Genomic DNA, 117,500 nt, shown 5'->3' on the forward strand with positions numbered 1-117,500 from the left:
TAAAATCTTACTGGAGCTCCGTACTTTTGGATCATATTTTGGACTTGACTTTGTAATAAATTGTCTTATTATCTTTTGCATCAGTGTGACTGTTAGGGCGGGATGTCTGATGCCGCCCACACCTGTCTGGCTTACTCTTTGTCGCTCTGACATTGTGTAATCCAATCCAGCATTAAACTTGCTGAGGCATTGGAGGAGAGACAGCAGCTAGTTAAATCTAATCAATAATGGCGCAGTAAAAAAAAAAAATCAATTAATGCACCCGACAATTGTTATTTCATCCCAGCGGGAACAATAATGTAACTGTCTGGAAACAAGGTGAGACACTTCATTAGGTACACCTGCCTGTACAATCCAACCATGTCCAAGCTAGAACATTCCGCCGCTGCAAAGATAACAGTGTCTAATTGTTGTTACCGTGTGTGCGTTTAATGTGCGGCAATAGAGCGCCATCTGCATACAACACTGACATGATGTCTTCATCAAAATTGTTTTCCAGGCCATTAAAATGATTTATTGTGTGTTTTTTTCCCCCCGTGATATGACACATGCCTTCTTCTCCACACGCACGGCTCTTTGATTATGTGTGCAGCGTTGGCTCTGTGCACATCTGCTGTAAATAATCTGTCAAATTGCAACCGCGTGTGTGAGCGAACATAGTAGCGAAGCGTATTTAAAGATAGTATGTGATCACAGCACTGCTGTACTCTTTTAAAGGCGCCTTTCTTCTTCGCTCGTTAGGCCGGATTTGATCTGATTTACGGCACAACGCTAGTCAAAGATCCTCTGCGTGCCGAGTTCAAAGATCTGCTGCACAAGCGCTCGGCAAAGATCGTCTATTTGACAGGAGCGCCCTGCTGTTTTTAATTATCTGCTGCAAAAACACTAGTCAAAGATCCTTAATGTATACAGGGGCACGCTGCTGGGTTTTTTTTAAGGACATACTCTACTGCAAAAACGCTGGTCAAAGAGCCTCATAATGACTACTGCAAAAAATATTAGTCAAATTTTCTTTATATTTTGTATATAAAAACACAGAGGCTATTTCATCCCTACAAGCCTGTTTCGCAGGTTTCACTGCTCTTCAGGGGATTTTATTTTTATTTTATTTTAAAATCCCCTGAAGAGCAGTGAAACCTGCGAAACAGGCTTGTAGGGATGAAATAGCCTCTGTGTTTTTTCCTGACCTAACGTATATATATATATACAGATTGTATTATTCTCCAGTGCAATAACAGTACTGAAATGAAATTAAATGAATAATTAAATAAAATAAAAATAAAAAATAAAAATATATATATATTTTTTTATTTTTTTATTCATTGAATAAAATGAATTAAAAAAAAAAAATATATATATATATATATATATATATATATATATATATATATATATATATATATATATATATATATATATATATATATATATTTATTTTTAATTCATTTTATTCAATGAATAAAAAAAAAATGTATATATATATTTTTTTATTTAAAAAAAAAAAAAATTTAATTATTCATTTAATTTCATTTCAGTACTGTTATTGCACTGGAGAATAATACAATCTGTATATATATATACGATAGGTATATTAAATGAATTTAAAAAAAAAAAAAAAAAAAAAAATATATATATATATATATATACCGTATATATATATATATATATTTTTTTAATTCATTTAATTTAATTTCAGTACTGTTATTGCACTGGAGAATAATACAATCTGTATATATATATACGTTAGGTATATTAAATGAATAAAAAAAAAAAAAATATATATATATATATATATATATATTTTTTTTTTTTTAATTCAATTAATTTCATTTCAGTACTGTTATTACACTGGAGAATAATACAATAGTATAAATTTATATATATATATATATATATATATATATATATATTTATATATATATATTTTTTAATTCATTTAATTTAATTTCAGTACTGTTATTGCACTGGAGAATAATACAATCTGTTGATCAACTTGACATGCATTTGCATCACTGAACTCTGCTAAGCAATGTGATCTACATACAACACACAAAGACAAAGATATGTTTCAAAGTGCCAATTTGTTTCAGGCCAGAACAAATTGACAAAACTATTTGAAATAGCTGCAACATAACATATATAAGTAACAAACAGCATAATAACAACATAGCTGTAAAGCAAGGAAGGCACACACTACATACACAAAGCCTAACCAGGCGTTTTTTCTCTCTCAAGGAATTGTGAAATAAAATCATGTCTGAAGCCCAGAACACTCTACACATTTCCCCAGTTTTAGTTTAGAGATAAGGAAAGATTGGCCCATTAGCATCCCTCTTTATGTTTGTGAACTTTATAGTCCATACATTTAGAGTGATGTGATAATCAATCACTCTAGAAGTCTAGAATGAAAGAGCAACAGTATATAAGAGAATTGACAGAGTGTGTGTACCTTCAGTGCGCAGTGCCTCGTTAAAATCCAGCCGCTGTTGCTTAGGAGGTGAAGTGTGTCTCTCTTTACTAGCTTCGTCAAAGCATGTTGCTTTTGGAGCTGTTTCAGCAGATTTGAATTGCTAGAATAGGATCTTTGATCCAAGACGCAACTTACATTTACCGTATTTTTTGGAGTATAAGTCGCTCCGGAGTATAAGTCGCACTGGCCGAAAATGCATAATAAAGAAGAAAAAAAACATATATAAGTCGCACTGGAGTATAAGTCGCATTTTTGGGGGGAAATTTATTTGATAAAACCCAACACCAAGAATAGACATTTGAAAGGCAATTTCAAATAAATAAAGAATAGTGAACAACAGACTGAATAAGTGTACGTCATATGAGGCATAAATAACCAACTGAGAACGTGCCTGGTATGTTAACGTAACATATTATGGTAAGAGTCATTCAAATAACTATAACATATAGAACATGCTATACGTTTACCAAACAATCTGTCACTCCTAATCGCTAAATCCCATGAAATCTTATACGTCTAGTCTCTTACGTGAATGAGCTAAATAATATTATTTGATATTTTATGCTAATGTGTAAATAATTTCACACATAAGTCGCTCCTGAGTATAAGTCGCTCCCCCTGCCAAACCATGAAAAAAACTGCGACTTATAGTCCGAAAAATACGGTAACTAAAATGTTCTTTTCTTTGTGGTCGACAAAAGAAAAGTGGTGAGAATATCTCCATGTTAAGAAACTCGGCTTCGGGCTTCGCCATGTCTTGTTAGTAAACACAGACACGTCCCCTCCCACACACACACATACACACACACAGACAGCCTCTTCCTTGTTGCCTCTTCCGCAGCGCCCCAATAAAACACACTCAGATCTTCTCAGTTTCTAGCCGATACTACAAACCCCGTTTCCATATGGGTTGGGAAATTGTGTTAGATGTAAATATAAACGGAATACAATGATTTGCAAATCATTTTCCACCCATATTCTGTTGAATATGCTACAAAGACAACATATTTGATGTTCAAACTGATAAACATTTTTTTTTTGTGCAAATAATCATTAACTTTAGAATTTGATGCTAGCAACACGTGACAAAGAAGTTGGGAAAGGTGGCAATAAATACTGATAAAATTGAGGAATGCTCATCAAACACTTATTTGGAACATCCCACAGGTGAACAGGCAAATTGGGAACAGGTGGGTGCCATGATTGGGTATAAAAGTAGATTCCATGAAATGCTCAGTCATTCACAAACAAGGATGGGACGAGGGTCACCACTTTGTCAACAAATGCGTGAGCAAATTGTTGAACAGTTTAAGAAAAACCTTTCTCAACCAGCTATTGCAAGGAATTTAGGGATTTCACCATCTACGGTCCGTAATATCATCAAAGGGTTCAGAGAATCTGGAGAAATCACTGCACGTAAGCAGCTAAGCCAGTGACCTTCGATCCCTCAGGCTGTACTACATCAACAAGCGACATCAGTGTGTAAAGGATATCACCACATGGGCTCAGGAACACTTCAGAAACCCACTGTCAGTAACTACAGTTGGTCGCTACATCTGTAAGTGCAAGTTAAAACTCTCCTATGCAAGGCGAAAACCGTTTATCAACAACACCCAGAAACGCCGTCGGCTTCGCTGGGCCTGAGCTCATCTAAGATAGACTGATACAAAGTGGAAAAGTGTTCTGTGGTCTGACGAGTCCACATTTCAAATTGTTTTTGGAAACTGTGGACGTTATGTCCTCCGGACCAAAGAGGAAAAGAACCATCCGGATTGTTATAGGCGCAAAGTTGAAAAGCCAGCATCTGTGATGGTATGGGGGTGTATTAGTGCCCAAGACATGGGTAACTTACACATCTGTGAAGGCGCCATTAATGCTGAAAGGTACATACAGGTTTTGGAGCAACATATGTTGCCATCCAAGCAACGTTACCATGGACGCCCCTGCTTATTTCAGCAAGGCAATGCCAAGCCACGTGTTACATCAACGTGGCTTCATAGTAAAATAGTGCGGGTACTAGACTGGCCTGTCTGTAGTCCAGACCTGTCCTCATTGAAAATGTGTGGCGCATTATGTAGCCTAAAATACCACAACGGAGACCCCCGGACTGTTGAACAACTTAAACTGAACGTCAAGCAAGAATGGGAAAGAATTCCACCTGAGAAGCTTAAAAAATGTGTCTCCTCAGTTCCCAAACATTTACTGAATGTTGTTAAAAGGAAAGGCCATGTAACACAGTGGTGAACATGTCCTTTCCCAACTACTTTGGCACGTGTTGCAGCCATGAAATTCTAAGTTAATTATTATTTGCAAAAAAAAAAAAAAGTTTATGAGTTTGAACATCAAATATGTTGTCTTTGTAGTGCATTCAATTGAATATGGGTTGAAAATGATTTGCAAATCATTGTATTCCGTTTGTATTTACATCTAACACAATTTCCCAACTCATATGGAAACGGGGTTTGTACATAAAAAATAACGCAGTAACGCATCATGTTGTAACGGTAACTGAGTTACTGAATATAGAAAATAACGCGTTAGATTACTATTTACTGCCGAAAGTAACAGCGTTACAGTAATGAACAAGAGTGCTGGGCTCTTTTTAGTAATCTTCTGCACACAAAAAAAAACGTCAGTCGCTGCCAAGTTTTGAAGTGAACCGCGGGGCCGCCAGTCAAGCATCCCTGGTGTAAAGTAAGAAAACTCCATGGAGCAGATCTGCAGGCCCCATCTGGACCTGATCATCTCCGCTCCACATGTTGCCTTTGATAGGACCGGCCTCACAGCTGGACCTGATGAAACTGGAGGTTTTGTGGTGCGTGTGGGTTTATGTGAGAGTGTCTGCACGCATGCATGTGTGTGTGTGTGTGTGTGTGTGTGTGTGTGTGTGTGTGTGTGTGTGTGTGTGTGTGTGTGATTAGATGTGTTTGGCCACTTTTTTATGTGTGTACTTGAGCCTCACACTGTGTCACTTCCTCATCGACTTCTTGCAAAACCCTATACCTCACGCGCACACACTTACACACCACACACACTTACACACCACACACACACACACGCACACACACGTGTTTCCCATAGCTTTTCATTTCCCTTCTTCTCCTCTCTTCCTTTCTGCCTGTTTAAACAGCCGGCAAGCTGCCTGTGAAAGCCCTGATCTGTTGACATGATAGGCTCGCCTGGTGCTAGGCTGTTTAATACGCGCTCATAAATTATACAAGAACTCAGCAAAGTGGGAATGAACACCACGCTGCGGCCAGAAAACCTGTTTCACATCGCCCCGGATCTGGGACCTGCCTCCAAAGTGTATCCATTTCCAGCCTTTTTCGCAAATCCCCCCCGTATGTAAAGCGGCCATATGTAATGGATTGTTTTCATGTAATAGAAACCACATGTTTGTTGTTGTTTTTTTTCCCTTTACTTCCTGGAAGCCTGCATTACTTAACATTATAACGTACGCTCGAAAATATATTTGCCGGCAGTAATCACGTTGGTTTTGCTTCGCTCACAAGCCAATAAAATGAATAAAAAACATGGCGTTTTTTGGAATGTCCTTTTTGAGGGTCGACGGGAAAATTCAATTTGTCACCGTGCCGCTCCTAAAGGGCAAGCAAGAAGAAAAAAACAAAGTGTGGGTGAACCAATTAAAGCGGAGAGTGACAATTAACTTGGAAAAATGTTTTTACCATAATCATGAAATAAAAAAACTGGATATAAACAGCAAGCGCTGTGAAAGTCTCCCTCTATGGTGGGTTCTCCTGGTGCCGATAGATCAGACCTGGACAAATTAAGGCCCGGGGGCCACATGCGGCCCGTTAAGCTTTTCAATCTGGCCCGCCGGACATTCCCAAAAAATGTTTTTACATCTTTAAGATGGAAAGTGTATGATTTGCAGTGATGTTTTCTAATGACCGTAAGTCTTGAACTATACAAAGTATTTCAATGGTTGGAATCTGTGGCTGATCTTATGGCTGATATCATACTTGCCAACCTTGAGACCTCCGATTTCGGGAGGTGGGGGGTGGGGAGGGGCGTGGTCCGGGGGCGTGGGCCGTGGTTGAGTGAGGGGGCGTGGTTGGGGGCGTGGTTAAGATACCCTCAATGTCCCATACAGGTCCTTCATTTTTCAAAGGGCATAAACACCTTTTGGATTCTTTTTCTGCTCAAATCTCTCAATCAACTTTAGCCCTAAAACAAAACCACCAAAACAAACCAACTAAAACTTTCAAGGCCTTTCGAGTAAATGATGTCACAGTTTTTTTTATTAGTATAAATGTGCATATATCAATAGTTATTTTGCTCATTTAAACGTGTGACAGTCTGTGATCACAATGCTTAATTATGGTCAAAACAACAACAACAAAAAAAGTGAAGGACTGAAGTTTATTGAAAAATTTGAGGGGGGGGGAATAATTCAAAATGTTTTCACACCCTTCAAACATTTAAGGACTTTTATGTCCTGTTGGGCTTTGAAAATATTTAAAATTAAATTGTAGAGAAGTGTAACGAAAACAAAAGTGTTTTTTGCTTTCAGTTACATGTTTTTTATGTTAGCATCTGCATGCTTAAATTTGCTTCAAATAGTTATTTTGTTATTGCGACAAGTTCCATTTCTGCTTCTTTGGTTATCGTTAGCCTTTTCCTCATCACTGGTGCCTATCACGAAAAAAGCCAAACAAAAATGGACGTCCATCTACTTTATACAGTCACTGTGTAACGCTTGGCTCTCTCTCAGCCTTCTCTCAGCTGCTTTCAACTAAAAACGTCCAAAAAGCACGTGAGAAGTGTGCGTGTAGCGCGGTGCGACGCAAAGCCTAATCGGCGTTGATGTATGTCATCGCCTTTGTGCGTGGCGACACATTCGTATCGCTCTGAAGGCTTGAAGGCAGAAAGCGTGACGCTGATGTCATCTGTGGATCAACGCGGCGGAGGAGGATCTCTGTGGACATGTGACATGATGATTCACTGGGGAGATAAGAGAGGATAGTGGCTCACATGACAGTCACATCAAAGTTAATGCCGTATTTACATCCAACGCTGAGTTCAGGCCAAGTCACTTTTCTGTAAAGATAGTCTCCAAAAAGGCTCTTCAGTTTTCCTGTTTTCCCCCTCTTTCTTGAACAGGGTTTGTTGAAATTGTTTTCAGTAGTGTGTATGAAATGGCTTCAATAGTGTGTATGAAAGGATTTCAGTAGTGTGTATGAGAGAGAGAAAAAAGCAGTAGTGTGTATGAAATGATATCAGTAGTGTGTATGAAAGAAAAAACATTTCAGTAGTGTGTATGAAATTATTTCAGTGGTGCGAATAAGAGAGAAAAATTCAATAGTGTTTGTGAAAGGTTTTCAGTCGTGTGAATGAAATTATTTCAGTAGTAGGTGTGAAAGAAATAAAATTCAGTACCGTGTGAAAAGTTTTCAGGAGTGTGTTTGAGAGAAAAAAATTAGAAGTGTGTATGAAATGATAGTAGTGTGTATGAAAGAAACACATTTCAGTAGTGTGTATGCAAGGATTTCAGTAGTGTGTATGAGAGAAAAAAAATCATTAGTTTCTGTGAAAGGTTTTCAGTAGTGTGTATGAGAGACACCATTTTAGTAGTGCGTATGAGAGAGAACATTTCAGTAGCGTGTATGAGAGTGTTTCAGTAGTGTGTATGAGAGGAGGGAAAAATTCAGTTGTTTGTGTGAGAGCGTTTCAGTACTATGTATGAGTGTTTCAGTAGCATGTGTGAATAAAAGGATTTCAGTAGTAGGTGTGAGAGAGAAAAAAATATGTGGCGTGTGTGAAATGTTTTCAGGTGTGTATGAGAGAAAAAAATCACAAGTGTGTATGAAAGAAACACATTTCAGTAGTGTGTATGAAAGGTTTTCAGTAGTGTGTATGAAAGGATTTCAGTAGTGTGTATGAGAGAAAAAAAACATTAGTGTCTGTGAAAGGTTTTCAGTAGTGTGTATGCGAGACTAGGGCTGCAGCTAACGATTATTTTTCTATCGATTAATCTATAGATTATTTTTTCGATTAATCGGTTAATCTATAGATTATTTTTTTTCGATTAATCTATAGATTATTTTTCCTTTTACCGATTTTTTTTAATTTAAAATGAAGAGGAAAAAATAAATGTAGGCCAGTTTTTTCAAAAGGCATGGCTTTTATTTACAAAAAAAAAAGTATGGCCACTCAGTCAACATTGACAACAACATGACAAAATATTCTGTAACAATGTAAACATTTAAAACTTTTAACATTTAACAAAATTAAAAGTAGCTTATTTGCTTTTTAATGTGCAAATATAAAAGTAAACATCCAGTGCAAATCTTAATATTCTGGAATAGTATAAGCATTTCAAAAGTAAAAGTATTGCTTATTTTGCTTTAAAATGTGCAAAAATAAAGATAAACATCCAATACAAAAAAGTGCAAAACGGAAATATTCTGTAACAAGTGTAAACATTTCAACAAAAGTAAAAGTATTGCTTATTTGCTAAAATGTGCAAAAATAAAGCTAAACATCCAATACAAAAAAGTGTACAGTGTAAACATTTCAACAAAAGTAAAGGTATTGCTTATTTTGCTTAATAACACAACAATGATAGTATGATTAAAGTGAAAGTTAATTGTTCGTTTGTACATAGTATATGTAACTGTTAATGTTGTAAAAGGTATTTGCACAACTAATTAACGTTAGCGTTTGTGACACGTCTTGTGCCGTGGGGTTCTTTCAGGACCGACAGACTGAACGCCAGACGGCTTTGCCAGGTTTACAATCTTTTAATTTTACACAAAGTCTTTTCTCTTCCAACTGCGCGGATTGCGCACCTGGGCACGATTGCGGCGTCGCTCCCGGCGCGCCCCGCCTCGCCGCTCGCTCGCCGCCGCCGCCTCTCCACAGCGTTAAAGAGGAGCGCGTCTTTGTAAACACTGAACAGGCACGCCAAACGCGCCTCTCAGAGCGAAACGGTGCTTTAGTTTATGAATTTACAACGCAGATACAAATGACACATTCATGTTTTTGTGTAATAATGACAACGTATACGCACGCGGACGATTGACTTGTTGATGGTGATGGCAAGAACGCTGTCGGGGGTTTTCTTTTCAAATGTTCGTTCATAGCCGTTGTGCTGCTATGATAGGGCATTTCCGCTCGACACAGTGTGCATACAACAACATTATTAGGCCGTTTATTGAAATACTCCCACACTTTTGACGACTCTTGGCGTGCTTTTTTCCCCTCGCTCGCATCGTCTGCTTTGCGCTCCGCCATGACAGTAAAGTAGAGTGACGTAAATATGCGACGCGCCGACGCACAAAAACGGCGTCGACGTATTTACGTAACCGATGACGTCGACTACGTTGACGCCTCGTTTCAGCCTTATGCGAGACACAATTTTAGTAGTGTGTATGAGAGGGAACATTTCAGTAGTGTGTATGAGAGTGTTCAGTAGTGTGTATGAGAGAGAAAAAAATTCAGTTGTTTGTGTGAGAGCGTTTCAGTAGTATATATGAATGTTTCAGTAGCGTGTGTGAGAAAAACATTTCAGTAGTGTGCCTGAGAGGATTTCAATTTGAGAGAATTTCATTAGTGTGTATGAGAGAGAAAAAATTTCAGTTGCTTGTGTGAGAGCGTTTCACTAGTATGTATGAGTGTTTCAGTAGCGTGTGTGAGAAAAACATTTCAGTAGTGTGCCTGAGAGGATTTCAATTTGAGAGGATTTCAGTAGTGTGTATGAGACAAAAAAAATCCAGTTGTTTGTGTGAGAGTGTTCCAGTAGTATGTATGAGTGTTTCAGTAGTGTGTGTGAGAAAAACATTTCAGTAGTGTGCATGATGGGATTTCAATTTGAGAGAATTTCAGTAGTGTGTATGAGAGGAAAAAAAATTCAGTTGCTTGTGTGAGAGCGTTTCAATAGTATGTATGAGTGATTCAGTAGTGTGGGCGAGAAAATCATTTCAGTAGTGTGCCTGAGAGGATTTCAATTTGAGAGGATTTCAGTAGTGTGTATGAGACAAAAAAATTCAGTTGTTTGTGTGAGAGCGTTTCAGTAGTATGTATGAGTGTTTCAGTAGTGTGTGTGAGAAAAACATTTCAGTAGTGTGTCTGAGAGGATTTCAATTTGAGAGGATTTCAGTAGTGTGTATGAGACAAAAAAATTCAGTTGTTTGTGTGAGAGCGTTTCAGTAGTATGTATGAGTGTTTCAGTAGTGTGTGTGAGAAAAACATTTCAGTAGTGTGCATGATGGGATTTCAATTTGAGAGAATTTCAGTAGTGTGTATGAGACAAAAAAATCCAGTTGTTTGTGTGAGAGCGTTTCAGTAGTATGTATGAGTGTTTCAATAGTGTGTGTGAGAAAAACATTTCAGTAGTGTGCCTGAGAGGATTTCAATTTGAGAGAATTTCAGTAGTGTGTATGAGACAAAAAAATTCAGTTGTTTGTGTGAGAGCCTTTCAGTAGTATGTATGAGTGTTTCAGTAGTGTGTGTGAGAAAAACATTTCAGTAGTGTGCCTGAGAGGATTTCAATTTGAGAGGATTTCAGTAGTGTGTATGAGACAAAAAAAATTCTGTTGTTTGTGTGAGAGCGTTTCAGTAGTATGTATGAGTGTTTCAGTAGTGTGTGTGAGAAAAACATTTCAGTAGTGTGCCTGAGAGGATTTCAATTTGAGCAAATTTCAGTAATGTGTATGAGAGAAAAAACATTTCAGTAGTGTATATAAGAGGATTTTAGTTGTGTGTGTGTGAGAGAATCATTTTGCAGTTGTTTATGTGAAAGTGAATAATGTCCCTAACCGCCACTCATTCAGTTTGGGTTCTGTGTGAAAAGCAAAGGGCAGATAAATGCCTGCATCTTCCGTCTGCGTCTCTGACGTGGCGATTTGTCAATAATGTCTGTGTGAAAGAGGCTGCCGTGTGAGCCCTCTCACAACAAATGTATGCAGCCCAGAGCGCTCGCCGGGCAGAGCTGACGGTATGCAAATGACTGACCATTAAAAAAGAACTCGAGAGTCGAAACAAAACAAAAGATAGAACCTCTCCATGCAAATCACTGTTTGTTTACACGCGCACGCTCACACGCACGCGCACACTTCACCACCATGAATACTCTTTCTGACACCCCGGCCCATCTCACACGCACTCATGGAAGCAAATGTGGACGTTGACATGTTTGCATATCAGCTCGCACGCACACACACACACACACACACACATACACACACACACTCTCTCGGTGAGCAACACACCTCTTGTGGTGAGTGGGATCACTCCATTTGTGCTCCCACACAAAGCTGCTTGTTCAGTCATTATCTGGGAGAGCCTCTTCTCTCCTCTCCAGGCCAGATGACCGGGTCAGCGCTAAAATAGCCACTTCTACCTCTCCAACAAACCCCCCCCCCCATCCCTCCCCAGCATCCTCCTCTGTAAAAACAAAGCCTCGCCATTTGTTTTAGCCACTAAATCACAACGAAATGGGACATTTGCAAACCAAATGAGGCTTGTATGGCTTCTTGTCCCTCATCCAAAGTGGAGGCTAATTGTGTGCTTCTCCACTCCAAACAAATGACTCTGCCAGGGAGACACTCCTGGAATGGATGAGCTATTTGCTAAGGAAATTTGAACAACACCGTCTGAGGGTGTACTCACACCAGGACATTCGGACCATGCCGGACTCGGGCTTGGTTCCCGTTAAGAACTTGCTAGAGGAGCGAGCGAATTAATTATTTGACACGTCTTTAACACATAAACAAATGATGTAAATATAAACAAAATACAATGATTTGCAAATCATTTTCAACCCATATTCAATTGAATGCACTACAAAGACAAGATATTTGATGTTCAAACTCATAAACTTTATTTTTTTATTTGCAAATAATAATTAACTTAGAATTTCATGGCTGCAACACGTGCCAAAGTAGTTGGGAAAGGGCATGTTCACCACTGTGTTACATGGCCTTTCCTTTTAACAACACTCAGTAAACGTTTGGGAACTGAGGAGACACATTTTTGAAGCTTCTCAGGTGGAATTCTTTCCCATTCTTGCTTGATGTACAGCTTAAGTTGTTCAACAGTCCGGGGGTCTCTGTTGTGGTATTTTAGGCTTCATAATGCGCCACACATTTTCAATGGGAGACAGGTCTGGACTACAGGCAGGCCAGTCTAGTACCCGCACTCTTTTACTATGAAGCCACGTTGATGTAACACGTGGCTTGGCATTGTCTTGCTGAAATAAGCAGGGGCGTCCATGGTAACGTTGCTTGGATGGCAACATATGTTGCTCCAAAACATGTATGTACCTTTCAGCATTAATGGCACCTTCACAGATGTGTAAGTTACCCATGTCTTGGGCACTAATACACCCCCATACTATCACACATGCTGGCTTTTCAACTTTGCGCCTATAACAATCCGGATGGTTCTTTTCCTCTTTGGTCCGGAGGACACGACCTCCACAGTTTCCAAAAACAATTTGAAACGTGGACTCGTCAGACCACAGAACACTTTTCCACTTTGTATCAGTCCATCTTAGATGAGCTCAGGCCCAGCGAAGCCGACGGCGTTTCTGGGTGTTGTTGATAAACAGTTTTTGCCTTGCATAGGAGAGTTTTAACTTGCACTTACAGATGTAGCGACCAACTGTAGTTATTGACAGTGGGTTTCTGAGGTGTTCCTGAGCCCACGTGGTGATATCCTTTACACACTGATGTCGCTTGTTGATGCAGTACAGCCTGAGGGATCGAAGGCTTAGCTGCTTACGTGCAGTGATTTCTCCAGATTCTCTGAACCCTTTGATGATATTACGGACCGTAGATGGTGAAATCCCTAAATTCCTTGCAATAGCTGGTTGAGAAAGGTTTTTCTTAAACTGTTCAACAATTTGCTCATGCATTTGTTGACAAAGTGGTGACCCTCGCCCCATCCTTGTTTGTGAAAGACCGAGCATTTCATGGAGTCTACTTTTATACCCAATCATGGCACCCACCTGTTCCCAATTTGCCTGCACACCTGTGGGATGTTCCAAATAAGTGTTTGATGAGCATTCCTCAACTTTATCAGTATTTATTGCCACCTTTCCCAACTTCTTTGTCAAGTGTTGCTGGCATCAAATTCTAAAGTTAATGATTATTTGCATTAAAAAAAAAAAGTTTATCAGTTTGAACATCAAATATGTTGTCTTTGTAGTATATTCAACTGAATATGGGTTGAAAATTATTGGCAAATCATTGTATTCCGTTTATATTTACATCTAACACAATTTCCCAACTCTTATGAAAACGGGATTTGTAGATTATTTTGAGTCTTATTTCTTTCTTTTCTATGAAATGTGTCAGTTATCATTAAGAACTTGCAAGGAAAGTGATTAAATATTAAATAAATAACACAATAAAAATGACGAGTGTCTATGTGTTTCTATTGAGAACTGTGTTGGTTACCAGAAGTGTGATCACATTAAATAAATTACACGTTTTTGTGACGCACAAGAATGTAGTCGTGGGTGAGCGAGCATCCTATAGGTTTTACTTTTGGATGATTTTAAAACGTATTAATTTAGTTCATGAAATGTGTTGTTATAATTTAGAACTTGCGAGAAGAGTTCTCAAATTACTTCATTGACACATCTTTATCACGCACAAGAATGTTGTTGGGGGTTTTACTCTTGGATTATTTTGAGTCTTATTTCTTTGTTTTCTATAAAATGTGTCAGTCATCATTAAGAACTTGCAAGGAAAGTGATTAAATATTAAATAAATTCAATTAAATGAATAACACAATAAAAATGGCGAGTGTGCCGCAGGATTACTTTTCGGATTATTATGTATTTCTGTTGAAAACTGTGTTGATTGCCAGAAGAGTGATCACATTAAATAAATTATACGTTTTTGTTAGGCACAAGAATGTAGTCGTGGGTGAGCGGAGCATCCTATAGGTTTTACTTTTGGATGACTTTAAGACGTATTAATTTAGTTCATGAAATGTGTTGTTATCATTTAGAACTTGCGAGAAGAGTTATCCAGTTACTTAATTGACACGTCTTTATCACGCACAAGAATGTTGTTGTGGGTTTTACTTTTGGATTATTTTGAGTCTTATTTCTTTCTTTTCTATGAAATGTGTCAGTCATCGTTAAGAACTTGTAAGGAAAGTGATTAAATATTAAATAAATAACACAATATAAATGACGAGTGTCTATGTGTTTCTATTGAGAACTGTGTTGGTTGCCAGAAGAGTGATCACATTAAATAAATTACACGTTTTTGTGACGCACAAGAATGTAGTCGTGGGTGAGCGGAGCATCCTATAGGTTTTACTTTTGGATGACTTTAAGACGTATTAATTTAGTTCATGAAATGTGTTGTTATCATTTAGAACTTGCGAGAAGAGTTATCCAATTACTTAATTGACACGTCTTTATCACGCACAAGAATGTTGTTGTGGGTTATACTTTTGGATTATTTTGAGTCGTATTTCTTTCTTTTCTATGAAATGTGTCAGTCATCATTAAGAAATTGCAAGGAAAGTAATTAAATATTAAATAAATTAAGTTAAATAAATAACAATAACAAAGGCGAATGTGCCGCGGGATTAACCTTTTGGATTATTTATAGTCTATGTATTTTTATTGAGAACTGTGTTGGTTGCCAGAAGAGTGATCACAAACACGTTTTTGTGACGCACAAGAATGTAGTCGTTGGTGAGCGAGCATCCTATAGGTTTTACTTTTGGATGATTTTTAGACGTATTCATTTAGTTCATGAAATGTGTTGTTATCATTTAGAACTTGCGAGAAGAGTTATCAAAATAACTTAATTGACACATTTACATCACACACAAGAATGTTGCTGTAGGTTTTACTCTTGGATTATTTTGAGTTTTATTTCTTTTTTCTATATGAAATGTGCAGGTTATTATTAAGAACTTGCGAGAAACGTGATAGCATTAAATAAATAACACAATGAACGTAACAGGTGAGCGAGCGTGCCATGGAATACCCTTTTGGATTATTTGTAGTAAATATATTTCTATTAAGAACTGTGTTAGTTGTAAGAAGAGTCATCACATTAATTAAATTACACATTTTTGTCACGGACAAGAATGTTGTCGTGGGTGAGCAAGTCTTCTATGGGTTTTTTTAAAATTATTTTTCTGAGTCGTATTAATTTGTTTTATGAAATGTGTCGTTATCATTAAGAACTTGCGAGAGGAGTGATCGCATTAATTACATGCCATGTTTTTATCATGCACACAAATGCAGTTGTGGTTGTGCCATGGGTTATACTTTTCGATTATTTTGAGTCTTATTTATTTCTTTAATGAAATGCTTCGTTATCTTTAAGAACTTGCGAGAAGAGCAATCATTAACATGTCTTTATCAATGTCGTCGTGGGCGAGTGTTCCACAGGTTTTACTTTTGGATTATTTTGAGTCTTATTTCTTTCTTTTCTATGAAACGTGTCGGTTATCATTTAGAACTGGCAAGAAAAGCGATAGCAGTATGTAAAAAAGCGAGCGAGTGTGTCGTGGTATTAAACTTTTGGATTATTTGTAGGCAATGTATTTCTTTTGAGCATGATCACATTAATAAAATGACACATTTTTGTCACGTACAAGAATGTGGTCGTGGGTGAGCTAATGGGTTTTACTTTTGGAAAATCTTGAGTCGTGTTAATTATTTTACGAAATGTGTCGTTATCATTAAGAAATTGCGAAAGGAGCGATCGCATTAGTAACACGTCTTTATCACAAACACAAATGAAACGGTGGGTAAGCGAGTGTGCTGTGCAGGATTAACCTTTTGGAATACCTGTAGTCTTTCTATTTAATTCTATTGAGAACTGTGTTGGGAGTGATCATTCCAATTAAATTACAGTATTTTCCGGGCTATAGAGCGCACCTGTATTTAAACCACACCCACTAAATTTTAGAAGAAATAAATATTTTTACGTATATTAGCCATAAATCGCAGATATATACCTGTACGAAATATTTTGTAAATGTTTACTTATACACCTTAATTGTTTCCCAACGGTGTTTGTAACACGGCAGCGACATGGCGTCTCAAAAAAAAAAAATAGAAGTCTAAGCTAAACAGACTTAAAAACTCCTAAGTGACGTTTTGGTGAATTCACAAAACTGGAACAATATAAAAAGAATGCCATTGTAAGTTAATAATACTAACACAGGCACTTGTAAACGTGTTAGCGTATTAGCTAATGCTAACGACGCTAGCTTGATTACACTATAACATGCACAAATATGCATGAAATCACTCCGACAGACATCACCATGGGCATATTTAGTAAGTATGAATTGTTTTAGTTATATTGTAAAAACTTACAAACGTTGCTTGGAGTGATGAATAAAAAATCCTTTCGAGCAGGAACGCTATGGACGGTTATACTTCCGGTTCGAGGCACGAAACGGGAAGTACATTTTCAAGTACATTTTTCGCAGCACCTGCGGTGAACGAACTCGTCCAAAAAAATGGCACCATTGCGCAAACAATCACACACCTTTTCAGTGTCTCTGTCGGGGTTATATGAAAACTATTTGCTGAGTACAAAACATTATGGCCGTAAGTTAGCCGCACCGTTTTGTAAGCCGCATGGTTGAAAGCGTTGGAAAAAAGTAGCGGCTTATAGTCCGGAAAATATGGTACTAGGGTTGTACACTATGCCGGTATTAGTATAGTACCGCGATACTAATTAATAATTTTCGGTCATCGAAGTCACGTCGTAACATTGCTGGTTTACGAACAGACGAGCATGTTCGGCGGCACACAATCACGAAGTACTTACAATCAGACACAATGTGTAGACAGAAAAGGGAGAACGGACACATTTTGGCTTACAAAACTAACGATAAAGGTGAAGTTATAACACTGAAACGCCCTCAGGAAGAGGCGCTTTAAGACATGGCTAGCTAGCTAGTGGCTAACGTCCATCCGCCGTCGGCAGTGTTGTAGCTACTTCTAAATCACTAATCCTCGTCTCCATGGCGACAAATAAAGTACGTTTTTTTTTTACAAGTATCATAAGTATTAAGTATCAGGAATAGCTAAACATGCTTCACTACACACCGTAGCTCACCGGCGTCAAAATGTTAGCAAACACCATTGGTGGATCTACACCTGACATCCACTGTAATGATACCAAGTACAGTAGCGTATCTAGTCGATACTACTATGATTACGTCAATACTTTTTGGCATCACAACATCTTTAAAAAAAAATTTATATTATGTTTATAAACTCCGTAAATACGTCCCTGGACACATGAGGACTTTGAATATGACCAATGTATGATCCTGTAACGACTTGGTATCGGATCGATACCCAAATTTGTGGTATCATCCAAAACTAATGTAAAGTATCAAACAACAGAAGAATAAATAATTATTACATTTTAACAGAAGTGTAGATAGAACATGTTAAAAGAGAAAGTAAGCAGATATTAACAGTAAATTAACAAGTAGATTAATGATTAATTTTCTACCACTTGTCTTTAATAATGTTGACAAAATAATAGAATGATAAATGACACAATATGTTACTGCATATGTCAGCAGACTAAATTAGGAGTCTTTGTTTGTTTACTTGCTACTAAAAGACAAGTTGTCTTGTATGTTCACTATTTGTATTTAAGGACTTAACTGCAATAAGAAACATATGTTTAATGTACCCAAAGATTTTTTGTTAAAATAAAGCCAATAATGAAATTTTTTTGTGGTGCCCTTTATTTAGAAAAGTACCGAAAAGTAAAAATTTTAGTACCAAAATATTGGTATCGTTACAACACTATATGGTACCCAATAGGGCTGCAAATCTTTGGGTGTCCCACGATTCGATTCAATATCGATTCTTGGGGTCACGATTCGATTCAAAATCGATTTTTTCCGATTCAACGCGATTCTCGATTCAAAAACGATATTTTTCCGATTCAAAAGGATTCTCTATTCATTCAATACATAGGATTTCAGCAGGATATACCCCAGTCTGCTGACATGCAAGCAGAGTAGTAGATTTTTGTAAAAAGCTTTTATAATTGTTAAGGACAATGTTTTATCAACTGATTGCAATAATGTTAATTTGTTTTAACTATTAAATGAACCAAAAATATGACTTATTTTATCTTTGTGAAAATATTGGACACAGTGTGTTGTCAAGCTTATGAGATGCGATGCAAGTGTAAGCCACTGTGACACTATTGTTCATTTTTTACATTTTTTATAAATGTCTAATGATAATGTCAATGAGGGATTTTTAATCACTGCTATGTTGAAATTGTAACTATTATTGATACTGTTGTTGATAATATTCATTTTTGTTTCACTACTTTTGTTTGTTCTGTGTCGTGTTTGTGTGTCCTCTCAATTGCTCTGTTTATTGCTGTTCTGAGTGTTGCTGGGTCGGGTTTGGTTTTGGAATTGGATTGCATCGTTATGGTATTGCTGTGTATTGTTTTGTTGGATTGAGTTTGAGTTTGAGTTTATTTCGAACATGCATGCATACAACATGATACATCACAATCTCCAGTTTCTCTTTTCAACATGTTCGAAAAGGAGTAGGAAGAAGCAGAGCTTATTTAATCCTACCCCTTTTCTTTTACATAACAGTTGCTAAAACTTTTGTTCATTTCCTGTTCTCAATTTATTCACAATATACTCCATAAGAAATCACAATAAAAATAAGTAAATAAATAATAATTGGTGAAGTAAGTTACATTTCATATGATGAGATAAGTAAGATTATTTTGAGAGTGAAAGAATGAAAGAATGGATGAATTAAATAAATTCAGAATGTTTATCATGGTTCTTCTTCTTTGTACTTTGTAAACAGTTTAAGTTTGAAGAGTTTCTTGAAGTGGATCATATTAGTACATTGTTTGATTGCTTTGCTTAATCCATTCCATAATTTAATTCCACATACTGATATACCGAAGGTCTTAAGTGTTGTACGTGCGTACTAGAGATGCGCGGTTTGCGGACACAACCGCGGAGTCCGGGTCGGGCGGGTAAAAATAGATTTTAAATAGATGCGGGCGGGTTGCGGTTGAACCAATTCGGAAATATATATACATAGTTAAATGTTGTTACCCACATACGAAAAACGAGCAGCACTCTTTGAAACAGTCAATTTTTCATCAGGCACCGCGTCCCAGCAACAAGTGGCGCAAGTGAGCGCTCCTTCAGCGCAGCAGGGCGCATTTTAGAGGCCAGGCGCTCTCGCATGAATCCTGGCACTGTAGATGCCATTTTATTCCTGCATAGTGCTAACAAAAAAAAAAGTAAGTAGACATACGGTTGGGTATGTTAAACAAATTAGTCTACGTTACCTATAGGCTATACCAAATAAGCCCATGTCTAACCTATATTGAGTTCGGTCAGCTAAATAATTTTGATGGTTACGTGTTGTTTGGGCGCACTACAATGCAAAGGAATTAAGGCAATTGCATTGTTTATTGTGGTTTTTTTCTATTCGAGATATACTACTGTGTGTGAATAATTATTTGGCCTCGCTTTCAAGTGAAGCGCATCTCCGATTGGCGACAATGTAAGGCTATTTAGCCTGCTTTGTTTGTCGCGACCGTCTATTTTCATTATATTTCAAGTTTGATGATAAAGTGCAGTCTGATGGGTTTGATTTCCCCCCTTCAGCTATTTGCCTTGGCCAATAAGTTGCAGGTAATTTATTATTATTATTTATTTAATTGATTTTTGTTTAAATAGAGATGACATACATATGTTATTGTATAATTTAAGTTTGTGCGCGTGATTGACAGCCTAAGGCTTATGAGGCACATTTTATATTTATTTTTTTATTTCAACTTAAAAACATATGAGCCTATGCCTACAACATAAGCTATGTGTTTATCTTTATTTTCCTGCCTGTCGTTGACAATGGAGATTGTCTGATATTTTGTCATGGCTGCAGATCAATCAATAAAGGTTCATCTTTGTCGTGAAATTGTTCACTGTTTCACTGTGCACCCCGCCCTCGTCCCTATTTGAGCATTATAACGTTAACAAGTTAATATTCATTGAAATAAATTCAGAACATTTTTTTTACCTAACGAAAATATAGGCCTAGTCTTTCTAAAACATTTTTTTAACTTCTTAAAAGCCTCGTTCGGCTTGCTGCAACTGCGCACACAAAGTGTGAGGAACGCACTCCTGATCTGAGGGCATTGGCAACAATAGTCAACACTTTCTTAATGGAAATGACAATAATATTATAATAATGATAAATAATATTATCACGCATTAATATATCTTAGCCACTAATGCGTGGCCAAGAGATATTAATGCGTGGCACGCATTGAATGTCTCTGCTGCATTGGATCAGTCTCCTTTCTTTAACAGGCAAACGCTTTATAACCTCACTAGTATGCTTGCATCGTCTATATTAGATATATAACAACGGGCGGGTGCGGGCGGGTGTGGTTTTGATAAAATGTTGGTTCGGGTGCATGGCGGATGGTTGACGACTTTTGTGATGCGGTTGCGGATGAAATAATTGCCTATCCGCGCATCTCTACTGCGTACAAATGTTTTAAATTACATTTCTCTCTAAGATTATATTTCTCCTCTTTTTTTTTCAGAATAATTGTTGTATATTCTTGGGTAGCAGGTTATAGTTTGCCTTGTGTATAATTTTAGCTGTTTGCAAATTCACTATGTCATGAATTTGTCACGTCGGATTTATTAATTTAAAAAAAATAAAAATTAAAATTAAAATAAAAAAAGGAAAAATAAAATAAATAAATAAAAAGAAATAATAAATCGATTTAAAAAAAAAAAAGAGAATCGATTCTGAATCGCACAACGTGAGAATCGCGATTCGAATTCGAATCAACACCCCTAGTACCCAACACACAAATGTATTTGTGGGTGTGCAAGGTTTTACTTTTTGACTGTTTTGAGTCAAATTATTATTATTTTTTTCAAATGTGTCGGTCATCATAAAGAACTTGCTACAGAGATCGCATTACAGTCATCCGATGATTTGGGCCACGTTGCACAAGTGCACGCAATCATGCCGTGCCCGGGGGGGGGGGGGGGCCAAAGGAAGGGAAATGAGCCGAGCCTGAGCACTGATCAGAGCGCTCACACTAGTCAAACGTGTCGGACGGAAGGTGTGAAGCGAGGCCCAAGAACAGGACTGTTGGCCCAGTGCGAGTACACCCTGTCCGATCTGAATCACATGTTCAGCACGGTGTGGACGCTTCCCTTAAAAGGGTTTCTATTCTCTCACTATGTAAGCCATTAATGGTTACCTTGAAGTCTTAATCCTATAATCTTAATCGTATTGTACTTACCTCTCAGACCAGAGTGTGATTTAACGAAATGTGCTGCCAAGTTGACCTTAAAGAGACACTCTAATATCCTTAGCTACATTATGTCGCTACCACGGAGACCTTGTGATTCCGATTTTCCTGCCCCCCCTCCCCAATCACAAGGTCATATTTCATGCCCCGCACTCAGCTGGATGCCAGTATGTAATGTCCAATATGTAACGATAACATTATTATTGTCACGGAACGCTTATTCTACAGTAACGGCTCTGACAACCGCAAGTTCAGTGTGAGTTTCTCCACTACGGTAAAGCATAAGTGAATGTTTGTTTTAAGACATTTCTCAATTCAAACAAATCTGACCTTTCAGTCACACCATGGGGGCGCCATTTGCCTTGAGTTTCAGCATAAATCAAATATACACGGTGTGACAAAAGTGTCAGCCTCTTTCACTTAGAGCAGTGGTTCTTAACCTTGTTGGAGGTACCGAACCCCACCAGTTTCATATGCGCATTCACCGAACCCTTCTTTAGTGAAAAATAAAATTTAGTTTTTTTTCAAATTCAGGACAAAGTTATATGTTTTTGGTAACACTTTAGTATGGGGAACATATTCTAAGTAACAAATACTTAAGGTGAACATTATCACCAGACCTATGTAAGTGTCAATACATACCTTGATGTTGCAGAAAAAAGACCATATATTTTTTTAACCGATTTCCGAACTCTAAATGGGTGAATTTTGGCGAATTAAACGCCTTTCTAATATTCGCTCTCGGAGCGATGACGTCACAACGTGACATCGCATCGGGAAGCAATCCGCCATTTTCTCAAACACCGAGTCAAATCAGCTCTGTTATTTTCCGTTTTTTCGACTGTTTTCCGTACCTTGGAGACATCATGCCTCGTCGGTGTGTTGTCGGAGGGTGTAACAACACGAACAGGGACGGATTCAAGTTGCACCAGTGGCCCAAAGATGCGAAAGTGGCAAGAAATTGGACGTTTGTTCCGCACACTTTACCGACGAAAGCTATGCTACGACAGAGATGGCAAGAATGTGTGGATATCCTGCGACACTCAAAGCAGATGCATTTCCAACGATAAAGTCAAAGAAATCTGCCGCCAGACCCCCATTGAATCTGCCGGCGTGTGTGAGCAATTCAGGGACAAAGGACCTTGGTAGCACGGCAAGCAATGGCGGCAGTTTGTTCTCGCAGACGAGCGAGCTAAACCCCCTGGATGTCTTGGCTCACACCGTCCTTTATGCCACCGAAGATGATCAAGAGAAGAATATCGACCCTAGCTTCCCTGGCCTGCTGACATCAACTCCAAAACTGGACAGATCAGCTTTCAGGAAAAGAGCGCGGATGAGGGTATGTCTACAGAATATATCAATTGATGAAAATTGGGCTGTCTGCACTCTCAAAGTGCATGTTGTTGCCAAATGTATTTCATATGCTGTAAACCTAGTTCATAGTTGTTAGTTTCCTTTAATGCCAAACAAACACATACCAATCGTTGGTTAGAAGGCGATCGCCGAATTCGTCCTCGCTTTCTCCCGTGTCGCCGGCTGTCGTGTCGTTTTCGTCGGTTTCGCTTGCATACGGTTCAAACAGATATGGCACAATAGCTTCAGTTTCTTCTTCAATTTCGTTTTCGCTACCTGCCTCCACACTACAACCATCCGTTTCAATACATGCGTAATCTGTTGAATCGCTTAAGCCGCTGAAATCCGAGTCTGAATCCGAGCTAATGTCGCTATAGCTTGCTGTTCTTTCCGCCATGTTTGTTTGTGTTGGCTTCACTATGTGACGTCACAGGAAAATGGACGGGTGTTTATAACGATGGTTAAAATCAGGCACTTTGAAGCTTTTTTTAGGGATATTGCGTGATGGGTAAAATTTTGAAAAAAACTTCGAAAAATATAATAAGCCACTGGGAACTGATTTTTAATGGTTTTAACCATTCTGAAATTGTGATAATGTTCCCCTTTAACTTAGAGTTATTTGGTTAGGATTAGGGTCAGGGTTAGAGGGTTAGGGTTATAATAAGGCCATGCCGAATAAGGTATTAATAAGTACTTAATAATGACTCGTTAAGAGCTAATATATTACTAATTTGCATGTTAATAAGCAACTAATTAATGGTGAATATGTTCCCCATACTAAAGTGTTACCATGTTTTATTACTGGTGCACAAAATGAACCGTGCATGAACATCACCTTGTTCAAAGAACAAAACCAACACAGTGCATAAACTCACAACAAATTACACACCTGTAAATCAGTGTGACTTCTGCTGTTGCCGTATCCGTAATACGCCGATAGGGAGAAGTTTTTATTTACACGATGAGTCGGGTGTGTCTTGACCTCCGCCGAACCCCTGAGGCCGACCCCTAGGGTTCGATCGAACCCAGGTTAAGAACCACTGACTTAGAGCAGTGGTTTTCAAACTGTTTTCACCGAGTACTACCTCAGAAAAACACCTGGCTCTTCAAGTGCCACCACAATTACCAACATTAAATTGTATTGTACCATATGTCCCGGCAAGAAATCCGCGTTCAAAGAACTTCGGCTTATTAGTGATTCCCAGAGCCCAAAAAAAGAGAGTGTTTTATATTCGGGCTCCAGTACTCTGGAATGCCCTCCCGGTAACAGTTAGAGATGCTACCTAGAAGCATTTAAGTCCCATCTTAAAACTCATTTGTATACACGGTAAAAAAAAAATCTGTAAAAAAAACGGTCATCTACTGGCAGCTACGGCTGCCAAACGAAAACCATAAAATTAAAGTAAAACATTGTAAACCAAATAATGATCAAAAACATGATATTTACAGCAATTTTCATTAAACGTTTTGCGGAAAAATATTGTAATTTTACAGATTTTTACTAAATTATTAACATCAACCACCTTTAAAGGGGAACATTATCACCAGACCTATGTAAGCGTCAATATATACCTTGATGTTGCAGAAAAAAAACCATATATTTTTTTAACCGATTTCCAAACTCTAAATGGGTGAATTTTGGCGTATTAAACGCCTTTCTAATATTCGCTCTCGGAGCGATGACGTCACATCGGGAAGCAATCCGCCATTTTCTCACTTTCGTCGGTGTGTTGTCGGAGGGTGTAACAATACGAACAGGGACGGATTCAAGTTGCACCAGTGGCCCAAAGATGCAAAAGTGGCAAGAAATTGGACGAAATTTGTTCAAAATACGAGGCTGTGGGGAAAGCCGACGAAATGGGCAGTCGTTTGTTCCGCACACTTTACCGACGAAAGCTATGCTACGACAGAAATGGCAAGAATGTGTGGATATCCTGCGACACTCAAAGCAGATGCTGACATCAACTCCAAAACTGGACAGATCAGCTTTCAGGAAAAGAGAGCGGATGAGGGTATGTCTACAGAATATATTAATTGATGAAAACTTTATTCATTACTCGCGGTTTTACGTAAATTATTATACATAAACTGTGTTTACCAATAATTTAGCTTAAAAACATTTTTTTTTTTCAATCATTCGAGTACATTCGGGTAGTTTTGTGTAATGCAGTATTTTGTGTCTATTTAGGTATGGTTAACCTGAGTGCTGAAATCGTGGAAAAATATATGTTCTTAGCGCGCCTGAAATGGGCTGTCTGCACTCTCAAAGTGCATGTTGTTGCCAAATGTATTTCATATGCTGTAAACCTAGTTCATAGTTGTTAGTTTCCTTTAATGCCAAACAAACACATACCAATCGTTGGTTAGAAGGCGATCGCCGAATTCATCCTCGCTTTCTCCCGTGTCGCTGGCTGTCGTGTCGTTTTCGTCGGTTTCGCTTGCATACGGTTCAAACCGATATGGCTCAATAGCTTCAGTTTCTTCTTCAATTTCGTTTTCGCTACCTGCCTCCACACTACAACCATCCGTTTCAATACATGCGTAATCTGTTGAATCGCTTAAGCCGCTGAAATCCGAGTCTGAATCCGAGCTAATGTCGCTATACCTTGCTGTTCTATCCCCCATGTTTGTTTGTATTGGCATCACTATGTGACGTCACAGGAAAATGGACGGGTGTATATAACGATGGTTAAAATCAGGCACTTTTAAGCTTTTTTTAGGGATATTGCGTGATGGGTAAAATTTTGAAAAAAACTTCGAAAAATAAAATAAGCCACTGGGAACTGATTTTTAATGGTTTTAACCCTTCTGAAATTGTGATAATGTTCCCCTTTAATAAAGTGATGATGCAAACAGTTCTGCAGGAAAATACCTTTATTCTACAGAGTTTTTCCAAATTATTACGATCAAACACCTTTAATGAAGTGACAATGCTGGCAGTTCCACAGAAAAATTCCATTATTTTACAGATTTTTTCTGAATTGTTAAGATCAACCACCTTTAATAAAGTGACGATGCAAACACTTCTGCAGAAAAATACCTTTATTCTACAGATTGTTATTATGGACATAGACTTTTATATAACAAACTACATATTTAATGAAAGATAATTACTGTAATTTTACATGAATTTGAAAGTAATTTAAGAAAAAAGAAAATGCTAGGTATAAATCATTTGGTATTTTTCTGTAAAAAAAAAATAGAAATATACATAGTTTGTCATTACTGCCATATTACTTAAAATAATGTTTTATTTTATTATTTACAGATAATGTCTTCAATTCTACAGTTTTATTTAAAAAAAAAAGAAAAATTACAGTAGAAATTTAGAGTAAATTAACCATAAAAATAGGAATTTTTTTTTACAGTGTACTCTAGCCTTTAAATAGACCCCCTTTTTAGACGAGTTGATCTGCCGTTTATTTTATTTTCTTTTCTGCTCTGCTCTGGGGGGGTCCGGTGGCCATGGATGAAGTGCTGGCTGTCCAGAGTCGGGACCCAGGGTGGACCGCTCGCCTGTGCATTGGTTGGGGGACATCTCTGCACTGCTGACCCGTCTCCGCTCAGGATGGTCTCCGGCTGGCCCCACTATTCAAGATTCAACATTCAAGATTCAAGATGCTTTATTATTGTCCATTCTTTAACATGTACAAGACACATCCAGCCATCCATTTTCTACCGCGTATTCCCTTTGGGGTCGCGGGGGGCGCTGGAGCCTATCTCAGCTACAATCGGGCGGAAGGCGGGTTACACCCTGGACAAGTCGCCACCTCATCGCAGGGCCAACACAGATAGACAGACAACATTCACACTCACATCCACACACTAGGGCCAATTTAGTGTTGCCAATCAACCTATCCCCAGGTGCATGTTTTTGGAAGTGGGAGGAAGCCGGAGTACCCGGAGGGAACCCACGCAGTCACGGGGAGAACATGGAAACTCCACACAGAAAGATCCCAAGCCCGGGATTGAACCCAAGACTACTCAGGACCTTCGTATTGTGAGGCAGATGCACTAACCCTTGTTCCACCGTGCTGCCCAACAAGGCAAGAAGTATGTTTAATATTTTTGTACACTGTAGACACAGTTAAAACAGTAACACTGTGTTTTTAATGTAGGAAAACAAACAACTGTACTTAAATAATGATTTAAATATTTGGCTTACCACTAGATCAGGGGTCGGCAACCCAAAACGTTAAAAGAGGCATATCGGACCAGAAATACAAAAAAACAAATCTGTCTGGAGCCGCAAAAAGAGGGACTTTGCTGTCTGATGCCACAGGAACCTCTTGCAGCTCAATCCGTCAAAGACCAAGGAGCTGGTCATTGACTTTGGGAGGTCGAGTCCAAGGTCACAACCTATTGTGATCGAGGGAGTCGAGGTACAGACCGTGGACTCATTCAAGTACCTCGTGGTGTGGGTGGACAATAAGCTGGACTGGACTGTTAACACGGACCACTTGTCCAGGAAAGGACAGAGCAGGCTGTATACTTCCTGAGGAGGCTGCGCTCCTTCGACATCTGTAAAAAACTCTTGTGGATGTACTACCAGTCCGTGGTTGCCAGTTGTTCTGTACTACATCGTAGTGTGCTGGGGGGGTTGGGGCAGTACATCTAAGAAGGACAGCTCCAGACTGGAGAAACTGATCAGGCGGGTCGGTTCTACGATTGGAATAAAACTGGACTCACTGGTGACGGTGGCAGAGAAGAGGACTGTGGAAAAACTAGTGAGCATCCTGGATGATGCCAGTCACCCTCTGCATAGCGTTGTCAGTAGCCAGAGGAGCCTGTTCAGTGCTAGACTGCTTCATACCAAGTGCAGGACTAATAGACTCAAAAACTCCTTTGTCCCACACCCCATTAGACTGTACAACTCCTCTCTGGGGGTGAATGACAGGGGATGCAAAACAATAACAGTGCAATACTTTTTCATAACATGGTCACTACTGCCTAGTTTCTCTTGTTATATTCTTATTTTACTGTTATATTTTTATGCTCATTGTTGCTTTTTATTTGTATTCTTATTGTAATATTTTTCAATTTTGTTTCCATTTATACCCCCATTATTTACTTTTTACTTTTTAAATTCGATCTCAATTCTGTACAATGCTGCTGGAATTTTAATTTTCCTGAGGGAACTCTCTTGAAGGAATCAATAAAGTACTAACTATCTATCTATCCATCTATCTATCCATCTATCTATCTATCTATCTATCTATCTATCTATCTATCTATCTATCTATCTATCTATCTATCTATCTATCTATCTATCTATCTATCTATCTATCTATCTATCTATTTAATGAAGGCAACACATGACGTAAGTGTCTATATTAGCTATAATAGCCTACTATCAAAATGACTATGTGTTGCAAGCTGAAGCAAATCTTCGTTGACAGAGATGTTGAAATGTAATATTTATTCTACACATTTTTACAACATTGGTAAATCAGAGGTTACTTAGAAGGTGAGATAACTCCTGGAAATTACTGGCCAAAGGTATAGAATTTTAGGCCAAAAATATGTAGAATTTGGTATATGTGTTTATGTATATGTGTACATATATGATATATGCATACTTGCCAACCCTCCCGGATTTTCCGGGAGACTCCCGAAATTCAGCGCTTCTCCCGAAAACCTCCCGGGACAAATTTTCTTCGGAAAATCTCCCGAAATTCAGGCGGAGCTGGAAGCCACGCCCCCTCCAGCTCTATGTGGACCTGAGTGACGTGTCAACAGCCTGTATTTACGTCTGCTTTCCCACAATATAAACAGCGTGCCTGCCCAAACACATTATAACTGTAGAATGATCGAGGGCGAGTTCTTGGTTTCTTATGTGGGTTTATTGTTAGACAGTTTCATTAACGTCCTCCCAGCGCGGTAACAACACACAACAACAGCAGTCACGTTTTGGTCTACCGTAAAGCAGTTCGTCTGCCGTAAACAGCAATGATGTTGTAATATATTGAGTTGGAGGCAATAACCAGGCGAGGTGATGAAGTATGTCTCTTTACTGTAGACTTCAGAACAGACTCACACACTTGATGTCAGGTGCGCAACACCACGTAAATCATTGGCCAACCAAAAAGTAACCCCAGTACGCTATAGCCAACATTCACCAGGAGATGGCAACAGACAAACATAGATCACTCTATTACATTCCTCCCCTTTTAGAAATGTAGAAGTTACTAAAAATAAATAAACAACCCAACCAAAAAATGCAGCAGCTCAATTAAAAAACTGTACTTAAGCCACATTCTTTTTTTTCTTTTTTTTTTTTTAGTACTGAACTCTTAACCCTCATTTGTAAACAATAACATGCTTATTATACAAACAGTATTTGTACACCTTTAACACAGATTTTTATACTGTCTTCAGAGATTCAGTTTTTTTGGTGGTACTCGAAACCTTTCTGGGTACCTGCGAAAAATAGTGACAGAGAATAGAACAAGGATGGACAATTCAACCCTTAACTCAACAATGAGTAGATGAGTGTTATGTGTGTGTATATGTGTAAATAAATGAACACTGAAATTCAAGTATTTCTTTTGTTTATATATATATATATATATATATATATATATATATATATATATATATATATATATATATATATATATATATATATATATATATAATAAAATAAATATATATATATAGCTAGAATTCACTGAAAGTCAAGTATTTCTTATATATATATATATATATATATATATATATATATATATATATATATATATATATATATATATATATTATATATATATATATAATAAAATAAATATATATATATAGCTAGAATTCACTGAAAGTCAAGTATTTCTTATATATATATATATATATATATATATATATATATATATATATATATATATATATATATATATATATATATATATATATAAATCTCCTGATGATTGAGGGTACCCCCCCTCATGAAACAGGCCTGTAGAGATGAAATAGTCTTGTGATTTTTTTCCCACACATACATATATATATATATATATATATATATATATATATATATATATATATATATATATATATATATATATATGAAATACTTGACTTGGGGAATTCTAGCTGTAAATATACTCCTCCCCTCTTAGCTACGCCCCCGACCACGCCCCCGCGCCACCCTGACCACGCCCCCCACCCCCCACCCCCCACTTCCCGAAATCGGAGGTCTCAAGGTTGGCAAGTATGGATATATGTGTATGTTGTATGTGTGTATGTGTATATATGTATGTATATACATATATGTATATATATATGTATATATATATGTATATACAGTACAGGCCAACAATTTGGACACACCTTCTCATTCAATGGGTTTTCTTTATTTTCATGACTATTTACGTTGTAGATTGTCACTGAAGGCATCAAAACTATGAATGAACACATGTGGAGTTATGTACTTAACAAAAACCAAATTCTAAAACAGTACATTTTTGGTTAATAATTGCATTACTTTCACAGGATCATTTGCAGTAATTTACTGTGAAGTAAAAATGCTGTGAAATATAAGGGTATTGTGATTTTTCCGTCTAGTTTTTGAAGTTGAATGTTATTTATCATTTGTCGACATGCTCTGTTGACATTTGTTGTGTGCTGAACACAGTTTTACAGTGCATGAAATGTCAACATGAGCCCAAATTTGAGAGATTTTGAGTTAATCTTAGTATTGGAATCTGACAACTTTAATGCTGCATTACAACATAGTATCATAAACAATTGGAGGATGCCCAGTGGGTTACACTGTGGACATCTACGACTAGACATTTCTACTTTATTTCACATGGAAGTCTAGGTGACAATTCGCATTTTCTGTCACGAAAATAAATCCATTCAAGGAGACAGAAGACTCAAAATATAGGATTTCTCTGTGTGCAATTGCTTTGGCCTTGGAATGCTGCAAATAGCTCAAAGTTGTGATGGTGTTATGTTTCTAGAACATCAGCTTGTTCCGCTTTGGGAACACCCAGAGAGACAAAATAGGATCAAGGATGCACACTGGTGAGTCTCCAACACTATACCACCCACTGAACAACACCTGTGTGTGCGTGCGTGTGCATGTGTGTGCGTCCGTGAGAGCTGTGAGAAAAGGTCACGGCTGGTCACAGTAAGAAGTCTCTCATATGCACTGGATCAGCCGCTGCACAGGTCAGAGGGCAAGGGGTCGAGCCCTCCAAGCCAATCACAAGTCGGCATAGGCCTGAGGGGGCTTTCCACAAGGAGTGCTTAGACGGGATAAGTGGAACACCGCTCGCTTTTTTTTTTTTTTTTTACGACCCTGCTCACTAATCATGACCTGGTGCACTTTTATCACATCTGTTGTTTGTCACCACCGAGTATTTCATCCCCCTCAATCCTTTCAGTTAAAGTGCTGTTCAGTAATACTAGACGTTACATAACACTTGCACGTATGGTTGCTAGGAAAGTTATGCTAAGCTACCAATCACACCACTATATTGACCCTTATAGTTAAAATTACTTACATTTAATTTTTTTTTTTTTTTTTTTTCCAATAACAGTGGCTGTAGCTTCTTTTTACGCTTGCAACAAAACGCACTGCATTACATTTTCAGCATTGGTCTTTTAAATAAATAATGAGGGTTTTTAATTGTTTTTTATTGCTTTTTTTATGTATGTGGATATATAGAGAAAATGAATGGATGGATGAATATACAAACCCCGTTTCCATATGAGTTGGGAAATTGTGTTAGATGTAAATATAAACGGAATACAATGATTTGCAAATCCTTTTCAACCCATATTCAATTGAATGCACTACAAAGACAAGATATTTGATGTTCAAACTCATAAAGTTTTTTTTTTTTTTTTGCAAATAATAATTAACTTAGAATTTCATGGCTGCAACACGTGCCAAAGTAGTTGGGAAAGGGCATTTTCACCACTGCGTTACATGGCCTTTCCTTTTAACAACACTCAGTAAACGTTTGGGAACTGATATTTTAAGCTTCTCAGGTGGAATTCTTTCCCATTCTTGCTTGATGTACAGCTTAAGTTGTTCAACAGTCCGGGGGTCTCCGTTGTGGTATTTTAGGCTTCATAATGCGCCACACATTTTCAATGGGAGACAGGTCTGGACTACAGGCAGGCCAGTCTAGTACCCGCACTCTTTCACTATGAAGCCACGTTGATGTAACACGTGGCTTGGCATTGTCTTGCTGAAATAAGCAGGGGCGTCCATGGTAACGTTGCTTGGATGGCAACATATGTTGTTCCAAAACCGGTATGTACCTTTCAGCATTAATGGCGCCTTCACAGATGTGTAAGTTACCCATGTCTTGGGCACTAATACACCCCCATACCATCACAGATGCTGGCTTTTACACTTTGCGCCTATAACAATCCAGATGGTTCTTTTCCTCTTTGGTCTGGAGGACACGACGTCCACAGTTTCCAAAAACAATTTGAAATGTGGACTCGTCAGACCACAGAACACTTTTCCACTTTGTATCAGTCCATCTTAGATGAGCTCAGGCCCAGCAAAGCCGACGGCGTTTCTGGGTGTTGTTGATAAACGGTTTTCACCTTGCATAGGAGAGTTTTAACTTGCACTTACAGATGTAGTGACCAACTGTAGTTACTGACGGTGGGTTTCTGAAGTGTTCCTGAGCCCATGTGGTGATATCCTTTACACACTGATGTCGCTTGTTGATGCAGTACAGCCTGAGGGATCGAAGGTCACAGGCTTAGCTGCTTACGTGCAGTGATTTCTCCAGATTCTCTGAACCCTTTGATGATATTACGGACCGTAGATGGTGAAATCCCTAAATTCCTTGCAATAGCTGCTTGAGAAAGGTTTTTCTTAAACTGTTCAACAATTTGCTCACGCATTTGTTGACAAAGTGGTGACCCTCGCCCCATCCTTGTTTGTGAATGACTGAGCATTTCACAGAATCTACTTTTATACCCAATCATGTCACCCACCTGTTCCCAATTTGCCTGTTCACCTGTGGGATGTTCCAAATAAGTGTTTGATGAGCATTCCTCAACTTTATCAGTATTTATTGTCACCTTTCCCAACTTCTTTGCAACGGGTCCATCAGACCCACAAACGCTGGCTGAGTAACAACAATATGAACGTTGCACGGAAAATTTCTCTGCCAGTTTCTGCATCCCACAGGGATTCTGCTTTTGTGTTTCTGCACCTGTGGTTCCCACGCAAGGTTGCAACATTGTTTGTCAACACTGTCTGCTCTCATTTTCTCGCACATTTTACCCTCTGATGTTCTGTGTACCTACACTCTGTCCTCCTCCTGTCTAGGCCTGCTGTGTGTGTGTGTGTGTGTGTGTGTGTGTGTGTGTGTGTGTGTGTGTGTGTGTGTGTGTGTGTGTGTGTGTGTGTGTGTGTGTGTGTGTGTATGTGTGTGTGTGTGTTACACAGAACATCAAATTCCACACTTCTATTAGCCCCGGGTCCAGTGGACCCGGACATCTTATATGTAATAGAAATGTGTAGGGTGTGTGGTCATTAAATATGTATTCTGATATATGTTCTTCACAGAAAATGAGCCAAAGTTTGAAAAATTAATTTATTGTATCATTTTTCTTTTAATAAAAAAATGAAAATGGGTCCCACAGACCCGAACACCACACAAGGGTTAAAAAAGTAAGGTCTTAAACAGGTTTTTTATGCTCTAGCTCAGAGCTGGGCAAATATTTGGACCTGGGGGCCACATTGAGAGAAAAAATGTGTCTGTGGGGCCAATGTGTATGTGTGTATAAATGATGTATACACATTTAGCTGTAAATATCTGCTGTACAGTATGTGTGTTTGGCTCCCTTTTTTTTCAGGAACACTAATACCAAAAGTCACAATGTCCCATAGAGTTCCAAAAACATTATGACAGACCACCTCAAAAAAACAGAATGGAATTTTACAGGTTTTTTTTACTGAATGGGACACCCAAAATGTACATTGACAAAGAAAGTGGGATTTACAATATTAACTATGAACAATAAAAGACTGAATATTAACAAAATATTTTACTTCTCACACCAGCACCTCCATAGTTGTGTATCTTTTACAATCAAGCAAAACACAACAAAAATGAAAGAAACAGCAAAATATGAATGCAAAGTGTAATAAACACCAACAATATGATATATTATCAGGTAAAAATGTGCTTCCACATGTGTTCCTGACACATGTGTTTGGGGCTGGCTGCTCTGAAAACACTCTGCTTTGTTCCTGGTCTGAGCTGCTGTGATGTAGATGACAGTAATAACTCCTATAACACTCAAAAGTGCAGATTTCAACCATTAAAATACTTTCTATAGTTCAAGACTTAGTCATTTAAAAACATTACTGCACATCATAATGGCAAATACACTTTTCATGTTAAAGGTGTAAACAAAATGATGTAGAACGTCCGGCGGGCCGGGTTGAAAATCTTAATGGGCCGCATGTGTCCCACGGGTCCTATTTTGCCCAGGTCTGCTCTAGCTTTAAAAATTTTTGATTTATGATTAATAATTCCTACTTTAAGGACATGCCGGAACCGATTAATAGTGTAATAAGGAACACAGGGGAGGGTTGCATGTTTTGACACATTTTCACTATGGATGTCCGATAATGGCTTTTTGCCGATATCCGATATTCCGATATTGTCCAACTCTTAATTATCGATACCGATATCAACCGATACCGATATATACAGTCGTGGAATTAACACATTATTATGCCTAATTTGGACAACCAGGTATGGTGAAGATAAGGTCCTTTTTTAAAAAAAAAAAAATAAATAAAATAAGATAAATAAATTAAAAACATTTTCTTGAATAAAAAAAGAAAGTAAAACAATATAAAAACAGTTACATAGAAACTAGTAATTAATGAAAATGAGTAGAATGAACTGTTAAAGGTTAGTACTATTAGTGGACCAGCAGCACGCACAATCATGTGTGCTTACGGACTGTATCCCTTGCAGACTGTATTGATATATATCAGACCTGGGCAAATTAAGGCCCGGGGGCCACATGCGGCCCGTTAAGCTTTTCAATCTGGCCCGCCAGACATTCCCAAATAATTCTTTTAGATGTTTAAGATGTAAAGTGTAGCTGCCATTTTGATGTGCACTCATCTTTTCTAATGACCGTAAGTCTTGAACTATACAAAGTATTTAAATGGTTGGAATCTGCGCTTATGGATGATATACCAGTTACTATGGTAATCTAATTAATTACTAAGGTAATCTAATTCAGAATCAGAATCAGAATAGTTGTATTGCCATTGTTTGAGAACGGGTTCACAAACTTGGAATTTTTCTTGGTGCAATCGTGTAACATAAAACACATATAACACATATTTGGTAATAAAAAGAGCTGTAACTGAGCTATCAGATCTTGTTACAGACTTAGAAGGAATTCAAGGAATTCAAGGAGCTACAATTAGTTACTATGGTAATCTATGTCACAGCAGCTCAGACGAGGCACCAAGCAGTGTGGGCGGGAAGCGTTTCCACAGACGCGGAAGGAGATTTTCACAACAAAGTTATATCAGATTGTAGGTGGGTTTATTTTGTACCCTTCGCGTCAGGGCCGGCCCGTGGCATAGGCCGTATAGGCAAATGCTAAGGGCGCCGTCCATCAGGGGGCGCCACGCCAGTGCCACAAATGTTGGGAGAAAAAAAAAGAAAAGAAAAAAAAAGTTGGTACTATTATTTCTAAATACAAAAAATAATCCCACGTTAATTAAAATGCAAAGTAAAGCCTATTTAATAGAAATATTATTTGTTACAACATTACGCCCCCCCTCCTCCCCCGCACGGTGCGCCCCCTCCCTTCCCGTATCGTGACTCTTTTTGGACGTCCCCACATCAAAAAATCAACACAAGATGCCAAAACTGTCAGGTGCACAGGGAAGAAAAAAGAGAAACGAAGAGGAGGAGAAACGAGAAAAGACAGAGGTAGCAGGTAGGTAACGTAGCCTACATGAAATTATTTGTCTGTTACAGAATGTGTTAGTAACCTGGCTTTTTAGCATTAAGCTAATGTTACATGATTCGGCAATTGCTAATAGTTCTGTTTTAACGTCGGGTTAATATTGTGGAGGGGGCTAAATTGTTATGGAAAATAATAATGTAACGTTAGGTAATTACAGTACTCCCACCTTACATTCCTCAGGGACATTTCTTTCTTTCTTTAGTTTATTTCGAACATGAACACACTTACATCATAATACATCACACAATTTCATATCATTTCATTTTACATCATGCCCGAAAAGGAGTAGGAAGAAGCAAAGCTTATTTAATCCTACCTCTTTCCCACTTCAAAGCGTTTACAAATATATTGAATCATTTACTGACCTTTTTATATAATAAAATAACATCTATGAATTAGTATACAACAGTTTTGTAATATGTAATTAATTAATTAATTCAGTCATTATTAACATACTGAGATGAAGAATATCTTATTTTCAATAAGGTTGAAAGTATTTCTCATAATTCTTCTTCTTTGTACTCTGTAAGCACTATTATTTTGAACAACCTCTTAAACTGGATCATATCAGTACAATTTTTAACTTCTTTACTTAATCCATTCCATAATTTAATTCCACATACTGATATGCTAAAAGTTCTAAGTGTTGTACGTGCATATAAATGTTTGTATTAGATCTCTCTCAAGCAGGTGTTTTTTGTTTACATTGTTATTGCCTTCTGGTTAGCTAATGTTTGCCCTGCAGGTAATAGTCACTTTTCCACCCCTTTATATATTAGGTATAGTTGTAAGTAAAAAAAAAAGGTCAAAGACAAAGCTATTCGGGTTCTTGTGAGTATATACACTTCACTGCCGATGTGGGGGGGCGCCACCTAAAATCTTGCCTAGGGCGCCAGATTGGTTAGGGCCGGGCCTGCTTCGCGTTCATATTTCACTATTTATTGCATTTGTGTTGCGTTTCACTTGCTTGTAAAATATGTCGATCGAAAGGGGGTTTGACATTCGTATTTTGTCAATATTCAGTGTTTTATCGTTCATAGAAAAATGTAAAATTCCATTACGTTTTTTAAGGCGGTCTGTCATAACGTTTTTAGCATTCAATCAGACATTATTGTGAGGTTTTGTATTAGTGTTACTAAAAATAAATATACCGACACCCAGACACATTTTTTTTCTCTAAATGTGGCCCCCGAGTCAAAATAATTGCCCAGGCCTGATATATATTGATATATAATGTAGGAACCAGAATATTAATAACAGAAAGAAACAACCCTTTTGTGTGAATGAGTGTAAATGGGGGAGGGAGGTTTTTTTGGGTTGGTGCACTAATTGTAAGTGTATCTTGTGTCTTTTATGTTAATTTAATTCATACTTGCCAACCCTCCCGAATTTTCCGGGAGACTCCCGAAATTCAGCACCTCTCCCGAAAACCTCCCGGGACAAATATTCTCCCGAAAATCTCCCGATTTTCACCCGGAGCTGGAGGCCACGCCCCCTCCAGTGAGTGAGGACAGCCTTTTTTCAGACGGGAGGACAACAGGGTGACAAGCACTAAATCATCCAGACGAGATAAATTGTATTATTATTTTTATCTTACCTAAAAATAAATATATTTATTAATTAAAAAAAACAAAAAACTAAATAAATTTTTACTATATTTAGCTAAAAACATCAAAATTAATTGTATTTTTTCTGACTCCTTTTTACATCCAGCCATTAGAATTATACATTAAAATAAACATTTGAAATAATTAATTTTAAATGATCATAATAATTCATTTAAAATGACCATATTTAATTATTAAAATAATTGCTTGTTTATCAACAACTTTAGCATTTTATTCATTACGTTTTGAAGCTCTCACAAGCCAAGTTATGTTATATTCCTTAATATTTATTTATGCAAGTTTGAAGTATCAATGATCTAAACACAGTTTTATTTGCATATTTTCAGGATATATATATATATATATATGTATGAAATACTTGACTTGGTGAATTCTAGCTGTCAATATACTCCTCCCCTCTTAACCACGCCCTCAACCACGCCCTGCCCCACTCCCACCCCCGACCACGCCCCCACCCCCACCCCCACCTCCCGAAATCGGAGGTCTCAAGGTTGGCAAGTATGATTTAATTAAAAAAAAAATAAAATAAAAAAAAGATACCGATAATAAAAAAATAAAATAAAATAAAAAATACCGATATTTTCCGGTATTGAATTTTTTAAAGTATTTATCGGCCGATAATATCTCTAATTTTCACCCTTTTCTGTGCATTTGTTCAGAATAGAAGAGTATAAACGCGCCTCATGGCGTGTCCTGATTTTATCACATGATTATTGGTAAAAGAAGAAAAGGGTTGGTTTGTGGTAACACTTGCTAGGAACAAGAGGAGCTACTAACAGAAAGAAAACCAGTATTTGTAGTGTGTGCGTGTATGTGTTCGCTCTCATTACTTTCTTGTGTCCACGTTACTTTGATTGACAGCCTGGAGCCCGAACTCCCTCTCCTTCTCACGCTCCTCCCCCTGCCTCGCTCCTTTCCAAAGTAGCCGCGCTCCTATTGGCCAGAACTCCTCGGCAGCGCAACCAGGTCAACGGCCACGGGGCAGTGTGCGACGCGGTGATTGGCCGGCGAGGCGGTCAACCCCGCGAGCCCCACGTGGAGCGCTGCTTGTGAATGGCTGGCGGTGCCGCTCCGGTGGGCGGGGCTTAGAACAGTCGGTTAGCTTGGAGCGTAAAACCGCGTGAGAAAGTTGCCATTGAAGGGGGAACTACAGCCGGACGCTAGACTGCTGATACACCGCCGCCGTGGAGGTAGTTGTTCGCCATACTAACAATACATTTCCTCTTTTTTTTTTCCACTGAAAGAGGACATATACACAAACTTATATATTCAACGAGTCAAGTGGCGACTCTTTAGCCAGCGAGGATTCGTTTCTTTGGGTCTACTTTTTCCCCCCACGCTCGGAATATACACGGAACTACCCTCACCTGGTTCTTTGTCGACGGAAAAGAAACCCCCCAGAAAAGGAGCACATTAGCGGGTTGTTTTTTTGTTTGTTCCGGATGGCTTCGTGAGCCAGTGCAGCCTGATACTTCACCCCCGTGTTTTGGTGCCTCTGAAGTGGGGGGCCTAGCTTGAGACGGAAACGGGAGCACCCCCCTCCCCTCTCCGGAGATAACAATGTTCCCCCAGGGGCGACACCCGGTAAGACCCCCCGCCACCCCCGTCCTGTCTTCTTTCTTAACCTATGGAGGTCTGCTGTTAATCACCTGCATGTGACATCCTGAGATACGTAGATATTTGGATCATAGTGTTCACACTTAACCCTTGTGTGGTGTTCGGGTCTGTGGGACCCGTTTTAATTTGTTTTATTTAAAGAAAAATGATACAATTTAATTAATTTTTCAAACCGAGACTCACTGTCTTTGGCTCATATTCTGTGAAGAACGTATATCAGAATACATCTTTAATGACCACACACCCTACACATTTCTATTACATATAAGATGTCCGGGTCCACTGGATTAATAGAAGTGTGGAAATTGATGTTCTGTGTAACACACACACACACACACACAGCAGGCATAGACAGGAGGAGGACAGTGTAGGTACACAGAACATCAGAGGGTCAAATGTGCGACAAAATGAGAGCAGACAGTGTTGACAAACAATGTTGCAACCTGGTGTGAGATGTAAAATATGTTGTTAATATTCAGTCTTTTATTGTTCATAGTTACTATTGTAAATCCCACTTTCTTTGTTAATGTACATTTTGGGTGTCCCATTCAGTAAAAAAAACCCTGTAAAATTCCATTCCGTTTTCTTGAGGTGGTCTGTCATGTTTTTAGAACTCTATGGGACATTGTGACTTTTGGTATTAGTGTTCCTGAAAAAAAGGGAGCCAAACACACATACTGTACAGCAGATATTTACAGCTAAATGTGTATACATCATTTATACACACATACACATTGGCCCCACAGACACATTTTTTCTCTCAATGTGGCCCCCAGGTCCAAATATTTGCCCAGCTCTGAGCTAGAGCATAAAAAACCTGTTTAAGACCTTACTTTTTTAACCATTGTGTGGTGTTCGGGTCTGTGGGACCCGTTTTCATTTTTTATTAAAAGAAAAATGATACAATTAATTAATTTTTCAAACTTTGGCTCATTTTCTGTGAAGAACATATATCAGAATACATATTTAATGACCACACACCCTACACATTTCTATTACATATAAGATGTCGGTGTCCACTGAAGTGTGGAAATAGATGTTCTGTGTAAAACACACACACACACACACACACACAGAGCAGGCCTAGACAGGAGGAGGACAGAGTGTAGGTACACAGAACATCAGAGGGTCAAATGTGCGAGAAAATGAGAGCAGACAGTGTTGACAAACAATGTTGCAACCTTCTGTGGGAACCGCAGGTGCAGAAACACAAAAGAAGAATCCCTGTAAAATGCAGAAACTGGCAGAAAAATTTCCATGCAACGTTCATATTGTTGTTACTCAACCAGTGTGTGTGGGTCGGATGGACCTGTTGCATTTTGTGGCTTTTAATGCCTCACAATCAAACACTTTTATGTTAAAATACTGAACAGATGTTTGTTGGGATAAGGTAAACATCTGTTCAGTGTTTTAACATAAAAGTGTTTGATTGTGAGGCATTAAAAGCCACAAAATGCAACGGGTCCATCAGACCCACACACGCTGGCTGAGTAACAACAATATGAACGTTACACAAGGGTTAAACAAAATGGTGTGAATCTGAATTAGATCCTGTGCACATTGTGGTCCACACTGTTAAAAAAGCAAAAAAAAACCATGTGTGTTCTTTTCTCTTATAAAGATTGTGAATGACTGAATTCCCCCAAAAAAGTGCAGTTCCCCTTTAAGCTCTCCAGTCCTTCCACTCGGCGCCAGTAGATTCCTAATGATTCACCCTTCCATTAGTGTTCATATCCTCTGCTTTGGCTCCACTCACGCTTCTCATTTCCTGTGGCTCAGTGTTAACGGTTACCCGTACACACATTTTGTGTGTAATTTCCTATTTATGATTTATTTTACCTCACTTCTTTTTGAATGCGTTTTTTATTATTCTTAATTATTTTTTGCTCTGCGTTGGGGTCCTAAGCCAATCGTGAGAGTGCAGCCCTACACTGTGTATATATGTATAAATACCGTATTTTTCGGAGTATAAGTCGCACCGGCCGAACATGCATAATAAAGAAGAAAAAAAACATATATAAGTCGCACTGGAGTATAAGTCACATTTTTGGGGGAAATTAATTTGACAAAAGCCAACACCAAAAATAGACATTTGAAAGGCAATTTAAAATAAAGAATAGTGAACAACAGGCTGAATAAGTGTACGTTATATGAAGCATAAATAACCAACTGAGAACGTGCCTGGTATGTTAACGTAACTTATGGTAAGAGTCATTCAAATAACTATAACATATAGAACATGCTATACGTTTACCAAACAATCTGTCACTCCTAATCGCTAAATCCCAGGAAATCTTATACGTCTAGTCTCTTACGTGAATGAGCTAAATAATATTATTTGATATTTTACGGTAATGTGTTAATAATTTCCCACATAAGTTGCTCCTGAGTATAATTCGCACTCCCGGCCAAACTATGAAAAAAACTGCGACGTATAGTCCGAAAAATACGGTATATTAATATGTATATACAGTACAGGCCAAACGTTTGGACACACCTTCTCCTCATTCAATGGGTTTTCTTTATTTTCATGACTATTTACATTGTAGATTGTCACTGAAGGCATCAAAACTATGAATGAATGAACACATCTGGAGTTATGTACTTAACAAAAAACTAATTCTAAAACGGTAAATTTTTGGTTAATAATTGCATTACTTTCACATGATCATTTGCAGTAATTTACTGTGAAGTAAAAATGCTGTTAAATATAAGGGTATTGTGATTTTTTTCAACTGTACTGTCCTAGTCTAGTTTTTGAAGTTGAATGTTATTTACCATTCGTTCGACATGCTCTGTTGACATTTGTTGTGTGCTGAATAGCTCCAATAAGCATGTTTGTGTGCGTGCCCATGTTCTATAATAGACATAGCTAAATAAATTTAACAAAATGGCTTGACTCCTAATTAGATCTGATGCATATTGTGGTCCACACTGCTCCTAATAATCATGTTAACGTGTTTGCTCATGATTGCTTTGGGTGTAGTGTAGTGCAGTAAACAAAATGGTGTGAGTCTGAATTGTGGTCCTATAGTTTGCCTATAATAATTTAGTTATAATAATAATAATGTTAGATAGTGTATACAGCCTGATAGATAACAGCTTAAGCACATTTGGGTTAGTGTTGTGTTGTATAAGTCTGGATTGGATCCTATGGACATTGTGGTCAATTGTATGCCTCTAATAATTGTGTTTGTGCGTTAATGTTAGATAATTTATACAGCTTGATAGATATCACCTCAAGCTAGGTCTGAGCGGTATGGCCTAAAAAAACCCCTCAGATTGTTTCACAAAATATTAGAATTACATTTTTTTCAGATTTGTCCCCCTACTTTTTAAAGAAACCAATGAGTACAAACATCTTGGCGATGTGCAGAGCAACTGTTTAAGTGGTTGTTCTCCACTGAATCTTTTACATAGTGTCATCAATAATATACATACCTGGTGTAAATGATTCCACCACAGTAAGATGCTTTTTGGCCGGAGTTTGTTGTTACTGTTATGCTAGCGTTGTAAACAGTTGCACTTCCTGCACTCGACTGGAGGCTTTGGTTTCAGATGCTGGAGTAACTTACTGACAGCACTTTCTTTATAACAAACGTCTCGTTCTTGAGCGTTCGCATTACCCATGTTTTGCTATGTTTTACTAGGTGTGCCGCTAAGGAAATAAAAAGGAGGCTGGAAGCTATGCAAGCTCCTTGGAGCAAAAAAATCTATTTTTTTTAATGTTTTGTATTGTCTGCATCATAAAACTCTAATTAATCAATATATCGCCCAGGCTTACCTCAAGCACATTTGGGGTAGTGTTTAAAATATAATCAAAATGGTGTGAGTCTGGATTGGATCCCATGTACGTTGTGGTTCATAGTTTAATAGTCATATCTTTGTGTGTGTTATTGTCAGATAATGGAAAGAGCCTGATAACACCTCAAGCATATTGATTAGTGTTTAAACAGTGAGTATGGAGTGCATCCCATGCACATTGTGGTCCAGAATACGCTGTTAATAATGTTAGTGTTTGTGTTAGAAGAAAGATGACAGCAACCATATTTGTGGTAGTGCTGTTTACACCATTGTCAGTCCATAAACAAGCACACTTGTATTTAACAGTTCAACATATCCAAAAGTAGTTAGAGGAAGCAAAGCTGTTTTTATTCTAGCCTTGTCCCATGATGAGCGTCTAATAGTGAACAGTGTGAGTCTGGTTTGGAGATAGATCCCAACAGCCATATGCCATTCATTAATGCTAATGCTAGTTGTTAGGACCATGAAAAAAATGGTGTTGAGTCTTGAGTGGAACACTTTCCCACAATATGGCTCTAATAATCCTAAATTTTTGTATGTGTTTATGTTAGACTCTCCATAGGTAGCCTGTTAGGCCCTACCCAAAGCTGGATAAGGTTATCTAGGGTAAATCACACCTAACCGTATCCGTGTCCACACACAACAACGCCACCGTTTAAGACCCCCGCCCCTTTCCATCCGCTGGCGCAACGCGACCTAGTATGCATGCGCGGAAAAATACATTTCTACTTGAGCGTCCATCTGCTCCAATCTCTCCAGTAGATGACTTTACTTCACTGTGAAGTTATTTAAAAGAGATATTTAGTAAATAGTTTGCTGTGCATTTTACATTTGTTTGCTGTGTTTTCTGTGCAAGTTTTTAAATTAAAATGTATCTCCTTTGAACAATATCCAGTGTTGTGGTATTTCAATTAACTAGAATCCAGTGTGCTTTGGGGCCCTATTGTAGTGAATCACAACTGAGCCATCATACACGAATCAAATCTTTAATCGACATGAGAAAGTAGACAATGAGATAAAGAACATTTTACAATAATTACCACAATTAATCTAGACCAGTGGTTCTTAACCTTGTTGGAGGTACCGAACCCCACCAGTTTCATATTCACCGAACCCTTCTTTAGCGAAAAATAAAATTCAAGACAAAGTTACATGTTTTTTTTACTGGTGCACAAAATGAACTGTGCATGAACATCACGTTGTTCAAAGAACACAACCAACACAGTGCATGAACTCACAGCAAATTACACACCTGCAAATCAGTGTGACTTCTGGTGTTGCCGTATCCATAATACGCCGATAGGGACAAGTTTTTATTTACACCATGAGTCAGGTGTGTCTTGACCTCCGCGTCGGAGGCTCCGCCGAACCCCTGAGGGCGACTCACCGAACCCTTAGGGTTCGATCGAACCCAGGTTAAGAACCACTGATCTAGACAGAGAATACCCAAAGTATTGTTGTGGGTTGACTCCGCCGTTGGGATATTCTTTCTTGAGATATGGCGTCAGGGGATAAGCTGGGTCGCCCAAAAGAAAAACAGGGCCCGGATCTTCATCTTCCAGCATTTGTTTGGGACACAAGGGGGTGGTTCCATCTTTCAGCAGTCACACACTGCATGTATCACTTCCACGGAAGAAAGGGGCCATGTTTTTCGGTAAATAGACTCACAGCTTACCTGGACATTTGAAAGTTCTCTTGCCGTCTGAGAGGTGTTGTATCCGAAATAGCTACAATCGCCCGTTGCCTACTCCTTAAGGTATTGATTTGTGATTTCCAAAAGCGTCTGTACATGTAGAAGAAGGAGAAACACGGGCATGTCTGGATGATCCACCTCCATCTTTGTTATGAAGCTGACTATGGCACGTTCTTTCTGATGTCCCTGGGCTTAGGCTAAATAATTATTTGTTTAAGGGGTTAAACGACTTAGTGTAGACATGGCCTTAGATGACAGCAGCCTTATTTAAAGTAGTGTTTGCAGTACACCGTGAACACAATTTAAGGACTCTGGATTGGAGCAGACTACAATAGCCATTTGTCAATCATCATCCTTAACATGCTAATAGACACAACATGCACTGAAAAGTGTAAACTGTCATGTTAAATGAGCCAATTTGGATCATAGTGTTTACACCATAAACAAATGGCTCACATGCAAATTGAGGTCTGCTGTATTGGTATGGCTCTAATAATCATATTTGTGCGTGTGTTAGTTTGTTAGACAATGCTGTCTATACCTATCAATATGTGTTTTATTACTGTACAATCAGAATAAAATAATGTCAGTCCACACTATGACCTTAATAACATGTTTGTGTTCACGTTAGGCGCCCCATCAGGCTCCGGGCCAGCCCTTTAAGTTCACCATTCCGGAATCCCTGGACCGCATCAAGGAGGAGTTTCAGTTCCTGCAGGCCCAGTACCACAGGTGGATAATGCTCTTATTGTGTTTTAATAGTCTCATTGTAATGGAGTGTGTGCAGTGCATGCTCGACAGCCACAGCCAGCCCCTCCTGGCGTTCGACTCACCCATAAACATCAGATCGGGTTCAGAAAAGCACACGCATGCAGCACGCTCGTGCATCCGGCTTGGGGTTTTTAGCCGCTGCGGTAGGTCCAAGTAGCCATGATGAGTGGCGTGTGGGTCTCATAAATCACTCCCTTATTTCCCCGACTTTTGCGTGGGTGTATTTATTTGTTTTTGGGTGGTGGCGCGACAGGTGAAATCCAGTGATGTGTAAACACATCGTGACACAAGGCAGGAGTGGCACCGTGCAAACAGCTTGCAGGGCCGACACGCCGCGGTTGTCACGGTTCAGCAGGAAGAGTCATGTTCTCCGTTTCACTCTTTGTTCTTTCCATTCTGTGTACTTGCAGGAAGCTTTAATCAGAGACCGAAATGAAGGAACAGGTTTAGACGCGGTCATATTATCTATTGTAGGTTGACAAACTGCCCGAGGGTCTGCAAGTCGCTGGTTTATTATGTCGAAATCCTTTTAATCCAAAACGGAGGAATTGTAAGACCGCAGACAACCGCTCATTTGTGATTCTAAAAACATGTACTGATAGACAATAATAACCGTTCTACTTGTGCGCATGAGATGCCTGAGGTGCCGTGCTCTGTGATAATGTGTGACTTTTGTGTTTGCCAATTTTTTTCAGTCTGAAGCTGGAGTGTGAGAAGCTGGCCAGTGAAAAGACAGAGATGCAGAGGCACTATGTCATGGTGAGATCCATTTACACTTGTTCTTGTTCTCAAACATATAAGTGCCCTTGAGAAAGATGGCGTGTCCTCATCAGCCCCTGTCTGCGTCGAGAACTGTCAGCTCACGCCTTAAGCGACGAATCTCTTTTTGTGCGTGTGAAAGCAGGGAGAAGCCGACGCCAATGTTTTGAAGTGCTGACTTCCCTAGAATGGAATTATAATGACTTAGAAATATTTTAAAGACTTACGAGTGGCCTTACAACTAAATCTTCTGGCTCCTGTTAACTTTATAATAATTGATGTATAAATGATCTGCATGGTTAAAGCTTATCTTTCCATAGTTGCAATATTTCGCAAAGTAGTTAAGATTGAATCAACGGTGCCTCTGCTGGTGGCGGCCAAATAGCGTGCTTCATTTTGACTCTGTAGCTTCGAGACCTGAATAATTAGTAAAAAAGGTATTTAACACACATACAGCAACGTTTTTCCACTTAATGCAATTAAGAACAGTTTGCGATGTTTTGTATGTAACCTTTAAAGTACACTGCAAAAACTGAAATCTAAGTAAGATTAAATATCTCAAATAAGGGTGATATTTGCTGATTTTCTGTCTGATAAGATCATTCTTCTCACTAAGCAGATTTTATGTTAGTGTTTTACTTGTTTTAAGGGGTTTGGTCCTAAATGATCTCAGTAAGATATTACAGCTTGTGGCTGAGATTTTATGACTTATATTGAGTAAAACATGCTTGAAACTAGAATATCAACTGTTGCAAAGCTGTGTCATCAACACTCACAAGTATAAAACTGCTTTTTTAAAGTAATAATTTCTTATTTCAAGCATGGAAAAAAAAATTATGACTTTGACACAATGGTGTCTCATAATTAAAACAGATGACAGCCAAATGGACTTTGCTGTTTTATTTTCAATGAAACAATAGAATATACGTACTCATATAGTAGTACAGTTGTTATTAGTGAGAATATACTTATTTTAAGGTATTTTTGGGTTCATTGAGGTTAGCTAATTTGACTTGTTTTGGAACGTCTTGACAAGCCACATTTTCTTGTTCTATTGGCAGATAATTTTGCTTAGTTCAAATAAAATACCCCTAATCTTTTAATTTTTTTTTCTTGTTTTTGAACACTGACTTTTTGCAGTGTACACTTTTTCAATATTTATGTCAATAATACAGTTGATACAGATTTGTATTTGCAATGGTGTATTAATGTCCACACTTCTGAGTGATACAGTACTCTCTACTAGAGTATAATATTACTACAACGCTGTTTTACCATTATTGTTTTGACCATGACGTGCTAATGCATGTTCACAATAAACACACTATACACCTAACGCTTTTTAGCATTTAACTAGGGGTGTAATAAATACATTGCTATTGGGATCCAATCGGTACGCAGCTGTACTAAACTGAAAACTTTGTACTGATTTCTCATGAGGTACACTTTTCAAGCTAGAGGCAAGAAGTGTACATTCTGTGTTGTGATCCACTTCCACAAGCTCGCGGGCTGTGGAAGTAAAAGTGGAGTACATGTTAGACAGTTTTTTTACTTTTTATGTTAGAATTTTATGAACTAGAGGATAATCTTTTAGCAGTAATTACATTTTTGCATTTTATTTAAAAAAATAATTGCGCACATAAGCTAAGCAGTTTGTTTTGCCTTTTGTTTCATTACTGTACCAAAAATGAAAGGAATATTACTCACCCCTACATTTAAACGGGGAAAAACATGTTTAAAACAAATGCCTTTGTAATACGTTTTCAAATGTTTGCCCTTTTCAGGCTTCAATGTTGGCATTTATACAGCAACCTTATAGCGCGTTCCATTTACCTCAGAAGTTGGAAGTCGGAGCTGGAAATTACTTCACAGCATGAGCGTTCCAGTTATGAGGTCGGAAATCAAGATAGCCACATCTACGAAAACTATTCTTTATCTGAATATAAACTTACGGAAAAATATGCACTCCTTTTGCAACCTTCAAATATGTTGGATGAAGAGGAAACACAAATACGCTCTTACTCGTGATGTAGAATGTATAAAACATATGAAAACATGTCATTTACTCGTTGCCATGTATAAACATCAAACAATACATTGTATATGGCTGATTTAGCGCGACACAAAATTGTCAGAAGTGCTAATAACGAATAATACAGAAGCTTCTAATATTGTTTACACTCAGAGCAGCCGTATTTGAAGCCAACTCGGGGGTGGTAAGGACTCTCCGTTTTTTCCAATAAGGAAATCCGACCTCTGGGGGCATTCCAGTTTAAATTTCCAACAAGGAACTTGGAAATTCCTACTCCCCAGTACAGCAGGAACACACCATAAGAGTTGGCACCCAAATGCATTGATTGACAATTAATTGGGTTCCGTGGTATTTTTTGTCATTAGATTGTGTGAAATATGGGCCCATGTCGAGATTACGGCATTGCAACAAATTTGTGCTGAAAAGATTTAGTAAATGAACAATGTTTGCATTTTTTTGTTTTCGGAAATGCTGTTGTTTTAAGCAATTGAACAAAATGTCAAAAAATGTTTTTGCGCCTATTCAGTTAAAAAAAAAAAAGTTTGGTAAATGTAGTTGACTGCTTGTGACTTTTTATTGCCTGAGAGATCCCTTCAGTCCTTACCCAGACAGACAATAGACTGATTTATATAGCCATGATCCCAAAAACCATATTGAGATGTCAAACTGTGATTTAGAATGGCTTGTGATGCCTTTTCATGTGAGACATCATATTGTCGTAACACAATGAACAAGAAGGCAACAATAGATTCAGTTTATTACAAGAATACATCAAGCTTTGTCGGAGAAGTTGTCTTTTATGTACCACAGAAAAACGTTGTCATCAGAAAGTGGTATACCCTTCACTACTTTTGACAATGGCAGCGCAGTGTTTTGCATACTGAACTGTATAAACAATCCTGGTTTTGTTTGCTTATTAATTTTTTGAAGATGCCCAAAGAAAAGTAAATTTTTTTGTTTTTCTTTGCCTACGCCGCAGAGTGCTTGCTCATGTCGGCTTAAGTGTTTTTTCTGTCTGACTTTACATTACTAACCTTTGTACTTTCTGTCCTCTACAGTACTACGAAATGTCTTACGGCCTCAATATTGAAATGCACAAACAGGTATGTTTTTTCATTTGTTTGTGTGTTTTTATTATTGCCTTGTGTGTGTAATGGGGTGAGTGTGCATCTTCGTGTGTGCACACGTGTGTTTATCCGTGATCGATAGAGCTCTATCTCCATTTCCCCAGTTAGAGTCAGCCGGCTGAGCCCGGAGGCAGGATGAATGGCTCTGTAGATTGATTGGTGCTGTCTGGGGGAGCGGCCTGCTTCATTACATTAGAGGGGCATGGCTGCGGAGGGCAGAGGGATCGATCATCGGCCGGGTTAGAGACAGCCGAGCTGCACGTTTTGCGAGCGTCGACGCAAAACTGTGGGAAGGTGGATGCACAATTACGCGGACAACAAGACAAAACAGCAGACAAACATAAAACAGGGCGGCAAATGCAGAATGTAGAGGACAAATACACACAAACAAAACGTTTGATTATTACAAGGGGGGCAAAATATGTTTCCCTCAAGATCAGAGTGTTTACCAGTAATTACCGTTGCTATCGATCAGTCAGGCCTGAGGAAATTGGAGGCGGATTGGCCTGGGCCGCTTCACTGAAGAGTCTTACCGTCTTCTCCTCCTCCTAAAGGGCTATTCTGTTGTTTTATACCCCAACTTCTCTGCCTGCTGCTCTCACTCCCCGTTTGTAATTAAGGGAGCCCCTTTCTTCCTCCCTCCCCCTCCGCAACCGCTTTTCTTCTTGGCTCCACTTTCATTTCATGTCCATGTGAAGCTCCTGTTCCTTCTTCTTTGTGAGGGAGATGCATTTCTTCCTATTGTACACACACACACACACAAACACACACACACACACAACTCCAGGGGAGGTCATTAGCTTCAGGCTTCAGTTGTCGGAGCAACAAGCTTCTGTAGGCGGGGGTGTGTGGGGGGGGAGAGTGGGGTGGGGGAGATACAGACTAACAAACCACCTCCTGCTGTGTACGTACGTGTGTGTGTGTGTGTTGCTCCAATTATATGTGTGTGTAATGGGATGTCTGTTCTTAGTTAACGCATTATGTATTTTATCATGGCCCCCTCTGACTCTTCAAATTTGATATATTAGAAGGACACAGAATGCTTCCTTTTCGTCCCGCACACTTGTCCCAACATGAGCTGTGCAGGTAAGCCGGTTGGTTTTGATCCTCATTAAGTTAAGATGACCTGATAGTCTTTGGTCAGACTATTCTCAGACGGCCTAATCAGAGGAGCCTTGATACCAGGGCTAATTATAGAGCCCTCGCAGCACGGGATTCTTAGAATGGACCCACAGGTATAGGTCTACGCCTAAAATTAGCTTCTCTCAAGCTTTCTAGACATGCTGCCAATTAGCTGTAAGACCGATTTACAGCATGCCGAGGTCAGCGGCTCACTAGCTTGCCAGTTGTCACGGGCTAAAAGGATGTCAATTATGTCTCCAATTCAGATTTGCAAGGCATTGTGTATTCCATACTTAAGAAGTGTGGATACAAAGGATAATTGAAGATAACACTGTTTACATATCAATGTACAGTTCATACCAGTCAATTAAACTATAGGCCTCACCAGCACAGAGCAGAGTATAGAGAGCGAATGGCCAAGTCTGTTTCAGACGATCTCCTACATAATTGGTCAAAAGGCATTCTCCTGAATACAGGACTGCTCCCAAGGTGGAGCTGATTCTCTGTGGCGCTTCCACATTAGTTTTTCCATCCATCCAACGCTTGTTTCAACATGTAAAAATGCCCTGTTGTGCAACATGGGGCTGGTCCACTTGTGAAAAGTACATAAAAAATGTTCATTGTTCTCCGCAACCCGCAAAAGGAGTTGTACATGGTTTGACAAAAATAGACGTACCGTATTTTTCGGACTATAAGTCGCAGTTTTTTTCATAGTTTGGCCGGGGGTACGACTTATACTCAGGAGCGACTTATGTGTGAAATTATTAACACATTACCGTAAAATGTCAAATAATATTATTTAGCTCATTCACGTAAGAGACTAGACGTGTAAGATTTAATGGGATTTAGCGATTAGGAGTGACAGATTGTTTGGTAAACGTATAGCATGTTCTATATGTTATAGTTATTTGAATGACTCTTACCATAATATGTTACGTTAACATACCAGGCACGTTCTCAGTTGGTTATTTATGCGTCATATAACGTACACTTATTCAGCCTGTTGTTCACTATTATTTATTTATTTTAAATTGCCTTTCAAATGTCTATTCTTGGTGTTGGGTTTTATCAAATAAATTTCCCCCCAAAAATGCGACTTATACTCCAGTGCGACGTATATGTTTTTTTCCTTCTTTATTATGCATTTTCGGCCGGTGCGACTTATACTCCGAAAAATACGGTAATGCTCCAACAATCCATCAAGCGGTGCGGCTTCATAGCTTACCAAAGTCGTACTAAAAGATTCTGACAGATTCTTGAGCGCCGTGTGTAATGTTCTATATTCTCAATGGAAAAATTTAAGTTTTGGTGTTATTAACTGCCGTCGTATTGCAGTATACACGTATATCTGCCATCTACTGGTCACACTTATCATTACACCATGTACCAAATAAATTAACTTTGAGGTTAGTAAGCACAACCAAAGTTATTCCGTACATTAGGCGCACCGGGTTACAAGGCGCACTGTCGAGTTTTGAGAAAATTAATGGATTTTAAGTGCGTCTTATTGTCCGTAAAATACAGTATGTTTATTGCGCCGACTGTTGGTCACTCAACACTGCATGAGTGCATCAAATACGACCGCAAAATTTAACTTTGACGAAGTAAAATCATGTTGTAATCAGAGTTGGGTAGTAAAGCACTACATTTACACTGTTACATTTACTTAAGTAGCTTTTTGAAAAAAAAACTCAGAGTAGTTTTAATGTAACACACTTTTTCCTTTTACGTGAGTATTTTTGGAGGAACAAACGCTACTTTTACTCTGTTACATTAAGTTTCAGTCCGATTGTTACATTTATTTATGTCATAATTATTCATAGTCTATTGATTAAGACTTACAAAGACAAATTCATTTTGACAGCGAGCCTTCTTCCGGCAGGCACTGTCACATGAATATGTTTCGTCAATCCAACAAAAGCTTTAGTGACGTTTGACTCAATTTTCACCAATCAAGCGGAGCCTCACGGCGGGGATCTTGATATTGTAGGTATGTAACGAGCAACGGCAATAATGACGGCGGAAAAACTATTACCCTTTTCGATTACAATTATTTAAGAAACTGAGATTGATAACTGCACTTTGATAAAGTCGACTAAAACTACATTATTTTAGATTACAAACACATTTACAATACAGCTAAAATAAATTTTTGTCAAAAGACTATGACTAAAACTAAATTAAAAACCGCTGTCAAAATTAACACTGGTCGGTGGTATAAATAAAAAACTACTTTTTTAACAAGTGTCTGAATGTTCCCAAAATGAGACAATTTAATTATGTGACATGATACAACACATCCCAGCTGTTTGAGACAGCTGGTAAGCAGAAACCTCCCAAAACAGTTGACTAAAATAGCAATATTTTGTATTTCTCTGAGTCTAACAACCATACGTGTCATTTAAACAAATTACAACATTACCAACAACACTAAATAGCACTAAAAATGTGTAGTTATTGGTTAGATCTGGATCTTGAAAATCACTAGTGCGAGCTTATTAGCATGTAATATTTTCTGCTTCTACTGTATTTACATTCTCACAGAGCTAAACAAGCTGATATGACCACAATCGCCCCCCCCAATTTCTGAGAGGCACACTGCGTATGACCATCAGTCATATTAGAGACAAGAGCATGGAAACTAGAACTTCACATGTCTAGCCATCCATCCATTTTTAGTTGTAAAAACAGAAGAAACTGAATTATTTGATAAATCAGACTAATTTAGTGCATTTAAATGCACTGACTGTAAAAAGTGGCATGAAATCAGACAAGGCATCATAAATCTTCAATGAATACTTGACTAGTAAAAATAACATTTATATCATGTGCTGTCATCGGTGTCCGTAGAAATGTTCACATTTCAGCCTACAAGAATTCCACTTCTAACTAGAGAAAACACGTTGCAATAAAAGATGATTTTTATGTTTTTCATGCATGCACACGTCAATTACAATTGTAGTCCAAGAACCATTAGAAATAGCTACTAGATACATCAGAAGTTACACACTAGTTACTCAATACTTGAGTAGTTTTTTCGCGGATTACTTACTCTTACTCAAGTTATTTTGATGACTACATTTTACTTTGACTTGAGTCACGTTATTCAAAAGTAACAGTATTCTTACTTGAGTGTAATTTTTGGGTACGCTATCCATCTCTGGTTGTAGTTTATGAGCTGAAGTATGTTTAGAACTATATTGAGACTTATTATTTTTGGTTGATTTTGTCAGGAAAACTAACGTCAGAACGACTGCAATTGGGTGCCTACAGACATAGCCGCACATGTCATTTGGTATCAAAGATGGTGCCTCTTGTTTAGTTGGCCATACTCTCTCTCTCCACGGCTCTGCACCAGCAAATATAATTGCAAATTGCTAGTGATTCCCTCAACATTTGGATTTCTTCACTTTTAAATGATAATGCTTGGTTAAGATTATATGGAGCGATGTATTGAGACGCAAACAAACGAGGCACGACTGGAAAGAGGTAAAATGGAGCAATGCTCTACAAATACATTGCGAAATGAGCGCATAAAAGTGTTATCTAATGCTAATCCTCGGTAAATATCATCCTTGGTACTCGTTGACATGTGGTAGGGCATTCATAGAAAGAGACCGTTTACAGTAGGTACTGCGGTATGGGTTCACACAGTTCAAATGAGCTCAGCAGTCAACTTTTCTGTTTGAACAATAGTTTGTATGAAGTGAACTTAGTAATTACCCAGTAAAGTATGTTTGATTGAGGCGGTTATTTGTTTGATGTGGAATGACACACCCCATTGATTGGGGCACGGCGTCTGTTGATGGCCACTATTTGGGGAAATACAGTATTTATTTTTAACGCATTTCTCATTCAGTTGAATTTGTGTGAATTACAGCTTCCATGATTTATCTTAGTTTTAGTTTTATCTGGAGGTATTTTACAGGACTGTTCACTTGCTACAGCATATGAACTGTGTAATGAAACCACCCTTAGCTTCTTAGCATATACTAGCTTCCTGGCCTGATGTTAATTGTTACGTTCGAGCTGAAGAAGGCATGCTTGCAATTCATGTTTATTACACTCTGTCAATTCTTCGTTGCTCATGTTGACTTACCCGCATTCCCAACCTCCCACTTCAATCCTGTCAGTTCAGTTTACATTACAAATATCATGTCTTGGAGTTCAGAGGTCGTCCAAATAAGTCTCTTGCGCTTTCTTTTTTATAGCTCACCCAGGTGCATAATTGGCTAAACGGCTGTAGGGTCAATGCTTTAGTGAGATTTGGAGCGGTATGGGTGTGTGCCTGCCAAATCGGGCATGTCCTCTGTAACACACCCAGATGGGCTGAACAAAACTCGTCCAGATTTCTCATGTCTTGCATGTATTGGTAATAAAGAATCTTTGAAGGTTAGAAACCTGCATCTGTTTGCGAGCTAGCTAAATGAATGCTCAATTCAAACAAAGAGATTGTGTAATGTTAAAGGGGAACATTATCACAATTTCAGAAGGGTTAAAACCATTAAAAATCAGTTCCCAGTGGCTTATTTTATTTTTCGAAGTTTTTTTCAAAATTTTACCCATCACGCAATATCCCTAAAAAAAGCTTCAAAGTGCCTGATTTTAACCATCGTTATATACACCCGTCCATTTTCCTGTGACGTCACACAGTGATGCCAATACAAACAAACAGCAAGGTATAGCGACATTAGCTCGGATTCAGACTCGGATTTCAGCGGCTTAACACTGCCTGATAAGATAATTGGACAACTATGAACTAGGTTTACAGCATATGAAATACATTTGGCAACAACATGCACTTTGAGAGTGCAGACAGCCCATTTCAGGCGCGCTAAGAACATATATTTTTCCGCGATTTCAGCACTCAGGTTAACCATACCTAAATAGACACAAAATACTGCATTACACAAGACTACCCGAATGTACTCGAATGATTGAAAAAAAAAAAAGTTTTTAAGCTAAATTATTGGTAAACACAGTTTATGTATAATAACTTACGTAAAACCGAGAGTAATGAATAAAGTTTTCATCAATTAATATATTCTGTAGACATACCCTCATCCGCTCTCTTTTCCTGAAAGCTGATCTGTCCAGTTTTGGAGTTGATGTCAGCAGGCCAGGGAAGCTAGGGTCGATATTCTTCTCTTGATCATTTTCGGTGGCATAAGGGACGGTGTGAGGCAAGACATCCAGGGGGTTTAGCTCGCTCGTCTGCGGGAACAAACTGCCGCCATTGCTTGCCGTGCTACCGAGGTCCTTTGTCCCTGAATAGCTCACACACTCCGGCAGATTCAATGGGGGTCTGGCGGCAGATTTCTTTGACTTTATCGTTGGAAACGCATCTGCTTTGAGTGTCGCAGGATATCCACACATTCTTGCCATCTCTGTCGTAGCATAGCTTTCGTCGGTAAAGTGTGCGGAACAAACGACTGACCATTTCGTCGGCTTTCCCCACACCCTTGTATTTTGAACAAATTTCGTCCAATTTCTTGCCACTTTCGCATCTTTGGGCCACTGGTGCAACTTGAATCCGTCCCTGTTCGTGTTGTTACACCCTCCGACAACACACCGACGAAAGTGAGAAAATGGCGGATTGCTTCTCAATGTGACGTCATCGCTCCGAGAGCGAATAATAGAAAGGCGTTTAATTCGCCAAAATTCACCCATTTAGAGTTCGGAAATCGGTTAAAAAAAATATATGGTCTTTTTTTCTGCAACATCAAGGTATATATTGACGCTTACATAGGTCTGGTGATAATGTTCCCCTTTAATATCTACAGTCTCCACTTTGCTGGCTGCCCTACGTGTCCTCTCTGATTACATTTGTTGCTAACTTGCTGAGAAGTAAACATAGAAAACCCTAGTTCTCTTATGTTGTTGTTTAATAGCGCGTCTTGTTTCTATGGATTTAATGTGGAATGCCTTTCAAAGCATCTGCCCAAAACCAAGGGCAGTACAGCCTGTACGGTGCAAAAGACCCTCATTGATACATGCATACTTATAGAGATTGTGCGTATGTATCTATTCTTACGTGTACCGATGAGCCAGCGCCCGGCCTTTTCTACTTAAGACCAGAGACGAGGGCGTGGCTACATGTCACCGAGTTGGCTATCTGATGGTATACGAAAGAAGAAGAAGCGCTACATGTCACGGCTTCTCCAATTCCCCTTTCACCCTAGCCTTCCCCTTCATATTGCTTTGATTGGATGATGCGTAATACGAGCCCACTTATCTGATTTGATGCCACTGCGGGAGTATCTGATTTCAGACAATTGTAGCCACCTCCGGGGGGAGTCAGGGGCGGAAAGGGCGGATGTGTTGGCATGGATACTCGGGGCCCAGCAAATGAAGTTAGGAGCTGATGAGATTATGTTTAAATGCTGTTAGGGATGGGAGGCTTATAGGGATCGACAAGAACAGAAAAACGGAGAGAACATTGAAAAAGAGTGCGAGAAACTTGAGCCGTCTCCTGATAATTACTAAGGAAACCTCTCCGGTTTGTTTGTTTCGGACATCTTCTATCTCCTTTACTTCAGGACAAGTCCAAATGTACATGAGTATTAAAAAACATATCTCCAATCTGGCCTCAATTTATCACTTTTGCTCTCAAGAATAAAGTACATTTTGTAGAAAAGTCACCATATGAGCAATCAACGACCAGGGGAATCAGATGTGAATGTAGAATCAAGAAAACATTTTCTCACGCAGTGGCCTAGACGAGGGCTGCAAAAATTAGTCAAATTTTTATTGTGATAACGATTTTGGCAGCTACGATTATTTGCGGAGATATTTACATTTAAAAATCAGGCTGCGCTGCATTTCAAACCAAGCACGTTCACAACCAACGGTCGGTTAACCGCCATGAGGGCGACCGATAGACAGTGGACTCATCTGAGAGTGAGTAAGAGTGAATGACAACTTAGGTTGAAGGTAGATCAGCCAGGAGCTCCCTAAAATATTAGAAAAAAAATATACAGTATTGGTGCCTTCCACTCCTGCAGAGTTGCACAGAGGGTACCAACAGGCACGCATTTTAACCCCAGAACAGGACCGCACTCCTCAACGTTCTCTAGGCACTCGTTTCCCAAAATCCGGAAATGCTCCCAAGTGGATAAACCAACAACAAACGACACAACGAATTGCACGACAATACTGTGTTGGTGTGCACATCCATACAAATTATCGAGTTGTGGAGAACACGTTAAGTAATAATAACACTTCCCTTCTTTTCTCAACTGCCATCGTTTGCTAACAGAGCAAGCCACGCACCACCGGTGCAAAGCCCTGACGAACGGATACATAAGTGAGCTTGCCTCAAGTACAGAAAACCGTAACATCAACTGTGCACCGAGGGACACCGTATCCATCCACCTCTTAAACAACCGCCAAAATAATGGCTATTGTAATGTTTGTTCGGCTAAAGATATATATATATATATATATATATATATATATATATATATATATATAATATAATATAATATAATATATATATATATATATATATATATATATATATATATATATATATATATATATATATATATACCGTATTTTCCACACCATAAGGCGCCCTGGGTTAAAAGCCGCGCCTTCAATGAACGGCATATTTCAAAACTTTGTCCACCTATAAGCCGCCCGGTGTTGTAAGCCGCATCTAACTGCGCTAAAGGAATGTCAAAAAAACAGTCAGGTCAGTCAAACTTTAATAATATATTAAAAACCAGCGTTCTAACAACTCTGTTCACTCCCAAAATGTACGCAAATGTGCAATCACAAACATACGTGTATCAACATGGACAGAGCTGCGTGAAAAAAGCCACCCGGCCTCTTCGCGTAAACTTAAACTTACCTTAACCACTCGCTCATCTTTTCTTCATCCATCCCTTCGAGTTAGCTTTTATGATGACGCCGGCTGGAAAGGTCTCTTTTGGCAAGGTCTTCCTTTTGAATATCACCATGGGTGGAAGTTTCTGGCCATTAGCATGGCAAGCTAGAACCACAGTGAAGGATGACTTCTCATTCCCTGTGGTGCGAATATTCACCGTACGTGCTCCCGTTGTATCCACAGTGCGGTTCACAGGAATATCAGTTGCTGTGAAATAGTAATCCGTGTGCGGATGGAGAGATTGCGTCTTTTCATGAACCGGATCCCTGACGCTTAGTAGGAGCCATTTTGTGGTCTTTACAGATGTAAACACACAAAGGAAATGAAACGTACGGTATATCCGCGCGCTTTTTCTTCTTCTACGCGGGCGGGTGGTTGCTTACAGTAGAAGAAGAAGCGCTTCCTGTTCTATGGGGGCGGGTGCTTACCTTGGCGGTTGCTTGCGTAGAAGAAGAAGCGCTTCCTGTTCTACCGGGAAAAAAGATGGCGGCTGTTTACCGAAGTTGCGAGATCGAAACTTTATGAAAATGAATCGTAATATTAATCCATATATAAAGTGCACCGGGTTAAAAGCCGCACTGTCAGCTTTTGAGTAAATTTGTGGTTTTTAGGTGCGGCTAATAGTGCGGAAAATACGGTGTATATATATTTGTGTACAATGAATGTGTTCCATATGTGCCTTTCGTGCATAATCCTATTTTTTTTCACTTGCTTGCATTTTATGATTGCACTCTGCAATGGCATATTGATTTTAGTTAGCCCTTTGTCTTTTGCACATTTTATTTTATTATTAATGAATTATTTTTATAGTTAATTTTGAAATGGTAAGCCAAGCCATGTTAAAATAAAAAGTGCAATAAAATATGTTTTAACTAACCGTGAATAATCGTGATTGATAATCGTGATTTCAATATTGATGAAAATAATTGTGATTATTATTTTGGACATAATCGTGCAATGCTAGCCTAGACTATATTTAATCAGTTTTTTAGGAAAACACCTCCTTTTACCTCTGGGTAAAAAAAGTGGGTACAAGAGTTTCGAGAGTGCGTTCTTTACACAAATACCCCCAAAAATTACAGCATACACAGTAGTACCGTAACAAGCTGAACTGGTTCTTTGACGAAACTTTTGACTTACAACATTCGTAACTCAAATCAATGTCGATCATTGACATTACATAACATCAAATTGGTTCTTGGCTCCCAGAACTGCAATTTTACCATGTAACATGCTTTTTTAAAAGAAAAACAAACTTTTAGTTAACAAATATTGTATTAGAAAAATACAATCGACAAATAGTATAAACAACTACCATAGTTTTATGAACTAATGTTAGTGTTAGAGAATTGACTTTCCAGCTGCTCCTTTTTTAAACACACCATCATCAGTGTGTTTACATTTTAATGGATAAATGTCAGTCGTTCACAAATTATTTTAACGTCCTTGGCTGGTGTTAATACTCTTTTTGCTACAGTATGGTGCAGACTAGCAGGGCTAAGGCGTATTGCTACTGCTACGGTACTTTTATTTCTGTAAACCAATTAATATCATCCACCCCTTTTTTTAGCACTGTTCTTTACGCTCAATGTTTTCCTTCCCAAGGTTAGAAAACAAAGTTATGTCAATCTCGAGCTATAAGCTAATGCTAGCAAGTAAGACAGAGTGTTTTAGGTGGGTCAATCTACCGTATTTTCCGCACTATAAGGCGCACCGGATTATTAGCCGCACCTTCTATGAATTACATATTTCATAATTTTGTCCACCAATAAGCCGCCCCGGACTATAAGCCGCGCCTACGCTGCGCTAAAGGGAATGTCAAAAAAACAGTCAGATAGGTCAGTCAAATTTTAATAATATATTAAAAACCAGCGTTCTAACAACTCTGTTCACTCCCAAAATGTACGCAAATGTGCAATCACAAACATAGTAAAATTCAAAATAGTGCAGCGCAATAGCAACATAATGTTGCTCGAACGTTAATGTCACAACACACAAAATAAACATAGCGCTTACTTTCTGAAGTTATTCTTCATTCGTAAATCCTTCGTCTTCGGTGTCCGAAGTGAAAAGTTGGGCAAATTTACGATCCACTGGCAGATGTTGGCGTCGTCTGGCGCTGCCTCCTCGTCTTAGTGAAGGTGTGTTCGCCTTCTGTCTTCCATTGTTCCCACGCAGTTAGCAGTCTAGCTTCGAATGCCCTGTTGACACCAATATCTAGCGGCTGGAGGTCTTTTGTCAATCCACCCGGAATGACGGCGAGTATTGAATTAAGCGTGTCAGCGTGTCTCTCAATGTGCTGTTATGAGCTAGCAAATATAACAACTACACTACCCAGCATGCAACGATAGTTACGAGCATGCGCGGTAGCCCTGAGAAGTTCCCACGCAGTTGGCAGTCTAGCTTCGAATGCCCTGTTGACACCAATATCTAGCGGCTGGAGGTCTTTTGTCAATCCACCCGGAATGACGGCGAGTATTGAATTAAGCGTGTCAGCGTGTCTCTCAATGTGCTGTTATGAGCTAGCAAATATAACAACTACACTACCCAGCATGCAACGATAGTTACAAGCATGCGCGGTAGCCCTGAGAAGTTCCCACGCAGTTAGCAGTCTAGCTTCGAATGCCCTGTTGACACCAATATCTAGCGGCTGGAGGTCTTTTGTCAATCCACCCGGAATGACGGCGAGTATTGAATTAAGCGCGTAAGCGTGTCTCTCAATGTGCTGTTATGAGCTAGCAAATATAACAACTACACTACCCAGCATGCAACGATAGTTACGAGCATGCGCAGTAGCCCTGAGAAGCGATGTTGTATGCTGGGAGTTCGAATGTGGTTATGAGCACGCTGTGAGAAAACGTTGAGAACTCAGTTAACACGCCTCGTCTGCATTATTTATAATTAGACAGACAACACACTTAATAGGAGCCATTTGGGGTCTTTACATAAACACACAAATGGAAATGAAACGTCACATATCCCAGCATGCACCGCGCGCTTCTTCTACGGGGAAAAAAGATGGCGGCTGTTTACCGTAGTTGCGAGACCTAAACTTTATGAAAATGAATCGTAATAAAGCGCACCGGGTTATAAGGCGCACTGTTAGCTTTTGAGAAAATTTGTGGTTTTTAGGTGCGCCTTATAGTGCGGAAAATACGGTACATTAGATTAGACATTAGACAAACTTTAATGATCCACAGGGGAAATTGTTCCACACAGTAGCTCGTGTAAGGATGGAAAGGACAATGCAGGTATAAATAGACTAAATATAGCGATATAAAATATAACATATATATGTAATATTTACATACGGTAATATATGTACAGTATATTATATATATTGATATATTATATTATATTATGTCTATATCATATATATACAATATAAACAATTACCATGTACAATATTACAGTATATGTGACAGCTGCAGCATAAAATAGAGAGTAAATCCAGCAGAAAATAGACATTAAAAACAAAGAGAAGTAGCTAACATAGAAGGTGTCAGGTAATAGACAGATATCATCTATTGCTGTATGGCGAGTGATTATACAGCTGGATGGAGTGCGGAATGAAGGAGTTCTTGAATCGAACACTGTGGGAACGAAGCTGAAGGAGCCTGTTGGAGTATGATCTCCGCTGTCCCTCAATTGTCTGGTGGAGTGGGTGGGCAGGATTGTCCATGATGGCCGGCAGTTTGTCCAGTGTCCTCCTATCCCTCACTGACACAAACGCCTCCAACTGCTTGCCAATAGTTTGGCCGGCTTTCCGGATCAGTTTGTCAATCCGGTTTGAGTCCCTTTTGCTGGTGCTGCTGCCCCAACAAACAACTGCAAAGTACAGAGCACTGGCCACAACAGACTGATTAAATATCTCCAACAGCTTGCTGCACACATTAAAGGACCTAAGCTTCCTCAGGAAAAAGAGTCTGCTCATGCCCTTCTTGTAAACAGCTTTGCAGTTGTCCTTCCAGTCCAGTCTGCTGTTCAACTAGCGGTGGGTTACTCGTAACTCAAATGTTACCTAAAGCCTAACATTTAGAGCTGAGAGACAGATCTTATCTCAAAACACTCGTAAGTTGAGGTACTATATTATGATTGTGATAACACACATTTTACATTATTTGACACATATTGTATATACGTATTGTTGCAACAAACAAACAAAACATATTGTTATAAAAAGTACTTGTACAACTAGTAGCCTTGATAGTACTCTCTGCAGTTGAGTAAATAACGAGGCAATACAGTATTTCAATAGGGTAAAATACATAGTGGAGAAAAAACTTTAAAGGTTATCATTTTTGTGTTAGTGCTGAAGAAAACCTACGAGTTTGTGGGTGAATGGCTAAAATGTGGACGTGAGCAGAGTGTGAAAGTCTGTCAATGTGTTACTTAATTATTGTTTGCAAACAAACTGCAATGGCTTGATGATTTTGGTATCAACACCCAATATTGCCTCTTCCTATCAATCCTCAGACCGAGATCGCCAAGAGACTGAACACCATCTGCGCACAAGTCATCCCCTTCCTTTCGCAAGAGGTAAGCACGCCATCTCTTGACTGGTTTATCATCTGCTGCGACCCTCCCCTTTTTGAAACCTTGTGTTTCTGGGTTTTTTGCAGCATCAGCAACAGGTGGTGCAGGCGGTAGAGCGGGCCAAGCAGGTGACCATGGCCGAGCTCAATGCCGTCATCGGGGTACGCGGACTACCCGGACTACCACCCACAGTGTGTACTCTTCTACTTTTCCTTTTATTTTGTATTACGTAATTACATCTGATGTAAGAGAAGTACCGTATTTTTCGGACTCTAAGTCGCAGTTTTTTTCATAGTTTGGCCTGGGGTGCGACTTATGTGTGAAATTATTAACACATTACCGTAAAATATCAAATAATATTATTTAGCTCATTCACGTAAGAGACTAGACATATAAGATTTCATCGGATTTAGCCATTAGGAGTGACAGATAGTTTGGTAAATGTATAGCATGTTCTATATGTTATAGTTATTTGAATGACTCTTACCATAATATGTTACGTTAACATACCAGGCACATTCTCAGTTGGTTATTTATGCCTCATATAACGTACACTTATTCAGCCTGTTGTTCACTATTCTTTATTGATTTTAAATTGCCTTTCAAATGTCTATTCTTGGTGTTGGGTTATATCAAATACATTTCCCCCCAAAAATGCGACTTATGTTTTTTTCCATCTTTATTATGCATTTTCGGCCGATGCGACTTATACTCCGGAGCGACTTATAGTCCAAAAAAATGGTAACTGTATGACATCAGGGGAAGTATAGACAGAATTCTTAATCACTGAAGCAATATTGAAGCATGCAAGACCTTTTAGCTACTTGGTTGCACTTCCGTCTAGTTTCGCTCATGGTGGCTTTTTAAGGATGACAACTGAGCGCTCTGCTTGATTGGGGCCCCACAAGAGAGACAGGGGGGGGCGAGGGTGTTGACATTAAGGGAATTGTGGGAAAGGGGCAGGTCATCATCAGACCTTGAGCTTGGCTTCAGAGAATTGGATGTGAGTGTGCCTTGTTAGTTGGACTAATAAGGGTGTGTGTGTGTCTGTTTATTGCATGTGAAGCGTTATCTTATGCTCCTCAGTCTCCAATTAACTGCAGCACTCTGTTTTATTGATGCCCTCAGTCTCCTCGGATAGAATTTGTCTCTTTACGGTGGCCAATATGCTCAGTAATAAATACAGGAGCTCCTTGTTTGCCTTTTAGTTGGACCGATAGTGATGTGTGTGTAAGAGAGAGAGAGATGGGGATGGGGGGGGGGGGGGGGTTCTTGAGGTGGATTTGGCAGTTGCTTTTGGAGTCTTAATTGCAGGGTTTTAGTGTTTGTAAAAGAGGGGTGGGGACTGAGGGTCACGGCGTTACCCATGGCGCTCCCCTCTTCTTCTGTTCCTCTCGTCTCCCACGCCAGCTTGTCATTCACCCCCATTTGTGAGTTAAATGAGTGTAATGAAGCGTGCTGCCCCTGCCTACACATGCGCACACACACAAAGTCACACATAAGTGCATATGCACCAGCTCATGCTAACATCCCATGACAATCTGTGCTCTGCTTGCCTCCGCCAATACTTCCCCTCCATTTGCTCCCATCAGGGGTCCTGTTTGTTTTACTGCTCCAGTGTGTTTTTGCATCTGTTTGTGTGTGTGTGTGTGTGTGTGTGTGTGTGTGTGTGTGTGTGTTATTGGAAACAACAGAAGGGGGTTTCTATATGTGTGCATGCCTTGTTTATCAAGACTCACTGCCTGGCTGATCAAGTGTGACGTGTGTGTCTGTGTGTACAAACTAAGGCTAAAAGGCTATTTAGTTATTTTGCCTTCACCCCTCAGGACACAGAATGGAGGAAAGGTGCAGGGGAGGAGGTGTGTGTCTGTGGGGTGTGGGGAGTTTGTCAATTAGGTGAGATAAAAGTCAGTTTGACCTTCAGCCCTCCTTCCATCCCTGCCGAGCAACCTCCTGTGCCCCACCCCCCCTAACCAAAACCTTCTTTCTACCCTTCCTTCTCTTTCCCCTCGCTCCCTCCCTCCTGCAGCGAATCAGTGCGCTTGGATTCTGGCGGCTACTGTCTGAGGAGGCAATAATGATGTTTTGGAACACAAAGGAATTTCACGCTTAGACGAGCGCCTGATTTGCTGTGAAAGAGAGAGCGGGGCTGCCAGCCAAACTCTTCTCTCTCTCTCTTTCTTTCTTTCTCTCTCTCTCTCTCTCTCTCTCTCGCTACCTCCCACTACTGACCCTCCTCTCTTCTCCCTCACAAGACCTGACAGTGTACGCAGCAGCTGGCCCCCCCCCTCCCTTCGCTGCCACCACATCCTCCGGCTTTGAGACTCTGATCCCAGCTGTCAGTATTGTTCAGTGTTTGACCCTAGAGGGATGACGAGGAGGAGGAAAGGAGGAATGGAGGGAGGCGGGGGTGGGTGGGATGTGTACACCTCCTTGTAGACGGCAGCAGCTTGTTGAGTTGCTGGAAGATCAGACACACAAGAAACCTTTCCATCTGTTCAGGGCCACAAATATCTGTTGCTTGAGTTTCACAATCATATTGATTTTGATTGGTCTTTTAGTTATAGGTTACTTTGTCTCCTTTAATGAAACCTGAGCTTTTAATGGACACTCAGTACTCACATAGGCCAGTTGTACCCGGCTGGCTTTTAAGCTTGTTTCATCACTTCTATTTTGCTGTATTTCTGAAATTTCCCCGACTTTGTGGATTATTTCCAGCTATTCCGATTTGTTTCATTTGTGCAAGTTGCAGTGTCATTAATTACTTGCATGAGGAGGCGGTCACATTAATTTACTGCCATGTCTTTAGTACGCATGCTAATGTGGGTACAGATGAGCAAGTGTTCCGCTGCTTTTACTTTGAGATTATTTTGAGTCTTATATCTATTTTGAAATGTTTGGGTTATCATTAAGAACTTGCACGATCGATTGCATTGCAGTCCTATCTCGTTTATCGCGGTGTAGTATTGATAGTTTTATTATGCCCCCACTAGCCAAACATGCCGGACTTTAGGCGTGAAGCAGCCCCAAGCATGTTGCGATTAGCCTAGCGGGAGTACAACCTTTTGTCCCAACAATAATGCACCTTTTCCTGTTTAATAACCAACCCCTCTCTCTTCTCATCTTTGTGTGCCTCCTAATCAGCAGCACCTATCACACAACCACGGCGGAGGCCCCATGCCCCTCACGCCTCACCCGGCCGGCCTGCACCCGTCTCAGTTGGGCGGTTCGGCCAGCCTCCTGGCACTCTCCGGAGCTCTCGGCGCCATGCCTCCACATCTGGCAGGGAAAGACGGCGCTGATAAAAAACCTCACCTGTCCGGACCGGACTCGCACTCGGGAGGTGCTGATCACCTGAGAGGTAAACTCAAATGGCCGAAGTATGGCAAAATATTGGTGTTCTTTCATCGTATTTATTATGTTGTCTCTCTCTGCCTTTGTTCCGTCACCTTGTCACAACAGAGCGGGAACCTGGCACAGTAAGTACCTTTTGCTTTACATTTTACGTTTTTGTTTTACATGAGAGCTCTTTCAGATCATAGGATTAGGATTTATTTATTTATATCACATAGAGGTGTAACGATACACAAAAATTTCCGTTCGGTACATACCTCGGTTTAGAGGTCACGGTTCGGTTCATTTTCAGTACAATATGAAAACAACAAAATATAAATTTTTTGGTTATTTATTTACCAAATTTGCAAAATCTTCCAAATATTTTTCTTAGTGGAATATTTGATGTGAAGTAATCGGAACCTTGGATAAGTCAATAATTCATAATAACATTGATTTTGATTCAATATTATGTTTTGAGCAATGACAGTTTGAAAGAAAAAAAAACAGTTTTGTTTTTTTAGTCAACATTGCAACTTTTTCTAAATTACATTTCACCTTTAAGCTTTTTTATTTCACTTTTGTTATGTTTTTGTTTATTTTAATAGTATTTTTAGAATGTGCCGTGGGCCTTTAAAACATTAGCTGTGGGCCGCAAATGGCCTCCGGGGCCACACTTTTGACACCCCTGCTATGGATAATAAAAAATTAAATCTGATAAATCTCTGAATAAAAAGCAGAACCTGGCGACGCATGCGCCTTTATCATAACTCTCTCTCTCTCTCTCTCTCTCTCTCTGTCTCTGTCTCTGCCCCTCCCTCACAAATGCTGCTGCACGCACAATTTGTTTTGTTTTTAACCCCTTCTTAACCCTGAACGTACATTGAAAATACACGCAACCCTAACTCAAAATGCCGGACATTTGAGGCATTTAAGAAACTCCGCCAGGACAGCCCCGCAAAAGAGGACATGTCCGGTGAAAAGAGGACGTATGGTCAGTCTATCGTAGCCCGGTCGCTGCGTGTGTTGTGCCTCGGTGTGCATTGTTTACACAACGTGTGGTACGCTACTTAATATGCCCTTGTGGAAACTCGTTCGGTACACCTCCGAACCATACCGAAACCCCCCAATACAAATACACGTACCGTTACACCAGTGTTTTTCAACCTTTTTTGAGCCAAGGCACATTTTTTTCATAAAAAAAATACGGAGGCGCACCACCAGCAGAAAAGGTTAAAAAATTAAACTCCACCAGGTTGTCGTGCCTTATTTTGAGTTTGTTGTTGTTTCCTGTGTGTATTGCTTTAGTTCCTGTCTTGCGCTGTTATTTTGGTGACCCTTCCTGTTTTGTTGGTGTTCTCCTGTAGCAGCTTCACGCCTTCCTTTGAGAGCTATTGCCCGCCCCTGCTTTGTTTTCGCAATCAAGACTATTGAAGTTGTGCGTACGCTATCCTTCTTAGAGGGGATATTGTTGATTGTCATGTCATGTACGGATGTGCTTTGTGGACGTCGTCTTTGCTCCACACGCTGTAAGTTTTTGCTGTCGTCCAGCATTCTGTTTTTGTTGACTTTGTAGCCAGTTCAGTTTTACTTTTGTTTTACATAGCTATCCCTATGCTTCAGTGCCTTTTCCTAGCGGGACTTGCCTTTTGTTGATTTTTGGTTTAAGCGTTACATACCTTTTTTACCTGCACGCTGTCTCCCGCTGTGCTCTGCCTATTGGGATCATGACAAACCATCCTCGACGCGTTCCGACTTCTACAAAGCAATGAACTACCTGCTGCCACCTACTGATATGGAGTATTACATGGTTACCCTGCCAAGCTCTACACAGCACAGGCACTAGACAACGGCACATTATTATGATTATTGATTTGCAAAAAAATATTTTTTGGGCCAATTAGGTGAAGTTGCATAATTTCCCACAGCACACCAGGCAATATATCACGGCACTAGTCGCGGCACAGTGGTTGAAAATCACTGCGTTACACCCCTAATTTCACATGATCATTCAGTGACAAATCATGATAATTGTAATGTAATGGTTCAGTTTATTTCCAACATGCTTAACAAAATTACATTAAAGTGCATCACGTTTGCATTTGCACTATTTAACAAGAGTTGAATTAATACTACGTTATCCTGGAATCTTCAAATGAATGCTGGTCCATACATCGACAGCCAAGAAGATAGAAGCATGACACAACAATTCAGAATTGGAACGCTTTCTAAAAGTGCACCTGTTGCTATGGCAGGGATTTGACTTTATTGTACTCCTCTGAGCTACTTCCTCCTTCGGGGATCAATGAAGACCGTATCACCGTGACGTTAGAGCGCCTCGTAATTGTTTTAACCGTCAGTTCGCACCTAAATGGCCTCTGCGGTTGAGTTTGACGGCCCAACTGTGTGCGTGCGTCTACGTGTATGAGCATTTATGGGTTCTCTTGGGGCAACGCTTTGGTTGCCTTCTTAGTTCTGCCCTGGAGCGATTCTGAACTGCTTTCTCTGCCAAATGAGCCTTTTAGCACACACACACACATGCACACACACACACGCACACACTCCTCCAAGCCTTCATTGTTGTGCATATTTAACACCTCAGTGAGCAGATTACCTTCCCCCCAACCCTCCCCACTGCCCCTGATCCCGCGCTTAAAGACTCTCATTGTGTTTAATATCACCACCACTGAGAGGGGTGGGCTTTATAGAGGAGGGGTGCAGCAGTCATATGACACTAAAAGCGCGTGTGTGTGTGCGTGCACGTGTGTGTGTGTGTGTGAGTGTGAGAGAGGGGGTTTGCTTGTGTTTTGCGGGTCAGCGCTTCTGAGCTCAGCCCACTAAAAACCTTTCTATAAAGGGGGAAGAGGGGTGGGTGTGGGGGTGAGGAAGGGCCCCCTTGGTAGAAGGCCGATTTTCCGCCCCTGTCACCTCTCCGTCGCTTGTCACCCTTTCTTCTCCTCCACACACTCTTCCTCCATTTTCTCTGTCCTCTAATCTCCCATTTTTTTCTCACTCCCCCCTTCCTCCTTCATTTACCCTCCCCCCACCCCCCCATCCCTCCCTGTCAGCACTCCCAACGCTGCTGCTTGATGTGTGCACGCGCATGTGTGTTTGTGTATGCTGGATGCACATTTCATTGACAAGCTGTGACTATAATGGACTCAACATGAAGCTTTAATCCATTAACAAAAGGATCCGTTGGTCAGGAGGCAAAGGGGGTTAGGGCGGGGGTGCTTAGTGTGTGCTTTTGGGACACACAAGCGTTATGCAAGCAATACACACATAGGCTTTCACAGTCAATTACACACTGCACACTCACACACACACTCACACACACTCACACACATACCCACGCACACACCTCTCACACAGCAGCTCGTCACAGCCAAGAGAGGCAAGGCAGTGCGGATAGATTTTAAGAGCCACTTAATATAATCATCAACTTTACAGGCGTGTGTATTGGTGTGCGCGCCTCTGAGCTCTTAACCTACTCGCTAAAAAGTTCTCGCTCTGTTTTTATAACTTGCCCTGCGCACACATGCGACCATAGCCGCCGGCATTTGTAGCGGTGTCGTCTAGGCCAACGTGTTCCCGCCACGTTACATGGAAAGTTTTGCATCATATTACCATCTTTCCTCAAATAGTGGCCGTGCTCCAATTAGTTGGTTTAGTCCCCCCACTTCTTCAGACAATAAATGTCTCCTTTAGATAGATGCTTCATCCCCCGTCCCCCCCGCTCGCACCAACGCAGAGTGGAGGGTCAGCGGCTGTGTGAAAGGGAATAGCAGGCAGCCGGAACAGGGGTATAAAGTTCAACACTTGACTCATTTGTGTCGCTCGATTGTGTTAAAAGCAATTGTCGCTGTCCAATATGAATATTTATTAGGAATGTAACAGTTTCAAAATCTCACGGTACGATGTTACCACGGTGTTAAAGGGGAACTGGACTTTTTTAAAACATTTTTTTACTTTGCCTATTTTTTACAATCGTTCTGAAAGACATGACAATGGATGGATTTTGTTTTAATGCATTCTAAATTGCAAATAAATGTAAATAAAACTCCGCTTACAATAGAGCAGGGGTCCCCAAACTTTTTGACTCTGAGGCCGCATTGGGGTAAAACAATTTGGCTGGGGGCTGCGCTATATATATATATATATATATATATATATATATATATATATATATATATATATATATATATATATATATATGTATATATATATATATATATATATATATATATATGTGTGTGTATGTATATGTCCATGTATGTATATATGTAAATATATGTATGTGTGTGTATATATATATATATATATATATATATATATATATATATATGTATATATATATATATTCCTCGTGCACTAATTGACTTAAAGAGCGCACTTGCTGCATGTCACGTTATCGATGGTAAAATGCATTTTTAGACAATATGATTTGCCTGAGTGGCTAGGAGACGGTAGAAAATGGACTAGTAAGGACAATTAAAAAATAAATAAATAAATAAACTTTTTTTTTTTTTTAAGTTGGGACTTCCCGCGGGCCGGATTTTGGACGATGGGGAGCCGTATCCGGCCCACGCGCCATAGTTTGGGGACCACTGCAATAGAGCCTACGGGAGTCACTCTAATCCCTTAAAAAACATCCAAAAATCTTCATTAATATTTTATATACCGTATTTTCCGCACTATAAAGCGCACCGGATTTCCAGGCGCACCTTCAATGAATGGCCTATTTTAAAACTTTATTCATATATAAGGCGCACCGCATTTTATGGCGAATAGAATAGACGCTACAGTAGAGGCTGGGGTTACGTTATGCATCCATTAGATGGAGCTGCGCGAAAGGGAATGTCAACAAAACAAATAGTGATTGTACTGACACTTCTACTTGCTGCTCTCTGTTCAACAACTCACTGTTCGAGTTTGTCCTTCAACTGTAGCCATCTCGCTTTGTTCCCTCGGAAACTCTATTTCGTCTTCTTTACTTGGCGCAGGTCATCATGTTGCTTCCGCCACTTCCGCACCATTGATTCGTTAATGTTAAATTATTTCGCTGCTGCTCTATTCCCGTGTTCTACTGCGTGATTGATCGCCTTGAGTTTAAACTCTGCGTCGTAAGCGTGTCTCTTAATAGGAGCCATTTTGGGTCTTTACATAAAGTTTAGGTCTCGCAACTACGGTAAGCAGCCGCCAACTTCATTTTCCCTCGTAGAAGAAGAAGCGCGGGGGATCATGAAGTCGGCGGCTGCTTACCGTAGTTGCGAGACCTGTTGGCTCAATATTGGTCCATATATAAGGCGCACCGGATTATAAGGCGCACTGTCAGCTTTTGAGGAAATTGGAGGTTTTTAGGTGCGCCTTATAGTGCGGAAAATACGGTACTAGTTGTAAGGATTTATGTAATGTAGTAACAGGCACATTCATAATATCGTAATATTTACGTTGTTTGCTCATTTTAAGCATATGCGTGTGACTATAAATTGTATAATTAGTCTATAAAATTGTTGTAAATATACCGCTGCATAACATTGTAAGCTTGTTAACATTAAAGGAAACAACACACCGGTATTTCCTTGTCTCCTACCGTGGTTGCAATGAAGCCAAGTGCTACATATGCTTCATCATATTCTGGTATGGCAAACAAAGCATGTTCCCCAACATCACACGCGCCCCCTGGCATCCCACTGCGACCCCCCAGGGATGCTCGCCCCAATATTTGAGAAAGACTGCTTTAAAGTGACAATATTAACATCCAGTGTAAAACAATAATGCTCAGTTTTGTGTCTTTCAACTTTTTATTTTCTGAGAAGACGTGTTCTTCACAGTGGACATGTTTATACCAGTTTGGAAAATGCTGTTCCTCAGAAAAGTGAACTAACAATTTAACTTTTTTTTAATAATGTAAACACCTCACAAACTGATCTTTCCTGGGTGGTTTATGAGGCGGTGACCTGTCCAAGGTGCTGCCTTCTGCCCGAGTGCAGCTGGATAGGCTCCAGACCCCCCGCAACATTGAGAGAGACAAGCAGTGGAAAACAGATGGATAGATTGAGGATTTATCAAGTCGCTTTTCAGTTTACCCCGATTTCCTGCTGTGTACAATTTTTTGGGGGGGTGATTTCCCTCCATGTGCTGTTACGTGACCGGCTGGCTCTGTGTCGCCTTGGAAACGCTCGAGACTAAAGTGGCGCGCTTTACTTTGCAGAACGCAGACGTTTTTACCTTCGCCAAAGAGGTTATGTTTTAGCCAGGGTAAGTTAGCAACATAGATCAAATAGCTATGGATATATTTTCTTCAAGAAATGTCCAAAAAACTATTCCTCTCATCTATTGCAAATCCAATTCACTTCCTGCACACAGCGTTCCGCACGCCCACCTTGTCAGCCCCGGTTGCGCTGCATCTGGGAGATGTAGTTTTTCCCAGACTCGGCCAACGTTAAAATGCCCCCAAAAAAAACTACACACCAAGTTTTTGTTTGATGCCGTCACTGCATTATTGTGAAGACTTTGAAACTGCAATACGACGGTATCCACAATACCTTTACACCCCTAATATGTGTACATCCAAATATCTGTTTCCATGTTGAGTAGGGCTACAATGATATACAAATTCATTTATATTATATTTCTTTGATTAATTGTTTAGTGAGTGTAACTAACACAAATTCATTAAAAATCCGGACCACATGGATTGCTTGGAAATATGCGGATATACTTTAGCTTCCGCACGTCCGCTGCAATTAAGCGCACATCAAAGCGGTGGTGTTTGGGTGCCGAGATCTGTGTGGCGGAAAAGAGCGGATGTTTATTTTTTTTAATTACTGCACACATTAGAGCTACGGCTTTCAATTATTTGAGTAATCGAGTAATCTATCGATTAGTTTAGACCAGTGGTTCTTAACCTGGGTTCGATCGAACACTAGGGGTTCGGTGAGTCGGCCTCAGGGGTTTGGCGGAGGTCAAAACACACCCGACTCATCGTGTAAATAAAAACTTTACGGATACGGCAACAGCAGAAGTCAGACTGATTTGCAGGTGTGTAATTTGTTGTGAGTTTATGCACTGTGTTGGTTTTGTTGTTTGAACAAGGTGATGTTCATGCACGGTTCATTTTGTGCACTAGTAAAACAACATGGTAACACTTTAGTATGGGGAACATATTCACCATTAATAAGTTGCTTATTAACATGCAAATTATTAACATATTGGCTCTTCACTAGTCATTATTAAGTACTTATTAATGCCTTATTCAGCATGGCCTTTTTATAAACCTAACCCTCGAACCCTGGCCCTAACCCTAACCAAATAACTTTAAATTAAGTCTTTGTTACTTAGAATATGTTCCCCTAGTGTCCAAATAACTCTAAATGAAGTCTTTGTTACTTAGAATATGTTCCCCATACTAAAGTGTTACCAAAAACATATAACTTTGTCTTGAATTTGAAAAAAAAACAACATTTTATTTTTCACTAAAGAAGGGTTCGGTGAATGCGCATATGAAACTGGTAGGGTTTGGTACCTCCAACAAGGTTAAGAACCACTGGTTTAGACTTAGACTTAGACTTCCTTTTTATTGTTATTCAAATTTGAACTTTACAGTACAGATAAGAACGAAATTTTGTTGCATTTGCTCATGGTAGTGCAGGATAAAAAAGCAATAAGGTTCAGATATAAATAAATAGATTACTGTACATATAAATATATTGCACTTTTGCATATGCGTCCAGGTATATGGATGTATGTTATGTCTTTATATTCCAGCCACTTAATCCATTTTTTTTTTATACGATTATTGTTCCAATAATCGGATAAACCCCCCTTGACAACCTCTGTGTTTTTAGAAATAATAGATTATTCGGCTTGCCATAACCTTCAGTCTTTTTTTTTTTTTAAATGAAACACATCATCAACATTGAAATATAACCTTTAACATGTGCATTAGTAAAAATAAAAAACTCTCCGCTGTTATGCCGCCACTCACACACCACTGCTTTGATGTGCGTGCTATTGCATCAGCCGTTTGTAAACTATGTCTACGCGGACATAGTTTACATACAGCTGAGGCAATACATGATGCAATTAAAGTTCCGGGCACTTCATACATTCATTGAAAGATGAATTGAAGCAACAAAATAGGAATCACCTTTTTTTTTTTTCCTAATTGATTTAATCGTTTATTCGTTGCAGCCCTAACACACATGTTAAAAGTGTAATTTCAATGTTGATGATGTGCCTTTAATAGACAATATAAGAACAACGTTTATGGCAAGTAGAAACATCTTTATTTAACCTATTTTCCCTAAAATAAGCAGTGAAGCTATTAAGTGTTTCATCCAATTACTCGATTAATCGAACAAACTGATCGATAGATTACTAAAATAATCAATAACTGCAGCCCTAATGTTGTGTAGCTGTGTGAACATGAATACAGACACAGCCATGTCTTGTTTTCCTATGTTCTGTGTGAAAGCCACAGGCAAATGAATGCCGTTAAGTCTCTGATGCGCCAGTCTTGCAGACTCTGAGTATACAAGCTTATTTGAACTCTGTTTGCCAAAACCGCAGCACTTACTGCACACAAATAGTAGCAGTAAGTGTTACTATGTCTATAAAAGCCATTTTTTTCCACTGTTTGTGGTCTGTATAAACAGCAACATTAAATGGGGTGGAACTAATTTCTTGCAGTTTGTCCTCATCTGTCTCAAAAGTGTAGATTCAGGAGTTATTCTGTTAGCATGTTTTATTCTGTGCACGACTGTCTTACCTGCGTTCCGTCTCGTCCGTTGTCCAGAGTAACTCCTCATTGCCCGAAAATCTTCGGAACTCAGACAAGCGGCGGAACGGACCTGACTTTTCTAACGACAACAAGAAGCGCAAAGTGGACGACAAGGACTCGAGCCACTATGTAAGAGAGGCTATCTGTTTGTACAACACACAGCACAGTGGGGAATGGTGCTAATTGGTTGTTTATCTTTGCAGGATAGTGATGGGGAGAAAAGTGATGATAATTTAGTGGTGGATGTCTCAAACGAGGTCAGTATGTTTGCACTAATGGTGGGGATATGTGTGGTTCTTTTCATCTTCATCAAATGAAATGCATAAATTATACACAAGCATCGCGCTGGCCTGTGGAGGAATGGTCCCTGTTTGAGTGACGTTTATTACGACTCACAAGGGAATGTTCTTTGAATGCTAACAGGTTTATTACAGGAATTTTGCTCTCCGCTAATTAAGTGTATGGATTATTATCTTATCTCTTGGGCAGGAACAAGCCTCGCCTCGCGGTACGCCCCTCCCCTCCCCAAGAGAGAATGGCCTGGATAAAGCACGCCTCCTCAAGAAGGACCCTTGCAGTCCTGCCTCTACTGCCTCATCTGCTAGCTCTTCCTCGCTCAAATCCAAAGAAATAGCTATGGTTCGATTTCGCTTCCTTTTGTGTTAGAGACAGGTTGTTCACAGTATGTTTCTGACTTTTATACTTTGTCATAATGGCAGCGAGACAAAGCGGGGACACCCGGGCTCAAGTCAAGCACGCCTACGCCAAGAGGAGATTCCACCCCTGGTCCGAGCTCCACACCTGGTGTCCGGCCAAGCCTATCAAAACCCCCGCCTATGGAGATCCCTCATCCTCCGAGTATGTCTCTTCTTAAAAAATATCAAGCCATACAGAAGAATTAAAGGATGCGGGAGGGATTTTAATGCAATAGTACGCTAAAGATGCTAAAACCAATCCAATCGATGTCAATATACACTAGGCTATTTGAAGAACATTAATATTTTAAAAATGAATGCATTTTCCAAATATACAGTGGTGGATGTAGGTGGGTTGTAATTATCTTTACTACCTTATGTTGAGGCAGATGTCTTTACCACACTGCAAAATGTCAGTGTTTAAAAACAAGAAAAAAAAATACAAAAATGAGAGGTATTTTTTTTTATCGAAGCAAAATTATCTGCCAATAGAACAAGAAGATTTGGCTTGTCAAAACTTTCTAAAACAAGTAAAATTACCTTACTTCAATTAACCCAAAAATACCTTAAAATAAGTATATTCTCACTAATAACAAGTGCACTTTTCTTGGTAGAAAAAAAAAGTGAGACTTTTTTGCTCAATATGTTGAAAAATATTCTTAAATTAAGTAAATGCTAGTGCCATTATCTTGACATAATAATATGCGCTCGGCATTACATTTCTTGAAACCAGCAAACTTTAACTAAAAACTAATTTCTTATTCTTAATGGAAAGGCAACAAGGCAACTGCTTGTTACTCTCGGGGTCTCCTAGCCGCTGAGGCAAATCATATTGTCTGAAAATGCATTTTTCCATCGATAACATGACATCATCGCGCCAAGTGCGTGCTCTTTCAGTCAATTAGTGCGCATATATACAGCCCGGCCCCGGGCCAAAACATTTTTAATTGTAATTTTGAAGAATTCATCTAAATGTGCATGAACTATTTCTGTTCAAAATTGTTAGAAATGTTACATGTTTAAATATTAACTGTCAGTTTACTGTACTGTGCCAACTGTACTACTATATGAGTATGTGTTTTCTATTGTTTCATTGAAAATAAAACAGCAAAGTCCATTTGGCTGTCATCTGTTTTAATTATGAGACAAAATTGTGTCAGTCATGTTTTTTTTTTATGCTTGAAATAAGAAATTATTACTTTAAAAAGGTAGTTTTATACTTGTGAGTGTTGATGACACAGCTTTGCAACAGTTGATATTCTAGTTTCAAGCATGTTTTACTCAATATAAGTCATCAAATCTCAGCAACAAGCTGTAATATCTTACTGAGATCATTTAGGACCAAAACCCTTAAAACAAGTAAAACACTCTAACTTAAAATCTGCTTAGTGAGAAGAATTATCTTATCAGACAGAAAATTTAGATATTTAATCTTACTTCGATTTCAGTTTTTGCAGTGCACATCATACACCGGAGAGATAGCATCTGTAAATCAATCAATCAATCAATGTTTATTTATATAGCCCTAAATCACAAGTGTCTCAAAGGGCAGCCAAAGTTTAGGTTGAAGTTTAAAGACAAAAGTCTCTGCAGAGTGGCGGGTCCCACAGAATCGTAAAAACAAAGACATCTCTCCTAATAAATGCCTTACCCGCAGTAGACGCCCCATGTGAGCCAGCGACAGTGGACGTTCATTAATATTAGTGAGGAAAATGCTACCTAATTGCTTCATGCTGAAGGTTAAGGGATTCTATCACCACCTATCTAATGAATATTTATTGCGCTGTACCTCCCCGCTGATTCAATCTAGAGTGACTCAATTGTGTCACATTACTTACTGTACAAGGGCATCTGGCCCTAAAAATAGCATCAGCTTTAAATTTCACAGCTCTGTCATCAAGCTATCAACGCTTTCTGTCCCGTTCTTTCACAGCAGCAGGTCTGAGGACGCCCCTGGCGGTCCCCGGTCCGTACCCGGGGGCATTTAGTATGTTGCCCCACGCGGCGGGGATGAACGGCGACCTCGCCGGAGCAGCCAGCGCCGCTGCCTATGCTGCTGGACTGCACAACATTTCTCCACAGATGAGCGTTGCTGCTGCGGCTGCCGTAGCCGCGTATGGCCGGTCACCTATGGTGAGTAGGACACAACCGCTTATATAATAATGATGCCTCAACATTAGGTACACCTGCACAATCAAGTTATAATGGTCAGTCTGCCTCATGTAATTCCTTAGTGCATTGTTTGTAGGGCTGCGAATCTTTGGGTGTCCCACGATTCGATTCAATATCGATTTTTGGGGTCACGATTAGATTATAAATAGATATTTTTCCGATTCAAAACATTCAATACATAGGATTTTAGCAGGATCTACCCCAGTCTGCTGACATGCAAGCAGAGTAGTAGATTTTTGTAAAAAGCTTTTATAATTGTAAAGGACAATGTTTTATCAACTGATTGCAATAATGTAAATTTGTTTTAACTATTAAATGAACCAAAAATATGACTTATTTTATCTTTGTGAAAATATTGGACACAGTGTGTTGTCAAGCTTATGAGATGTGATGCAAGTGTAAGCCACTGTCACACTATTCTTTGTTTATTTTAATTTTATTTTTTTATAAATGTCTAATGATAATGTCAATGAGGGATTTTTAATCACTGCTATGTTGAAATTGTAACTAATACTGATACTGTTGTTGATAATATTCATTTTTGTTTCACTACTTTTGGTTTGTTCTGTGTCGTGTTTGTGTCTCCTCTCAATTGCTCTGTTTATTGCTGTTTTGAGTGTTGCTAGGTCGGGTTTGGTTTTGGAACTGGATTGCATTGTTATGGTATTGCTGTGTATTGTTTTGTTGGATTGATCAATTAAAAAAAAAAAGAAAAGAAAAAAGAAAATCGATTTTTGAAAAATAAGAATCGATACAACGTGAGAATGGCGATTTGAGTTCGAATCGATTTTTTTCCCACACCCCTAATTGTTTGCTTTAATAAACACCACCTGTCAAGTACACATTGTTAAATAAAAGTTGGTGCATTCGATGACATCAAAATTAATTCTCAGAAGTAATGCCATGTGCTGTGGTAGATGCTTGTATGTGGCAGCTGTGTGGAGTTAAAAAAAAAAATTGTGCGACTGTATCCAGCTCTATGTTGTGCCGTCCAAGTATGATAACATATTCAGAATAGGGCTGGGCGATATGGCATTTTATTAATATCAATATTTTTAAGCCATGTCACGATACACGATATATATCTCGATATTTTGCCTTAGCCTTGAATTAACACTTGATGCATATAATCACAGCAGTATGATGATTCTATGTGTCTACATTAAAACATTCTTGTTCATTCTGCATTAATATATGCTCATTTTAAACTTTCATGCAGAGAGGGAAACTACAATTAAGGCAATTTACCAAGACTGTATTCATTAAACAGTTATTAAGCAGTGGCACAAACATTCATGTCATTTCAAAACAGAAAGTGCAAGATTGTCAGAGACATTTTAAAACAAGCTATTAGTGCACTTTTGTGCATGATGTCACTAAGATGACATATCAAAGCAACACTAAATTAAAGTGCACTTTTTGTACAGAACGCCACTACAATAGTTTAAATTAAATAAAGTGTACTTTTGTGCATGATGTCACACAAGATATTTCAATAACTGTCAAATAAAAATGAGCTGCATAATAGGAAATCAAATAGTGTATGTCCTTCGCTATGTGGTAGGTTCCTGCGGACGTTATCTCCTTCTGTTGTAGACTATTTTTTTCATATGGTGTTGATCTGGAAATGGTTGCTTTGGCATTTTGTGGGCATGGCACCTAACGCAGATGTTGACATGCGGAGTTTCAAGCACTCGTCATTCTCTAGCGGGTGACTTTTCAAATGATGCTACAAATTAGCAGTTGGCTACTTTTTGTAACAACGCTCTTGCCGCATACTTGTTTGACATCTTCCCGCTTGAAGCCAAACCACCGCCAGACGATGGACCCCGTGCTGTTTTTCTTAGGAATGAATTTTTCCTTCATTTGTTACCAGATTCGCACCTTCTTTCTCTCGTATTACCACTCGCACCACTCCGCTAGCATCACAGCTAATGACATGCTGCTACCTCTCTGCTCAGCGAGGGCGTATGACGCGACAGTATGTGACGTATGTAAGAAGGTGCGCTTGTTTTATGTCTCTGTGAGAAGGAGAGACAAGAAAGAGTGGGAAAAGCCTGTAGTGTAATGCCCGCAGCTAAAAGCAACTGCATGAGAACGTATACTCGAATATCACGATATAGTCATTTTCTACATCGCACAGAGACAAACTCGCGATATATCGAGTATATTCGATATATCGCCCAGCCCTAATTCAGAACACCACTTGTTGAGTCTGAACAAACAGTGGCACACATGGTGACTTTGACATCATGACTGCTCTTGCCACGCTTGCTCTCCCTTCTCGTCATCGAGTTTCTGATGAACACTTGCTGGGATGAACCTCGGCTTATAGTGGGGACACGGTATAAAGTGACTAACCTGGAGCCACGATACACTTCAGGATATGACCGGCAAACTCCAGGAACGCCGTGAAAAGGTTGGTTTATAAATGAGCCTCGAGAAGGCCCAAGGCTACAATCGTCGGTCAGGAACAGCATCCACTTCTCACTCAAGGCGAACACGAGGATATCAAGAACTTCATTTACCAGAACTTCATTTACCTCTGTAGTAACATCTCAAGTTCAGCTCACATAGAAAAAGGCGCACAAACTAGGAACGTCAAAACTGCAGGAGCGTTCCAGCGGATCTGCAACATTTTGTCTTCCGAAAACCAACAGTACAGCCACTGAGCTCTGCCTCTATATGTCAGTGGTCATCCCAATAGCTACCTATTTCTGTGAAACGTGGACGAGGACCGCTAGCATTACCAACCTGCTGGATGCTTTCCACCGCGGATGTCTCAGCATACTTGCCAACCTTGAGACCTCCGAATTCGGGAGATGGGGGGGTTGAGGTGTTTGGTACCCATCTCGAGCTACATGTATAGTAGATCAACTATAGTACTACGTGATTTCTCCCATCCAATTAACAAAGGCGGGTCATAGTAAGAATTAAAAAGGTATTTAAATTCAATGAAAGACTAGCAATTAGAGATGTCCGATAATGGCTTTTTTGCCGATATCCGATATTCCGATATTGTCCAACTCTTAATTACCGATACCGATATATACAGTCGTGGAATTAACACATTATTATGCCTAATTTTGTTGTGATGCCCCGCTGGATGCATTAAACAATGTAACAAGGTTTTCCAAAATAAATCAACTCAAGTTATGGACAAAAAATGCCAACATGGCACTGCCATATTTATTATTGAAGTCACAAAGTGCATTATTTTTTTTAACATGCCTCAAAACAGCAGAATTTGAGGAGGTTGAGGTGGGCGGGGTTGAGGTGTGTGTGTGTGGGGGGCTGGGGGGGTATATTGTAGCGTCCCGGAAGAGTTAGTGTTGCAAGGGGTTCTGGGTATTTGTTCTGTTGTGTTTATGTTGTGTTACGGTGCCGATGTTCTCCCAGAATGTGTTTGTCATTCTTGTTTGGTGTGGGTTCACAGTGTGGCACATATTTGTAACAGTTTTAAAGTTGTTTATACGGCCACCCTCAGTGTGACCTGTATGGCTGTTGATCAAGAATGCCTTGCATTCGCTTGCGTGTGTGGAGAGCCGTAGATATCATGTGACTGTGCCAGCACGCATAGGCAGGGCCTTTAAGGGATGCCCCCAATATTGTTGTCTGGGTGGAAATCGGGTGAAATTCGGGAGAATGGTTGCCCAAGAAGAGTTGCAGAGGATCTGACTAAATGGAGGGAACTCGTCACACAATGTTCCAATAAGGAGGAGCTAAGTCTAATAAGTATCACCTCACTGGCCACATCAGGTGCACTTCCGCAATCTAATTAGACAGAAAAAATATTTTAAAACTGGACCACATCATAATGAGACACTTGAATATTGTTTAAATTTTCCGGGTTTGCCCAATATTATGGCAGGTGTTTAGAAATTGATTACACAGCTTCTCTTCTCTGTGCTGTTTGAAAGTATTTGTCCAGTGAGGAGGAGGAGGAGGGTTGCAGTGCATTATTGAACGAGCTCATCAGTCATGGCTGTATTTGCATAGTGTTCATTACACTGTTTAAATAGGTTCAGGCAAGTAGCGGGTGAGTCTGAGCAACAGTTTGCCGATACTCCGCTTTGTGTACTCAGCGGCTGTATGTGTGTCGGGTTGGGAGGGGGTGTACTGTCAGCTTAGCCCCTGTGTGTTTACCAACTCTTACACTTGTCAGTCATTTTCAGATTACGTGTGCTTTCCCCAGCTTTGTTTGCTTTGCATTTAGGAGCGTTAATGCACAAGTGTTGTCTTGCTTTGCCACTACCTGTGTGTGTGTGTGTGTGTGTGTTTGCACTGTGCTCACAAACACTCTCTTTCTCATCAAGGTCGGCTTTGATCCTCACCCTCACATGAGAGTTCCTGGAATGCCTCCCAGTCTTACTGGAATCCCCGGTGGCAAGCCGTAAGTGTGTTTGCACCGACTTGCTTGTTTGATTAGCATTGACATATGAGATCTTTAAATAGATCTCATAAATGATTTAAAAAAAACACTCACAACTTCCTTTTCTACATGTTCCTTCCCCTTAGTGCCTATTCCTTCCATGTGGCAGCAGACGGACAAATGCAGCCGGTGCCCTTTCCTCCAGATGCGCTAGTAGGGCCCGGTATCCCTCGCCACGCCCGCCAGATAAACACGCTCAACCACGGGGAGGTGGTATGCGCCGTAACCATCAGTAACCCCACGAGGCATGTTTACACCGGAGGGAAGGGCTGCGTCAAGGTGTGGGACATCAGTCACCCCGGCAACAAGAGCCCCGTGTCGCAGCTCGACTGCTTAGTGAGTGAAGTTTGCTCCATGTTTGTCATTGCCCCTAATGTCAACAGACATTAATATCACAAATTCTACTGTATAGAACCGAGACAACTACATCCGCTCGTGTCGCCTCCTCCCCGATGGCCGCACGCTGATTGTGGGTGGCGAGGCCAGCACGCTGTCTATCTGGGACCTGGCCACGCCCACCCCTAGAATTAAGGCAGAGTTGACATCATCAGCGCCGGCGTGCTACGCCCTGGCCATTAGCCCCGACTCCAAGGTCTGCTTCTCGTGCTGCAGCGACGGAAACATTGCAGTGTGGGATTTACACAACCAGACTCTGGTTAGGTAAGACAACACCCGTGCCTTTAACTCCATTTTCATATGTTGTGGTACAAAATACAGTTTTTTAAGAGGTAAAACTTGCTCCCTCGTCCACAGTTGTAAATCATATTAATAGTCTACCACAATAATTGTTTGTACATTATTGTATGTGTAAAAGTATTTAATGTATAGTGTTTCAGGACCAACATTAGAATTTTCAATCTCAACAAAAAAAAAATTAATTTCAAATGTTTGTATATATATTTACATTTAAGAAAAACAACACTTCCCCAAATGTATTTATCTAACTTTTTTTTACTTCAGTAAATTTTAAAAATGTATAATATTGCTAGTAGGGATGTCTGATAATATCGGACTGCCAATATTATCGGCCGATAAATGCTTTAAAATGTAATATCGAAAATTATCGGTATCGTTTTCAAAATTATCGGTATCAGTTTCAAAAAGTAAAATTTATTACTTTTTAAAACACCGCTGTGTACACGGACGTAGGGAGAAGTACAGAGCACCAATAAACCTTAAAGGCACTTCCTTTGCGTGCCGGCCCAGTCACATAATATCTACGGCTTTTCACACACACAAGTGAATGCAAGGTCAACAGCCATACAGGTTACACTGAGGGTGGCCGTATAAACAACTTTAACACTGTTACAAATATGCGCCACACTGTGAACCCACACCAAACAAGAATGACAAACACATTTCGGGAGAACATCCGCACCATAACACAACATAAACACAACAGAACAAATACCCAGAACCCCTTGCAGCACTAACTCTTCCGGGACGCTACACACACACACACACACACACACACACACACACACACACACACTTCAACCCCGCCCACCTCAACCTCCTCAAATTCTGCTGTTTTGAAGCATGTTAAAAAAAATAATGCACTTTGTGACTCCAATAATAAATATGGCAGTGCCATGTTGGTATTTTTTGTCCATAACTTGAGTTGATTTATTTTGGAAAACCTTGTTACATTGTTTAATGCATCCAGCGGGGCATCACAGCAAAATTAGGCATAATAATGTGTTAATTCCACGACTGTATATATCTGTATCGGTTGATATCGGAATCGGTAATTAAGAGTTGGACAATATCGGAATATCGGCAAAAAAGCCATTATCGGACATCTCTAATTGATAGTCTTTCATTGAATTTATATACCTTTTTAATTCTTACTATGACCCGCCTTTGTTAATTGGATGGGAGAAATCATGTAGTACTATCGTTGATCTACTATACATGTAGCTCGAGATGGGTACCAAATTGAGTGCTTTTATATGTACCAATCAAATTTCCTTGGTACTAACAGGTACCAATTACATATGTCCTTTGTTTATCGCGACCAATTGGCTCCAGGCCTAACCGTGGTAAACGTATATCCGCAAAGTAGGATTGTTTTTAAGTAGTCAAATATTTTCATAGTTGGATCATATTAAATCATATTCACATCCTGCAAAATTTCTCTAAGCTAGAAACTGCGAGTGTGCAAAAACTTGGTCATCTTGACAGTCGCAGCTACGATCATTATTTTTGTTGGTAGCCATCTGTGTTGCTACCAACAATGCGTGTCCTGCGTTGTCCATCCACATTGCTCAAGTCAAAGTTGTTATTTATGTAACAAGAGTTCATCTCCATTTTGCCCTGACAGCTGCTGATAGTTGATAGCAGTCTTGTTGGAAATAAGTGCTGCGCTGAGTCTGATGCTACGTCCCGCTGTTGTCTGTTGATGTTGTTTGCATACGAGTTTCACCAATGTGGAGATTTGTTTATTGATGAGACAGTAGTTGAAGATGAAGTCCTTCAAAAAGTGTTTCTATGAAAAGTTGAACTTGATTTCTGCAATGAAGTTACAGTATTGCTAAGATTAGCCGCTTATGTTAAGTGTTTAAACTTCAGTTCAGTTTCATTTTATATTGAACATGCATCAATACAACCTGGAAACCGAAGTCCCGCTTGGTGAATCTTTATTGATCGCCACATTATAAAAAATAAGACAAACGCTGCACTGTAATACCATACAGTATAATGCATAAATGACACCTAATTTAAGCTTAAAATGTAGAATATCTTTAATAAAAAAGTGATAAAAGGAAGTGATTAAAAAATCTGCGATTTAACGAGGGAATATTGCTAGTACCTTTGTTGCACATCAGGTCACACCCGGTTGCAGACTTGGCATTGGCTCAACCACATGGTATGCAAACAGGTGAATTCATAGTGGACTGCCTCAAGGTAATGTTGCAGTCTTCCTTGCCAACAAAGCAAATATGCCTGATAGAAAGCACTCAAAATGTAAGGCTCCACTGTTCAAAATGCGGCAATTTAAATTGGATATGCCAAATACATGTTACTGATTAGCACGAGCAATTTTAACACCTCCAGATTTTGATAATCAATCAATCAATGTTTATTTATATAGCCCTAAATCACAAGTGTCTCAAAGGGCTGCACAAGCCACAACGACATCCTCGGTACATAGCCCACATAAGGGCAAGGAAAAACTCACCCCAGTGGGACGTCGATGTGAATGACTATGAGAAACCTTGGAGAGGACCGCATATGTGGGTTCCAGTTCTATGATTAATTACATTCCTCCATAAAATAAATAAATAGCTTTGATAAATATCTGTTATTTAAAAGACAACTGGTTTTGTTTAATAAAATTCTACCCAAACATTTAATACAGTGGCTGGACAAGAAAGATTAAAACAATAAAATAAAATACAAATATTTTGTTTTAATCGATTAAGAATTGTTACAAATCAGAATTCATTTGAAAATCGATTTTTTTTTTTTTGACATCCCTAATTTATTACCACGTGAACACACGCAAAAGTTTGTAGCGTTGAGTTCCAGTATCAATTCTCATGTAGCCATCTCTATCTGTAGACTAGTCGGTTATCAAATATTTGTTCCACACTACTATTTACTAAATGTAAATGTGACACAATGTCAACAAAGCTAGTTGTGACCCAACACTTTTGCATATAACACAAAAGTGGTATGTTTCCCCTGTGTTGATTTAACTTCCCCGTGTGTGCGCATGTGTACATGTGTTCCCCTGCAGGCAGTTCCAGGGCCACACAGATGGAGCCAGCTGTATTGACATTTCCAACGATGGCACCAAGCTGTGGACCGGAGGCCTGGATAACACCGTGCGGTCCTGGGATCTGAGGGAGGGACGTCAGCTGCAGCAGCACGACTTCACCTCGCAGGTGTGTGTTTGTGTTTGTGCGCGCGCGCTTTTGTTAAGCCCCCTACTTGGTTGTCCCTCAGACGTGGAAAGTAACCTGCCTAGTGGTTAGAGTGCCCGCCCTGAGATGGGTAGGTTGTGAGTTCAAACCCCGCCCGAGTCATACCAAAGACTATAAAAATGGGACCCATTACCTCCCTGCTTGGCACTCAGTTGGTATTGGGGGTTAAATCACCAAATGATTCCCGGGCGCGGTCACCGCTGCTGCTCACTGCTCCCCTGTGGGGATGGGTCAAATGCAGAGGATAATTTCACCGCTCCTAATGTGTGTGTGTGTGTGTGTGTGTGTGTGTGTGTGTGTGTGTGTGTGTGTGTGTGTGTGTGTGTGTGTGTGTGTGTGTGTGTGTGTGTGTGTGTGTGTGTGTGTGTGTGTGTGTGTGTGTGTGTGTGTGAGAGACAATCATTGGTACTTTAACTTTAATGTAGGGTTGGGCGATATGGCCTTTTATTAATATCTCGATATTTTTAGGCCATGTCTCGACACACGATATATATCTCGATATTTTGCCTTAGCCTTGAATGAACACTTGATGCATATAACCACAGCAGTATGATGATTCTTTGTGTCTACATTGAAACATTCTTGTTCATACTGCATTAATATATGCTCATTTTAAACTTTCATGCAGAGAGGGAAATCACAACTAAGTCAATTTACCAAAACTGTATTTATTAAGCAGTGGCACAAACATTCATGTCATTTCCAAAACAGAAAGTGCAAGATTGTAAGAGACATTTTAAAACAAGCTATAAGTGCACTTTTGTGATTGATGCCACTAAGATGACACATCAAAACAACACTAAATGAAAGTGCACTTTTTGTACAGAACGCCACTACAATAGATAAAAACAAATAAAGTGCACTTTTGTGCATGATAGATATTTAAATAACTGTCAAATAAAAATGAGCTGCATAATAGGAAATCAAATAGTGTATATGTCCTTTACTATGTGGTAGGTTCCTGCGGACGTTATCTCCTGTTGTTGACTTTTTTTTTCAATACGGTGTTGATCTGGAAATAGTTGCTTCGGCATTTTGTTGGCGTGGCACCGGCCGGAGATGTTGACATGCAGAGTTTCAAGCACTCCTCATTCTCTAGCGGGTGACTTTTCAAATTCACACATTAGCAGTGCTTCCACTTTTTGTAGCAACGCTTTTGCCGCATAAATGTTGAACATATTCCCGCTTGAAGCCAAACCACCGCCAGACGATGGATCCCGTGCTGTTTTTCTTGGTAATTTATTCTTCCTCCATTTGTTACCAGATTCGCACCTTTTTTCTCTCATATTACCACTCGCACCGCACCGTTAGCATCACAGCTAACGTTACCATGTCACTACCTGTCTCCTCCGTGGGAGCGTGTGACGTTGCGCACGTGACGTGTGTAAGAAGGTGCGCTTGTTTAAGTCTCTGTGAGAAGGAGAGACAAGAAAGAGTGGGAAGAGCCTGTATTGTAATGCCCGCAGCTAAAAGCAACTGCGTGAGAACGTATACTCGAATATCACGATATACCGTATTTTTCGGAGTATAAGTTGCACCTGCCGAAAAATGCATAATAAAGAAGGAAAAAAAACATATATAAGTCGCACTGGAGTATAAGTCGCATTTTTTGGGGGAAATTTATTTGATAAAACCCAACACCAAGAATAGACATTTGAAAGGCAATTTAAAATAAATAAAAAATAGTGAACAACAGGCTGAATAAGTGTCCGTTATATGAGGCATAAATAACCAACTGAGAACGTGCTTGGTATGTTAACATAACATATTATGGTAAGAGTCATTCAAATAACTATAACATATAGAACATGCTATACGTTTACCAAACAATCTGTCACTCCTAATCGCTAAATCCCATGAAATCTTATACGTCTAGTCTCTTACGTGAATGAGATAAATAATATTATTTGATATTTTACGGTAAAGTGTTAATAATATCACACATAAGTCGCTCCTGAGTTTAAGTCGCACCCCCCGGCCAAACTATGAAAAAAACTGCGACTTATAGTCCGAAAAATACGGTACTCATTTTCTATATCGCACAGATACACATCCGCGATATATCGAGTATATCAATATATCGCCCAGCCCTACTTTAATGTAATTTCTCCCTTCGTTCTCCAGATTTTCTCCCTGGGCTACTGTCCGACCGGAGAGTGGCTGGCTGTGGGCATGGAGAGCAGCAACGTGGAGGTCCTTCACGTGACCAAGCCTGACAAATACCAGTTGCATCTTCACGAGAGCTGCGTGCTCTCCCTGCAGTTTGCTTATTGCGGTAAGCAGCCGTTTGTTTCCGTTCTGCTCTTATAGCCACTTCACCGCATGGCAGCCGTTATTCCGCTTTTTTTTTATTAGCCTGTTAAAACATTAACACAAGATGGCTGTTATCTTTTTCTATATCAACAACCAAGGCTTGTATAAGTTATGCTTTGAGCAATCACTTGACATTAGCTGGTCATTTTTCTGTACCGTCATGTGATGTATGCAAAATCTTGTGGCTAAAGGAGCTATTCAACTCTCATGCATTTCTTGACACTTTGGATATGTTATAATTTGCCTAAAAGTGCATGTAAATATGCATTTTATATGTATATATAAATATTTTTTTGCAGGTAAATGGTTTGTGAGCACCGGGAAGGATAACTTACTAAACGCATGGAGAACTCCTTATGGCGCCAGCATATTCCAGGTTGGTACAGTATTGCTGTTAAAATATGTTACACTAACAACAATTAAATTATCATCACAGTTTTGCCACTTTGTGCTTTAAAGTTTGCGGACTCACTCCCTCGCAAATTTTTTAAAACATGTTTTGCATATTTTTTGGCCCAAATTAAGCATTTTAAGCACAAAAATGGCTACATGAACAAAAAATATCAATTCTACTTTAGTATTGGGAACTAGATGAGACCAAACCAATCGGAGAGCAATGTCCAGTATCAGGACTACTGACCACCGCCTCAAGGAGTGTAAACTGTAAAGGTGACTATGTGGGTGTTATTTCATGTGTATAGGGCTCCATAATGTTAAATAAATGTATTAGGATGTTTTTCAAAGGGCCAAGCTATGGAAAATATTTGATTTATGATTAATAATTTCTGGCCAGGCACAAAACTAATTAATCGGGAGACACAAGGGATTACTGTAACACTTTTTCTGTCTTTTTCTATAATATAATTTTTGTAAAAATGTGTAGTGCACATTCTCTATAAACCTGTGTGTGCACCAGATTTAGCCATCAGCTAATTTCTATCAGTAGTTCTTAAAACTAAGGATATGTATTGTTTACTTTTGAACCGCTACACTGCAAAAAGTCAGTGTTCAAAAACAAGAAAAAAAAATACAAAAATTAGGGGTATTTTATTTGGCATAAGCAAAATTATCTGCCAATAGAACAAGAAAATTCGGCTTGTCAAGACTTTCCAAAACAAGTAAAATTAGCTAACCTCAATGAATACAAAATACCTTAAAATAAGTATATTCTCACTAATAACAAGTCCACTTTTCTTGGTAGAAAAAAAAATACCTTTTTGCTCAATATGTTGAAAAATATTCTTAAATTAAGTAAATGCTAGTGCCATTATCTTGACATAATGATATGCGCTCGGCATCATGATATTTTTTTTTTCATGCTTGAAGTAAGAAATTATTACTTTAAAAAAGTAGTTTTATACTTGTGAGTGTTAATGACACAGCTTTGCAACAGTTGATATTCTAGTTTCAAGCATGTTTTACTCAATATAGGTCATCAAATCTCAGCAACAAGCTGTAATATCTTACTGAGATCATTTAGGACCAAAACCCTTAAAACAAGTAAAACACTCGAACATAAAATCTGCTTAGTGAGAAGAATTATATTACCAGACAGAAAATAAGCAAATATCACCCTTATTTGAGATATTTAATCTTACTTAGATTTCAGTTTTTGCAGTGTACTAGTACCAACTAGATACTTTTGAAACGGTGCCAGTGCTAAAACGGTGCTCGAACAGGTACTTAAAAAATGTAAAGCATTCACATTTTTGTAAAAAAAAAACAAACAAACCAAAAAACATTGTTTTTTTTATTTTATTGGTACTGCTGCTATCATGGAGCTGAGTTTGGGTACCCACCAATGTTCCCTCTAATTGTTCATGTGTCTGAGCAAACACAAAAACTCCCTGAGCATTCAGTGGAGCACATGTGAGCAACATCACACGTGGCAATACCAGCAGCACACCTGTCTCAAACCAATCTTTTATAATAACACTCAAATGAGAGGAGTCATTTTCATGAGATTGTTTTGTAATATTAGTGATTTGGCCCACTTGTAATGAAAATAAAAGAAATCTTGTTTTTCATAAGCTATGGATTAGTATTGTACAATATGTCTGGGTGGGGGTCCTGCTTTGGAAATCATTTGTACCCCTTTCAGAGATCACATTTAGTTCCCCTTAAACATCCTCATGTTGCACAATGAAATGTAAGCATAGGATGAAGTGTGCATTCCTGTAACTTTCTCTAGTTACAGCATTCCATGATTAACATAAATAAATAAACATTAATAATAAATTGATTGATTGATTGACACTTTTATTAGTAGGTTGCACAGTGAAGTACATATTCCGTACAATTGACCACTAAATGGTAACACCCGAATACGTTTTTCAACTTGTTTAAGTCGGGGTCTACGTAAATTGATTCATGATACAGATATATACTATCATATATACTATCATCATAATACAGTCATCACATAAGATCATCACATTGAATTATTTACAATCCGGGGTGTGGAGTGGGGTGAGGGGGTTGGGGTTTGGTCGTTATCAGTCATCAACAATTGAGAACAGAGAAATGGATATTGGAACAGTGTAGGTCTGACTTGGTAGGATATGGACAGCAAGTAGTAGTAGTAGTGGTAGTAGTAAGAGAGAAGGAGGCATAAGAAAATGACAGTAGAATAAGCACATGTATGACTGAGGAATTGTGTGGTGTTTGAGTTGTCCGACTTTTTGTGTGGCCATAAACGCACCAGTGGCTTCGTGGTATGCTTGTTGGTGACAGATGACAAGTTGGTTTTGGCCTGGTTTGTACGGCAGAAAATGACTAGTTTTTCGAGATATACGTTTTTTACTCAGGTTTTTGGTGTGGTTATGGGCGAATATAAACAGTTTTGCTCAATAAAGTGATCGATATAATTCCTGTCCTCGAAGCATCTCGATACACGTTACAATAATTGAACGGTGTTCAATTGAACGGTGTTGACGAACACCGTTAGGGCCGCTTGTTGTCACTTTCACTCAGAGTTGCATTGAAAAATTACACAAAATAAATGTGTTTATTTTGTTTAGAATTCAGATGGGATTTGATTTGGTGCGCGGTAGAGATGCGCGGATAGGCAATTATTTCATCCGCAACCGCATCACAAAAGTCGTCATCCATCCGCCTTCCACCCAACCAACATTTTATTAAAACCACACCCGCCCGCCATCCGCCAGTTGTTATATATCTAATATAGACGATGCAAGGCATTAGTGAGGTTATAAAGCTTTTGCCTGTTAAAGAAAGGAGACTGATCTAATGCAGCAGAGACATTCAATGCGTGATAATATAATTTATCATTATTATAATATTATTGTCATTTCCATTAAGAAAGTGTTGACTATTGTTGCCAATGCCCTCAGATGAGGAGTGCGTTCCTCACACTTTGTGTGCGCAGTTCCAGCAAGCAGAACGATGCTTTTAAGAAGTTAAAAAAATGTTTTAGAAAGACTAGGCCTATATTTTCGTTAGGTAAAATTTCAATGAATATTAACTTGTTAACGTTATAATGCTCAAATAGGGACGAGGGCGGGGTGCACAGTGAAGCAGTGAACAATTTCGCGACAAAGATGAACCTTTATTGATTGATCTGCAGCCATGACAAAATATCAGACAATCTCCATTGTCAACGACAGGCAGGAAAATAAAGATAAACACATAGCCTATGTTGTAGGCATAGGCATAGGCTCATACGTTTTTAAGTTGAAATAAGAAAATAAATAAAAAATGTGCCTCATAAGCCTTAAGCTGTCAATCACGCGCACAAACTTAAATTATACAATAACATATGTATGTCATCTCTATTTAAACAAAAATAAATTAAATAAATAATAATAACAAATTACCTGCAACTTATTGGCCAAGGCAAATAGCTGAAGGGGGGAAATCAAACCCATCAGACTGCACTTTATCATCAAACTTGAATTATAATGAAAATAGACGGTCGCGACAAACAAAGCAGGCTAAATATCCTTACATTGTTGCCAATCGGAGATGCGCTTCACTTGAAAGCGAGGCCAAATAATTAACACACAGTAGTATATCTCGAATAGAAAAAAACACAATAAACAACGCAATTGCCTTAATTCCTTTGCATTGTAGTGCGCCCAAACAACACGTAACCATCAACATTATTCAGCTGACCGAACTCAATATAGGTTAGACATGGGCTTATTTGGTATAGCCTATAGGTAACGTAGACTAATTCGTTTAACATATCCAACCGTATGTCTACTTACTTTTTTTTTTGTTAGCACTATGCAGGAATAAAATGGCATCTACAGTGCCAGGATTCAGGCGAGAGCGCCTGGCCTCTAAAATGCGCCCTGCTGCGCTGAAGGAGCGCTCACTTGCGCCATTTGTTGCTGGGACGCATAGGATTCTCTTGGCAAGGTGTTGTAGTCGTGGGAATGATTGTCCTTGTTTCCCCCAAAAGGAAAGTAGATTTTCCTCTGCTGATCCGTCGAGATGGAAGTTTGTAGAGGAATAATCCTCTACTTCATCAACAAGTACAGGTGTAGCCTCCTCCCATTCTGTGAAGTCAATCCTTTTCTTTTTCGATGATGCACCATCAGCTCCACCTAAAGGACCGATAAAATCTATACGTTTTTCGTATGTGGGTAACAACATTTATCTATGTATATATATTTCCGAATTTGTTCAACCGCAACCCGCCCGCATCTATTTAAAATCTATTTTTTTCGTCATGTCAACCGCCCGACCCGCGGATTATCCGCGGACTCCGCGGTTATGTCCGCAAACCGCGCATCTCTAGTGCGCGGCATATATTTGCTGTGCACAGAGGACGCTTGAGCAGTGCGCAATTGCGCAGGCGCGCACCTTAGAGGGAACGTTGGTACCCACCCCTACTTAAAACCCTTAATTGACACCAGCTGACATACACACCTACTCCAATATGTCCCATCTGTCCCAATGTTTCTCTGACCTGACTTGTCTTTTCTCCTCTCTCCACAGTCGAAAGAATCCTCCTCGGTCCTCAGCTGTGACATATCCGTGGATGACAAATACATTGTCACTGGTTCCGGGGACAAGAAGGCCACTGTGTACGAGGTCATCTACTAATGTGGAGTGAAAGCGATTATTCTCCTCTTCCAGAAATGAAGGAAAAAAATGTGTTTCTTTGTACGGAGCTTGAAATCACGGACAAAAGTCACCTTCATTAAACTGGAGGAAGGCGGGCGTCACTGGAAGCGGCGGGAACGTGCTGCTGAGGACTGTTCTGGGATCAGCTGTGCTGCACTGATGACGATCATTACTAAAGCGGGACCAGCTCTTTGTATGGTAAACACTGAAGTTCCGGCGGGTGAAAATGTGGACGGAAGATGCGAAATGTGGACGGAAGCCAAGAAGAACTCCTCGTCCTTTGACCTTGGAACCAAACGGGCACACTGCGTGACGTCTCACTGCGAGTCCAACTACGTCCAGATCGATTCATTCCTGACATTTTGTCCAAACTTTAAACATCTCATCTCGTTCGCCCCCCAAAACCGCCAGAAAGCAACTGAAGACCAAACTGTATTGCTGCAGAAAGTCATTATTTTGCAAGTCTCATTTTCTCTCCAGGTCCTTGATCCGCCATCACAAAATTGAATCAATTTTTCTAGAATTTTTATTTTTTTTTCTCAACTCCTGTCACCACACAGTATTGCTCAACAGCAATTTAGTCCAAACTGAATCAACAGCGCCTCTGCTGGTCACAGCCAAGTACTGCACGTCATTAGCCGCGATTAATCAGCAGTTGATTATACATATTGGATTCATGTGTTCATTTCCCTAATGCTTACATTTCCTTACACAACTGTCCTTTTGATGTAAGCTATACCCGAAAACAAGGTGGTAAAGGAAGCACAATTCCAATACTAAACGACAAAAATGCTCGAAGATGGTCGTCAAGAAGGTTTTTCCTCCCCACATAAAAATCCCCCGAAGTCTACAACCTTCTGTTCATAATTCCTCGTATTGTTCAGCGAACAAAAGGCGTTGTGTGCCCATGAATGACAAGCATCAGTGTTGTTAAATCGCAATAATTCCACACTTTTTTTTTTTTTAAACTTATTTTTGTCCGTTGAATGTTTGTAAAAATGTATATATGTCTCTTTTTTTTTTCTTTTTTTTTTTCTTACAGGACATTCTTTAGAAAGAGCTTTTTTTTGTACATCTTTTACATGGAAATCAAAATGTGGACCAAGAGAAGCTAAATGGTCTTAATAACAGCTAATCTGAAAGTTTAGATAATAATAAATGGTGTTTTTTTTTATATATATATATTATAATTGTGTCTTTGATTTTGTGGTTCCCTCAAGAGTAATAATACTTAACAAGTACTACCTCAAAAGTACCACCATTACTACTACTATCAATCAATCAATTCCTTTGTCATTGTCATAATAACACTTAAGTCATACATGTCAACGAGATTTTGTTTGAGCTTTGTCTAGCGGAATAGAAACTGCATTGAAGTGCAGGTTGACCATAGTTGACATTTTAGCATTGTCAAGAAGATTGCGAATAGAAGGGCGTGGGGGTGGGAACAGTCAGATGTCTGATGGGTGTTACGTTGATGTTGCAGCAATGCAATGTCCAGAGTACAATTATTGAGGTGGTGAAGAGTGAGGTAATAAGATGGTCCGGGGTAGCAAAGGGGCAGGCTGTTCATTTAGCAGTCTCACAGACTGTGAGACATTCTGGTAGTCCTGGCGCGAATCGATCTATACCTCCTTCCAGAGGGTAGCAGGTTGAAGAGGCCATGTGCTGGGTGGTATCTGTCCTTCAGGATGTTGTGTACTCTCTTTTAGGCAGCGAGTTGTGTACATGGCACTCATCTCTGGGAGTATCCTTGTAATTTTCCCCGCCGCTTTAACCACTCTCTTTAAAGGGGAACATTATCACCAGACCTGTGTAAGCGTCAATATATACCTTGATGTTGCAGAAAAAAGACCATATATTTTTTTAACCGATTTCCGAACTCTGAATGGGTGAATTTTGGCGAATTAAACGCCTTTCTATTATACGCTGTGACGTCACATCGGGAAGCAATCCGCCATTTTCTCACTTTCGTCGGTGTGTTGTCGGAGGGTGTAACAACACGAACAGGGACGGATTCAAGTTGCACCAGTGGCCCAAAGATGCGAAAGTGGCAAGAAATTGGATGAAATTTGTTCAAAATAGGAGGCTGTGGGGAAAACCGGCGAAATGGTCAGTCGTTTGTTCCGCACACTTTACCGACGAAAGCTATGCTACGACAGAGATGGCAAGAATGTGTGGATATCCTGCGACACTCAAAGCAGACGCTGACATCAACTCCAAAACTGGACAGATCAGCTTTCAGGAAAAGAGAGCGGATGAGTGTATGTCTACAGAATATATTATTGATGAAAACTTAATTCAATACTCGCGGTTTTACGTAAATTATTATACATAAACTGTGTTTATGTATAATTTAGCTTAAAAACATTTATTTTTTTCAATCATTCGAGTAGTCTTGTGTAATGCAGTATTTTGTGTCTATTTAGATATGGTTAACCTGAGTGTTGAAATCGTGGAAAAATATATGTTCTTAGCGCGCCTGAAATGGGCTGTCTGCACTCTCAAAGTGCATGTTGTTGCCAAATGTATTTCATATGCTGTAAACCTAGTTCATAGTTGTTAGTTTCCTTTAATGCCAAACAAACACATACCAATCGTTGGTTAGAAGGCGATCGCCGAATTCGTCCTGGCTTTCTCCCGTGTCGCTGGCTGTCGTGTCGTTTTCGTCGGTTTCGCTTGCATACGGTTCAAACCGATATGGCTCAATAGCTTCAGTTTCTTCTTCAATTTCGTTTTCGCTACCTGCCTCCACACTACAACCATCCGTTTCAATACATGCGTAATCTGTTGAATCGCTTACGCCGCTGAAATCCGAGTCTGAATCCGAGCTAATGTCGCTATAGCTTGCCGTTCTATCCGCCATGTTTGTTTGTATTGGCATCACTATGTGACGTCACAGGAAAATGGACGGGTGTATATAACGATGGTTAAAATCAGGCACTTTGAAGCTTTTTTTAGGGATATTGCGTGATGGGTAACATTTTGAAAAAAACTTCGAAAAATAAAATAAGCCACTGGGAACTGATTTTTAATGGTTTTAACCATTCTGAAATTGTGATAATGTTCCCCTTTAAACTGATACTACTTTGTATCAGTTTAAATTAGAACATGTGGATTAAAAACATAAATATTACAGCAAAGGAAATTTCATTGGAATTTTGATTCATATATATTCTATTTGCATAATTATCTGTAAATGTTTTTATTGTGGTCAGTGCTGCCCCTCCATATACGCAGATCACGTGGGTCCATGGTGGGCTCTCGTTTTGCATGGAGAAGTGCATATAAAAATGACAATAAATGGCGCTTCGTATGAAATTTTACCGCATTGTATTCCTAGCACCCTCCTGCTCCGTCACTGAAAATAACATGGCAAAGTTCCCTGGGACTTTCTGCGGCGCACGGTGTTAGTGCAAACCTTGTTATGTCCTACTTTGAGATGTGTCAGGAAGATTTTGTTTTAATTACGTAAATTGTGTTATTCTGCACTAAAATAAGGAATTATGAATTTCTTTCCCATGAATTAGTTGTAGTACATAACCTGCGTCAAAAAGTATGTAACGATTCGCATAAATAAACGTCAGAAAAACATTTGATTGATTAAGCCCCACTTAATAACTTTTCAGTTTTGGTTGATTTTGGCGCCGCCGGTGGACCAAAGCGGTAGTGTTTTGTCTGATATAGCGTCAAACTGACAAGATAACGCCACAATGTGTCAGTATGACTGTAAGAATCTACATATTTTACTCAAACTTTATATTTGCAGTCATCGCATTGTTTTTTTTTTCTTGATACAGTACTTTTGGGTTTGTTGCGTGGCTGGTCGTGTCAGTGTGGAACTGCAAACTACCAAGCTGGTGGCTATTTATTGCTACTAGAGATGTCCGATAATGGCTTTTTTGCCCATATCCGATATTCTCCATATTGTCCAACTCTTAATTACCGATTCCGATATCAACCGATACCGATACATACAGTCGTGGAATTAACACATTATTATACCTAATTTTGTTGTGATGCCCCGCTGGATGCATTAAACAATGTAACAAGGTTTTCCAAAATAAATCAACTCAAGTTATGGAGAAAAAAATGCCAACATGGCACTGCCATATTTATTATTGAAGTCACAAAGTGCATTCTTTTTTTTTTTAACATGCCTCAAAACAGCAGCTAGGAATTTTGGACATGCTCTCCCTGAGAGAGCATGAGGAGGTTGAGGTGGGTGGGGTTGGGGGTAATGGTGGGTGTATATTGTAGTGTCCCGGAAGAGTTATTGCTGCTGGGTATTTGTTCTGTTGTGTTTATGTTGTGTTACGGTGCGGATGTTCTCCCAAAATGTGTTTGTCATTCTTGTTTGGTGTGGGTTCACAGTGTGGCGCGTATTTGTAACAGTGTTAAAGTTGTTTATACGGCCTTCCCTCAGTGTGACCTGTGTGGCTGTTGACCAAGTATGCATTGCATTCACTTGTGTGTGTGAAAAGCCGTGGATATTAAGTGACTGGGCCGGGACGCAAATGCAGTGCCTTTAAGTCACGCCCCCCAATTGTTATCTGGTGGAAATCGGGAGAAATTCGGGAGAATGGTTGCCCCGGGAGATTGTCGGGAGGGGCATTGAAATTCGGGAGGGTTTGGCAAGTATGACTGGGAGATGCAACTGCTCTGTACTTCTCCCTACGTTCGTGTACCACTCCGTACAGCGGCGTTTTAAAAAGTCATACATTTTACTTTTTAAACTGATACCGATAATTTCCGACATTTTAAAGCATTTATCGGCCGATAATATCGGCAGTCCGGTATTATCGGACATCTCTAATTGCTACCACGCAAATTTCCGATAGCTAGCATTCGCACTATCATTTTGATTTGAGCATCGAAAGCCACTTCCTGATCCAGCAGTAACAGAGACAAGGTATCATCGATCTGAAATCTCTCCTCATCGTTGAGATCACGCCAGCGAGTGAAAGCAATGTTGATCCTTGACTGTCCTTTTATCCTTTTATTGTTCTTTTTTGTTTTGTTTTGCCAGGCAAAACTTTTCATTTCTTTGGTTGTTTTGTAGCTTCTGCCATGATAGCAATAATTGCATGAGGCGGTCTTCTTTTTCTTTCAGTTTTGGGGCGGTATAGCTATAGCTCGGTTGGTAGAGTGGCTGTGCCAGCAACTTGAGGGTTCCAGGTTCAATCCCCGCTTCTGCCATCCTAGTCACTGCCGTTGTGTCCTTGGGCAAGACACTTTACCCACCTGCTCCCAGTGCCACCCTCACTGGGTTAAATGTAACTTAGATATTGGGTTTCACTATGTAAAGAGCTTTGAGTCACTAGAGAAAAAGCGCTATATAAATATAATTCACTTCACTTTTCTGGCATCACGCAGGCGTTCGCGTCGACTTCCGTCTTTTTAACGTATGAGGAAAGGCGGAGTGACGTATGCCGAAATGCAAGTCAACACATTTGTAGTTTTTTGCGAGGCAGGGTTCCTGCCACCCTCCTCAAAGGTGCTGAGTGAGAGCAATACAGACCCCCTCAAGGCCACGACACAGGTGTCAATCAACTAGTTGCAAGTCCGTGCGTCCTCCCCAAAAGTTATGAAAATATTTCATGAAGGTTGAAAAGTTACTTAGTGCTGCTTTAATAGGGGGCGGCCCTGGTTGTCATTTGATCTAGAATAAGTCATAGAAAATAAATCAATGAAAATATGGCACTCAAATAATATTCTCGTATTATTTGAAAACCCTACAAATAGTTATAATACATATTTATTAAATGCACTATAGTTAACGTATTAAAAATAGGAAATTCTTCCTGAATACCAGAATTTTTTCATTTAGAGCAGGAGTCCCCAAACTACGGCCCACGGGCCGGATCCGGCCCCCCAGCATCCAAAATCCGGCCCACAGGAAGTCCCAAGTTAAAAAAAAAAGTTTTTTTATTTTATTTTTATTTTTATTTTTATTTATTTTATTTTTTTATTATTTTTTAATCTTTCCTTTCTAATCCATTTTCTACCGCTTGTTACTCTCGGTGTCTCCTAGCCGCTCAGGCAAATCATATTGTCTAAAAATGAATTTTCCCATCGATAACATGACAATGTTAAATGTTGATGAACATCAATGTTAATTGATGTTAAATGACAAAACGGATTATAAAGACAATGTGTGTGTGTATATATATATATATATATATATATATATATATATATATATATATATATATATATATATATATATATATTTATATATATATATATATATATATTTATATATATATATATATATATATATGTATATATATATATATATATATATATATGTGTATATATACATATATATATATATATGTATATATACATATATGTATATATATATATGTATGTATATGTATGTATGTATATATATATATATATATATATATATGTATGTATATGTATATATATGTATATGTATATATATGTATATGTATATATATATGTATATATATATATATATATATATATGTATATGTATATATATATGTATATATATATATATATATATATATATATATATATATATATATATATATATATATATGTATATATACATACATGAATATACACGTACTATATACATACATGAATATACACGACTGTATATATGAATAATACAAATTATGGAAAAAAATGCCAACATGGCATGCCATGTTTATTATTGAAGTCACAAAGTGCATTATTTTTTTTTTAACATGCCTCAAAACAGCAGCTTGGAATTTGGGACATGCTCTCCCTGAGATAATCCTGATACCCACTACAACTATGGGAAATACTATACTTTGACTTTCACAAAGTGCTTTTTTTTTTTTTTTTTTTAAACATGCCTCAAAACAACAGCTACAAACACAATGAAGGCAGACAGCTTCAGTCCAGAGTATACTATAAACTGGGCTCAATCTGCCCTGTTCTTAACGTATTTGTATGAGTAACAAAAATGTGCAAATAAAAACAACAAAGGCACAAAAATAAAAAACTGCTTCAGTCTAGACTAGTAGAAAACGCAGCCATCCTTTAAAGTGCATGGGGGGAAAACGGCACAAAACATAAATAAAACAGCTACCAGACTATTAGTCTATTTGTGCAACAGATGAAGCTCAAAGAGTGGGCTAACTCTTTTTCTCCTTGTCATCACATGTGAGAGGTAGATTTTTCTGAATGAAAACAAGCATCTGCAAGGGGTTCTGGGTATTTGTTCTGTTGTGTTTATGCTGTGTTACGGTGCGGGTGTTCTCCCGAAATGTGTTTGTCATTCTTGTTTGGTGCGGGTCCACAGTGTGGCGCATATTTGTAACAGTGTTAAAGTTGTTTGTACGGCCACCCTCAGTGAGACCTGTATGGCTGTTGATCAAGAATGCCTTGCATTCGCGATTGCGTGTGTCAAGCCGTAGATATTATGTGACCGGGCCGGCACGCAAAGGCAGTGCCTTTAAGGTTTATTGGCGCTCTGTACTTCTCCCTGCGTCCGTGTACACAGCGGCGTTTTAGAAAGTCACAAATTTTACTTTTGGAAACCGATCCCGTTTATTTCCTATATTACTTTTTTAAAGCATTTATCGACATCCCCACCCATTTACCATGACTTCTGTCGGATTGTGCAAGTGTACCTAATAAAGTGTCCCATCTTTTTCTTTCTTTTTTTTTTGTCAAATCTTCTTTTTGCCAACACAATGCAGCCTTTTTATCAACATATTTTTTGCCTCTTTTTTTTTATTGTTGTGTGTTTATTGGCGCATGCAGCCACGGCTCGGATATGAAGCGTGCAGATAATACCAAACACAGCAGCTGTTCAAATCAACTGTGTGTGTGTGTGTGTGTGTGTGTGTGTGTGTGTGTGTGTGTGTGTGTGTGTGTGTGTGTGTGTGTGTGTGTGTGTGTGTGTGTGTGTGTGTTAAATAACCAAGTCCAATCCGCTGTTTAATACTAACACCCACAACAAACAGACTAGCTGTCTCCCTCTCCTCCCTCATGTAAACTGTAAATCTGATTAATTACTGTGAATGTTTAATTCTCCACACACACACACTCACATTTACACACACTCACACACACACACTCAGCAGTATGAGGTGATTAGGAAGCAATTACAGCAGCGGCGGTGACAAAAGTGAAAGCTGATCCTTGGAGGAAGAATGAGACAAAGTCAATGCAAGTTGGAGAATGGGTCGCTGTGAATGACAGCGTTCTCTTTTGATCATCTATGCTGCGTCTCTCCGATACACTAACGGATTATTCCCCGCTAAATCTCCCAAATCCCTAATCCTATTTATCACAGCGCCACAAAAAAAAAAAAAAAAAAGGAAAAACACTTTGGATTTACTTGCGTGGGTGCACTTGGACTTCTCCTGGGGACAATATGTCTTTTTTCTGATGCTTATTGTCACAATTGATTTTTTTTTTACATTTGGAAATTGAAGTGTATTTTTCATATTTTTATTGGAGATGTCCAATAATGGCTTTTTTGCCGATATCCGATATTCCGATATTGTCCAATTCTTAATTACCGATTCCGATATCAACCGATACTGATATATAACTGACCTGATCCATGTTGCCACGCCCTCACGTTCCCTAAGATCCTCTTCATCCATCCATCTCACTGTCCCTTTATTTAAACTGTCCACCATGGGTGCTCGAGCTTTCAGCCGCTCATCTTTGGAACTCTTTACCACCAGACCTTCATAACTTAGATTCAATATGCCTCTTCAAATCAAGACTCAAAACACACCTATTCCTGACTGCCTATTCATTGTAATCATCTTTTCTTCTCTATCTTTGTTGTTGTTGTTTTTTATCCAATTTGATTTTATTGTTGTGATTTTGTTGAGTGCCCAGAAAGGCGCCTTATAAATAAAATGTATTATTATTATTATTATTATTATTATATACAGTCGTGGAATTAACACATTATTATGCCTAATTATGTTGTGATGCCCCGCTGGATGCATTAAGCAATGCAACAAGGTTTTCCAAAATAAATCAGCTAAAGTTACGGAAAAAAATGCCAACATGGCACTGCCATATTTATTATTGAAGTCACAAAGTGCATTTTTTTTTTTTTAACATGCCTCAAAACAGCAGCTTGGAATTTGGGACATGCTCTCCCTGAGAGAGCATGAGGAGGTTGAGGTGGGCGAGGTTAGGGGTTAGCGGGGTGGTGTAAATTGCAGAGTTAGTGCTGCAAGGGGTTCTGGGTATTTGTTCTGTTGTGTGTTACGGTGCGGATGTTCTCCCGAAATGTGTTTGTCATTCTTGTTTGGTGTGGGTTCACAGTGTGGCGCATATTTGTAACAGTGTTAAAGTTGTTTATACGGCCACCCTCAGTGTGACCTGTATGGCTGTTGACCAATTATGCCTTGCATTCACTTGTGTGTGTGTGTGAAAAGCCGTAGATATTACGTGATTGGGCCGGCACGCAAAGGCAGTGCCTTTAAGGTTTATTGGTGCTTTGTACTTCTCCCTACGTCCGTGTACCACTCCGTACAGCGGCGTTTTAAAAAGTTATAAATTTTACTTTTTGAAACCGATACTGATAATCTCCGATATTAAATATCAAAGCATTTATCGACCGATAATATCAGTCGTCTGATATTATCGGACATCTCTACTTATTAGTAACCCTAACCCTAACCCTTATATGTTCCCCTAGTGTCCAAATTACTCAAAATTAAGTCTTTGTTACTTAGAATATGTTCCCCATACTAAAGTGTTACCAAAAATAGTTATCATTAATTGACATATGTCATATATTGACATTTTATTTTATTTTACATATAATTTCTCTGTGAGCGCTTTGAGTATCTATTAATAGAAAGGCGCGATATAAAATCTAATTTATTATTATTATTATTAATTTTAAGTCTTTTTTTGCAAATTTGGATGCAATTGTTTGTGCCATTTTTAGGGCAAATCACCATACACATGAATGTATTTATTTATTTTAGGATAATATTTGATATCTATTTTTAAGCTGAGGGGTTTTCCACTATGAAATATACAATGTTTTTATTTTCTAAATCTATTTTTTTTTTCTTTTTTTTTTTTATTGACATCTAGCATCAGGCATTCCTATCCATTACATCATATTCACATACATCATATATCTGTTGTCTGCCCTAAATGTCAAAATATTTTTTGTTTACATCCCAACCATACCACCCACCCCCGCTCCCCCCAAAAAAGAAAGAAACAGCAAAAAAACAAAGTAGTATCTACAAATTCCTCAATTAAATAAACAAAAAAGAAATAATAATACATTAATAATAATAATAATAATCAGAAAAAAAATATATATATATAAACAGATACATATATACATACATATATATATATATATATATATATATATGTATATGTATATATATATATATATATATACATATATATATGTATATGTATATATATATATATATATATATATATATATATATATATATATATATATATATATATATATATATATATATATATATATATATATATATATATATATATTAACATGCTTTAAAACTCACCAAATTCGACACACACATCAGGACTCGCGAACAAAACTCTTAAGTCAAAAAACTAAACCCCAAAACTCAAAATTGCGCTTTAGCGCCCCCTCGGAAGAAAACACAGACAAAACTTCCTCTAACTCCCAGTACGAATGTCATAGAGACGTGAAACAAAAACTTCTATGTAGGTCATACATTGACTTCCTGTAGCAAAAATCAACAGGAAGTTTGCTATTCCCCCTTCAACACAAACTTTTAGTAAAAACAGTCACTTTTGCCTCTTTGAGCTGTAATTTGACCCTATTAACATGCTTCAAAACTCACCAAACTGAACACACACATCAGGACTGGCAAAATTGCGATCTAACAAAAAAACCTAACCCCAACTCTCAAAATTGCGCTGTAGCGCCCCCTAGGAATAAAACGCAGACAAAACTGCTCCTAGGAAGAAAAATATGACAAAACTGCCTGTAACTCCCACTAGAAAGGTCGGAGAGACATGAAACAAAAACCTCTATGTAGGTCTCACTTAGACCTACATTTCATAGATTGACAACCCCCAGCAAAAATCAACAGGAAGTTTGCAATCCCCCCTTCAAAACAAAATTTTTGTAAAAAACGGTCACCTTTCTTCAAACATTATCTCCTCTGAGCGCGTTTGTCGTTTCGGCTTCAAACTAGCACAGGAGAGAGATTGAACCCTTCTGATTAAAAGCATAGAACAGAGTTTTGATTACTGCTCCGGTTTTGATTGTACGATCCTTCGAAGAACCGCTGCGCTGATGCTGCTGTTTTGTTTTTTGCTCTATGCTTTTTTAACCTGTAAAGCACTTTGTTTCAATTTAAAAGTTGTCGTAAACGTGCTATATAAATAAAGTTGACTTGACATGACTTGACTATATATATATATATACATATATATATATATATATATATATATATATATATATATATATATATATATATATATATACCGTATTTTCCGCACTATTAGCCGCACTTAAAAACCACAAATTTACTCAAAAGCTGACAGTGCGGCTTTTAACCCGGTGCGCTTTATATATGGATAAATATTAAGATTCATTTTCATAAAGTTTCGGTCTCGCAACTTCGGTAAACAGCCGCCATCTTTTTTCCCGGTAGAACAGGAAGCGCTTCTTCTTCTACGCAAGCAACCGCCAAGGTAAGCACCCGCCCCCATAGAACAGGAAGCGCTTCTTCTTCTACTGTAAGCAACCACCCGCCCGCGTAGAAGAAGAAAAAGCGCGCGGATATCACCGTACGTTTCATTTCCTTTGTGTGTTTACATCTGTAAAGACCACAAAATGGCTCCTACTAAACGACAGGGATCCGGTTCATGAAAAGACGCAATCTCTCCATCCGCACACGGATTACTATTTCACAGCAACTGATATTCCTGTGAACCGCACTGTGGAACGGGAGCACGTACGGTGAATATTCGCACCACAGGGAATGAGAAGTCATCCTTCACTGTGGTTCTAGCTTGCCATGCTAATGGCCAGAAACTTCCACCCATGGTGATATTCAAAAGGAAGACCTTGCCAAAAGAGACCTTTCCAGCCGGCGTCATCATAAAAAGCTAACTCGAAGGGATGGATGAAGAAAAGATGAGCGAGTGGTTAAGGTAAGTTTAAGTTTACGCGAAGAGGCCGGGTGGCTTTTTTCACGCAGCTCTGTCCATGTTGATATACGTATGTTTGTGATTGCACATTTGCGTACATTTTGGGAGTGAACAGAGTTGTTAGAACGCTGGTTTTTAATATATTATTAAAGTTTGACTGACCTATCTGACTGTTTTTTTGACATTCCTTTAGCGCAGTTAGATGCGGCTTACAACACCGGGCGGCTTATAGGTGGACAAAGATTTGAAATATGCCGTTCATTGAAGGCGCGGCTTTTAACCCAGGGCGCCTTATGGTGCGGAAAATACGGTATATATATATATATATATATATATATATATATATATATATATATATATATATATATATATATATATATATATATATACACATATATACATATACACATATAGGGAGTAATCCTTTTTTATTTTCTAAATCTTGATCATTTTATTAAAATTATACATGAACCCTTTCACTTTCTGTATATCGACAGTATGTCCGTCCTACAAAGGGTTAAAGCTCTCTGAGTTTTGTGCATATCTGGTTTTGTTTTTTTTCTTCCAGGATGTTTGTAGCCTCCAACAGCTCCTGCAGGTAGCCAACTGTGCTGTGCACCTGTGTGTGCGTGCGTGCGCGTGTGTATGTGTGTGCGTGTGTGTGCTAACTAATGAGCTTTGTGTGCCGTCTCCCTCCCAAGGTGAGCTACCACGCTGAGGTGATCAGCCCTGCTGGAGCTGCAGGTATCAAGTGCAAACACCTGCCTGCTGGAGCACCACTAACATTAACATACGCTACTACACACACACACACACACACACACACACACACACACACACACTGAGGCTGCTGCAACACTCTGATAGCACAACTCTGTCCTGTCAACATGGAGGATAATCAGCTGCAGGGGATTGTGGGTAAGCTGTAATAATCCCTCACATGGAATATGGAAAGCATCACAGAGTTATTCAATAGGATGAGATAAAGGTGTGTGTGTGTGTATGTGTGTGTGTGTGTGTGTATGTGTGTGTGTGTGTGTGCGCGTGTGTGTGTGTCACTGAGGCTTTTCCATCTTTAACATCTTCACCTGAGGCAGACTGACACTTGTGGTAAGGCTGCAGCTGCTCAAACAACATTTTAGACTTAATTAACAACGCACGCCTCGTTAAGTCGCAGCGGCAATGAGTCACTCCTCATGTCTTCATCAGTGCACTTCAAAGGGGAAGTCGTGCGGTGGCGTTCACCCCGGTAAACGCCCCGCCCCGATTATGAAATAACGCCACACCTCAAACAGACACGCACTTCCCCTTAAGGGACTGAACAAGGACCTAAACGACCTCGTCGTGACCTCTCATGCAGAACCAGTCACACTGGTCGTCTATACGCACACGTACCGATGATAGTCACACACACAGTAGGCGTGGTGAGATTACCTCTGCATTTGACCCATTCCCTTGGTCCACCCCCTGGGAGGTGTTGGGAGTAGTGAGCAGCAGCAGTGGCCGCGCCTGGATATAATTTTGGTGATTTAACCCCCAATTCCAACCCTTGATGCTGAGTGCCAAGCAGGGAGGTAATGGGTCCCATTTTTGTAGTCTTTGGTATGACTCGGCCGGGGTTTGAACTCACGACGGACACTCTAACCACTAGGCCACGGTGCACACACGGCATCTGTAAAGCTGACAATAATAATGGCGGCGTCCAAAGAGAAACTTGTGTGCGATACAAAGGCCGATCGACTGTAATTGATTGCTTATGGAGGATTTTCTTCAAGTAAAAAAAATTATTCGCTAGTACAAAATGTTATTTTCTTCAAATAGAAAAACAATTTGCAAGTATATAAACAATTTTCTGCAAGTAAAAAAAAAACTATTTTTGGAAACGAAAAAATTGATTTCCAAGTGAAAATAATTTTCTGCAAGTAAAAAAAAAGGGTTCGCAAGTAAAAAAAAAAAACTATTTTTGGAAACAAAAAAATTGATTTCCAAATGAAAATAAAAGTTTCTTCATATAAAAAAGCGATTTCCAAGTATATAAACAATTTTCTGCAAGTAAAAAATATATATTTAATTTAAAAAAAAAAAAAAAAAAAAAAAAAAAATTCGCAAGTATAAAAACAACTTTCTGCAAGTAAAAAAAAACTGATTTGCAAGTATAAAAACAATTTTCTACAAAAAAACAAAAAAATTATTTGCAAGGATGAAAAAAATTTCTGTATTAAAAAAAGAATTCACAAGTATAAAAACAATTTTTTTGTCAATTAAAAAAAGATTGTCAAGTATGCAAAAACATTTTTTTCAATTAATAAAAACGATTTGCAAGTATAAAAAAAATAATAGTGTAAAAACTATTTTTCAGATAGATAAATTATTTGCACGTTTAAAAAATTACTTACTTCAAATTAAAATATTTACAAGTACAAATAAAACATGTTTTAATGACAACATTATTTGAAAAGTTAAAACATTTTCTTAAATAAAAAAAAACTATTCGCAAGGATAAAAACTATTTTCTGCATTAAAAAAACAATCCACAAGTATAAATAATTTTTCTGCAATTAAAAAAATATTTGCAAGTATACAAACAATTTTCTGCAAGAAAGAAAAATAGTTTAAAAACTATTTTCTTCAGATAAAAAAAATATTTGCAACTTTAAAAAGTACTTTCTTCAAAGAAAAAGAATCGCAAGTAAAAACAATGTTCTTGCAGAAAAGAAAAAAATGTCTTCAGATAAAACAATTATTCACAAGTATAAACACAATTTATTTTATTCAAACAACGATTTCCAAGAATAAAAAAACAATTTTTTTGCAAGTAAACGATTTGCAAGTCAATTTTTTTTTCTTCAATTAAAAAAGGATTCACAAGTATACCAACTATGTTCTACAAGTAATAAAAGATTTGCAAGTGTAAAAACATTTTTTCTTCAATAAAAAATTTAGCAGTAAAAATATTTTTTTGCAAGTATAAAAACAATTTTCTTCAATTAAAAAATATTTGCAAGTAAAAATACTTTTTTCCCCAAAAATAAAAAAGTTTTAAAAAGCAAAAAAAAATTCTCAAAGATAAAAACTATTTTCTGTATTAAAAAAAGATTTGCAAGTATATAAAAATTGTCTTTAATTAAAAAAACAATTTGCAAGTACATAAATAATTTTCTTTAATTAAAAACCTATTTGCAAGTATAAAAACGATGTTATTCATTAAAAAAAATAGTATAAAAACGATTTTCTTCAGATAAAAAAATATTTGCAAGTTTAAAAAAATACTTTCTTCAAATTAAAAGATTTGTAAGTAAAAAAAACACTAATTTCTTGCAGAAAATAAAAAAAATCTACATAAATAACTGATTCAGAAGAATAAAAACAATTTATTTTATATAAACGATTTCCAAATATAAAAACAATTATTTGCAAGTAAACTATTTGCAAGTCAAATTAGTTTTTCTTCAATTAAAAAAGGATTCACAAGTATAAAACTATTTTCTACAAGTAATAAAAAGATTTGCAAGTGTAAAAACATTTTATCTTCAATAAAAAAAAACTTCCCAGTAAAAATAATATTTTCTGCAAGTATAAAAACAGTTTTTTTCAATAAAAAAATATTTGCAAGTAAAAAAATAAAAAAAATTCAATAAAAAACCAAAAAAAATTTTTTGCAATTAAAAACAATTGACAATTACACTTTTTTTAAATCTGCAATTAAAAAAAAAACGATTTACAAGTATAAAAACAGTTTTCTTCTTGTTAAAACTTTTGGCAATAGTAACACCCTGCACACTTGCACTCGGAGCACTCGTATTTTGCACTCTACAACAACAATTAAGGCCTAAGGCCATCAGTACTACTATTTGCGCATGGTGCCATCCGCCAAAAGTAACAAAAACAAAAAAGCAAGGTGGGGGGTAAAATAGCTGACAAAGGACAGGCAAAACTAACAGGTTAACTTACAGTTTGAGCTTGGTCCCCTGCAAGTTACGGATGTTCTGAGTGCGCAGGGTGGAAAATTGTTGTCAAAAGTTTAAAGGAAATTGTTTTTATACTTGCAAATTGTTTTTAATAGAAAAAATATGTTTTTATATATGCAATTTTTTTTAATTTAAAACATTGTATTTTTACTTGCAAATTGTTTTTAATTGAAGAAATATGTTTTTATATATATATATATTTTTTTACTTGCACAAAGTCTTTTTTTTTTGTACTTACGAATCATTTATTTCAATTGAAGAAAATCTGTCTCACACACACACGTATCGTGTACATGATTACACCAAAGAAAAGTGCATAGAGCGCCTAAACGCTGGCTGCTTGTCCCCCAGACTGTGTATTTTATTTCCAATGCGCTAATCTGCTGCTTAATCCCGCTAACACTTTTTATGAGATTGTTCACTGCGGCGAGGATTAGCGCCTCATAGATCACAGCCTGATTTCCATAATGCTTCTGGTCTGATAAAACTCCACATATTTTTATTTTGTCGATCATCTAAACTTTGTTTCACAGAAACGTGTATTTTTGTATGTGCAATATGTGTACAATTTACATGCGTGACCAAAGTTATTCATATGATTGAGTTAAAGTGAATGTTTATTAGTTGAATGGATCTTGAAAAGACGTATGGCATTTTTACTTTTCACATTTTATTGACTTCTTTTAACTTGTAAAAAGTATTTCAATTGGCATTGTTTCCTGGTAACGTCTAACAAAACTACCAACCCCTAGTGGCATATCACTGGTATTGCTGGATTGAATGTAAGATAATTGTTCATTTACGTTAGCATCCTCGCGGTAAAACTTATAATAGATATTTCATTTATTGTATTTTGTCATTTTGCTTTGACTTTTGAGGACTAATTGTCCCAAACTTTTAGAACTCCAGATAATAGCAACTTTTGTTTGTATATTTTTATACACACACACGCACGCACACATGCACAACCACCCCCGCAACCCACACACACACACACACATATATATATATATATATATATATATATATATATATATATATATATATATATATATATATATATATATATATATATATATATATATATATATATATATATATATATATATATATATATATATATATATACATATATATATAATGTATATATCCATACATATATACATAAATAGACATACATATACGTATTTACACACACACATATATATATATAAATATATACTGTATGTGTGTATGTATATTTGTATGTATATATGTATATTTATATATGTATACTAAACATCACATATATGTGTGTGTGGGGGGTGGTTGTGCATGTGTGCGAGCGTGTGTGTTTATAAAAATGTACCAAGAAAAGTTGCTATTATCTGGAGTTCTAAGAAATTCATGGACAATTAGCAAAATTATGCATATATGTGTGTGTATGTATGTATATATATATATATCTATATATATATACATATACATAGATATATATTAGGGTTGTCCCAATACCAGAGTATAGTACCGTTTTTGATTCATTCGTACCGCGATACTATACCAGTATACCGTACAACCCTAGTATAAAATATATACCGGTATATATTATTTTTTATATATATATATATATATATATATACATATATATATATATATATAAATATATATATATATATATATATATATATATATATATATATATATATATATATATATATATATATATATATATATATATATATATATATATATATATATAAATATATATATATATTTTTGTATATATACATATTTTATATATATATATATATATATATATATATATATATATATATATATATATATATATATATATATATGTTTATACTGTGTATGTGTATATATATATATATATATATATATATATATATATATATTAGGGCTGGGCGATGTGGCCTTTTTTTAATATCTCGATATTTTTTATGCCATGTCACGATACACGATATATATCTCGCAGTGACGTGCAGTCACTAGAGGCAGGTGAGGAATTGGAGGTCTCAAGGTTGGCACGTATGGGTTATGAGCACGCTGTGAAAGTAAACGTCAAGAACTCAGCCAACACGCCTCGTCTGCATTATTTATAATTAGACAGACAACACATATACAGTGTGATTTTGTTTTGTTTACAAGGAAAGAAAAACAAAAGTTAAAAAAGGGAGATATGTTGTGTATATATATGTATGTGCTGCGGTTGCTTTAAGAACGTTGCGACAGCTGCCGTAAAGGAGGTGCGTTGCTAGCCTGGTTGCTATGTTTCCGGTTGGTCGTAAAAGTCATGTCATGTGTTTGTACCCTGCTCAAATCTCTCATTGAATTATACCTTTTGTTTTGAACTTTATTACACCTTGGAGCGCTTTTTCCGGTCCATTATTTTTCCTGCTTTCCCTATCTGCGCCTAATGACTGAGCTACGTGACGTCATTTCTTGTGATGTCCCACGGGGCATTTCTGGTCGGGACGGGATTCGTTCCCAGGGATTCGAATAAAGAACCAACTCTTTTTCTTTACTATAGTGGTCTCGATAACGGGTACCGGTTCTCAAAAAGGGATTTGAGTCTTATCGAACAACCGGTAAAACCGGTTCTGACTATCATCCCTATAGGCGCCACACATGTCATAGCGGCCCCTCACATCCTCCCCACCTTGTCTTTCGCCACTAGCCTCCATTTTCTGCTCCGAGGGTCCGGAGAATCCCCTCACATAGCTATGATAAAGTGTAGCATAGAGCGGGGAGAGAGTAGACTACAAACATGTCTCACACTTCTCCATGATGTGTGTGTGTGTGTGTGTGTGTGTGTGTGTGTGTGTGTGTGTGTGTGTGTGTGTGTGTGTGTGTGTGTGTGTGCTCTGTCAGAGCTCGGCCTTAATCAGCCTCCATCTCTCTCCTCCTGACACCATCACTCACCTCCCTCGCCATTTTTCACGCCCCATCCCTCATCACGCCCATGCACATGTGTGTGTGTGTGTGTGTGTGTGTGTGTGTGTGTGTGTGTGTGTGTGTGTGTGTGTGTGTGTGTAGGTAAAGGCCAAGCTTCATTGGTTGTCAGTTTCACACTTGACTAGCGCTGGATGTGCTCCATCCCTCACTTCCGCCCTCACCGGCTTTTTTTTTTCTTCGCGGCGTTGGCCGCCCATTGTCTCGTATTGATCGCCGCTCGCTCGGACAGAGTGAAAAATGTAAAAAGGAGTTTTATGGCGTATTGATCGTGAAGGATTATCTCCACGGGGTGGGCCGCACGCACGTGGAGAGTCTTAGTAGGTCCCCCGGTTTATTCATCCTTCCTCTGGCTAATCTCACACCGCAAAAAGTCAGTGTTCAAAAACAAGGGATAAAATACAAAAATGAGAGTTTTTTTTTTTTAAACTAAGCAAAATTATCTGCCAATAGAACAAGAAAATTTGGCTTGTCAAGACTTTCCAAAACAAGTAAAATTAGCTAACTTCAATGAACCCAAAAATACCTTAAAATAAGTATATTCTCATTAATAACAAGTGCACTTTTCTTGGTAGAAAAAAAAAAATTAGACCTTTTTGCTCAATATGTTGAAAAATATTCTTAAATGAAGTAAATGCTAGTGCCATTATCTTGACATAATGATATGCACTCGGCATTACATTTCTTGAAACCAGCAAACTTATACTAAAAATGTATTTATTGTTCTTAATGGAAAGGCAACAAGGCAACCACATGTTACTCTCGGGGTCTTCTCGCCGCTCAGGCAAATCATATTGTCTAAAAATGCATTTTTCCATCAATAACATGACATCATCATGCCAAGTGCGTGCCCTTTCAGTCAATTATCAATCAATCAATCAATCAATGTTTATTTATATAGCCCTAAATCACAAGTGTCTCAAAGGGCTGCACAAGCCACAACGACATCCTCGGTACAAAGCCCACATAAGGGCAAGGAAAAACTCACCCCAGTGGGACGTCGATGTGAATGACTATGAGAAACCTTGGAGAGGACCGCATATGTGGGTAAACCCCCCCCCCCACCCCCCCTCTAGGGGAGACCGAATGCAATGGATGTCGAGTGGGTCTGACATAATATTGTGAGAGTCCAGTCCATAGTGGATCCAACATAATAGTAAGAGTCCAGTCCATAGTGGGGCCAGCAGGACACCATCCCGAGCGGAGACGGGTCAGCAGCGCAGAGATGTTCCCAGCCGGTGCACAGGCGAGCGGTCCACCCCGGGTCCCGACTCTGGACAGCCAGCACTTCATCCATCGCCACCGCACCTGTGCCCCCCCCCCCCCCCCTCCACAAGGAAGAGGGGAGCAGAGGAGAAAAGAAAAGAAACGGCAGATCAACTGGTCTAAAAGGGGGGTCTATTTAAAGGCTAGAGTATACAAATGAGTTTTAAGATGGGACTTATGTGCGCATATATACAGCCCGGCCCCCGGCTAAAAAAATTTAAATAGTAATTTTGAAGAATTTATCTGAATGTGCATGAACTATTTCTGTTCAAAATTGTTAGAAATGTTAAATGTTTAAATATTAACTGTCAGTTTAGTGTACTGTGCCATTTGTACTACTATATGAGTACCTATTTTCTATTGTTTCATTGAAAATAAAACAGCAAAGTCCATTTGGCTGTCATCTGTTTTAATTATGAGACACAATTGTGTCAAAGTCATGCTTGAAATAAGAAATTATTACTTTAAAAAAAAGTAGTTTTATACTTGTGAGTGTTGATGACACAGCTTTGCAACAGTTGATATTCTAGTTTCAAGCATGTTTTACTCAATATAGGTCATCAAATCTCAGCAACGAGCTGTAATATCTTACTGAGATCATTTAGGACCAAAACCCTTAAAACAAGTAAAACACTCTAACATAAAATCTGCTTAGTGAGAAGAATGATCTTATCAGACAGAAAATAAGCAAATATCACCCTTATTTGAGATATTTAATCTTACTTAGATGTCAGTTTTTGCAGTGCAGTAGGTCCCCGGTTTATTTATCCTTCCTCTGGCTAATCTCGTTTTCCGGGAAGATGCTGGTTTTCAGAAAAAGTTGAGTTTGACGTCAGTTTCTCCTCCGGTTAAATCATTGGAACTTTCCCTCTAAAGAGAATGTTGGACGGCAGGACAAACACAGCATGCTTTGCCTCCTTTTAAACACCACCTCAACATTTACCCTGGAATAAGAGGATAGTTTAGTTTGTGCAATACATAGATCTTTCAGGAAACTTAGATTAGGTTATGTTAGGTCTATACTGGCTCACCTGCACTGGCTTCCTGTGCACTTAAGATGCGACTTTAAGGTTTTACTACTTACGTATAAAATACTACACGGTCTAGCTCCATCCTATCTTGCTGATTGTATTGTACCATATGTCCCGGCAAGAAATCTGCATTCTAAGACCTCTGGTTCATTGGTGATTCCCAAAGCCCCCAAAAAAGTCTGCGGGCTCCAGTACTATGGAATGCCCTCCCGGTAACAGTTAAGAGATGCTACCTCAGTAGAAGCATTTAAGTCCCATCTTAAAACTCATTTGTATACTCTAGCCCAGATCTCGGCAAATTAAGGCCCGGGGGCCACATGCGGCCCATTGAGCTTGTCAATCTGGCCCGCCGGACATTCCCAAATATTTTTTTTAGATCTTTAAGATGGAAAGTGTAGCTACCATTATGATGTGCAGTCATGTTTTCTAATGACCGTAAGTCTTGAACGATACTAAATCTTTCAATGGTTGGAATCTGCACTTTTGGATGATATACCAGTTACAATGGTAATCTAATTAGTTACTATGGTAATCAAATTAGTTACTATGGTAATCTACGTCACAGCAGCTCAGACGAGGCACCAAGCAGTGTGGGCGGGAAGCGTTTCCACAGACGCGGAAGGAGATTTTCACAACAAAGTTCTAAAGCTTAGTGACATATAGAATAGAATAGAATAGAAAGTACTTTATTGATCCCTGGTGGGAATTCAGCAAATATCAGATATATATCAGATTGTAGGTGGGTTTATTTTGTACCCTTTGCGTTCATATTTCACTGTTTGTTGCATGTTTGTTGCGTTTCACTTGATTGTAAAATATGTCGATCGAAAGGGGGTGTGACATTCATATTTTGTCAATATTCAGTGTTTTATTGTTCATAGAAAAATTTAAAATTCCATTATGTTTTTTAAGGCGGTCTGTCATAACGTTTTTAGCATTCAATCAGACATTATTGTGAGGTTTTGTATTAGTGTTACTAAAAATAGATATACCGGCCCCCAGACACATTTTTTTCTCTAAATGTGGCCCCCGAGTCAAAATAATTGCCCAGGCCTGGTCTAGCTCCATCCTATCTTGCTGATTGTATTGTACCATGTGTCCTGGCAAGAATCTGCGTTCTAAGAACTTCGGTTCATTAGTGATTCCCAAAGCCCCCAAAAAAGTCTGCAGGCTCCAGTACTCTGGAATGCCCTCCCGGTAACAGTTAAGAGATGCTACCTCAGTAGAAGCATTTAAGTCCCATCTTAAAACTCATTTGTATACTCTAGCCTTTATATATACCCATTTTTAGACCAGTTGATCTGCCGTCTTTCTTTTCTGCTCTCTCCTGCGTGGAGAGGTTATCAGGTGACCACGGATCAGCCTCTATGGAGGGACCCAAGATGGACCACTCCTCTGTGCTGCTGACTTGCCTACATACAAGATAATCCCCTGCTGGTCTCCCAATAGACTGGTCTTTCACATAAAGTTGGGACCTGGGGTGGACCACTGCTCTAAGCATCAGTCGGTGATGTCTCGGTGATGTTAACTAGGGACCTCCCAAATAAATAGAGGAGCACGTGGGACTGTACCTTAGAGCGTAGGGGGAAACCGTAACTGAGTGTACAGCCCGATACGTCCCTCCTCATGAGTAAAATTCAACTCTGTCTCTGTGTGATTCCTTCTTCTTGTCTTGTGTAATAGATAGTTTGGTGTTTGAACCCGACAATGAAGCAAACAAGATAGCCAGTCTGACTGTGGCGAAAAGCAGGAATAAATAGCTCTCTGATTAGTGCCCGGGGGCAGGTGAGCGTCCCGAACACTAATCAAGAGGCAGGTGCAAATAATCAGCACCCATGGCAACCAAGAAAACACAAACTCAGGGGTGCTGAAACAGAACTAATAGAGTCTTTAACTAAACAAAACATGATCCGGGCAATGGATCATGACACATGTTTGTCTATCCAGGCTACTCGCCGTATCTTTAATTAGCTCACTCAGCCGAAATCCTTGGCTTTGCTTTCACGCTGGAAATGGGAAAAATCTCACCAAATTGTTTTTTTTTCACCCAAAGCAACGATGACAATAATTGTGGCGATTACTGCATACTTGCCAACCCTCCCGAATTTTCCGGGAGACTCCCGAATTTCAGTGCCTCTCCCGAAAATCTCCCGGGACAACCATTCTCCCGAATATCTCCTGATTTCCAGCCGGACTTAAGGCACGCCCCCTCCAGGTCCGTGCGGACCTGAGTGAGGACAGCCTGTCGTCACGTCCGCTTTTCCTTCATAT

At 38.9% G+C, this 117,500-nt stretch overlaps 1 protein-coding gene across 2 annotated transcripts; it reads left to right on the top strand.

Annotated features, from left to right (window-relative positions):
* Positions 1–38,872: 38,872 nt before the first annotated feature.
* On the top strand, positions 38,873–95,006 carry LOC133575952 (transducin-like enhancer protein 1). 2 transcript variants are annotated; one of them, XM_061928897.1, is made up of 20 exons: positions 38,873–39,326; positions 45,488–45,588; positions 46,323–46,386; positions 49,477–49,521; positions 63,035–63,097; positions 63,181–63,285; positions 66,239–66,455; positions 66,557–66,573; positions 75,228–75,341; positions 75,416–75,469; positions 75,702–75,851; positions 75,932–76,070; positions 77,841–78,040; positions 82,396–82,472; positions 82,598–82,847; positions 82,924–83,171; positions 86,254–86,401; positions 88,565–88,715; positions 89,053–89,129; positions 93,719–95,006. In XM_061928897.1, exons 1-20 carry the CDS (start codon positions 39,303–39,305, stop codon positions 93,824–93,826), a joined length of 2,352 nt encoding a protein of 783 aa, XP_061784881.1. In that variant the 5' UTR covers positions 38,873–39,302; the 3' UTR covers positions 93,827–95,006. The 2 variants fall into 2 exon arrangements, with proteins under 2 accessions (XP_061784881.1, XP_061784882.1); XM_061928898.1 differs by having other exon boundaries at positions 77,844–78,040.
* The last annotated feature ends 22,494 nt before the right edge of the window (positions 95,007–117,500 follow it).

Source organism: Nerophis lumbriciformis, linkage group LG33 (genome assembly GCF_033978685.3).
Source record: "Nerophis lumbriciformis linkage group LG33, RoL_Nlum_v2.1, whole genome shotgun sequence".
In the NCBI taxonomy this organism is placed as follows: Eukaryota; Metazoa; Chordata; class Actinopteri; order Syngnathiformes; family Syngnathidae; genus Nerophis; species Nerophis lumbriciformis.

Bases quoted from the DNA above. Each gene is read 5' to 3' on its own strand.
- LOC133575952 (XM_061928897.1), top strand. From the start codon at position 39,303: ATGTTCCCCCAGGGGCGACACCCG. The intron at 39,327-45,487 runs GTAAGACCCCCC...TGTTCACGTTAG, and splicing joins TCCCCCAGGGGCGACACCCG to GCGCCCCATCAGGCTCCGGG. The intron at 86,402-88,564 runs GTGTGTGTTTGT...TTCGTTCTCCAG, and splicing joins AGCACGACTTCACCTCGCAG to ATTTTCTCCCTGGGCTACTG.